The sequence below is a fragment of the Mesocricetus auratus genome, unplaced genomic scaffold, assembly GCF_017639785.1.
Source record: "Mesocricetus auratus isolate SY011 unplaced genomic scaffold, BCM_Maur_2.0 Super-Scaffold_100004, whole genome shotgun sequence".
Taxonomy (NCBI): Eukaryota; Metazoa; Chordata; class Mammalia; order Rodentia; family Cricetidae; genus Mesocricetus; species Mesocricetus auratus.
In genome coordinates, this window is record NW_024429189.1 from 43,845,455 (window position 1) to 43,989,633 (window position 144,179).

Below are 144,179 nucleotides of genomic sequence, written 5' to 3' on the forward strand. Positions count from 1 at the left end.
ACTGTGCCTTCCCTCATCCATACATCTCTCTGTCCAGTATTCTCTAACGAGTGCCCGCGACGACCCTTGAGAATGTTTACAGATATGTGGAGTGAACAAGGCTGATGCCTGAGATCAGCTAGCCTGCCACGCCTTCTGCAGACCAGTGTGCCTAGGTGAGTTGACCTGGCCTGTGTTGTACAACCATAGCAGCAACAGAGGAGAGACATGGAACTGACGTCAGAGAACGATACAGTTCAAACAGAGGTAGTCAGTGCTGTTGGGAGGTGAATGGGGATTGACTGTAGGACGGTGCAGACTCCCAACTGCTCTCCCCTCCCTTCCTGAGACCTGCCACCTCCTTTTAGCTACTCTGTCCCCTTCTCCCAAAGCAACATATTGACTCAAGCTGCCCACAAAGGCCCAAGTGTGTGCTTGCCTGATTACCCCTCGGCCCCCCTTCACCTTCTCCATCCATTCCCACAGGTTCCTATGCACGGGAGGCACATGGTAGCATGGATGTCTAGGTAGCAGTATTTCAAGTGGCATGCAGTGAACAAGCAAAGGTGTAAAATACAAAAGCAGGGGAAGAATCTACAGGTAACAGCCACCTGGATGAGCGCTGTGGATGTAGAGTTGCCAATGATAGTGTTAGTACCAGCAGGTTAAAAAAATCTTTAGCTCCATGGGCTCTTTATAAATATGAATTCCTGAGAATATCAACAGACTACTTGATTTAAACACTTAGGATAATAATAACCTGATAAAAATCAGACCCTTGGACTTTTGAAAAACCTGGTATGTGGAAACACTTTAGGTAACAACCTGGAACTTCCTAAGGACAACCATCCTAAATTTTGGAGCTTAGCAGCTAAGATCTGCCTTCTTATTTCCCACCCAGAACCTACACCAAGGCTTGCTCAGCCAAAATATTGCTGTGTTAATTGATTTCAAAGACTTCATTTAAGTAAATAAAGTACTACATTCTGCATAAACATCTCATTGGGTCTGCTGTACCTGTATCCGAACTACTCACAAGGGAAGAGAATCATAAATTCAAGGTTAGCCTGGGAAACTTAGTGAGTTTCTGTCTCAAAATAAAAACGACAGAAAGGACTGGGGATACAGTTCTGTGATGAGGTGTAGAATATTTATAAGGCTATTGATTCAGCTGCAAAACAAAGACTTAAGAGAAGGGCAAGAGGAATCAGCAGGGTAGCATTATCCTCTTTGGGGTCTAGATGCAATTTTTATCATCTTTCATCAGTTCTTGTAAGTAAAGGTAGGAGTTTCTGGCAAAGCAGAAGGATAACAATGGGCGCTCTGCCCAGGACAGTCCTCTGAAATGTGCAAGGTTCATCTCCCCAAGGGCAGGTTGGGCCACAGGTGGTTGCTTGCTGGCCTAGCCTACCTCAGTTAGTTTGTTGCCTGCCCTAAGGGTGGAATTTTCTGGAAAGAGCTATAAGACCAGAATTAGCCAAGGTTCCAGGGTGTCTGTCTTTACAGGGAAGTAGCCTAAGCAGGTGCGGAGAAAGGTCGTTTCCATGGCAGCCGTCACTAGGCACTCTGCCAGGGAAGCTGTCTGGTACTTAATTGGGCTGGATACAAGATGTCAGCATCTCTGAACAGTCCTGCTGTAACAGGGATAATCTGTGAGCAGTCTCCCACCACCCGCCCACAGAGACCAAAACATGGCAGCATGGCCAGCAGATTGAGGGTGAATGGGTCTAACCCCCACTGCTGTGAAAACTGTGGAAGTTATTCCATCTTTCATCTCTTTGAATCTCACATCTCTGTGCTCTCCTGCAAAACATGACTAATTTTCCTCCTGTAGCCAGAGTGAGCAGCAAATGAGAGCAGCCACATAAAAACACATTGCCAGGCTCACCATTAAAACACAAGGATGTTTAGCTGCCGGTACAAATAAAAACCGTCCAGACTAGGGTAAATGAACTACAAGTGTGCAGGGAACAGGAGGGAAATTCGGCCCTCTCTGGGGCGTTGTAGAAAAGCATGAGATGGCAGGGAGGAGGAAAAAGCCTCCTGAAAGGCATCATGGGAGTGGAGGGCTCGCAGGAGGAGGAACCGGAAGTAGATTACGTTCATTCTCCACCTCGTGCCATTGTGCTAACCTTTGTGCTAACGGGCAAAGTCCATAAGGTAAAACCTCTTTGAGATGAGCACAAACAAGTGATGAGTGTGAGGGCGCAAAGAGACAAGAAGCCATTCTAGAAGCTGCTTTGGTGACCGGAAGTGATGAGAGTTGAGCGGCAACTTACCAGGTTGTAGCTGGTTGTGCTGAGTAGACTGAGCCTATCAGATTGACCATAAAGACATGGTAAGGCAGGAAATAGGCTTCTCAGGAAAGTGTGACCTACTAGGATGGAACTTGAGGTCAAGACATCGCAAGCTGTGATCACAGGGCTCTTGAAAGATCATCAGAACATTCAGAGGCCCTTCAAGACCGGAGGATCGAGTCTCAACATGGGGATGAGTGCTGGCGCAACTGGAGAGCTTTTGTTCTCAAAGGAAACTGTTGGTGTTGAAGAACAAAAGGAGCTTCTGTAGACAGGCTGGAAGGATGTAAGTGACAGAGGATGTTGACTTGTTTTCCTTTTTTGAGGTGGAGGAGTAAAACACATTTTAGTTTTCAGGGAAAATATGAATTATGGTAAAATATGAGCCACTAGTTGACCTGGAGATAATTCCAAATTGTTCTAAAGAGAAAACAAATTGAAAATACATTCTATATGTCAAAACTCACCAGCAGCCATGTTGTGTGAAATAAAAACAAAACTAGAATGTAGAAATAGTTCCATGCCAATCCCATTAGCTAAATAAATCTGGATTTGAAAGGCAGATTGATCAGGAAAGATCTAGCTGTAGCTAACTTCTCAGGGTAAGAAAATTATTTTTAAAAATGCCAGGCTACAGATAAAAAAGAGAAATGAAAACAAAAGAAGTTGATCATATATAAGAACAACCCCCATTAAAGGAAAATTTCAGGTACATAGTATCGTTTTGTGAAACACCTCCATTTCTTTCTTGCCCTACTGCCTTCTAGAACTTTCACTTCATTATCTCCTTTAAAATACTAGTGGTAAGTCCTCTTTCCTGTGTACATTTTTAAATGTATATTCAATGTGCCTCAGCAACACAGAGGGCTCAATGTTGGTGAGAGAAAATGTCATTCTTGCTCTCAGACCTTACAGTCTGGAAAGAAAGGCATTTGTACACAGATAAATAAATATAACTCAAGGCAGAAGATCAATATTATGAGTCCTATAAAGTCAGAGCTTTGAGGACATGACATATGAGGCAGAAACTGTGAATTCTCACTGGGTGGACTGAGGGGGCTTTAGGATTCCAACAGCGAGGGCAGGGATCTGGGTTGATGCTCTGGGCACTGGGGGATGACAGCTAGCACATGTTTAGTGGACATCAGGCAGCCCAGTGGCAGGAGGACAGAGTGGTGCAAGAACACATTCCTGTCACAGAATTCTACTCGATGAAGACATTGATCTCAGAAGTGTGTACAGAAAGACAAGCAGTTCTGAGGCAAGATGGTGATGGCCATGGCTAAACCTCTTGTTGAGACTATAGCAGAATGAATGAAAAGAGAGCAGTTAGCTTTGAGAGATACTGGGGGAAGGAGGCCAAAGGACCTGTTGGCTTGGGGAATGTGGAGGGGCTAGACCCAAAGTTTCTTTTCAGGGGCCTCGTGGTCTTTGATCTTTCTCTCCCAGATGACTGTGCTCAGCACTCCTGGCTTCTGAAACTGCCCTCTGTTTTGTTTTAATGAGGGTGAACTCTCCTGTTTCTCCTTCCAGTTATGAGTAAAAAACTTAATGCATGACCTTTGCTAAGAATTTGGGCTCTTCATTCTGACACTCATCTCTCCAAAGGATTAAGTGATTTATGTGACTTGGGTCAAGTCTGAGTTAAACAGTAGTTTGGAGACAATGAGAGACTTACCTGTCCAGCTGAGTTCCTTTCCCCTGGGTGGAGGCAAGGGAAAGAGATTTCATTGCAGGTGTGTACAGATGTACGCTTAGGGAACTGAAATGTTCCTAAGGCTTTCTTGGCAGGGGAACTTAATGCTTCATACCAGCAGGCAAAAATAGTTTGAAGTCCATTCCCAAGACAGTGAGTTTTAAATAGAGATTTGGCATGGAATGGTTAACATATAAATCTTCCCGGGCTTCCACATGAAGTCCACATTTGATCCAACAGACATCAATGAGTCTTTAAGAGCCATAATGGGCCTTCATGTCAGAGGGTATTTATGGATTTACAGAATCTTTAGATATGTGGATCATGTGCAAGCATGATAAAAAAAAAACTCTGAAAATTTTGCTCAAGTAAATGAGAGCTCAGTGAGCTATGTATCTTAAATTAATGACTCAGCCATTGTTCACTTGTAAAATACCCAAGGGTCCTGGTCCACATTTGGGAGAAATGTACTGCAACATTTCTGTTGGAGAACAAAGCAGTTTGGGGGCTGTAGGAAATCACTAACTTCTATTTTTGCTTTTCACACTGCAAACTTAATAAGAAATGTGCTGCTGAGTACAAGGTTTTTGGCAACCATTGCTCAGGTCACATCTCTAGTGACAAACATGGGTGATGGAAGCAAAATAGTTTTATATTTGAAAAACTCATTTGGGACACAGGTCAGTAATGTTAGAAGCCAAATATTTTGTCATACTCATAACTAGGAATCGAAGCTAATTTCTCCAGAATTGAAAATCTTTCAAAGTTCTCATTCCCAGAAAGTATTAGAAGATTTTGTCATCTTGCTGGCCCTCTTCTATATTAAAGAGAAAGATGAATAGTTGTAGTTCTTTGTGTTTTCATGAAATGTTCATCATGATATTGGATTCAAGTTCTCCTTTGCATTCAATATTTGAAATAAAGTCTCTTATAAGCAAGTTGTGGTAAATAAAGTGTGTATGTGTTCATGTGCATGGGTGCATTCATGCCTCTGTGTGTGTGTGTGTGTGTGTGTGTGTGTGTGTGTGTGTGTGTGCCCCCATGGATGAGGGGAGGTGATGGCAGGGGTAGATTGAATTAACCTTAGGCATGGCAGGCAAACATTATATCATTGAGTTATCTCCCCAGCCAAGATGAAGAGTTTACTAAAGTTTCCCTTGTGACATTAGCTAAGAGTATATCTCAAGACCAAAGCTTTTATGATGTGTCCTTCAGATAGGCTGAGACCTCAGAGATCAGTGTTTTGGAATAATATGAGCTTTATTACTTTGCATTTTTTGTGCTGGCAAAGGGCTGAGTGCAGTGTTTCTTTCTTTGAGTACTTAGGTGGGAACAGGAATATACTAACAGCTATGTCTGGAGCAAAGTTTGACATTAAGGAAGGCCACATCACCATAGCCTTCTCACACAGTCATGTAAATCCCCAGGAGAGATGCAGAGTTCTCTAGTTTGCTGATGCCAGACTCAAGAGATTTCAAGACACAGACAAATAAGAAATCTAGTTTTTATCTGCCAAAATAAGTTGGCTTGCCTTGTAGTCAAATCCCAGGCTAAAGAGAGTTTTCTCTTGAACTGTCAAAGGAAAAAGTTCTAATTTAATCTCTTCAACTTCTCAACCTTGATATAAGATTAAATAAGTATTTAAGCAACACACACACACACACACACACACACACACACACACACACACACACACATACCGTATGCCATTCTGACTCCTTTGGGTAATGCAGGCATTCGTTTAAGGAAAAGTAAGAAGCTGTTAAATCAGAGGCACTGGGGGCAACAGCGATGAAAAATTAGATGAAAAAAAAAAAGAAAATGTTGGGAATAGAAGTCTCTAAGGGCCAGTTTATATTTAGACAACTTGGTGCTGATATGGATATCTAGTGTGGACCAAGACGGCTAACACTGGACATATAGAGACCTATGAGCCAGCACAAAATGGCTGGCATTAGATATCCGGGAACCCAAAAGTAAATAGTGATGTAGTCGGTTATACAACTGATTCTGGCAGACTACCACTGTGGTGTTTGAATGAGAATAGTGCCCTAGGCTCATATTTGAATGCTTAGTTCCCAGAGAGCAGAACTATTTGGGAAAGACTGGGTGGCATGGCCTTTCTGAAGGAGATATGCCACTAGAGGTGGACTTGACATTTCAAAAGCCCACACCACCACCCTCTCTTTCCCGGCAACTTGCAGATCAAACAGCAGCAAAGGGAATCACATTTGTGTGGTTTTCTATAAACGTGGCCTGGAGTTCAGAAGTCCTGGATTTAGCTGAAGCCTTTACCTTTGCCTTCCCCAGCTTGTCTATGCATGTCTGTGTGCCTGTCTGCAATGGTGTGTGTGTGTGTGTGTGTGTGTGTGTGTGCGTGCGTGTGCGCGCGCGCATGCATGTGTGCATATGTGTGTGCATGCGGGCACGTGCTCATGCCTACCTGTGTGCCATCCATGTGTACCAGCATGTGCCTGGGTATCTGTCAATGTCTGCTTACCTGGTGGTTTATGTGGTGGCCTTTGCTCAGAATGGATAAAGTGTGTTTATCTCCCTACAATTCATTACAATCTCTTCAAACTCCCAGCCTTCTTTCCTGGCATAGGAGCTTGGACGCTACAGAAAGGAGTCTATTAAAAATGCTGAGACCAAGTCCTCTACTGCAGCTCTTCAGGAAGACTCCAGTATTCACATCAGGGGTTAACTGACTTCTGTTTTTAGAAATAAAAACCACCAAGTTGGTTTGCAGAGGAACCAGAAAGACCACTGAGCAGAAATACGAAGCCATGGGTGATTCCTTGCTTGTGAGCATATTTAATTTTCAAACAAGAAGAGGAAGCCATGTGTGTCTTTAATTCATATTTGGTCAGGTCATTGGAAGAATGGTTAGCATGAACAATGGGCTTTCGCTGAGGGTTCCAGCCTATCTTACCATTGTTCTCTAGAGTGGGCCCTCATTAACCTGGCTCCGGGACTCTGTTCACAGGTCTAAAGATCCATCCCTTTAGTTACAGACACTGGACTTCATCAGGTAAACCATGCAGACCAGCAAAGACCATTGAGCAGAGCAGCAGCTTGATTAGAACTGTGATCCAGAAAGAATTCTCTGGGAGTAGTGAGGAGCCATGAATTGGAGCCAGAAAAATTATGAAAACATAACTATAGATTGTCAGATGGTGAGACTTTGAAGAATAGTCAATGAAATTGGTCAGTCTGACACTAAAGTTATACTATTAAGATCAACCATGGTCCTAACACACCTCCCCATAGCTCCAGACCTTGTTATGCCCACCATGGTGGTCCCAGTACCCATGACTCCATTGTCCTAGGATATTGTTCACATTTTCCTAAGACAAATCTGTATGTCACAAGCATTGAAACAGATTTTAATGTGTAATACTCATCATGAGAGATTTCTGGTACATTGACAGTTTTGGCGCATGGATATTTCGTCATCCTGTTCACAAAATAACCCGGAAATACCTCTGATCGTCTACATCTTGGATTCATCCACATGCACAGGTTGTAACCACACAGTGACAGCACATCAAACACCTCCGCTTTCTTATGATGAGTAAAGTCAAGAGAGGACTCTCTACAACTGAGACCAGTGCAGACTCATATAGTAACAATAACAACAATGATAGTAAAATATTAAAGCATACTAAGCCCTAACTTTGTGTGTGTGTGTGTGTATGTGTGCTTATGTATGTATAGTCATTTAAACAACCTCAGTGAAGTAGACTTATAGTATCCCTATTAAACAAAGAGAAAACAAAGGCTCAAACAGAGTTTGGAAACATTCCTGAAGTTTTACAGGTAGTAGGTGGCAGAGCAGGGAATTCAAATCCAGATCTGTCTTACTTTGGACCTCCAGAGCCATGCCCTTTGGTTATGGAGAATGTCAGCATCTCAACTTTTCCTGTATAGAAGCTAATTTATTTCTGCTCTAGTCCCATGATGTAAGGTAGACTAGATCAAACCGCAAGCATTTCTTCCAGCCTAATTCTCTAGATGAAGATGAGCCTATATACCAAATCATGAAGGATTCTCAGATTTAGTCTGGCGCTTGGGATCTGGGGGTTTATCCAAGGATCCAGGTCAGATGAGCTCTCAGATCCACTGCAGCATATGGCTAATCCAACATGAAAGGAATACCTACGACGTCTTTCTTTCAAAGGTTGGTGGCTCGACCCTGGTTCTAGTCATATGTTTATGATACTCATGAGACAGTAGTCTTTATAGACTTGAGTCAGGTGATGCTCTGTGCTGTGGCATCAACAGTCTATCAGTCCCCAGAGCATTAGCTGCCATATCTACCAAAGGAAGGGCTCTGTCAGCCAAGACTCTAAAATCAAACCTACGCATACCTTCCACAGTGAATTGTCGGCTAAAAAGTCACTTGATCCCAAATGGAGAAGCTACTTCTGATCATCAGTTGCTGAAAATTACAAAGAACTTCTAAGAAGTCTAATGGCATAGAGAAAATAAACAAAAGATTAATATCCAACATTTGTATGCAAGCCATACATCATTAATGATCATTATGAAGAACTTGCTTAGTTCAAATGAGGTTCCAGAAGACTGGAAGCATTTCATTGTAGCACCAGTATTTATAATAGCCACCCTGGGGAACAGCAGGCCCATCAATGTGACATAGCTAATATGCAAGGTAATGGAAATAAGTAGAGGTGAAACAGAGCCACATGGACACTGAATTATCTTGGGAGCCAACTTCCATGCAAATAATTAGAAAGTGACCTGCTTATTAGCAGAGTGGAGAGGACATTGCCTGAGACACCTTAGGTCACATCTTAACTTCCCATTTAAAACTGGCATAGCATGTGGCCCTGCTTCTTAAAATCACAGCAAGAAACATTCAGTGCAATTGACAGAGGGCAAAGAACTCCTAATGAAGTCCAAGGAAGATGTTCATCCACAGTTGCCAAGCAACATGATTCCAGCCAAGGAGAGGTCCATGCTTTGGTCTCTGTCACTGTGCAACATTTTCCAAATCCCACCCATCCTTTTGTAGTTTCCTTGGCTATGAAATGTGGACTTTAGTGGCACAAGAGAGTAGAGACTTCATGAAAGTGCCTTGTAAGTAAATGATGGCAGAAGTGAATGCACACGATGCAATAGGCTGAGCAGCAGGTGTGAAGGGTGTTTCACACCATGGGGATTTCCAACACTGGTAAGGTATGCCCTTGATAAGAGCCTTTTGGCTCTAGCCTATTGCTGCTTTGCAGCAGTTCAGAACTGATGTCCCAGGCGGCTATTTAATTTTAAAGAAAAAGAAAAGAAATAGCCTTTAAAAAACAAAGAACTGAGAAACCCTGTCTCATAAAACCAAAAAAAAAAAAAAAAAACAAAGAACTACCTCAATTTTAAAAAGCTACAGCTAAAGCAAAAATTTCTAAAACTGTTAGTGCTGCCTGCATCCTGTCTTACAGCCCGCCACCACATGGGTATTATGGTAGAAACACAATTGGGAATTTGATTAGCCAATCATTGTATTAGTTACTTTTATTGATGCTATGACAAAATATCTGACAAAAGCAATTTCAGGAGGGGTTGTCTTGGCTCACAGTTTGAAGGTACAGCCCATCGTTTTGGCGAAGTCATGGGTGCAGAAGTAGGAGGCAACTGAAAACTGTGCATAGTTAGGAGCAGAGAAAGAAGAAGGCTCATGCTCAGTTACTGCTCTCATTTGCATAGAGTCTGGGACCCCAGCATGTGGGATGGTACCACCCACATTGAGTGTGAGTTAATCCATTCTAAAAACTCCTTCACAGACATGCCCAGAGGGTTGTGTCCTGAGTAATTCTAGAACCTATCAATTTGGCCATCAATATTAACCATCACGGTGATAATTATTAGTAACATGTATAATATTAATAGTCAAGTGTATACTATGGTTGTCATGTTGAAATGAAGGATTTTTAGCTTTATTGATGTATAGTTGACAATGATATATGTATATTATGTACTACATGCATGCGCACACACTGTGTGTGTGTGTGTGTGTGTGTGTGTGTGTGTGTGTGTGTGTGAAACATGATGATTATATTGAGATTTTGTAGGGGAGCAGGGATTATGGGTACAGGGGGATAGTGATGAGACCCAGGACCTGGTGAGTACTCAACCACTCACCATCAGCCTAGACAGATGTCCCTCTAAGTGTTGTAGGAAGTAGACCCAGGAAATCTATAGAAAGGTAAATTAAGATTCCTGTTTTCACACATGTAACTGATGAAGATTATCCCTGGCTAAAGTTAGCTGAATTTTATGATGTTTTAATTTTTAAAAACTCATGGAAACTGCAATGCTTCTTTAAAAATTATCAGTAGTGTTGTGATACAGCAGCCCCTTACCCTCCTACTTAACAAAGGCTTTCTCTAGGGCCCTTCCAAGGAAGCATTTTCCCCTCAAACGCTAGTTAACTGGATCTTTCCTGTAAACATCCTCACGTTTCCTTTCACACACTTCCTTCCTTCATCTGACTCAGACTCAGGGACGTTGCACAAAACTAACAGCTCAGCTATTTCACTACACCAAGTAGCCAGTGGTCCAAAAAGTGATGTCTTTCCCCAACTGACATGTAAGTACTAACATCAAGTAGGGAAGTCAAGCTGCCCAGGATAAACCTGTGTCAATCTCAAGGACAGGATAAAGGCCAAATCCTAGTTTGTGTTTTGTGGGAGATACAAAATATCTGATGCCATTTTCTCCTTTACATTTTAACTGTGATATTTCATCTTCCTGCTATTGCACACTCAAGACTCCAGGAGAGCTCTGCCATCCATGGAATACTACCTAAAGCCTGTAGGTGACAGACACTCTAGAAAGACAGACAGCAGCCAGGATGTGAGCTGGAGAGACAAAGGCCTCTTCTCCCTATGTGGGAGAGATGAACAATGGATTAGTTGAATGGAGAGGTAAACATGACTTCACTTTGCCCTTCTCCTTTCTCTCTAGGTCTTTGTCAGTTTCTCTGATGATTTTCACGATTTCCAGATACTAAAGAACAGTTAGGAAGCAAGGCTCTTTATAGAATGAGAGGCAGAATATGATCCTTGGTTCCCAAAGGACAGACATTTCTGCTTAGTTAAAAGCCTTGTTCCTATTCCTAGGGCTCATTCCCTTATTTCTGTTTTCTATGCCTAGTTATCCCCAACTTTCTCCAGCAGCATAGAGATGAGGGACTTTCGGGCTATAGAGCTGTGGTTCTCAACCTGTGAGCTGCAATCTCCTTGGGGTTGCATATCAGTTATCCTGCTTATCAGATATTTACATTGCAATCTGTAACAGTAGCAGAATTACAGTTATGAAGTAACAGTGAAGTTTTATGGTTGGGTGTCACCACAACACAAGGAAGTGTACTAAAGGGTCACAGCGTTAGGAAGATTGAAAATCATTGCTGTTGAGTATCAGGTCATGGTGATGAATATGAGAAGCAGATTCCTCCCTGGGTTAACTTGCAGCACTGTGATATTCTAGTGCCCACTGGCAAACTGGGGAAGCAAAAACAGTGGGCATATGGATAGATACAGGGGAGATCCCCATGATCTCTGGGCGGTATTCCTTCCATTCACAGACAAAGTGTTTCCCCAAGGAACCTGGGAATTAGAAGAGGAAGTGTGTAACACCCAGGGGAGCTGAAACAAAAGCAGAGCAAGAAAAGAAACTTCCCTGCAGGTGCTGTCACAAAAGGAACATTCCTTCTGGGAAGCAGAGCTCTCTGGAAATGGGGTTTCCTTGGCCAGAGGGAACAAGTCAGAATTCTCAGAAATAGTCACAAAACAAGCGGCTTGGGATCATGACAATTTGTGATAACGACATTAATTATGAAAAAGGAAATGGAAGCCGTTAGAAAATTCCCAAGAATAGGTTATGCAGGGACAGAAGGAAGACAGTTACAGACTTTTAACACATGGGCAACACTCTTCCATGGTTCCCCAAACAGCCCATGAAGCTTGTGGGTCCAAAGTCCTTTGTGTCACATTTGGTGATACAGGTATTTGTAGAGTTTGGGTACATGTTTGATACCACCCAAGGATTTTCTTTCAATGGCCATCCAGAGAAGGCTTCCTTCATTAAACAAAGACACCACATGTAGGGATGGAGTTAGTGTGGTCAGAAGAGGGTTTTGTGGTCCTCAAAGGAAGAATACATTCTAACCCTTGAATTAAAAATGGGAAAACTCTCTGACCCATTCCTGAAGTGAGAATCTCAGAAGTGGGGCATGAAAGGTACCTCAGCTATCAGGGAAGTTGCAATACTTAGGAACAACTTGTAGCCCATTGCAAGCCCAGATTTAACACTTTAGAGAACCCGAGCCAATGACATTGGAGACTGCGTTGCAGTTGCCAAACATTGTGCAACTTCTTATGGGTTTGGAATGAAGAATAGAAGTAGGCCTAGAGCAAAATGAGCTGAGTTGGGAGAGGGGAAATAGATTCAGAATGTAAAAAGTAGGGCTCTTTGATGGGCTGAAGGACTGACACATGGAAAATGTAATGCATTATTGACAAACACGTATGCTGGCTGCAAAAATAATTAACACAAGCAGAAAAGAAACAGGAATGAAATGGACCAGAAAGACTTTGAAAGATTGTGAAGTGGCCGCTAAAATTGCCAAGCTAATGTCAGAGAGATGATTGAAATTTTCCAATAGAATAGGTGAATAGGTACTTAGGAGGGTGTGATGTAAACCAAAGGAGAGGGGATCATTATATGAATCTGCACAGAGGTACCAATCAGCGTTTTATGTGCAACTTTGCAGTGCACATTTTAGCAGATGGAGGAAGCTCTTAAAAGCTGATAGCTAAACCAAGTCTGCCTGCTTTTCTGCTCCATAATAGCCATCTCTGGAATGGGCACTTGTTCCATGCATAAGCAGTCTCCAGAAATATCAATATGCTCACAAAGGAAAAAGATACCTCCAAAAACATAGGACCAAGGGAGGGAAGGGAGGAATGCTTTGGTCTAAGCGTAAACCTAGATGTCTGGTACTTGTTAGACTTGCTGGAGACTTAGCAACCAAAACTCAAAGTGAAGGTTGAGTGACAGCAAGGAGCAATTCTTCTGCAGGCTGAACTGTACCCATGCAGGCAGGCTAGCTGATACACATTCTTGCAGAAACTGTATTGCTGCAATAACAAAAACAATTAGATGCCGGATTGTGGGTATGCTAAGGGAAAATAATTCTTCATGATCAGAATGACTTTTTCGCTCATTCAACAGAAAAAGACTCTTATTTTTTATTTGTTGGCAAAGCCAAATTAGAAAAAATATATATCTTTACGACCATAGGAGACAAATGAGTGATACCAAATATCACTAAAAATGCTATTAATCTACAAGTGATATAAAATTACCATCTCAGCACAAAGAAAGCCTATATAATCTGAATTTCCCTAGGATCGTAAAAACGAATGGGAAGCGAAATTGAGAGTAAGTATGCTTTTGAGATGCAGTTAAGGGTTCCATGCATTGTTAACAAATGTGGCTAGACAGCATGGTGATTTACCTCGAATAGAGACAGAAAACTTCCAAATGGGCCCAAACCATCCTCCCAGGAGTGTCTAATGACACCTTGGAGGACATTATTCTCCTTCCTTCGATATTTAAATGTAGCTGATTAGCTATTGACTTTATGGGTTGTTTCCCTCTGTTTTTAGCTGATCATTTTCTGTGTATTCCAGAAGCCAAAAGTAGCTCTGGGTGGGGTGAGGATTCATCAAGGACTCAAATGAGGATGCTCTTCTTTGTGTACCAGGTGTCTGAATGACCCATGAGGAACACAGAGGATGGTTGGCTCTGTCACGGAGGAACCATCTCCACATCGGAATAAAGTCCACTTTCAGTTAATACCATCATTTTGCACTCTGGCCAGAGGATCGGGATAGCAGTCCCTTGCCAGGCTGTTTCCACAGGCCTCCAGAAGAGGGTGATGATTCAGCCAGTGTCTGATAGGAAGTGGTGACTCTGGGATATTGAGAATATGAGAACCAATGATGATATGGAGGGGGAAGGAGAGAGTGGGGTAATAGTAAGAGAGAGAAAGAGAAATAGTAGGAGGATGTAAGCAAGTGTTTGTACTTTTCCCTATTTTTTATAAAAAAAACAAGGCAAGATAAGGGAAAACAGAGAACCCATCACCACTACCAGTAATAATACTAAAGAAAATATAGAAAGGGGCGTGCATGTGACTGTTTTTCCAGGGGTATTATGGGAATGGAACAATGAAGTTACTGGGAAAGCTTGTCAAGGTATTCACTGCGGCCTCTGACTGTTTACTGCTAACCAGGGAAAGATGCAAGGGCTGGCTGACTTCAGCAGCTTTCTCTGTGTAGCTTTGTAGACCAGGTTGGCCTTGAACTCACAGCCTGCCTCTGCCTCCCCAGGGCTGGGATTAAAGGCGTGTGCCACCATCCACCATCTCCAGTGGTAGTACACTCTTAAGAAACAACAGTTGAAAAACACAGATGCCAGATAAGATAAGAAAGGGGAAATTTGTCTTGAATGAGTGAAGAGACCAGAGCATCATAAAGTTCCTAACACTGGCACATTGCAACACCAAGGCACTGGTGTGGTGCCTCATTCCTATGATTCTGCCACTCCCAGTGCAGAGCCGGGAAGATCACCTTCAATTTGAGACAAGCTTGGTCTCAGACAGTAAATTCCAGACCAGACTCTGTATCAAAAGAGAAAACACACACACACAAAAAAAAATGAGACAAACAGGAAAAGCTTCAGTTTAGTTTAGAATAATTTTTAGGTTATAAATTAATTGGAGCATTTCTCCTTTCCTCCTCCCGTCAAACATGTTTCAAATACTCTTCCTGTTCCCCTTCAAATTTATGGCCTCTTTTTTAAGTAATTGCTCTTGCATGCATATAAATCTGTTCATGTATATGAACTCCTTAATATAACTTTGCAGTCTGTATAATGCTACTTGATACAATTTTTCAGGGCTGGACAACCAATTGGGGTTCTCTTCCCTGGAGAAGGCCCTCTCTCCTGTTCCCAGCTTTCCTCGGTTGTCTGTAGATCTTTGTGTAGGGTTGAGGTCTTGTGGGCTTTTCTCCTTCCAGTTTGACATGCCATTGGTGTCATCCTTGTTCAGCTCACATTTGGGCAGTCATATTTTTCGGATATAACTGTAGCTCTCACCACTTTGTAGCAGAAGAAAGCCACTACAGAAAAGCACAGCCAATCAAAATGCAGAGTTATGGGGCCCAGTAACAGGTCCTTACTGCCTGTCCCTCACCATACCTGTCCTGGAGGTAGGGAGCTCTGCAGTTAGAGGCAGAGTGAGAATGAGTGGACCCTTGTCACTGAAGGCAAGTGTAGGTTAGGATGTTTAAGGTGGGCCACCAGAAGTTGTTATCGGGATCCAGGTGGATGTGGTGAGACTTTTCCACAGTCCTCACTACCATAGTGAGTTAATGTTCTTCTGTCCCTTTCCAGGGGTAGCTTCAGTCTTCTGCTGAAGACACACAGGGTTTACAAAACATCCATCTGTCAGCCTCCCCACCTCACCTAAGTCACTTTACTTCTAGTTGGCTCTGGACAAATTATAAAAGAGAAGTTGCCATTTCAGGGTACCCCCTTTCCTTACAGCACATTTTGTTCTTGGCAAAGAACTGAAGGGACATTCACAAATAAGACCATCATATAACAAATCTAAACTCAAAAAGTTTTCTAATCTACTGATAATAAATTTCCACGTTTTGGTTGATCTTGTTGGAGAAACGACTGAATTGTGTTTCTGTCTTTTCTCTAGAAAATATTACCAAATTGCCATATGAAGATTCAATGAGAAAGAAAAATAAAGAGGCAAAAGTATAGAAGCAAAGGATTGTAGTGACATGGTCCCTACCACTTCCCAGAAGCCAGAAGAGATCTCTTCATCCCTCAGGCAACCCAGTGCTGTGGAATTTGTTCTTGGTAAAGATGGGTAAGCAATCTCCCTTGTAAAACAAAATACTTACAGACTATGTAACCTGTCCTGTACCATAGTGACTGAACCTAGATCAAAAAATTGTAAAACAAAGTACCAAGATTTTAAGGAGCTAAAACTATGGGATTCAAAGACTTAGCAGTGAAGGTGCTGTGCTGGAGAATTCCCTCAAATAAACCAGGAGGCAGCCATGTCCATGACATCCATGGCGTGAGCACAATGGCTTTTGATCGTTTGCCAGCTATAGGATTTGTGACCTTAACTTTCTTAGCAGTCCTGGTCTCCTCATTGATGGCAATGAGTGCGTGTGATACTACTTAGCTTTGCAGGATATGGAAGCTCCTAGCACTGTGCCCTATGTATGGTACTTAATAAATGTGATTTCCTTCCTGTACTTTTACAATATGGGCTCCTGCATTTTTTCAGACAGTTTTCTATGGTGCCTTTCATCTTTACAAAATGGTCCATTTGTGTAACTTGAGTTCCTGCTGGAACCCAAGAGACCCCATTGTTTTTAAACCCTTTCTAATTCCTGACTTTAGTTTTATCTTCTTCACTCATAGGCCCAACCTACTTCTGCCTGCTTTGTGGGGTGTTGACACCCACCCTTGGAACAAATGAACTGGCAATGTTAGGTCATCTCTTTGCATAGCTTTTGATGCTCAAGCTTCCTAGAAAGACTGGTTGCATAACTCTTAGAGGAAATCTGAAGCATCGTGATACATAATTCAACTTTATACCTCACTGAGGCTTCCCTACGCAATGAGCATTTCTAATTTTGGCAACAACTGTAGGCAGAAGTCACGTCCTTAGCATATCCAGTGGCCTGTGCCAAAGCTCCCGTGTGGATCAGGTGGCCAACACTTGGGTGTTCTAGGTCCTTCCCTCTTGAATGGGATTATTCAGGCTTTAAAATTTTCTGATACCCAGAAACCTGTTCTCCCTGACCTACTAAAACATACTCATCTCTTGGCTGGTAAATGTACCAGATTCTATTTATTCATTTTTAAATTAATTTTCTGCTTCTGGAAAGCAAAAGTTGGGGAAGTGAAGCCCAAGGAGCTAGGATCCTGGATTTAAATGAATTGATTAAAAGGCAGCAATTGCATTTCAGATTCTTGACCTCACTCATAGTGAAATAGTTGCTTCCAAAGATGAAAAGAGATGATTAAAAGTCAATGATGAGGCTTGTTGGAGTGTGACAGTAATAATGTGGGTCCAATAATTACCAGCAATGTCCTCTGCATGCAAAGAGACAGGGTAGCAATCGATGAAACCTTCACCTCTATAGACTGAAGGGACAGAAAGAGGTGTTCCTAGTAGTTAGCCTTGAGCAACCACGGCATGTGGAATTAGTTTAGTAACTGGAGTTCTTTGAGGAGAGATGCTAGCTAAATTTTCTAGCAGTTTCTTATTGATAAATGGGACACAAAGTATACCTTTTTATTTTCTATGGGATGTGTACTGAATTTTCTTGACTTCTAGCAAGACCAGTTTTCATTAAGACTACACAAAAATCATCATCCACTCTCAGGGCATGGTGGTGCATGCCTGTAATCCAAACTCTTGGGAATGCGGAAGGGTCAAGAGTTCAAGAACAGCTTTAGCTATGTAGCAGATCAGATTGGTGCTTGTGAAATCCTGTCTCAAAAAAACAAAAAAAAACAAAATCAAAACAAAAAAACAGCAACAACACGTGCATAGAAAATCACTGATTGATGACTAGGACATATTCTCATAAGAAAAACCATCCTTGCTGTGACTATAGAAATTAATATATTAAAAACAACTTGGAAACTGAAGCAATATAAATAATATAACATAATGCAGTAATTGATAGAAGAACCCAGGCTTAAGTTGTTGATGAGACTGGACTGTGAAAAGCCAGCACTCAGACCAGCTTCTATGACATGAATGTATCCACTTCAGATTCCTGTGCTGGAAACTCAGTTCCCAATACAACAGTGCTGAGAGATGGGCCTTGTGTTGCATGTGATGCAGGCTCTACTGGGTTTGCAGACATGAATTTCCTCTCTTCTACCTTATAAGACTGCTACATCCTTCATTTCCAAAGGTCTCAGTACTCCTAGCACCATCTTGGCAACAGAAAGCCCAAGCCATAACCTGCTGCTGATCTTGGACTGCCTAGCCTCCAAAACTAGAAGGAATTAATCCTGTCCTCTGTAAATGCTATGCTACTGTGTATTCTGCTTGACCAACATGAAATAGACTAAGCCATCCGCATTAGCTTCCAGGAGTTCTGATGTCCACTGAAAGCCAAGACACAGAGTAATATTTGTGCATTACATTGGAATAAACTGGAGGGGATTTGAGGTAGAAACATTTATAACATTTTCTTTCAGTTTTATTAGAATAACAGAAAATAAAATATAGAGTATTAGCAATGGATATTAAATATTGAATTTATATAAAAGCTCAAATAATTTTTGCCCCAAAAATTTAATGGAGAAGTTGATCTTGCTTCTATGCACATAACTAATACTAAGTTTTATGTCTGAAATGGCTGCAAGCAAGTCTTGATCAAGTCTTTTTAATGATCTCTTCAAATTCTTGATAGTCACTATTGATGAGAAACTTTGTTCATACAGGTAGGTGATAAAAAGTTTAAAACCATTTTTTACAGCCTTTCAAAAATTTACAACAGTTGAAATTATCTTAAAGGAATCAAGGAGCTCTTTTATATTTCTTTGACTGAGGCAAATGTTAGAATTTCTTGTGGTGATGAGAATGGGTTTTAATCCAGTCCAACTTTCACATTCCAAGTATCTTAGCAGCAAAGCACCTGGACATGCAGTATGTATCTGTGATGTTAGAAGCTTTGTTCTGCTACTGACATGGAGTCCATTAAAAGTGCACACCTACTGCAAAGGGTTGTCAGTGTGAGGTATTTATATGTGAAGGGAAAGGCACAGGCTGCTTTGTGAGATTGCCTTGCAGGAGTCCTACCTGGCCTCCTTGCTTCTCCATTTCCCACCTTGTAGTTCCAGGCTAGACCAGACCTGTACTAGTTCAGCATCTCTGAAGACTCTACCCACATGGGCAGCAGTGGACTAGGCAGTTTACTCTTGAAATGGATGACAACGAGTACCTCCTTTTTTAATGCACAAGTTCATGGGGGGAGCGGTATGTGCATGTCTGATAGATGTGCACATTTGTGTGGGAGTGTGAAGACAAGAGGTCATCACAGAGTGTCTTTCTGCAAAGCTTCTTGGTCTTATTTTTTGAGACAGGGCTCTGGTTGAACCTGTAGCTTGCTGATTCAGTTAGGTTGGCTAGCCGATGAGCTTCAGGGATCCGCCTAGCTTTCACTCTTGTCCTAACCCTAGCATTGACATTACAGTTATGCCGCTGCAGTGCCTGACTTTGACCTTGGTCTAGGGACCCCACTAAGGCATCAAAACAAAAGATATGCACCATCTAGCCCCATGGAGCACACTACACTAGTGAGAGACACAAAAAAAGAGTTCAATAAATGAACAGAAAATGTGAGAAGGATTATGAAGAAAATGATAAGGAGCTGAGATGGAGAAAAAGGTATTTGCATTAGGTGAAGTAATTAGTGAGACTGCTCTCATAGAGGTGCTGTAATGTTAGAAATGATAATATACTTAGGCATAAAACCAGGATAACAATGTGGTCTTCATTGGATTGCAATGAGGTTTAATTAGACAACGCATATAAAACATTTGATTTAGTGCTTGACATAAAAGATAACTTCAATAAATATTTATTATTATCTCTTCCATTCTGAACTGGATTTGACATATAGATTTATTTCATAGTGTTTAGTAAACAGTACTTACCATATGGCTTTGTATGTGCCTTGTCATATGGATGGAATAGGAGGTGTCCCTGAAGGCTTATGCATTTAGACTTGGTCTCCAGTTGATGGATCTGTTCTTGAGGGGTGATTAGATCACAAGGGCTCTGTACTAAACTGGATTAGCTCACTGGTTTGGTGGCATTATTGGAAGTAGGGTCTAGACAGAAGAAGTAAGCCACTGGAGCAGGTCTTGGGGGCTATATTTTGCTCTGGGCTCCTTTCTGTGTATCTTTGTCTGCATCCTGTTTGCCAGGAGGTGAGCTGCTTCACTCTGCTTCCAACATGATGCTCTGCATAACCTCAGGTCCCCAGCAATGGAACGGGCTGACCATGTGCTGAAACCTCTAGAAACATAAGTCCAAACAGATCTTGTCTCCTTTAAGTTGCTTCTCACAGGTGGTCACCACAGTGATGAATGCTAACACAACATAGTAGGGCTTCAGCAAAAGCATGATGCTGATGAGTTATGAGAAGACTGTGGTCGCCTGGTACCCCTCCCATCTAAGCTCTCTGGCAGCGCTGGAAGAGCTTAAAATTGTCCTCTTGGGCTCCAACATGTAATAGCAAGTTATACATCACCCTCTGGACCCCAGAGTGAGTCCCCATAGGATAATATTGTTCCAGGCAGAAATCAAGGGAAACTTGGTGCTGATTTGTGCTGTGGTTGCTTGTAGTATAAACAGAAACCGCAGGGCTGTCCACTCAGCACTTCTTTCCAGGCTAGGAGAAAAATGCATTTTCTTTTTAAGAAGAAAGATGGAAGAAGGGCACTTTCAGTGCAGGCTGCAGCTCTTTATAACATAAACTGCTCAGCCCAGGGGAACTGAAATGGATGAAGTGTATGCAAAGTCAGATAATGAATGGAATTTGGGCAAAAAAAAGAGAGATGATAAAAGCAATTGGTTGTCTTTATTTTTGTATCCATAGTGATATTTGCTGGACTTCAACTGATCAGTTGCCTCACTTACACTGGCACTGAGCATTTAGGGGAGAAGGTCTCAGTAACTCTGCAGCCTCAGTAACTCTGATGGGGTAAGATAAAATGTCCATTGAATGGAATTGTTGGAAACTCTAGGATCACTTTTTATTATACACAACAGTAAACGTAGCACATTTTTGGTCATATCTGTAAAGCTGGCATATGCTTTCTATTATCTCTGACAGTATGTTAGTCCCATTATTAATAAGGGGAAGGAACACAGGCTAAGTGGGGAATGGTCCAAGTCTGAACCTGGGCTGTCACTTGCAGATGCAGGCCAGCCATTTGTGTTGTACGGTCTCCCTAATAAGTGTGCCATGATAGAGTTACTAGCATGTTGTGAACTAGTGAACAATTAGCTCTTGAGGTCTGGGGAAATCTAAAGTTCTGAGGTGTCTGTCAGTCTGAGACTGTTGTTCAGACAACCTGCCCCACAGTCCCTGCAATCTGCAATGCCCCAGGCACAATCAAGAAGGAACACGCAGATGGGAAGATGCCTTATTAGATAAAGTGTAAGCAGAGGCTGGGAGTGAATTAATAAAACTGACCTGAAGAAGTTAAACGATTTTACAAGGTCATAGAGCTAATGAATGACAGAGTTGACAGGCAGTGTCCGCCATTGACACTAAGCTCACACTAAGCTTGAAGAACCCTTTTAAATATGCATAAATATGGCTCAGGACTCTATGTATAGGCATAGGTGCCAATGCAGGGCATTCAGGAGCTGTTCCCTGAGAGAAAACGCCTGTCATCAGCTGCTGTCTGGAACTACATTCTGCTTTATGACTGTAAATCCTAGCTGGAGATGCTGAGATTCCTCTCAGACATAGCAGATGGTACCTTCTTACTCATCTTTGGGCCTCTCTCCTCCATGTGCCTCTGCCTCCCAGTGTCACTCACACCAGCCTGTGCGTCACTTTCTCCAGCATAAGACATGGAGGGGACTGGAAAGATGATGCCATAGACTGCTTGAGCTAGCGTATGAGCTGAAGCCAGGAAGGCCCATTCATGATCCAAACTCCACCCATTATCCTATTTTGTTCCAAGAGCTCTATAGCCACATTGCAATATTTCCCATTGATATTGGACTGCTTTGTAAAAAAAAAAAAAAGAACGAATTGGTGAGGGAATTGGCTGTTGGGCTTTTCCCTGAGCTGAGGGGACCAAACATAGGGCCTAGCCCTTCAGTAAGAGGAGACACTCAACACATATTTATTGCAAAAGTGTCTGATTGACTGGGTGAAAATAAAAAGTGTTCCTCCATTAGCAGCGCGACTTTCACTAAGTTCCTTCTGTGAGAAAATTTCAGTGGGAAGCCGTGACTCACTGTGCTGTAAATATCACTGGTCTCTTGGGCAGCGTTCAGTGAGCACACTGAAATTGTAGCACCTTTTTACTCCTTTGGAGGCAGGGTAGAGATTTCCCAGAGACAGCAAGACTCCCTGAAGACAACCACTGTTTCAGTATTCATAAGCCAGCAAAAGTATAAAATTTCTAAATGATACCCACAAAAATTATTTTAAATAGAAAAATAATAGAATGTAGAATTGACTGTCACATACTAAGGAAGGGTGCCATACAATGTGGCCCTCTGTGTCCTGGAGAGGGACTCTCCGAATTGAGTGGATTTGATTCATTTCCTACTTACAGGTCATGGGGTATTAGAGAACGTTTGTCAGAATTGCTATCTCCTGGCCATTCCTATGCAGCTCTTGGGTTTTCTGTAAGATACCACTATGTGAAGAGGAAGGGAGATGGCTTTCTCGGTGGCTGGGAAAGCATCCTGGTGTATTCACAGCTGAGGTTTCCACACCTTTCTTAGTCTCCCCTCCGCACTGCACCCCCTTCCTCCCTCTCTTCCCTCTCCCTTCTTCTTTCTTCCCGTCTCTTCCCCTTCCTTTCTGCACATACTCAGTTCTCTTTTCCAAGCGCGCGTGTGTGTGTGTGCTCGCGCGCTAGGTAGTGCATGCACTGGTGTGCTCACATCGAGTCAAGGGGAGGACATTAGGTATCCTCTTCTGTTTCTCTCCTTATTCCTCCGAAAATGAGTTTATCACCCAACCTGGAACTAGGCTGGTGACGAGCAAATTCTTTCAATGCTTCTGTCTCCACCCCACCGCCACAGCATGTGAATTGCAGATACGTGAATAGTCACACTCAGCTTTACGTGTTTGCTGAGGGTTCAAGCTCAAGTATCATGCTTGCAGGCAAGCACTCTTCCCAATGAGCAATTTCTTCAGCCCCATCCACTTCTGAAAACAATATATATAATTGGCACTGTTGTTGTGAGCATGTGGATTTTCCTTCAGAAGTGACACACTGGAATTTCATGGATATGTTTTCTTCCAGTAGAGCCGGGATATATGTTGGGATAAATATGCAGTTGAAGAGATTTCCCCCAGAATCATCAAGTCAATTTCATGGGTGTTGACAGTAGAAATTGGACCAGTTAGACTTTTGAGACATGTGCATACAGTAACTGCAACATCTCTGTGGCTTCAACATCAAGCACATCAGCATCTCACATTTATTTGTTTGTTTGTTTTCATTCCACCCTGTTTCATCCTCTTGCCAAGTCCTTCCATGTGCTTCAGGGAGTTCCTAAGAACTGTCCCATTTCCTCACACACCAGCCCCATTTCTCCTGCTCCAAAATTCTTCCTGGAGACAGACTGGTGGAAAAGCTCACAGTAGCAACTTTTGGTGATGCCATACAGGGATGCAGTGTTTTTAACAAAGATAATGTCTCCCTATATCACCAGTCTTCAAGAGCCAGAATGGGAGCTCCAGTTCTCCACATCTACATCTCCCCCTTTCCCTCCTGCCTCTCAAAATCACACAAAACAAACAAGTGAAGAAATCACCACCACCGCCACCACCACACCACACCACACCACACCACACCACTACACCACACCATACCACACCACACCACACCACACCATACCACACGACCATACCACACCACACCACACCACACCACACCACCACACCACACCACCACTAATACCAATTTCCCCTTGAAAAGAGTGTCTATGGTGGAAAGTGATTCAGACAAGACAGCTACACAAGAGTCACAGCTGCTCTGTCTTGTTCCATAAGCAGCCAAATTCTACCCCATGCTCAGCAGGAGCATCATAGAGTTATGGAAATAAAGAAGATGTCTCCTCATTGCCCTAGCTGGGCCCCTGGCCACCTCAACATCGCCCTCACTCACTGTTCTTTATACACGTGGTGTATGGACCACCCCCTGCCTCCTTCCCTTGCTCATCACCAGTTCTACCCATCCACTAACCACAGCTGCAGGAATGTTGAACATCACTAGCCAACCCCAAACTCAGTAGCTTAAAAGAGTAATCATTTCTTCGTCTTCACAAATCTGTTTTTATCTGATATAGCCTCAAGGCAACTGGACTCAGCTCCAGGCTAGAGAACAGGCACAAATGCGGTCCCGGCACATCTTCTTCACCTTGGAATACCAGGATGACCATGACACTGTCTTCCCATGGCAGACAGAAGCACACGTGCAGGTTCTGTAAGTACCCTGCCTACTAACAATTTACCAGGCAAAACCTGTTATATAGCCATGTCCATCATCACTGAAGGAGGGAGACACATGCCCCAGAAATAGGTACAGGGGCTAGAACAGCTGAGAAACAATTAGGTGCTACGAAGCTCAAATCTAAACTTCCATGATTGGTAACATGCTGTCAGACGTGGTCAGGATTTCATCCTTGCCTCGAATCGTGGGACCATGTGTACAAATATCTCACATCAAAGCACTACCAGTTGGCTTCTTGGGCAGCTCCCAGATGACTGCCTTTGAAACAGACCCGACTTGCTCAGTGAGGGACCCCAGTTTCCAGATAACTCACCCTCACTCTTAAAAGAATCGTGTTCTCTTGTCCTGCCTTGTGTTCTCCAGTCTGGATTGCCAGGAGGTCCTCTCTTCTTATCCCCTCCCATGCAACCCCGTTCAAACTTCTCCGTGTCCCATAATGCTTCTGGAGAAGTCTCTGATGGCTTTGTGAGATGGCTTCCTTTCTCTAAAGGAAGAAAAACCCAGAGCTATTCTTTCTTGGTGACTTTGTACTTCTGTGGACAGACGTTTTGCATGCGTGTGTTAAGTGGGCTTGTGCATGTTTGCAATTTCTAATGGTGGGACAGGGCTAACTGACAGTGAAGACGCACACTACGTGTGTGTGCCCTTCCTTGCAGGTGAGGAAGATCACAGCAGAATGTGGGAGGCCCTTTGTCTCTGTTATTCTGTACTGCTTTAGATCTGAAACAGTCACGTAGAAACGTTCTTTCACGAGGACAATGACACTGCTTTTAGCCGCATGTTTAATTCTTTAAAGTCAATATTTGCAGAAAACATAGGCACAGCATGATGTTGCCTTGGAGTTGTTGATTAATCCCTTTCAGAAGCTTCCCCCCATTTTAAGTTTCCTTTCTATTTTCAGCTTGTCATTAGCTCTGTAATGGGGTGTGTGCCTGTTTCTGTGAGTACATTACCGTATTTCCCCAAAGTCTGCTAAGAACTACAGTGAGTCTTTACTCTGGATTAGTGATGCAATCCTCCTGGTTCCCATCCTGTTCCACAGTTAGTAAGCATGGCCAGGAATGACTTCACTTAGCATCCTTGGGAAGCAAACAAACAGATACCTAAGAGAAGCAGATACGAAGCTGATGTGCTCTCTGAGACACGGCTTACGGAGTTAAGGCATCACCGTGAACCAAGTAAATGGGTTCTTTAACACCATTTCATATCAAAAGCAAGTAGGATTGTGGACACAAGGAATTAAATTAGTGTTACTCTGTGGACTGGTGGGGCGGGGGAATTTTTTTGGGACTCCCTGCCTGAGAAAAGGCTGGCCAGCAGGAATCTTCTTTTCCTGATTCCTTTCTCTCTACCCCACCATAGTTTTGAAATGGCAGCCACCGGAATCAGAAACGCTGACTTTATAAGAGAAAAAGGAAAGATTTCCCAGATTCCAAACCACTTCCCACTCTTCCTTTTTAGAGCTTTAGACAAATTTTAATCACAAATCCACTGAGCCATTGAGTTTTGCAACCTGTCCATTACAGTATGATATCATTTTCATTTTTCTGTTTATATGATTGCCTGTGTAGCCTGCAGACCTTCTGAGACATTTAGCATTGGCTTCCTTCAAACTTTATGGCTTTACTCAATTTTATTTTCATTTTCAAAAATGTAGTGTCTGGGTGTCTTAGCTTGGGGTCATTAAGTGCCAAGAAATTGGCTGAGTCAAGAAGCTCATAGAATGTAGGGCAATTATAGCCTCTTTGGAAGCTGAAAAGGATCTGAGTTAAGGTCATTCCACAAGTCTTGTGTTAAATCCAAATTCCATTAAGTTTTGGGAAGCCTGTTTGCTAGGCAAGATACAAAACATAAGTTGCAAGAAACATTAAAGAAGCCTAGAAGTCACACAGACTTCTCTGGGCAGCGGTCTTTATCAGATTTCTGTATGTTACCAGAAGTCAAAGCAACAAATGTCCATTGAGTCTTGAGCCCTCTTTCCTCCCAGCGCAGGACATGAAGCCCAGGGACCTCACAGCAGACTTGTTTCTTCTGTGCCAGCAAATATGCCAATGTCCCCAGTGGCTTCCTTTACAGCCGTGTGATCGTCTGTGTATTATTAACTAACCGCAAATTAAAGTCATTACTTGGTGCTTAATTTTATGTAACATTTCTTTGTAATGTGTACAAAAGAAATTTATTTTTAAAAGGAGTTTGGTAAATAGCATGTGCCATGATTAATTAGACAATATAATAGGTCTGCTGATTTGAAATTAAATTCAACACAACAGTTTTCTTAAATACAATTTCTTAAGTGACATTTCTAGGTGTGTGAGTCTTTGAAAGGGAAGAAAGGAGAGGAAGAGGAGGAGAGAGGAAGCAGAGGATGAGGAGGAGAGGAAGGGATGAGAGGAAGAGGAGGAGAGGAAGAGGAGGAGAAAGAACAAGAAGAAGAAGAAGAGAAGGGGAAGAGGATGGAGGAGGGCCCCGTCCTTGATGGCCTTGTCTCCTATTTATCTTGTTGGGCTCTAACCCATTTGAAGACTAATTTTTCTTAAATGTGTAAGCATTCTACAAAACAGAACCAACATGGGGCTGGAGAGATGACTCAGAGGTTAAGAGGAGCCAGGTTCAATTCCCAACAGCCACATGGTGGCTCACAGCCGTCTATAATGAGATTTGGTGCCCTCGTTTGGTTCTTCAAGCAGAACACTACATACGAAATAAATAAGTAAACTGTAAAAAAACTAAACAACATAAAGTTGCATGGGTAGGAAGGTTCTTGGAAGAGTTGAGGGAGTAGGAAAAGATGATCAAAATATATTGTATGAAAATTTTTAAAATAAAAATATATTTTAAAAGGCTGTTTGAAACCCATTTTATATCAAGGAAGAGTATACATAAATAAATTAACAGAGAGGCAGACCCAGCACTTAGGTCATTTGACTAGCTCTTCCCCACAAGCCACACATGCAAGCTCCTTCCTTTCTCCTTACATTCCAAGTGAATTCCCAAGCACACCCACAGCCTTTTCCTTCTGCTTGAGTGTCTTCACATGGCTCAAATCTGACTCTTCAGGTCATACAGTTTAAGAAAGTTCCTTCCACTTTGGGAACCCATTCCCCATAGAGGGATACTCTCTCAGCCTAGACACATGGGGGAGGGCCTAGGCCCTGTCCCAAATGATACGACAGACTTTGATGATCCTCCATGGAAAGCCTCACCCTCCCTGGGGAACAGCCTGGGTCTGTATATGTTCCTCTGTCTTCTTCTATGAAATTCAATGTTCCTCTGCAGTAGACATTTGTCCCCTTGTCATTCTTATCTCCAGCACCAGTGACAGAGTTTGGATGTCAGGCCTGAGTCTGCAGGCATGAAGTTTCAGCTACTCAGGGGACCTCGGCAGGAGGATGACAAGTCTGAGGCCTTCAAGGCCTCCACAAGAGCTCAAGGATGACTGAATAAGACCCTAACTCAAGAGTTAAAAAGTAAACATAGAGAACATAGCTTAATGATAAAGAACTTTGTCATGCATGAGGCCTTAGGTTCAATTGCCAGGATAGAAAGAAAATCAAATAAATAGAAAAGAACAATGGCTGGTACAAGCAGCCTTAATGACCTCTGTGAAATGAATCAGTGGGTTGCATCTCTCATAAGCCAATCCCTGACTATGCTTTTAATGGAAAACAAAACACATTTGGCTTTTATATTTTTCTTAAAGGCATATGAAAAGTTATTTTTTATTTAATGGATAGATGCATGATGCCTTACAAAAAACAAAAAATTAAAATGTGAACAACTTAGAGGGAGAGAAGGGCAAGAAGTTAAGTGATAATTAATTGTATTTGGTGAGAATGTCAAACACATGCAGACAAGAGAAATCTTCATATCAGCCTGCGCCTTCTGCTTTGTGAGCCAGCACCCAGCTGATCTGGCCCAGTCTTTGTCATTGGAATAAGTCACTGTCTTTTCCAATGATAAGCAAAGAAGTCTGATGATTCATTCAGCCTTCATCTAAACCCGTATTTGTGCCATCAGTAAAGTATCTGATGGTATAGAGAACGGAGAAAGAGTTAGATGAGATGGTTTCAGTGATCCACAAAGTACTCTGGTCAAGGGTTACGGTTTAGGAAGTCTATATCTCCATGCTCCACATCATGTAGTGTGTCTGTCCTTTCTCACATTGCGATGCAGTTCTGTGCCTGTGAACTCAGCGTTAGGTCTTCCTCAAACCAACAGGAATGGGGTGAGCAGAAGTAACAGGATGCATTCCTCAGTTTTGAGTCAGGTCTGGAAATTGCTTTTAATTTCTTTTTAAATGACGTGTGTAAATGTGTGTCTGGGTGGGAGTGTGTGGATGTGAGTGAAGTTACTCATGGATGCCAGCAGAGCCCATGGAACTGGAGTTGTAGGGGTTGGGAGCCACCCTTGTGGGCGCTGGGGACTGGGCTTGGGTGCTCTGCAGGAACGCCAAGTGCTCTTCAGCACTGTGCCCCTTCTCCACCCCCTGTTTTCTGATTTTGTTAATGCTTTTAAACTGACAGAAGTCTGGGTGGCCCAGTGTGCAGAGCGGCAGTTTCCATGTGTTCTTAACTGTCTCTGCATTGTCTAACTGTAAACGTGGGCATCGACAAATGTGGTCTAAATGAAACTGTATGGATGAGACGAAAATCTCTCTTTTCATGCAGGTTGTACTTTCACATTTTACTATTGTATTTCAAGGTATAATCGAGAGGGTCATAAACACATATTCTAGGCTATGAGGCAAATGAATCAGGATTTATTTTCCTCTGGTGTTTTGTATTTGTTACATTTAGAATTTGCTCTGCTATACTACAGGGATGGCTTTGTTCCCCCTTTGCATTTGCCTACCCACACAACCTAATACAGCTTATTTTTAAAAGGCCATGTGTTTCTCATTAGCTAGGGATGCCAATTGCATCTCACATGAACTCTTCATGTACAATCAGAATTTTTCTAACTAACAAACAGTTGAGGCTTACTTCCGAATATTGCAGTTTTTACACTTGTCTGATTATTCATCTATTAAAGCCACACTTTTAGTTTTGAGGATTGCTTTTCTCTTTGAGAGATTTCCTAGCTATTCTTTCATACTTTTTAAATTTTATTTATTTTATATGTCAATCCCAGTTCCCTCTCCCTCCCAGCCTCCCATGCCCCGCACCAACCCCCATCCCATCCCTCTTCTCCATAAAAGGGTAAGACCCTCTATGGGGGATCATCAGAGTCTGTCATATCATTTGGAGCAGAGCCTAGTCCCTCCCCCATGTGTCTAGGCTGAGAGAGTATCCCTTTATGGGAATGGGATCCCAATGTCCATTCATACACTAGGGATAAATACTGATCCACTACCAGAGGCCCCATAGACAGTCCAGGCCTCCTAACTGACACTCATATTCAGAGGGGACCTGGTTCTGTCCTATTCATGCTTATTTTTTTAATGCATGATATAATCAATTTTTCTAATTCTAGGGGGGAAATCTTATGACATTTTACCAGAGTTGTATTAAAGGTTTGCATGAACATGGGAATAACTGAGCTTTTAACAATGTCATGCTTCATGAACATGGCTTACCTTTCTAATTATTTAAGGTCACTTTTGTATTTCAGGAGTGTTTATTATTTCCCCCATAATGACTTTGAAAATATCTTAAATTTAGACTTACACTGAGATATTTTATTTGGTTGCTAGCTTTTACACCCAATATTTCACTCTATTGTATCTTCTAACTGGCTTTGTTCATACCTAATGATTCAGTTATCATGTTGCTATGGTAGTATTGGTTCTATTTTCTTTGAAATGTTGTGTATATATTATGGAGTAAAGCAAAACTCTGTGTGTATGTGTGTGTGTGTGTGTGTGAGAGAGAGAGAGAGAGAGAGAGAGAGAGAGAGAGAGAGAGAATGCATTGATGATTACAATTTCCAGCTAGCATGAAAACAGACAAGATCTTTACAGAAAAATATTTAAAACATTTTGTTTTTATAAAAATCTAATGCAGCAATGCATTAAGTACATTGATACATTAAACACACTAAATGTGCTTTGCGTTCACACAATATTCATTTTCTAGTTCTGTATCTTAAGAAGGCCTAGAAACAGACTAACCTAGTATCAGTAAACACTGCGAGGACCTTGATTATATTTCTAAGTATTATATCCCACTGAAATGAGTTGGTCTTCTTTGGGTGGTGCTTAATTCCAGGTTTGAGAAAAGACAGTTGTTAGCTGAGGTTGGGCTGTGTCATCACAAGGAAGCTGCCAGAATGTCTATGGTTCTTCCTAAAGTATTTGGTACCAGCTAAAAGAAGATCCTGTGGTCAAAGATGGAATTATTTGAGTATCAGCAGGATTCTAAACAAAATTAATTAAAATATATTTTTACCCACAAATCTAGAGATAAAAGCCACTCATCCCCCTCTAAAGAATGCTATAGAACCAATTCATTATATTAAAAAAAAAGAAAATTGGTCTCAGTAACCAAAAAGTCAAGGGAAAATGTCTCATTATAGAATTTTTCTAGCTAATAAATGATTTAGGGATGACAGAATTAGAATATCACCATTTTGCAAGCTCCTAATTAATTGATGGCTCTGAGCAATGATCACCAATGGCTGTTAAGTACCAAAGAGACAATCAGACATTTTGTATCTCCTAGCAGATGCCTTGAACTCTACAGATGAGATATTCTTGGCAAAGAAATTGAACCCAAATATGAACAAGCTTCTAAACCAAACCACAAATAAATAGATAGCTTTCAGCAACAGAGGACTGTGTTAAATATCATTGCAGGAACTCAACAGGCAAAACTCCAAACAAATAAACAGCCAATTTCTTCAATAACTACTCAAAAATTGAGAGACATGGGGTAGAAGCCTCACCTATTTATGTGAAAGTTTGTTTTGTCATATTTAGAAACACAGGAGAGACTTATACTTGGTTCTTTGTAATTTTCCTGTAAGCAAACACTTTGGAAACCTCTGACGAGGTGGCCATTAACTTCCTAACCAGCTTTTCTTCCTTTCTAGGCTCTCCTGTACTTCTTCAGGGCAGGGAAGCTAGATCTCTAGGCCAGTGGATGCTAGATAGAAAGCCTGCTAAACCTTTCCCTCCTCTGCCTGTAAGTAACATGGTAATCTGGCTTGTCCATTATCTGGAGTCACTGAGTGAGAAAGCAAATTATTAATGACAGAGAACAGAGGGAAGTTTCCATCTTAGGTAATTTACAAAGGTAGGTGAACTTAATAGGAGCTAAATTGACTTAATTCTCTCATATGCTAGTAACAGGGCTCAGGCCCTTCACCCAGTAGGGCATCAGTGCAGTGTCTTGGTTTCTCTGATTTAGAATTATTGGAAAGCCATTCCTGAGTGAGGACAAGAAGTCAGAAAACTCTGAGAGGCAAAGCAAAGCCAGTGGCCAGCAGATCTTGCATTCCTATGATCATTGTATTCCTGTGGTATTGATGGTCCACACAAACCTTTATCTAGGAGAATAGAGAGTGACAGGAGGGCAGAGAAGCAAAGAAGCTGATGCCCAGAACTGGGCACCATGACAGACCTTGGATTCTTAGAATTTCTGCCTTTAAAGTTGAGGAATTAATGGCAGCTTCAGCTTTAACAGTACATGTTCTGGCCAGGCGGTGGTGGTGTGCGCCTTTAATGTCAGCACTGGGAAGGCAGAGGCAGGTGGATCTCTGTGAGTTTGAGGCCAGACTGGTCTCAGGATAACCAGGACTGTTTTACAGAGAAATTATGTCTTGAAAAAACAAAAAGAGTCCATGTTCTGGCCAGTGCAGTAAGATATTAAGAGCAGTTGATCTTTGTGAAGTCTATCCACAGCTACAGCATTCTTTTCTGATTGCATTCTACAAGGTTTGGAGACATTGATGCCCAGCTTCTCTTAATGGCAAGAAACCTTTCTTGGAATATGAGAAAAACCTGTCCATCTTCACTCAGCCCAGTATTGAGAAGATAGTTGCTTCCCAATCTTACTGTCCAAACAAGCTGAAAAATGATTTCAGACTCACATCTAACACTACAGTGTTGCAATTGAAGCACAAGCTTTCCTATTCATGGTGGTGTACATCTCCCGTGTGTTGTCTAGTAAGCTCTCAGGTTTGAATCTATCTTGACAGATAGAGTATCTCCCATGATGAGAGGAATATTTCTGACCCCATCAGTCATTCTCTACTACCTCAATAGAGCGGTCACTGTAGAGTCAATATAGAAAATTGTAGAAGCCCAGTAAGCATCAGATCACTCCCACTCTATCCAATCAAATATGACCAGGTTTGTACTCATCAGCAAGATTGTATCGCTCTGGCACTATTTTCACACTAACAAAATGTTGTATTCAAAGCCATTCTCCTCTAATTGGACCATCCTATGAAACAGTGAGGAGTCCACAGCATGCTCCTCTCCAAGACAGCAATTTCCAACTCTCCAACCAAACCCCAGTGTGGCCCCAGGGCTTCAGGGCTCCATTTATGAGACATGGAGCTCAGCCAGTTTCTGAAGCCTTTGAGACATTTTGTGGTCAGCACTATGTACTTAGCCTTGCAGCTCGGAAGGGATGAGCCAGTTTCCCAGGTCAGTAGAAAAGTATCGTGAATGAAGTCCACGCAGCTAAGACCCAGGTCCTTCAATATACCAACACTAAGAGTGTGCCCCCGCAACCCCAATCCGACCTTGTCAAACCTATGCAGCACCAGACAGGAGTTCAGGCTCAGTCAGCTTGGCATGTGCTGGCCCACAGGCCTGAGCTCCCGTAAGGCCACTCTGAGCACCAGCATTGTCAATGACCTGTGACTTCTTATTAACCCTCAAATTGCAAGTAAACAGAGACTTGAATCCACCAGTCCTAATGAATGGGCCTTCTAAAGGTCCTAATTCAATCCCAGCTTTGCTACATCTTCCTTGACCAACCTGGCATCCGTGCAACAAGGTGAACGCTCCTTCAGGATTCAGGGAAGACTGAGCAGGGGTTGAGAACTTGGGGGAGAATGGAGTGTAGACTGAGAGGTTGGAGGCAGGTCCTTCCCATCTAAGCCATACTTGTTATAGTCTCATTAATTACCATTGTCTTCAGTCTGCCACTCCGGCAAATAATTTTGTCTAAATAAAAATCTCAGAGTACGGCTCCAGAAAAAAAAGTCTAGCTACATTAAACCACATATCTCAATTCAACTGGAGATTAAACAAGAGAGATAGACAGATTCCAGCTCCAACTCTCCTATCTTCAGTTATATTTTATGGAGAACTTATGTCATTCACAAAAGAGATGGAGTTTCCCCAGGGGAGACAGCAGGTGTACATTTCCTCTCAAGGTTATTTAATTGCTGTCAGGAAGACATATGATTAACAAAACCAAATGCTGGAAATATGAAGTATAGACAATTTTAAAGTTGTTTATATAGTTGATTACCGTATATCATACAATGTGTTTATTCGCAATAAACCTGCCTATCACAAACTGTCTCCACACCTGTGCATTGGTGCTAAACAATCCATTGCTTAGCTCTGCATAAATCCCCAGCTCTGAGGCTGGCCAGGAACACAGAGTAGCTTTCACCAATGGCTGGAGTCACCTTCCAGCATCACCTTCACAGTGTGCTTTGATGCCTTCCACCTGAGGCCAGGCCTGCTGACCCATAGTGCCCTCTGCCTGACACTGTCCCTCTACGGAAGGAAGCCAGCATAGAGATGGGAGGCCTTCACAGATCCTCCTTGTCCTCTCCTGTTGCTGCCCAGACGGAGACCCACAGTTTGTCACACACTGCTACTGCAGAGGTCAGAGTGAGAGAAGACATTTGAATGGTGAAGAGTCATTTGACATCTTACATGTACATCAGTGGAATCTTATAATAATAAAAAAATGAGACCTAGCAGGGCAGTGATGGTGCGCACCTTTAACCCCAGTACTGGGGGTGGTGAATCTGTGTAAGTCAGAGGCCAACCTGGTCTACAAAGCAAGTTCCAGAACTGCCGGGCTGTTACACAGAGAAATCCTGGCCCTGAAAAACTGAGAGAGAGAGAGACAGAGAGACAGAGACAGAGACAGAGACAGAGAGAGACAGAGACTTGAATTATATGTTACTGATATTTTATTTCACAGCTAGCTCCTACTTGTACAATGTACCAAATTCCAATGGGTAGTTCTTTGGACCTTTAAAAACAAAATGGATGTTTTGACACAGATCAGTTGAGAAGCACTGCCTTTGGGGGGTATAGGGGTGATTCCTGGTCAGATAATATGCCAGGGCAGTGCGTGCCCAGTTTGAAAGAGTCAGCCATTGGCAAGAATGTGGACTCATAAAGATGGTCTTTCCAAAGCGTCACTCAAAGATGAAAGCAAATCACTGGTGTACTATACCTCTAAGGCTCGAGCCAGGACAGGGCAGCTCTGACAAAACCAGTCAGAGAACCCAGCATAGCAAAACTCTTAAGCCATCCAATCCACAGCAAGGCTCTTAGGCCATTCAGTCCTAGCAGAGTGATTAATGAAGTGAGGAATAGAGGAGAGAGACAGAAGGTGAAGAAAGAGATGGAGGAGAAAAAAGACTTCACAGACTTGCCATGATCTAGATACTACAATGATGTTTTCTATACCCATATGGTGGCAGCGGTGTGAGGCGGCCAGGCACTCCGAGTCTCCAGTCAGAAAGCCAAGAGAGGTGTATTCAGCCCATTTTTCCTTCGTATACAATCTGGGGACCACAGCCCATGGGTGGTGGTGTTCCCATTTAGGGTTGATCTTCCCTCTCTGGTGGAATAATTCTAGAATTATTGTCACAAACGTGCCCTCGGATTTGTCTTCTAAGTCCCATCAAGTTAACTTGAAGGTTAGCCATCACAAAACATCCAGTGTGTTTACTTGAATAGCTGTGAAATTTTAGCCATGATTAATGATTTTTAATTGAGCACTTCAGAAACTGTGCTGAAGATTTAAAAGGAGAGAGAGAGAGAGAGAGAAAATAAGGAGTCAAGGTTTAATACCCAGGTTTCTACTCAGAGACTGTTTATACAACATAGACGGGAAAATATTAGTGTGGAGCGACACGGAAGTTTGGAAAACATACATGAAGCTTCTGCTTTCTTTTTTGCTGTCATTGGGCACTTGGGAATTCTTAGGGAAGAAACCGAAGGGGCAAGGGGGAGAGCCCAGCACAATCTGTGCCACGCCAGAGGAGCATTTGTGAGTTGGCTTCATGTCATTGTAACAAAAATCTGAGGTAAATCACTTACAATGAAAGGGGGCTGTTTTAGCTTATTGTTGTCATGGTTTTTACCCAAGAACCATGGACTAGGTGGATTGCTGCTTTGGTCTTCTGACAGTCTGCCAGACGGTGATGGCAGGCAGGGGGGGTGTGGTAAAGGAAACTGCTCACCTCATGGCCAGAAGACACACAAGAAACAAGGGCAAGGATCCCACAATCCTTTTAGAAAGACCCCCCCATGACATCAGAGCTTCTCAGGATCACGCTGACTCCCACCTCCCAATAGTCCTCTCTCTAGCAGCACCATTGAAGGACACTTACCAAACCATAGCAAGGCACTATCTGAGAGCCAGTTCTCAGTCTACGAGTTAAGTCATTCTCCAAAAGTGGGCTGCGAGAGGAAGGAGGACTTCAGGTTGTTGTGTATTCCTGGTCCCAGCATTGGTGTTTGATACATGTTTGAATTTCACAAAGCCTACTTGTGAGTCTATCTGTCCTGCTCTTCCCCCAAGTCCAGCAGCCTTCCCTCCTGTAGTGTCTACCCAGGAGCTGCCCCTTGCCACAATTGGTAGCCAGAATTCCTGCTACACCTTAAGGTGCTCACAGAAAGTTAACTGAGCACAGATTTTCAGTGCTTGGTTCTAGGGGGCAGATCCAGGAATTTGTCTTAGGGGGATCATAAATGGTGGCAATAGAAAACTAACTCTCACACATCTTTCCATGGCCCTTGTCCCTCCTCAGCCTCTGTGGACAAGCCCTTGCTTGATTTGGCAGAGGTCATGTTTGCTTCCACCCAAGTGAGCAAGACAGAGTTGTTTTCTCTCAACTGGCTAGAAGCTCTTCCCTCTACACAAGTTTAACACCTAGCAATAAAATGGCAATGTTGAATCCCACTCAATTAACATTCACTGCCGGCCTGAAACATTCCACTACCCTCCTGAAACATTCCACTACCTTGACTCCTGCCCTCAGGAGCTTTCCCCGAATTAGTCATGAGTCTCCAGAACTTTGCCCAAATTTTAAATGAGTACCCTTAGGGATGAGGTCATAGCTATAGGTCTCCTCCTGAAGTTGAAGAATAAAGAAGAGAAAGACCAAGACAGTGCAGCCAAGATGCAGAGTAAGTTCACGAAAGTCAACAAGAGAAGAGATATTTAGTGTGGATGTTTACAAATGCTATAGGAAAGCCCTATCACTATGCAGATGGAAGGGATGATGTCAGTCATTCCATTTTCATCTCGGCACACAGAAACCTCCACTCTGGAGCCTTCCAGTGGCCACTGGACCCTTCCTACCTTGAGCTGAGGCTGCAACCTGGAGCTACGATCATGCTTTGCCTTTCTTTTTAATCCAGTAGACATTTATAGAGGTCAAACTTCAGTTGGAAATGTTTTACACATTGGTTTATTTCATCTAAAGAGCAAATCTTAAACATGCAAACTATGTCACACACATATGTGCTCATACATACAAAACGGGATTATATCGGTTCAGACACACTATGAGAAGTGGCTAATGCAACCTTACTATCAAGACTTGTCCAAACACTTAAACCAGCAATAAATAATCGCTTAAGTTCTGAGAATTCACATTGGTGGGATTGCTGACGGGCAAGTGCATTCTGGTAAAATTTGGAGATGCCATGTGCATAGGTGGGTTTGAAGCTGATTAGAATTATGATAATCAGAATTTTTATTATTTTTTATTATTTTAATTTTAAATAGCTTGCTTCACATGTCAATCCCAGTTCCCTCTCCCTCCCCTCCTCCCGCACCCCCACACCATCCCCCCTAGCCTCCAACCCTATTGCCACTTCCTTCCACACAGGGGATATCTAGAGTCTGTCATTTCACTCAGGGCAGGGCCCACGTACTCCCCTAAGAGTCCAGGCTGAGAGAACATCCCTCTTTGTGTTATGGAATCACGAAGTCCGTTTGTATGCCAGGGATAAACACTGATCTACTGCCCAGGGCTCCATAGGTTACCCAGGCCTCCTCATTGACTCTCACACTCAGGGAGTCTGGATCAGTCCCATGCTGGCCTCCCAGCTGTCAGTCTGGGATCCAAAAGTTCCCCATTGTTCAGATCAGCTGTCTCTGCTGGTTTTGCCAGCCCATTCTTTGCCAATTTGCTCATCGCTCCTCTCTGTCACTGGGTTCCATGGGTTCAGTTCAGTGTTTAACTGTGGGTGTTTGCCTCTGCTTCCATCAGTCACTGAATGAAGGTTCTAGGATGGTTTTAGACATCAAGCTCATTGTCAGGAATGGGCATTTAAGGTGGTCTCTCCACTATTACTTAGCTTGCCAGGGATGACAGATCTAAAGCTGTCATCCCTTTAGATCACTAGAGGTCTCACTGGTGCCAGATCTGTCTTCTAACCTATGATTCCCTCTTCCCCCTATTCTTTTTGTCTTTGTGAGCAGAGCGTAAAACCGTTGGTGAGACTGGCATGACCACTCTTCTTGAGCTGAGAGTGGACGGCACGGGCAGGCTGACTGAGTTGAAAGCTGGTGTCCTTTAAGACTTTGAACTTGGCTTCTCTAAAGCCTTAATGCATGTTTGTCCTCCTTGATCTGCACTAGAAGTCTGCACTTCCTTCTGCCCCTTCCCGCTATGCTTCTTTGCAGGTGCTTATTTCTTGGGAACTTTGGCTTTGCTCCCTGGAGAAATTAATACCGCGGGGATGAGTGTTTCTCAGTGTCATTTGCATTGCCTTTTCAAGGCTAGCTGGATTTGGTGCTGTTCTTGGATGTGGCCAAGTCCACATCACAACTCACTACAGCCTAAAGCTCCCAAAGTCCCAAGGTCAGAGAGGGCCCAAGTCGCCTCTCGGTGTTAATTCTTACATCCTTAAATATACCCCAAAATAGAGCAGATACTTGAATAGTGTCCTCAAAGGATCAAAGACAATGAGAGAGAGGTTGCTATTTCCAGGATGCAGGAGGAAGGTGAGGGCCAGGAAGAACAAGCCTCTGCCTGAGCCCCACCTCATGGAAAAAGTCAGGGCCTTTGTTGAAGCCCTCAGCCTGAAGATCAGAATTCTTTTGCAATGAGAACTGTCTTTGTGGACTTTTCCTGGAGTTTTTTTTCCCTTCAGGATGTTTGATGTTTTGAACGTTTTATGAATGTTTTGAATTTATCCAAAGTGGAATCGATTTTTTTCTCCCAATCTTTCCCCTCCCATTTTCTAATCAATTACTCTTAACACCTGATCTCCTTCACTTTCCAACACCAAACCCAACACCAGGTCTCAGTTTCCTAAATATAGTTCATGAAATTTTTATCTGTGCTGCTTAAGTCAATTTATTTGTTAAACAAATATTAGCATGGAATGTGTCCAATTAAAAAGACACCAAGGGTACAGAATAATTGGGAGATAAGCTAAGTTTTCTTTTAAAAAGTAAAGATTTTTGAAAGGTTTCCTCAAAATAAAGAAAAAAATTAAATTAGCTTGAGAGTCATCCTATTTGCTTTAACATGTTGGGTGGTATTAATGATAATCATAGAGATAATGTAAATTTGTGTATCAACATTTCTAAGTGAAACTGAGATACATTTTGAAACAAGCAGTTCAAAACAGATGTATTATGAAGAACAAAAGGCAAGGCTAACTTAGGTAGACTACCTAGTCTGGTTCTCGTGACCACACTCACAGAGCTTGGCAAGCAGACGCTGTTGTAATTTATAGATGAAAAACTGAGGCTCATTGAGACAATGGAACTTTAACCAAGGCTGGAGTCCATGGTACCAACACCCACAGGGGTGTTTTTCCCAGCAAGCTTTGCCAATCTTTCAGTGCCTCCTTTCCTCACATTTTAATGCTAAGACAACAGAAAACTTCAGAAGAGCAGAGAGAACCCAATGGCTTAGCAGAAGACTAAAGCATGTACACTGTGGCTCAGAAATCATGCTTCTTCTAATTTACTTATTTATTTATCCCATGGTGTGTGTGTGTGTGTGTGTGTGCGTGTACACACCTGTATGCACATAGAAGCCAAAAGATTGATATTGGATATCTTTTTCTATGGTTCTTAATCTTATTTTTTGAGATAGGTCAACTGAGTCTACAACTCATTAATTGACTGTAATTGGATGACCAGCACGTCCCTAGGATCATGCTGCCGAGCCTGAATTTTTTATGTGGGTGCTGGGGATTCAAACTCAGATCTTCACATCTGAGCAGCAAGCCCCGTTACCCATAGAGTCTTCTTCCCAGGTCCACTTAGCTTTATTCTTATTTATCTGCCTTTTCTTCTTCCCACTCTTAACATAAAGATGGTATGTATGTTTCAGCAATAAGAACAGAGACCTTACTTAATAAGTTTTCTTTATTAGTAGATTAACAATCCTGAGGATAATGAGAGACTCCATAATAATCCATTTTGTTGAATTTCTGAGACTCTTGTACAGAGATTTTTTTGTCTTATATACAAATCCTTCACAACTGTTAACATTGCTCATTCTCTCTCCTCAAAATACAATATTCTCTTATGGTTGTTCTAGAAACCAGAAACTATGCAATTTAAAGAAATTCAGAGTCAAGCTAACAGGAATTAAAATTTTTACTGTTTTAGATTAGGTCACAGCAATATGCAGTCCTTTTTGTCAGGTCTCTGAAGTCTAGGCAAAGGTTTCTTTTTCTTTTCTCTCCAAGGCCATGTGGTTGGGATGTTTGGGGCTTTTAGAAATCTGGGACTTAAGATCAAAAGCACCCCTCAAGGTGCAGACCAAGATAATGAGTTAGAAATCCTCCCGGTGACGTAGATGAAAATGAATGCTAGGGCAGCAATTCCCCAGGCAGCAGAAAGGACTGCAGTGTTTACATGATCCCATGCACGCACGTAGTCTCATCGGTATTTTCCAACTGAAACTCACCTGGCTTTGCTCAAGCCCCCAAGTGCAGTGAATTCCAGACAGCACCTAATATTTATTCACGGCATTGTCAAGAGCATCTTTGCAGTTCTTTCCAAGGTCCGTCACTGAACGTGTTTATCCAGCTGCATGGCAAAAACATAATACACAGTCATCATTTTACTCAGTCACCTACTCAATATTTTCTTCTCATGATTAAATTAGCTCATAAATATTATACTTTGAATGCAGAAAGCCCTGGTTCATCCAGCTGAATGCCTGTTTGTCCCCTTTCTAATGTTGCCATGCGCTCGGGCTTTTCATTATGGAGTCTGGAATGATGAGAATTACTGCATTTACTTAACAAGGACGATAGACAGCAGGATCTTTCCAGGACCTCCTCTACTATGTTTTACATGACTGTAGAAGAACTGTAAGACGTCCAGAGGAACTAGGAGAGCTGTCCTGGACATTATTTGGATCTATAAAAACCAAATCTGCCCAGATGGTCTAAAGCCAAGGACAGGAACACTGCCTTTATCCACCGCAGCAGGCTGGCACAATTTTTACCTAACCAAGTAGAGCTACATACACACACACACACACACACACACACACACACACACACACACACACCTTGAAGTAGCTTTCAGATACCATTCTTGTATTTGTTTGCATTTTCCAAGTTTTGCAAACCGAGGACATTAATTGGTTATTGCCTCCTCTGCCAACTCTGTTTACACAAATACAACCCACAGTCACATAGCTTCTGGGACCCCAGAGGCATGAGTTAGGTTCCACAGAATCCTCATCAAGTCACCTTCCAGATGAAATATTTAGAGTTGGCACTGCAAGGCGGTTAATGTCTCAAGAATTATATCTAGATTTGTTCGCTCATTCTGGGAACAGCATTGGTTAGTGATTGCTCATAATGTCAACGCTTTTGGAAACTTTTTATGGTCATTTTATTGTTTTTATTTCAAAAATAAAACTTAAAGGAGCTTGAAAAGTGGGTTTTTAGAGGATCACATGACGGCCTGGTTTCAGTTCTGTGCTTTTTACTTTATGGGCACTCACAGAAATTAAGCAAAATCAATCCATATTTGAACAAAGACTGTGGATACAAATGAGCCTTGGCTTCCGAGACTTCTCAGAGCAGCGACTAGCGGTAGTGTTTGGAATGCATTGGCCCTGGGAGGCGAAGAAGTTATAGTAAACAACATATGGCCTTTAAAATCTGGAACTACCGAAGACAGAGCAAGAGAGCTAGTTTCACTTTACTTGTTCCTTATATTCCCTTCCCTCCAGAAGATGAGTGACTTCTAATCACAGTTTATTCTCATCTTCGGTACAGGATCTTAAAAGAGGCAGGTCGGTCCAGACCTGCTGGTGAGTCTGCAGTCCCATCTAAGGATGACCTAATACTCCCGTGTCATCTGCTTTCCTTGTTGTGAGCAAACACAGGGAGGAAATGTGTGCGTCCACTGAATTGTTCCTGACTCTTCTATTCACCTTTCAGCGTACTAGTTCCTTCCCTCGGCGTTGATATCATTATGTATTTGTCAAAGACAGACTGTCACTTTAGGGCCTCTATTATGCACAGGAATTGGCGGCAAATGTTGCCACTGGGATTTGCTTATGTCCTCTGTATGTTATTGTACTTCTCTGGCATTCAGTAAATTCCGCACACCCACTCCTTTGATGTTCATTCCAGCCCCTAAATGTGGAAACAATGACTGAAATTTTGGATCAAAGCATCCCATAGATGGCAGGCAGCGTGGCTCTCTGATAATTCACTGGAGCAGAGAGTTGTGCCCCCCCACACAAAATCTAGGCCAGTAGTCCTCAAGCTCACGGGCTTCTCTAGTAGTCCAAAGGCACTAGAGGAAGTTAAGGAAAACAACCTCAAAACTGAAGTCAAAAGACAGACACTGAGCCAGACAGCACCGTTGAAGCTCACGGTCACCTCATCCTAGGGAGGGCTGACCATTGTTCCAATTGTTAACCCATTTCTTTTTCATGGCTCTAGCTACTGCTTCCATTGGGCCAGGCCTTTTCTGCATTTGAACACTCAACCAGGTCCATTTTCTGTATAACATCAGCTGTACAAAATGACTGACATTTTTCAAATGAATTTTAAGACCCAACGTGTCGGTGGATTATGGAATGTTAAGAGTAAGGTTTTTTTTTTTTTAACTTGAGAACTATTAAAATTCCAACTAATGATTTTTGCAGGCTGGAAGCTGTCTGGAATATGCATTTGGATTGCTCTGCTTGGGGGAAGCCAGAACAAACAATGACTTCAGTGCATTTATTTCGCAGGTCAAGTGTGACCCAGAAAAGAACTAAAGGCAGGTAGCCCCTTAAGAGTGCTAGGAAGACAGATGAGCAAACATTTAGGAAATTGTTGGGAGCGATTTAAGGGTGGGGGAGGGTACCTTATGAACCCAGGTGTTCATGGCTTTATTTTTGCCTCACTCCACTTGGTATCTAGAGTTTACTCATTACAATTATTATCTAATGTTGTAAACTACCATAAAAAGATAACTATCCTTTTAAATATAGTGAAGAAATAAAGGGATACTCTATCAGCCTAGACACACGGGGGAGGGTCTAGGCCCTGCTCCAAATGATATGACAGACTTTGAAGATCCCCCATGGAAGGCTTCACCCTTCCTAGGGAGCAGAAAGGGAATGGGATAGGGGAGGCAGAGGAGGAGGGGAGAGAGAGGGAACTGGGATTGACATGTAAAACAAGCTTGTTTCTAATTTAAATTTTTTAAAAAGGAAATAAATAAATAAAATGAAGAATTGTTTAGGGACCCTCATCCAGGAAAATGAGAATTCTCAGTGGAGTGGGACAATTGAGACTTGAACCACCTGCCCCTAATGGAAAAGACATTCTATAAGCCTGATAGTGTGTGTCCAGTCAAAAGGTTACCCCCAGAAGGTAAGAATCGGCTTCAAAAACCTAACACCAGGCTAGGTAGGAAGGTTTTAACACCAGATGTATGCAACAGTGCCATCCAGCGGCTACTGCAATAATTACAAGTATATCTCATTTTTAAATGTACCATGTTTTGTAGTCACATGTTCTTATTGTTGTGCTTTCACCAAAATTGCAGGAGTATCTCTGATTCTCCTAATACAGCTGTTTCTACAGTACAGATATGGTGATGTGTGAACTACACACCCAGAAACACTGGAAGCTTCATTTTCTTCCATTGGTGAACACTTGAGAGAAGGCATTGGCAACCCTGGACATTTTTATTAAATAATCTCAGCAACAAATTCATCAATATTTTCACCAGGCCATTAAAGATTAATTGAAAGAAGGATAAAGGAAGGAAAATGAGAGAGTGCAGAGGTGAGATGGAGGAAACAGATAAGGAAGTGAGAAGAATGAGAAGAGAAAGAAAGGGGAAGAAGAAAAAACAGAAGGGAGAAAGAAGAAAGACCAGGATTGATAATCTGACTTCACTACATTTGGGCAACAGAACCATCAATGCGACCTATTCCCAAGAGTGAATTCAAAACGATAAGGACCTGAAAACATTCTTGTTTCAATTGTGCACTTTCAACTGCCAGGAGATTAATCAGCTAAGACAAAAGGAAATTTTCTACCTTTATAAAGAAAGAAAACAAAACCCAAGAATAGCTACCATGACTTGAGGACAGCATCACATATACAAAGCTGCCTAAAAGGTACTGCCTGCTCAGTCCAGGCAAGACACTCTGGCAGGAGCCTGTGACATCATACCAGCCTGTCAGTCAGGCATGGCCATGCCAGTGCTGCATACACCAGGGAACACTGGAACCTGCCAGGCACCCCTCCCTCCAGAGAGACTGTCACACACCGCTTCTCCCTCAGGCTTCACAGACACTGTGACCTTCCTCCAACCACCTACCTCTTTACAAAGCTTGGAGAAAGCATTCTCCTCATTGATATAAACAATAGTAACAAAACAAAACATGTATGTAATCCAATACAGAAAGCAAGTACTAAAACCAAGATTTAATTTCATTGAAATAAAGCAATAACAACAAAAACCTCTAGATGCCCTTTGGATAACATATTCCATTGTGCCCAAGTGGAAAATGTATTGGCTTGAAGGCAACTGTACATAGTCAAACGTGTGATTTACATCAAGCAAACGACCCTGGGAGAAAGAGGAGGAAAGGCCTCCTTTGACTGGGGCAAGAGTCCTCCTTGTGTCAAGGAGAGTTAGGAAAGAGATGGGTTGAGGCAGAGCAGGCGACCCTGCAGCTTTCTGCAGCTTGCCTGGCTCTGGGGAAGCCTTTGAACTGCAAGGGGAGTTGTCCAGATGCTGACAAATGCCCCTTTCTCGTGTTGTGCCCACAGGGGGCTCTCCCAGCTTCCTATGGCTTCTGGCTCCTCTTAGTCACTTGAACAACAAGGTTTTATCAGGAATGGGGCACATGGGCAAGCTCAGGTCTCTTCTCTCCTTTGAATTCTGCAGGAGTATGGCTAACCCAGCTCTTATCTCATGTTCCCCAGATCCTGACAGGATGATTTCTGGAATTTAACTGGAGCCCATGAATAGTGAAGGTGGAATGTCTCCTTAGCACATAGGAACCTCCTATACCAGTATGGCCTCAGCCACAGACAGGAAGCAGGAGGCTGGCATAAACAATCGGTTTCTTTTCTACTTGAAGAAAAAAGGAAAATACACACACATACACACAAACCTGTTTTGCAAAGCTTTCTTTAAGGAGGAGGAGGAGGAGGAGGAGGAGGAGGAGGAGGAAGAGAAGAAGGAGAAGAAGAAGAAGAAGAAGAAGAAGAAGAAGAAGAAGAAGAAGAAGAAGAAGAAGAAGGAGGAGGAGGAGGAGGAGGAGGAGGAGGAGGAAGAGAAGAAGAAGAAGAAGAAGAAGAAGAAGAAGAAGAAGAAGAAGAAGAAGAAGAAGAAGAAGAAGAAGAAGAAGAAGAAGAAGAAGAAGAAGAAGAAGAAGAAGAAGAAGAAGAAGAAGAAGAAGAAGAAGAAGAAGAAGAAGAAGAAGAAGAAGAAGAAGAAGAAGAAGAAGAAGAAGAAGAAGAACCAGGCACACAACATGCATATCCTCTCTTTGAGCACAAGTTTTACTGAAGTATATAATCCAACAATCCACTTAATTTCTTCCGAGAGATGTTTTATATATACAGGTGGCATTTGGATGGAATCGCAGACCATAAACCTGTCCACTCCTATCCCAGCTTAGGATACAGAGGAAGATCCTGTTTTACAGGCTTCCTAGCATTTTAACATGGTCAATTGCCTGGCTTTTGTATTCTGGAACATATCAGAGCATCCACACAAATATATACATACACATATATTCTATAAAATGGTGGCAGGATTTCTGATTTACATATAGGGCTGGTTTGAATTTCCCCGAAAATATTTAGCTATAGGACAATGTATTAAGCGTATTCTTAAAGGTAAATAACTGCAGCCAATAAAAGTTGGGCCCATAAAGGGTCCCATCTTCTACTAGTTTTCTGCACTGAGAATTACTACCGGTGTAATCATGGCTCCCTGCACACTAATATTTCCTCTGATACAGTATGATCAATGTTGTGGAAAAACATTTATTATATTTCTTCTAGCTACTTAAAGGCATTACTGAATTATGGGCATCGCAAAACGAATCCACTGTGCATTTTTTCTTTATGTGACGTTTTTACAATCTTCATTTTCTGCTTTGCAGCCACTGAGCTATAGAGATCCACACTTTGTCCCTCTTACAACCGCCACTGTGGCCACCTTCTCCTTTCTGCTTTATTACATCTGAGAAGTACTTCATATGATAACCTTCCCTTTCACTTTGGGCTGGACCCTTATTGGCAGGGAAGATGTAATGAAAGGAATTAAACAATCAGTGTTGCTCATGACACTTCTTAATCCCCTTAACAAAGGTTACGAAGTTTCGGCTGAGGAAAGGACGAGGGGCGGAGACGGTATTTTACAGAATGATTCCGGAAGACATGAGAGACTTCGAGTGGTCGTGGGCTGTGAGGTTTTGACATTTAACAATTTTATTAACATCTTTGCTTATTATTCACCTTAATCTGCAGGGTCTGCAGCCAGAAATGAGCGTGTCCAGCTAACAGCCTGTGTCTCAGGCCCTGCCAGGGGATGAATCAATTAGTCGGAGAAACCATGATGCAAACGTCTGGGGTCACATGGGAGGTTGTTTGCCTTCTTGATAGAGAAAGCACACCATAAATAACATCACACCTCAGGAAATCATTCCGGGAGGCCCAGATGCTGGCGGGACTGCTGCCGGGACAGAGGGAATCATTGGCTCCTGTGTGTATTTCCCCCATCCTAGTCAATGGAAGATTTGTAGTAAAATCAAAATATTTTAAAGGAGGACAGTGTGTGGTAACAGAGGCATGTTTAGCCATTTTTTTTTAGTACCAGAACCCATGATTTATGACCTACAGTTACAGCCAACTTTATTACAAAAATGACTTCACCCATAATAACCTTATTCAGGGCTCCTTGGAGAATGATGTAGTACCCCAAAGCATTATAATCTAACAAATATTCACAAACAATTCCCTCTGCTGTCCCTTCCCCCACTCATTTGGAGCCAGGTGTCTGCCTTCACCTGCTGGGTGAACAAGGTCCCGGGCAAGGCTCTATGGTCTTTCTGTGGATTTGCCAGGCGGGATGATTAAAATCACCCAGGACAGAGGCTGTCACTGAGCTTCCAGCCTCATCTTCCCTGTCTTGTGCCCTGGGGCACAGCAAAGAGGACCCACTGACCTTCTCTCCTCCCTGCACATTCCTGTCTCCCTCCCTCCCTCCCCCACTGAGAGCTCACATACCCAGCATCTGGGGGCAGCCTCATGAAGTCCCCTCCTTTTTTAATTGCCATGGTAACAGACAGCTGAATTAAAATGGCCAGGGCTGGGTGTCCAAGCAAGGTCCCCTGGGTGTGCCAGGATCTAGGAACTGGTCCTCCATCTTATTAAACTCAGGTGTCAGTTCCTAGCAGTTGTGTTAAATTTACACCCTCCAAGTGGGTTAGCAGGATTACATGTCCATTTGCATTAAAACAGGTTTCTGTCATTAAACTGCCATACAATAAGCTTCCTTGGGACAAATTAATGAGCTCTAAATATCATCAAGTAGAAGTTCACTTCACCAAGACAGCCACCGTGGGGTTGAGGGGGTGACTGCTCACTGTCCTCACCCAAGAGAACCGTAAGTGCCAGCAAAAGAAGGGTCCCATCCTGCTTCTCCATGCAAGATGAGTGTCAGGATTTAGAGCACTCTGGGGAGCTGGGAGTTTCCCTCTCCCCAAGCCCTAGAGCTCATTGCTTCCTATTCCTTATTCTGGGTGTGCTGTTAGCATTGACCTTGTCTGATGAAATTCCCTGAACAACCATGAGCTTCCATGCCAAAGTGTCTCTGCTTCATTCTTCTTATCTTGTTTTCTGTCTGTCTTTGGGGACCATCAATCTGCATGTAGTGTGGCCTGGGAACAGCATGCATGTAACACAGTACCAGATGTAGCCACGGTGTGAGTCTCTGCTCTAAAATGTCCTTCTGAGTATTTGTCAGTTGACCATTTGGCCCATCAGTTGCAGGGCCTATGCTCTGGGATGCCGGTCCTTCTGGAAGCTCCTTTCCCAGCTATCTAGAAGATTTTTAATGACATTTATTTGTATGTGTGTGTATGTGCACACAGGCACACACAGCCATGTACCATGGCACATTTGTGGAGGTCAAAAGACAGCTTAGAGAAGTTGGTCCTCTATGTGGATCCTGGGACTCAAACTCAGCTTGCTGCACTTGGCAGAAGGCACCTTTGATCACTGAGCCATCTTGAAATCCCCTAGGAAGGCCTTCTTTTAAGGCTGCATCCACCCCATTCACAAGCATAGCCAGTGCTTGCCATCACAAATGCATACTGTGTATAAGTAGAAATTATCCACAAATAACCAATAAATAAAGCCCCAAGTCTTCTCTTAGGTAGAAGAGGTAAGACAGGCTGCTAGATGGACTTCCTGCATCACACTATGATCTCATTTCTGTGTAGCCTTAACAGGGGACAGTAATGTATGATTGAGACACTGCTATATTTAGGAATGACAAGATGGGCATTATTAATAGCTTAATTGACATTAAGGCAATTACCCCTACCCTTATTACAGTTTGTAGAATTACTCAGAAAATATTGGCTGAGGCCTTTCTTTCCCTAGAGCTACCCAAGGATATAGCATTTTATTTCATGCCAGATCTCGGCTTTGACATTAGATACTTAGCCATAGAATGATTCCAGTAAATCATTATAAATGCATTATAATAAAGATGTTATGAGCTATCAGATATTAACCCCCAACCCCTAAAGAGAGATAAATAGTTCAGTTGCATGATTCCCACTTTTGTTTCATAAGAAATAAGCTTTTGCAAAGAGCAACTGACTAATGAATTATAAAATGGTGTGTTGAGCTCAGATAATTAAACAATGCATTTTAGTGTCTAGTGCAAGATGAACACTAAATCATACACAGATAAAAAAGGGAGGGAGATCTAAACCCAGGCCCAATTCCTAGTCTCAAATACAGTTAAGGTTGGTCTATAATGCAGAAGTGCTTAAGACCTTTTCTCACCAAATAGAAGATCAAGATACAAATGGATAAACTCAGCCAAGAGACAGAACAAGAACTCTGGAGCTGTTAATTTCAGATAAGCCTACAAGGCTATTTTAAAGGAGATTTTACAGGGTGATTACCTTTTTATCCCCCAAAGTGCTAATGGGCCAAAAATGTAAGAACCTAGAAGTTTCTAAGTTTCCTCATACTTTACAACTTTTCCTTTTGATCTCTGAAGCATATTGGTGGAGATTTCAGCAGATGAGGGTAAAAACCATGGTGTTGGTGGTTGTCCTGGCCTTGAAGCATGCACTAAACACTGTTGTGGAGGTGGAATGATGAGGCCAGTATGAGTTACAACTGCTATGCTCCCAACAAGGACATTTTTCTCTGGCTTGGCCACCCAGATTGGTCTGTTAAATATGTGTTTTAGTCACCCCTCTTAGAAGTGAAGCTTCATACTTCTAAGAACCTGAAGTTAGAATGAAAAGTGCCTCAGATTACACAGGGACAACGATTGACCACCCATGGTAGTGGACAGGCTTCTGTAGAATCCTGGTCCATCGTGAATACTCCGCATTTCCTGTGCTCTAGCTATTCTGGACACTGCAACCTGATTCTCCTTTCACATCCCAACCACTGGTCTACCCATCGCATCACGTAGACATAGTTGGGCCATATGAAGGCCTATTCATGCAAAATAATTATTATAAAGTAAGTCCACTACTATATGCTATCTCCTTTTATTTTATTAACTCATTTTTTCTTATTCTATGTCTTTCCTTACACTTTCTCTTCATGTCTAAGCCATACCCCACACACACTGCTCCCGACACACTATCATGCTACCACCACACACAGTATCCCTGCACACACACACACACACACACACACACACACACACACACACACAATCCCACCATGCACATTTGTAAATCTGCAACATGAGAAATTCTGCCAAATTTACTCAAGCATTCCTCATTGGGTCTTGTACAGGGTTGTTTGTGGTACACATCCTATGAATGGTACCCAACCTAAGCAACATTAATCATTACAGCTACTGGTAACAGTTAATGTCTTTTGACTGCTAGTATAAGCCAGGCAGTGTGCTAAGTATCATCAACTTGTTAAATTTTCACAAGCATGTGAGGCAAGTACTGTTATAATCTCCATCTTATGGAAAATTAAAGCTTAAAGATGTTATGTAATTTGCTGAAGGTCATACAAGCTCAAACCAGAAAAGCCAAGCAACGTACCCAGAGTCATCCTGGATTTGGAGTCTTGAATTTTTCAGACTGATTTTTTTCAGCCTTTTCTTCTTTTAGACTGACCTTATTGAATCATGAGCATGTGCTCACTCTTAGCTGGAATGCCCTTAGGACATGATCTTTGGGGTTCCTGAAAGTCTAAATGTACAACCTAGTTTACAAGTGCACTAAAGTTGCTTATTTTAAAAATTCGCAGGACTTTATGTAAAACCAAAGACTTTCATGGTTATATACAACATGCAGTTAATTTCATATTGAGAGAATACATCTGAGGGGGGTGATTATGTATTCAGTTTGGAGCAGTCCTGTCAATTCTTGACACTCTGAAGGATTGATAGCCTCCATCCACCACAAGTCACAGGAGAGAGCTAATCTCCCTGCCTTGCTCAGAATGCCAGTGCTTCCTAAAGACCCAAGACCCACAAACCTCATACCTTCCTTAACTGAAGGAGTAGTTGCAGGGGAAGGAGTATTCCAGCCTTGGGGATGAATTATTTTGACAATTTAAGGTTGGCATATTATCAGACAAAAGGGCAGGTATGGGTTTGGTGAAATTGTTGCCACTGGAAATAAGGGTCCATACAAGGGTTTGCAGTGAGCTTGTGAGAGACCTCTGTAGTCAAAAGACACAGAAAGGCAAGGAGGGGGCAAGGAGGGGGCTGACTTGAGCAGCTGTTTGCTTTAAGCTTGTCTCCTCTTGTTCCACAGCATGGACTTTTCCCCCCACAATCTTTACTTCACACATGGTTCAGATTCTAAGTGCTGCGGATAGTCACTGCTAGCGTTCCAGAGTCAGGCACACTGTCCTTCGGGGCTTACAGCAGCTGTACTACTTGGCTCCATTGCAGTTGGCCAGGCCAGTGGTCTGTCTACTGATTTGAATGGGGCTACTGTGTGTAAAGCATGTCCACAGCAGACCCTCTAGCCCTCCCTACAGAAGTGAACTTGGCAGCAGGTGTTGAGAGGACTGAGTACTCGATAGCTTGGATTCCTGAATGACTTGATGAAACTGAGTTATCTGCTGCCCCACGTTGGACACACAGCATCGGCAAAAGGTGAACTTTTGTGAGACTAAGCACTGACATTTGGGGTTGTTTATTACAACCGCAAAGCCCAACCAATCCTGACTAATCCAGGAGCTGACTTTTTGTTCAGAAAATATGGGCCTTCTTTCCAAGTCATAAACTGTTATTTCTTTTCCAATAGTTTTATTCACTTACTAAATGTTTAAACTTTTCACCCTGTTGGCATACTCTCAAATACCTAAAATCACCAGAAAGATCTTGAATTGTACCAAATGGTGTCTTGTCTTTTTACCATGGATAAGTATTGGTACCATACACTAGGTGGAAGAACAGAAAAGGACAAGGTTGGTCCTTTCAGTATGAAAGGGAGAGGAAATGTGAAGAGGAAAGAAAATAAGATAGAAAAGAATTTAAAAAAAAACAAAAAGGTAGGTGGGAAAAGCAGAGGCAGAGCGACACAAAACATAGGCATTTTCTTTGCTCTGAGCTGTAGCCAGCTGCTTGCAGGTAGATTACACTACTAGTGGCAGTTGTTAGCATCTTTGAGCTTCCACATATACATCTAACTTGCCATAGCACTCAAGAAATGTTGGCTGAAATGGTCAACAAAGGAATAAATATCCCATGTTTACAGTGTTGGAAGCCTATAGAGCTAAGTGGTCTGCTGCTGTGAATGTGTATTCCATCACACATTGAGAGGCAGCACAGAAGGGGGAAGGGAGCTAGAAAGAAGCGAGTTTGAATAGCTCCTCATAATCTTTAAACCCAAGTCCTTGAAAGGAGCAACTATGAGGTCAGAGCAATAATTCTTTGTCCTAGAAACAGGACATCACTGATAACTCAGGGCAAACCATTTGGGAAAAGCTCTTCAAATAAGCTAGTTAGAAATGCCCTTGTTGTATTTGCTTCTGACTGGGCAGAATGGAGGGTAGAGTCAGTATGGATGTGTCTATGACCTTGAGGTGGGGAGAGGTGGAAGTAGGGGAGCTGAATACAATTTGCTGGATAACTGTTTTTCAACACTTTCCATGGACAGAGGAATGCAAATGTACCATAGGGTTGAAAAGGAAGAGCTGTGATTCACTCACTGGATAATGCACCTGGGAACCCTTAGTAGATCATTCAGCTGGTCACAGGATAATTCCCCCTATCTGGATCTGCAAAATGCCTGTGGTCCAGCTGTTCCCACCCCCTGCTCAAGGATTCTCACAGGCAAAGCAAATAGGACCCAGAAGGAAGCTGAACCTTTCTCTGGTGACACATCTCCAGGTTTCCAGTCTGAGAGACTTATCGGGACATGATGACATGTCTGCATGAGTATGCACGCAGCCTGCAGAGCTCACATGCCCAGCACTTGATATGAAAATGCAAAACAAAGGATGAGCTGTCGGCTGCTGCATACTAGCTGCACAGGATGGCTGCAGCATAAAACAGACAGGAGACAGGGGCTACATAGGGAACCAATCTTGCGTCACATAGAAACGCAGCAGAAGCAGCGTCCATTCAAGCAAGCTCCAGTTTGAAAGAAAATAAAAAATCTCTTGGCATGAGCCTTTCTTGGGGATGAAGGCTAAACTTCCTAGCTTAAATCCGTCATTTTCTATCCGCCGCAGCAAACTACACTCCTCTCTCGTTGTTTACCAGAAGAATAAATATTCTCTTACTACCCTAGCTTGAATACTCAAACCATGAGCTTTGTTTACATTTCCAACCTGGTGTTTTGTCCATGCTGACATGGGATGCCCCAAGTTACACAGTGTAATTTTTCTGTCTCTTAGATGCTTAAAAGAAATGGAAAAACGTCCCCCTGACCTCCCCAGTGCGGGAGCATAGAGACAAACAGAGGAGGGAAGCTGTGGGGAGAGAATGAGATGCTGCCTTGAGTTTGCGTTCTCAGCCTAGATAAAGACAGAATCACAGCACAGACCGTGAAGAGCAGGGCACAGTTCCCAGGGCGGGGGGGGCCCTTGATTCCCACGTTTACAGCGAAGCGCCTCCGGCACTTTCCATCTTCTCACTAACAAGCAAAGGGTCCAACTAGAAAGAATTATCACCTTCAAACTTTCCTGCAACACATGGAAGTTGTAACTCCAGAATCTACAGTATATTTCACTGGTAGAATCTACACAAGTAAAAGGGGGAAAAAAAGGTTTCTCATTGACTTTTCCTAAATCTTTTGTTGATATCCAAACATTTTCTGGTTGTCCAAATTTAAAGATCACATAAGATACTGTTTTCTGACATAATGTTTAGTTTCTAACATTGCTATCCATTCATAGGAACAATGTCTGCGCTTTCAGGATAGTTCGTACAGAAGCATTTCTACACCAACTAGAGAGCCAGCCAGGTATAGTTTTTCAAACGTCGGGAACCAATGTCAAATAGGATGGCCTTGACTCCATCTCTGCCAGGCTGAGGTGGGAGTAGCATTTCCCCAGCATGAATGCTGACCTGTAGGCATGGTCTGGTGAGCAGGGAGGGAGTGGGAGTTAGAAATTCCAAGCTAAGTCCTAATTGTGTGGCTGACCTGGGCGGTGACATCTGAGGGACTTACTCTATCTTGGAGCAATTTCCACAAAGGAGGAGAAAGGCTGCAGAGGAAATAGCTCTCTGCAAATTCTCTGCAAAGCGCATCATGTTCTAGCAGCCAGATGCTACAATCACTAAAGAAGCAAAAGGAGCCATCTTCCTCAACCGGTGCTGGGTCACCGAAGCACCCACCCACACTGGCCGGATGTCACAGCCCAGCCATCAGAGACACACACCTTCCAGCTCAAGTTCACTTTATACCTTTAAAGTAGCATACGTTTTGTAGTTATGAATAGTTTATTCATCTGATCACCCATGAGTGAAGGGCATTTCCATCTCCCACATCTTTAATGGCAAATAATTAATGATGTATTGGAAATTAACAACAATTAACAGTGCGTGTGAACAACGGCAGAAGGTCAGAGACTCTGAGGAGATGTCGTGCTTAGCTTCTTGGGTAGAATCTCATCATTTCAACAAGAACAGCGCTTGGGAAATACCTTGCTGTTGCCACAACTTTCAAAATGGAAAAAAAAAAACAACTCTGGCTCCAGAAGATGTTACATCATTTCTCTGGTGGACCATGTTGATTCCAAAGCCTTCCTCCAGCACAGAGAAAATCATTACTTCAGGTCATGTGTTCAAAGACTTCTTTTCCAAGACTAACCCTGTTAATGAAAGGGGAAGCAGATACAGGTTCCTTTTTTTTTTAAGTTCATTACTTTTGCTAAATAAGCAAAACACTTTTGGTTTAGTATTAAGAACGATTGCCTAGAATGAAGAACAAATTTGTCACTTAGCCATAAGATAAACATTTTGGTCTATAGAGTCTGGTGAATTTCTGAAGTTGACTCTTATTTTGAATGAGATGTAAATATATAACAATTATAGAAACTGTTTGTGTATGTGTTTATCATAGTTTTGTGCTTAACTATGTGATTTTTGCAATGACTATTGTAGACCAGTGAGTTAATAATAAATTGCCTTAACTTATTAGTATGATAGATGAGTACCATAGAACACTGCTTCTATCAGTCTTGCTGTATGAAATTTTTCTCACATCAATATCTCAAGTACATCACGGTGTTGAAAATAAAGCCAGAAAAAGTAAATCAGATCCGAATATACAAACTGATGATCTAATCAAGGATATCCACCAAGGGTAACCTGCTATAAAATGTGAATAGGATAGATATATTCTGCTTCCACCCACAAAGTAATTACAATTATAATTACATTACCTGTAATTATAAACATAATTAATTATATTCCTGCAGTGCTTTAGAGCTTACAAAGTACATTCACATCCATTAATTATTTAACCTCATCAGTATCTTATGATGCAGGCTTAGCAAAACCCCCACAGAACAAAACCCAGGGCTTCGCGTGGAGTCCATACTTATTGCTTTCAGGTGGACATTTCCTCCTTTCTCTCCTGTGATTACTTACTTACACTAAGCTGAAGCTGAAAAATGAAAAAAGAGCCAGGTTTCCAAAACAGTGAATCTTCTGGCTCTTTTGTCAAGCAACACCCAGAACAATAAAAACATGAGTTGAAGGATGCACTGGGAATCTATGAGGAGGGGACACCAGTCACAATGACCTCAAGATTCTGATTTAGTTCAGATATGAGAAGTAGTGAGCCGGTCCCTGGCTTCAGCCTACGTATTCACAACTAAAAATAGTTCACATAATAACAGTTCTTGCAAATCTAGTAGACAGAGTTCTGGGAATGCAGAATGTACCAAATATTCACAGCTGATGGGCAATAGGAAGGAGCCATCATGAGAAGACCCAGAAGATAATGTTGGCTTTTGCATCACAAGGAGATCTATGCACACGCCCACCTCCTCCACATTACCTCTGAAAACCATGTACCATATTGCATATCTATCACGGTCTCTCTTGGGTTATCCCATTATGCCTTAATAGTCTAAATAACACCATCTACCCTCACTGAGATATCTCATTTGTATGGCTCTAGACAGCTGCTGATATGTTCAAACTCCACCTTGCCTTCATATCCCAGCCCAGTGCCCATCCTCTCCAACTATAAAGAATAACAGACTGGCTCTTCTGTAGAAACTGCAGTCTTCTGGGCAGAGGATTTTTGTACTCCAATAACTGCAATAGAAGCTGTGCAATTCAGTGCCTTGAATGGTGCTGTCAAAAGTCTGGGTCCGCATATCAGGGTCACCCCAAAACTAGATATACAGATTCTTGAAAGTCATTTGCTTCCAGGGAAAACTTCTAAAGAGATTAACATGTCAGGGGTGTCTCTTTAAGCACCAGAGGAGCAAAACACCTAGAAAGGAAGACTGATATCTGTATAGAGGTTCATATCCCAGAATGTCCAAGCGCTGGTCTAGAACAGCCAGTTCCTGGGATGGGTGGGGAAGAGTAGCCAGGAATCAGTTTTAAATATCAGTCAAAGCGCACACTGACCAATCCCCTGCAGTGGCTGTGTAGACCTAGATGCTTTGTTTGCAGAAATGTGCTCCAACCCCTAGTATTTTCATTTTTGTGGTGCTGGGAATGGAACTTAGGACCTCACACATCCTAGACAAGCACTTCACCACTGAGCTATATCCCTACACTCAGAAAGTCTCCCATTTTCTATTCTTGCACCTCGGCTGAGGAGAGCATGTTCATAGCTGGTGGTCATTTATAGACAGTGAAAGGAGAACTTAGAGAAAGAGAAGGAACTGCACAAATAATTCTGGGCTCAAGTCTCCACTTGTGTGGGAGACTGCCACTTGAATTTTGAACTAAGCCACATCATGATCCCAGCTTGAGTTTAGGGGGATGTGGGACCTGAATGGGGATGGAGACAAGCTTGTCAGCCACAATCCAGGAGAAAGATCCTAAGAGAAGAGATGAGAACCAGAGCAATAGGATCAAAGAGGAAAGATGGGATCCAGATACTGTAGGGGTCAGAGGAGCAGCACTGGACCAGCTACGAGATGGGAGGAGGGCAAAGGAACTGCTAGGGTCAAAAGGTGTGCTTGGAGTTTGTTCCAGGAGGAAGACTGCTGTTAACTAAAGCAGAGAACAAACACGCCAGCCTCTTTCTTCATGCTGTGCAATAAGTGCCAGTCTACAAACACTGCATGGATGCTTAATTTTTGCAACAGTCTTCAGTAGTTACAACCATTATGTATCCATTTTACAGTTGAGATAACTGAAGTCAAAAAAGGCATATCAATGGTCACTGGGAGATATTTCATTCTTGATAACATGCTTGCCTGAGTGCAGTCCTCAGAATTCATGGGAAAGAGCTGGGAATGGTGATGTTTGTTTGTAACCCAAAGCTAAGGAAGTAGAGACAAGAGGACATTAGGGGTTCTCTGGCTAACCAGCCTATCCTGATTGGTGACGTTCAACCACTGAGAGTCTCACTTTCCAAAAAGCAAGATAGATGGCACCTATGGAATGACACCTAAGGTTGTTCTTTGACCCCCATATACATGCACACACATGAGTTGTAGTGACTTCCCTAGAACTACATAATACAGTTAGCACTTGTCTACTGTATGAAATAGTACTTACAACTCAGTGATCTGGATATCTGTTCCTACTGTTCCTGGTTCCAATAGGTTCTTCCAAACCCAGAAGCAAACAGAATACAGCCAAGGAGAGCAGACAGTTCACTAATACAGTAGTTTTGAACTTCTCCATATATAAGAATTCTCAGTAGAGCTCTACATACTACCAATGATGGGACCAAAGTCAGGAATTAGGATTCATTTGGTATGAGGTAAAGCCTGCACCAGCAACACTAATTGGCTTCTTTTTTGTTTGTTAATGTTAGGGTGCTCCATGTGATTAGTGAGAACCTCCCTAAGTCTATTAAATAAATCAAGTGAATGTCATTTATTGCTCTTCTACTAAGTGGCATGATGCTACTACATCATGACAAGATGCAACCACAGCCCTCAGAGTTAACACCTTCCAGGGTTTGTGAGGAACTAAGGAAAAAGATAGAAGCCATATTGAGAGCTGAGCAGAGGTGGTGAATTCAGTCACGGGCCCTGAATAAATTCTGAAAGTCTGCTAGGAAAGACAGGGGGACTCAGACTCAAGTACAGTGCTGGTATTAAATAAGGCAGATGAGGAACCCTCTGGAGACTGCTGTGCAGAGCGCATCTCTACTTCAGAGGTCAACTGATGTAGACCAATTTGTCATTCTGTACCATCCATCTCTGCAATAGGCGCTTGAATGGCTTATGGATCCAGGCCCACATCAGGCCTGGCGCCCACTCTTCGGTCAGTGGGGCACATCTTCTTCTTGGCCAATGGGAAGAGGAGGAAAAATGTTCAGCAGCTGCTGAATCGCAGTGTCTTTATTTGAACTTTGCCAGAACAAGCAAGTTAGTGGTATTTATGGCTTAAAAGAATTTCCATTTGTTAAGTTTATCTTCTTGTTAAAAACCAGTCATTCCTTACCCCAAACAACCAAAGACAATAAATCAAAGCTTAAGGGGCAAAGACTTATCTCTACAAATAGGACCCACAGAGTTGCCAACATACTAATTTTTAGTATCCAGTATCATAAAAGGTTAAGTGACTGGGGCAGGGGTGGGTTTCCTTCACCCGGGGATGCAGAAGGCATGAGAATGAGCCCAGATGTGCTGGATATGGCAGGAACTGGGAGGCTAGCATTTCCCTCTGTGTTCCAGCACCATGTCATGACTCTACCTACCTGAAAGACCCCCACTCCTACTGTTTCTATTCCCAGCTGACTTTGCCAGTTCCTGATCCTGCTATACAATCTGGTTCCTTTCCTCTTTCACAGAAACAATGGTGTCAAAACAAGTATGTCTCCTTTATGCACCCTGAACGGATATAGAGTTCTACCATGTCATCAAATGAGGACAGGAGAGTTTGATGGAAGCCAACTGGTGTCATAAGTGCTATGATTATATGGAATCAGAAAAAGGACTGCTTACTGCCCAAATGTCTCCTTTTCCAACGAGACTATGTGATCTTTTCACCATGCCTGTGCTCAAGCACAGGAGCAGGGACAGGGTTAGACCCTGACACCCACCTGGCTTCCACACTTAGCCCATTGCATTTTGGGAGTGCCATCTTCCCACTGCTCAAAGTCAGTCTTATTCATAGGTGCAACAGAAGGAGCTTGGGGAAGTGCAATGCCTTTTGTCACTGTTTGTGCCTCCTGATCAAGTTACCGCATGGTTGGAAAAAAAAAGATTTTTTTCTGGACAATCTCTCAATATTTTTCTCTAAAAAAAATCTACAGTTTTTCTTTTAATTCATGAGCATTGCCTATTCTCAGAACAACTCTTTTTTTCCTCTTTCAGAAAATAAAATGTTATTGACAATAGACAAATTTGAAGAAAAACACATTACTTTGTGTTTTCTCAACTATTGATGTTAACTACATACTAAGTTGTTAGTGGTATTTTTTTTTAATTTCTCAGAAGTTTATCAACTTCTTTTCCTTCTTAACTATACTTTTATTCTTATTTTTCTAATCTTAATGCAGTCTAATCCAAGTATATGATCTGTTTAAATTTCAATTCCTTAAACATGCTGTGATCTCCTTTTTTTCTTTTTTCTTTTTTTCCTTTTTTAAATGCTAGTTACCTCTCCCTCCCCTCCTCCCCTCCTCCCCTGCTCCTCACCAATTCCCTATCCCAGCCCCTTTCTGCTCCCCAGGGAGGGTGAGGCCTTCCATGGGGGATCGTCAAACATGTTGGGATTTCTTATATGGGATATATCTCTATATATTTAGCACACAGCTCTCACTATATGCATAATATGAGGCTTGCAGTTTTGTCACCTATACATTTTGTATCCATATTTTCTTTTTACTTTATCTTTTTTCAGATATAATTTTCTATTTTAATGTAGTATATTTTTACTAATTTCTTTAAATTTTTACACATTCATCCAAGTATTTTGAACATACTCACTCCCCCTTTCTCCATCTCATTCCCCAGCCCCCACCTCGCTTAACTGAAACTTCTCTTAAGTACACTTTATCTTTGAAATTTAAGGACCACAGTTCAACCTACTTTATGTCATGTATTCTGTACCACATAGAAAAGTTTCCAGTAAAATATAATAGACATACACAAGCATGAAATTGAAAGCACACAAATCATGCTCATGAAACTTCTGTGTTCTCCAGCACTGTTCCTGTGGGCGTATGGGGCTGTGAACCACCAGTATAAAAAATGGCCGCCTTGTTGTCTGTGGTGGTGAGGAGTGATAGGAGGAAACGGGCTGTCATCAGCAAGTCTCCGCTAGAGGAAGCCAAGTGTTAGTTCACAACTTCTTTCATAAGAAAGCTTACAGGCCCCAAAGCTCTAGGGGAAAGCTCCACTGTTCTGTTCCCTGAGAAAATTTCTCCTCCTTTCTCCCCCTTTCTTGAGAAATTTGAAGTATATAAAAGTTAAAACAATTCTCATAGTCATACTTCCCAGGATTAACAGCTACTAACACTCAGTCAGATGACCCTCCATATTTTAAAAATGATTTATTTATTTTTATTTTATGTGCATTTGTGCTGTACCTGTATGTATATCTGTATGAAGGTATTGGGACCTCTAGAACCAGAGTTGCAAACAATTGTAAGCTGCCATGGGGTGCTGTGAATTGAACTTGGGTCCTCTGGAAGAGGGCTTAACCACTGAGCCATCTCTACAGCCCCGATCCTCCATTTTTTTAATGGTGCATCATGGGTTCAAACTTTAATTGATCTACTCCCCACTGGCAAGGCAAATTGTTTTCAAGAGTTGAATGCTTTCAATTCATTAAATATATGGCTTTTGCATATTTGTGTGTGTTCCACAAATAATACACAGTACTGGTTTTATATGTGTTTTATGATTTAACTAAATGGCATCATCTGTTATAGTTTATTCAGTTTTCCCCTCTTTATTAACATTGGGGTTTTGGCCATCTATCCTGGTTGATTGTTTTGTGCTCTCTCTCTCTCTCTCTCTCTCTCTCTCTCTCTCTCTCTCTCTCTCTCTCTCTCTCTCTCTCTCTTTGCTCTGCTCCCTTCCTCCCTCCCTCCCCTCTCTTCACAATACTGGGAACTGAAACTATTTCAAACCCTAGGCAAGCACTCTGCCACTGGCCTGTGTCCCCAGCCCTCTTTTATTGATTGTCTTGAGACAGGGCCTGACTAAGTTGCCTTAGCTGACCTTGAACTCACTCTGTAGTTCAGGGGGGGCCTGAACTTCCAATCCTTCTTCTGCAGTTTCCCAAGTAGCTGGGACCATACCTAACTCCTGGCTGAATTATATACATGTAGCTCGTCACTTTTCTTTGTGTGTGAGTCACATTTATAATATCTACTGCTGGATATTTAGATTCTCCTTGGGTTGTTTTTCTTTCTCTCTATAACACAAAATCCTGCAATGATCTCTTTGTACACACACACACACACACACACACACACACACACCTGCACACACACACAGGTGGTTCTGTATAAAATAACCCAAGCAGTAGAGTCTGTGGACCTGAGGCATACAGAGTTTTATTTTGCTGAGGTATTGGCAATTTTTTTTTCAATTTTCCAATTATATTTCAGCATAGAATGATGGGACCATTCTCCTTACATGCTGTCCACAGCAGGGCATTTTTTTCCTTTTTTAAAAAATTTAAATTAGAAACAAGCTTGTTTTACATGTCAATCCTAGTTCCCTCCCCTCCCCTCCTCCTCTGCCCCCCACCGATCCCCTATCCCATCCCCTTTCTGCTTCCCAGGGAGGATGATGTCTTCCATGGGGGAATCTTCAAAGTCTGTCATATCATTTGGAGCAGGGCCTAGACCCTCCCATGTGTGTCTAGGCTGAGAGAGTATCCCTCTATGTGGAGTGGGCTCCCAAAGTCCATTTATGTACTAGAGATAAATACTGATCCACTACCAGAGGCCGCATAGATTAAGCAGACCTCCAAACTGACATTCTCGTTCATGGGGTCGGGAATAGTCTTATGCTGGTTTCCCAGCTATAAGTCTGGGGTCCATGAGCTCCCCCTTGTTCAAGTCAGCTGTTTCTGTGGGTTTCTCTAGCCTGGTCTTGACCTCCTTTGCTCATCACTCCTCCCTCTCTACCACTGAATTCTAGAGTTCAGCTCAGTGTTTGGGTGTGGGTGTCACAGCAGGGCAATTTTAGTTGATAATTTTCCCCCAATTAAATGGCTAAAAATATTGGAGATTGAAGGAATCTATCAGTGGGTAAAGTGCTTACTGTATAGTATGAGGATCTGAGTTTCCATCTTCAGCAGCCACATAGAAGCCAGGTTCCGGGTTATGCATCTGTCACCCCAGCATTGAGGGCATCCAGGTTCACTACATAACCAATCTAGCCCAAACAGTGAATTCTAGGCTCGCTGTCTCAAAAACAAGGTAGTGAGCAGTATGGAAAGATACCAGATGTTAGCCTCTGGCCTCCACATGTACATACATAGCATACCTTATGCAAATTCATATACACACACATACACAACTAGTAATAGCAATAATAATAATAATAATAGGGTTGGAATTTGGCTCAGTGGTAGAAGTCTTTCCTCACATGGGTAAGGTCCTGGATTCAATCCTCACTACAAAAACAAATAAACAAACAAAATCCCTATAAACACTGATTTTTCATTTCCCCAGCACAGCTCTTTTGACATAGTGATTCTCTTTTATCACAACTTTTCATTCTTTTTCTATTGGACTATTTGTGTTTTAGTATCTATTTGCAAAAATTCTATGCATACCTTAGATATTAACCTTTTTAATAATATATACATTGCAGGTAAACCTTCTTGTTTTTGCAATGATTACACATAGTACAAAGAGCACAGTGACTAGCATGTCCCTCACTCATATCTATTTTCCCCCTGCTCAGTTCAGTTTCTCTTCTTGGAGAAAAAAACAAACAAGCAAAGCAAAACGAACAACAAAAACAATGGTCTAGTGTATGCTCCAAAAGTTCTCCATGTGTGTAACAGTAGTCTCCATGTTCCCTTCTAACTCCTGTTAATAAATTTAAAAGATAGCATACTGGGCATTTGTTCTTCACTGTGCTTCCTTGACTTAAATGCACCTGAAATGTAATTCTGTATCAGTTACAGACAGTCATGTTCCTGTGTGCATATGTGTGTGAGCATTCAAGTGTGTGGATGCATGTACACGTGTTGTGCGCCAGAACCCATTCACCTTGTTTTTGAGATGAGGACTCTCACTGGGTCCTGGGGTTCACAGATTCCACTAGGCTGGCTAGCCAATGAGCCCCAGCCATTTACCTGTCCCCATTTCTCCCATGCTGGGATTATAAGCATGTGCCATTTGAGTGACTCTTGGTTTAGACTCAGCCCTCACGTTTATGCTGTAAGTACATCATTGAACAACCTACTACCATGGAACTATTTCTTTTTAATATTTTTAATTGAGTGTAGGACCACTTTTTAAAGTTATAATCTAGAACATGTTTGAACAGTTTCTTAGTAACTAGAAATTAGATTTGGTTGCTTCCAATTTTCTGTTATTAAAATTGTGTTTTAGCAACTATTCATACTATTTCATACATGTCCCAATGTCTCTAGAAGAAATTCTTAAAAGTGGAAGAACTAGATTAAAGACTGTTAGTTTTTTAAAAAGTAGGTGTTGTCAAACCATGTTCTCTAGAGGTTGTCCCAAATGCATTCCCACCAACAATGTATGTACCACCTCTCTTTCTAAAAATTAATGCAATAATATCAGGTAACATTGAGTCCATTTTTGCTATGTGCCAAGCATTGTTTTTGATCTACTGCTTACATTTTATTTTGTAGAAGTCCCATCAGTAAAAGAGAATATCATAAACTTAGATGCAGCCTTCACCCAGCTTCAGTAACCAAGAGCATGAATTGAGAATCCTGCACCCTCTGCCTTTTCCATGCAGCTGATGGTTCCTGTAAAGCAAGTACTAGACACGGGGACATTTCCTCCACAAATATGTGAGCAGTGCCTCTGCAGTACCATGAATTAAGAACATAAAACAACAGAATCTCATTATGATTCCTTGAACATTGACAAAGATTTTTTTCATATGCTAGCCACTCTACAGTCAAGCTTCTCTAACACCAGGATGGACAACACTCTTTCCACACTCGGTTTCTCTGGGTCAGAGTCTAAACAAGGGCTATGTGTTTCTTTCGGCTGCCACAGCTCTCATTTCTTTTAGTCCTAATAGTTCCCATTTTTTTTCCTCACCATTTATTTATTAAAGAAAAAAGAACCAATTGCCCTTTTCAGCTGCATTTTATCTTTCTTGGTAGTAGGTTTAGGAGTTTGTTTCAGTTTCAACATTTTCCACAAAAACTAAATTTTACTGTATCAAATTCCGGCTCTTTTACTCTTATAGTGTGTGGGGTTTGTGTCTTTTTAAAAATAAGTCTTTCATACCAAAAATATTTATGTATTTCTTTCCATATGTTTAGAATTACCTTATTTACATTTTGGTCTTTCATGGTCTGGAATTTACGTTTGCATATGGTATAAGACAAGAATCTCATTTTTTTTCACAATGGAGTAGGTCCATTTTCTACCTTTTTGTTTATTCATGATTTGCATCTCTGATACAAATTACATTTTAGTGTCTGTGTGGATCTGTTTCCAGGTCTGACTGGTTAATCTATGTATCTGGTCTCACTCTCACACCATATTGTTTCAATAACTCCAGCTTTTTGATATGTCAGGCCATGGTTAAGACAAATTTGTTTTAGGTTTTCTTTTAAGTGCAATAAAATCAGACTACCCAGAGCCCTCCCATGTCCAAACAAGAGTGGACATTTGGCAGACTAGGAACTGGGGTGGGAGTCTGTGTTGTCCTGCTAGATAAAGTTTAAAGGCTGGATTTCCTTTGTTTAGAAAAGTTTTATGAAGTTCTTTCTTCTATAAGCACAGTGTCCTTGGTGTCATTTCAGGTCACGGGAGTTGGTTTTGTTTTTTTTTTTTTTCCTTTCTCCTCTTCTCTTCCTCCATCCCGCTCCACATGGGTTGGGGTAGAAAGACTCAGGAATCCAGAGTACAGAAGATTTGGGTTTCCAGATCAATAATTGGAGGGCCCAGAAGTGGGGAGGGGTTCAAATCATAAGTCATGGAACGCTTACTATGTGTTGCCCTGCTGACTTATACATTTAGCAATTTAAATTCCTCAAAAAGCCAATAACTGAGTAATTCGTCAGAATCACGATGGTTCGCTAATGTTTACAGCATGGGAAGGATGGCAGCAGACTGTCCTGATTTGCACTGGGATGAGAGAGAAATGTTCTTGCTCCAAGGGAGGAAGTATGTGGAGCCTAAACAGAGACCACTTTCAGTCCCTGGAGACCTCCCTGTGAGAACCACTACCCAAAGCAAACAGCACATCTCTCACAACAAGCCTCCAAAGGTCTTTGTACAGCTTCATTGGACTAACTAAACAGTGCTTTCATGTGGAACTCCAGAACCAAGGAAAATGCACTTCTTATACACAAATACAGAATACAGCATAACATTTGAACTGTGGTTTGGTTCATTGGAGTTACCCTACCCAGGGGATTATGCTCACTCTGGAGTCATGTGTTGTCAAATAAAAAGCTCAGAGACAAGTATAGGATACCTCCCTCTGAATTGTTCGTCAGAAGTATTTCATAGCCCCTCAAAAATACAAGATATTGGCATTGGTCTTGGTTGCTCACCAAAACTTTATGGTAAGAACTTATTGCTGAAGATACCATGCATACTGGTCACAGAATACGAAACAATCAAGTCAATTTCCTTCCTACTGGCTAGCTTTCATGGTACTGGAAGGTGTTATGTAAGATGCTGGAGTGGGTGGGGAGAGTCATCAACAGTCCTTCCCAGATGTGAACTCTCTGCAAACTACAATAATGACCAACATGGCAAGATATGCCCATGGGTACAATAATAGCATGAATGTTATGAGGTAACTAACCAGTTTCTAATTGTTATTAAGGTCTGTTCTACAAGAGAAAACACATGTACTGCCGATCTGGCCAAGAAGAAATATATACATCCTACTAATAGTGAGGAATCCCTGTGAGCAATATGTGTGGGATGCCGTGTTTCATGAATTTTCCACTGTGGAAAGGCAAAGAAGTGGAGGAAGAAATGGAGAGTTAGATAGAGGATAGGCTGCTATGTAGAGCTATATGGGCAGGTTTCCTGAGAAGGGACACCGAGTCACAGTGTAAGGCAGTCACAAAGGCTGGCTACATGAAGATAATGGAGAAGGAAGTTCCAGGCAGAGAAGAGAGTGGGTCATAGCCCTAGAACGGGCAAAGACTTGACAGGGCCACGGAGATGAAAGGGAGTGCAAAACCAAGCCTGTTGAAACCAAGCAAGGGTGCAGAAGACAAGAGGTTGATGAAGGCCTCATATAGGTCAAGGTGCTTTGCCCCATTTTCATTTCCAAAGTCCCAAACAGGGAGTCTTCAATAGCTTTAACAGGGAGAGTAAAATGGTCTGCTTTACATTTCATAAAACAACAACAAAAAAAAAAAACTCTCCATTTGTTGCGCGGAGAATAGATGAGAGAGGATGTGAAGTGAGAATATGGTGACTGGTGAGAGATCGCTTGGACTAGGGGAGGGAGGGGAAGAGAAAGATGGACCGACTCAAGTGTTGTAGGAAGTCTGTCAGCAGGCTGTACTGAGACGGCAAGGGAAACTGGGAAATTCCAGGGGACCCTGAGGGTCTTCCTGTCACCAGTCAGAGATACAGAAGTGCCTTTCACCAATACAGGAGAAACAGGGGGTGGAGGGAGGGCACAAATTGAAAGTGGAAATCGACCCCCATCTAGGCCAACCAACTTGCAGTGGTGAGCCTGGAACTCTAGAGATGCTTGAGCTGGCAATTCTGAGTCTGGAATTGCCAGATAAAAGTCACTTTCCATGGGGGAAAATAAAATCACTGAGGAAAGAGTCTGGAAATGGGCCCGAGGGACCAGGACCAATGCTGAGAAGTACTTGTATCTGGGGGATGACAAAAAGCAACACACTCCTGGTTTGGTCTAGGGAGAAAAAGGGAAGCAAGGTGTAATGCTCTGGAATTCAGAAGAGCACCTGTGTTTGGCAGGTTGGAAGCGCTGGCTTTAATGAGTTTTCAGGTTGGAGAAAGAACCCAGGGCTTTGACCATGCCAAGCAAGAGCTCTACCATTGAGCTATTATCCCAATGCACGCACTGCTGGGATTCTTGAGGGATAGGAAGAGGTTAGCCAAGGAAAACCCACCTGGGCTTCTGGGCTCTGGCTGCCAGCATCTCAGAAGTCTGCATATGGTGATTGCAATAGGAACTCAGGTGGTGACTGTTCAGGTGAATTTGCAAGTCAAAAGACAAGTGCTGGCCCTCAGAAGTTTATGGGGAATTCTGACTTTGAGGCAAACTCCCATCAGGGAGATCAGGAACCCAGCAGCTTACCGCATCACTGTTCTAGCTCCTTGATGGCTGTCATGAGGCTAGGCAGTTGATTCTGGTATTGCACACCAGCTCAACATGTTTCCTTCAAACACTACTCAAAATTGGCATCATATATTTTCAGTACAATTTTTCATAATCTAATAAAATGTAAAAAAAATTCTTATGTACTCAAACCTGGCATTTTTACTTCTCTGTCTCTCAAGAGGTAAGGTAAGTATTCAGCGATATCCCAGGAAAGTATTTGTGACAGTAAAAGTTGAGAGCTGTTTAGATGGGTGCCTTTAAAGTGAAGAGAAGTACTAAAGTATGGCATAGCAATTCCGCTGATTGAAGCTACTAGGAAAAAAAGTGTTCTTTCTGAAATGCGCAGGTCTGAAAAGGTGACTGTGACAGACCCCATAGCTAGTGTCCACCATGAACTTTGTTCTCTCCATGGCCTGCCAAGGCAATTCAAGATTCAGGCTTTAGCCCACCCATGCTTTCTACTAGGGTCCCTAAATGTGAAGGCCAAGACTATTCCTGAGAGCTTGTTTGAAGGTTCTAGCAGAGGAGCGCAGCTATACCCTTGACCAAAGACTGGTCCTCCTCTGTTCGGGGAAGGGCATCCTCTTCGACCGAGCAAGCAGCTTCAGGAGGGACGCACATGGAGCACATCTAGCCAGCCAGATCAGCCAAATCAACCCTGGCCATCAATGGGGTGACAGATGTCGCAGTCAGATTGCCCTCACATCCAACTATTCTTGTTTCTATAGTCAGAGACATTGTTAAACATCTAATTACACCATTTTTTTTCTATTGCCCTTGGACTAAAGACCAAGGTCCCTATTAAGAACAGTGAAGGCCTGTGCCATCTGGTCAACCACTGACTAAGCCCACCCCTCTTATATCATTAGATCCACTTCTCCCCCTGGCTCCAACAACACTGCCATTCTTGTGTTCCTTGGGTCTCAGTGTCTTTTTCCTACCACAAAACTTGTAAATATTTCTGCCATCATTCTTCAAATATCTCAGACACCACATTCTGAAGGCAGGCTTCCTGATTGCCCAAGCTATATCTGCCTGCTGTTTTGCTTCTCACCATTGTACAGATGCCTTTGTTGGCCTGTCTCATCAAATATATTCATGTATGAACTGTGTAATAAATATGTAAGTAATAACCTATGCCAGTCAAACCCAAAGCCAATGAGGAAGAGACTGTCTTGTCTATGACTTTAGAATCTAGCACATAGTGTGCATCCACAAAATGCTTACCAAATGAATAAGACTGGAACTCTCTCTTCCACACAGTAGGACAATAGTTACAGAGAATGGAGTTGGAAATGGGGATTCCCATTTGTCTTGTTGATTTTTGATTAATAGTGTACGTGACTTTCAGGTTTAATCTGGGAGGAAAAAGAGGAATCTGAGCTGGGTATGTGGTACAGAGGCAGAAAGCTAGCCTCTGTTAAAGGCCAGTATGGTCTACATGGTAAGTTCTAGGCTGGCCCAGGTGACAGAGTGAGACCCTGTCTAAAAGTAAATAAGCATAGTATATTCATTTTTCTCATCTAAGCCATGGATAAATTCTATAAACTTTACCTCAGAACCACATCCCAAATCTATTCTCCTTCATCTCCACTACCACCTCTTCTAAACCACACCAGCTTTCTCTGGGCTATTTGAGCAGCCTCCACCTACCTTCAATGTACTCATTTCCCAAGAGGTAGACAAGACAACCCTTGAAACAAATTACATCCTGTCAACACCGCCCCCACACACTTTAAGCCCACCCTTTTCCCACATACCGAGGGACACACCTGGGATACAGTTCAAATGTCTTTGCCTGGTCTTTTCTGAAAAGCCCTCCGACTTGAGAAGTATAGTCTTCTCAGAAAATGGCTCTGCCCTCTGAGGTGTTCTTCATACATCTCAATCTTCTCACACCCCAGGGTTTGTCCTGGTTGGCGGTTTTTTGCTGACTGGTGTTTTCACACACCAGCCATCTAATCCAAAGGAACCACCCAGTCCTCACATAACTCTATGGCAATTCTCAACCTAGTTTTCTTGCATATTTTCAAGTGGCTTGTTAGTATTGAGTCCCTAAGACACGGTGAATAATTTTCTGTTGAATGAATGGCTGCCTTCCTTAATTCATTACAAAGTGGTTTCCAGCCCTGTTACCTCACTGCAGGGACTTTCAGTCATTTCCAGAGGACTCTTTAGTTCCATTCTCTTGGGGCTCCCTCCGCTTTCCCTACAGCATCCTCCTGAACCTGCTTCCTTCCTTCTGTGATGCCCTCTTGTTCCCTGACTGACAGCTCTTTCTCTTCCCTTCTCAGCAGGCCCCTCCCATTCTCACACATCCTCCCTGGTTTAATTCTTCCCACCTTAGAAGTACCACTTCTCTTGAGACTCCCAACAAAACCTGTTTCTTAGCTACCTGCACCTCCTATCCCAGCTTTCCACTCGTGGTTAAATGTTTTCAAATTACACACATTAAGCCTCCTTCCTATCCAAGTAGCTTTGGTGAAGAAAAGTTTTCTTTAAATCCGAAGTCTATGCTTCATTCATGCCCCAGGCCCAGGCCTGGCTTAAGTTAACCTTGTTTTCTCTTGGTCTCAAGAAAGAAGACATCATCTTGGCCTTTGAGTCCACTCAGTGTTTTTGGACTCAATAACTTTTTCCACACAATAATTCAATCTTTTCTTACTCTGTAAATGCCTCTCATAGTTCCAAAGCCATAGAATCACAGAACAGTTAAGTGGAAAGATTCTTCTGAGGTCATCTCCATCACGTATTTTTTGAGACTCTACTCGTCTCTGCCTCAAATAACCTCAAGAGGTTCCAGGCTCCCCTTAAAGCAGGACACCTGCTCACTCTTCCTGGCTGCACTGCTCTCAGATTGGAGCTCAAGACCTCAGCCTGGCAGCTGAATTCTAGTTTGCATAAGCTGACATCTCGCTGTTAGCCGCAGACAGCAGAAGGGAGATGAATTAAAAATAATAGTATTAGAAGAAAAAAAAGTGAAATCAATACAAAGTAAAGGCTTCTAATCACTAAAGCTGCCATTTAATGACAGATTCTTCTCAGGAAACGGTGAGCCTCCTGTGAGTCTAGTGTTCAGGAATAACAGTCTAGACAGTACTTAAAAGAAATTCTGGGAAGAGTGCTTCCCCGGTCATGTAGGTAAGCAGAAACAGTTAACCTCAGATTCCTTAGAGGTCTTAGCTCTAGCGCTCAGCATCAGAGGGTCAGCTCCTCCACTCCCAGTCCCTGCTGCCCCATAGGATCAAGCATTTTCTCATTTGAAACACATTTCCCTTTATTCTCTACTAAATAGAATATTATCTTAGTTTCCAAGAGAATTCCTTAGTTAAGGGAGGTATTCTTTTTTTAAACTTAAATTAGAAACAAGCTTGTTTTACATGCCAATCCCAGTTCCCTCTCCCTCCCCTCCTCCCCTACCCTCCACTGATTCCCTTTCTGCTCCTCAGGGAGAGTGAGGCCTTCCATGGGGGAATCTTCAAAGTCTGTCATATCATTTGGAGCAGGGCCTAGACCCTCCCATGTGTGTCTAGGCTGAGAGAGTATCCCTCTATGTGGAGTGGGCTCCCAAAGTCCATTTATGTACTAGAGATAAATACTGATCCACTACCAGAGGCCGCATAGATTAAGCAGACCTCCAAACTGACATTCTCGTTCATGGGGTCTGGAATAGTCTTATGCTGGTTTCCCAGCTATAAGTCTGGGGTCCATGAGCTCCCCCTTGTTCAGGTCAGCTGTTTCTGTGGTTTCTCCAGCCTGGTCTTGACCTCCTTTGCTCATCACTCCTCCCTCTCTGCAACTGGATTCTAGAGTTCAGCTCAGTGTTTAGCTGTGGGTGTCTGCTTCTGATTCCATCAGCTACTGGATGAAGGCTCTAGGATGGCATATAAAGTAGTCATCAATCTCATCATCAAAGAAGGGCTTTTAAGGTAACCTCTGACTAATACTTACATTATTAGTTGGGGTCAACCCTGTAGTTCTCTGGACATTTCCCTAGTGCCAGATTTCTCTTTAAACCTATAATGGTTCCCTCTGTTATGGTATCTCTTTTCTTGCTGTCCTCTATTCTTCCCCTGACTTGATCTTCCTGCTCTCTTATGTCCTCCTCTCCCCTCCCCTTCTCCCCTTCTCTTTCTCCTAACTCCCTCTCCCCTTCCCTCATGCTCCCAATTAGCTCAGGAGATCTTGTCCCTTTCCCCTTCTTCAGAGGACCATGTATGTTTCTCCTAGAGTAGAGGAGGTATTCTTTGCTTTATTTTATTTTGCAAATAGGGCCAGAAGTTCATGTTTTTATCCATCTCTACTGTTCTTTTTAGAAAATATCTTAGATCATTATTAGTTTACCTGAATGAGTGTTTTGTCCGCATATATGTCTATGTTTCATGTGCTTGCCCGGTGCCCATGGAGGCCAGAACTAGAGGTACAGACAGTCATGAGCTATCATGTGGGTGCTAGGAATCATACCTTGGTCCTTAGGAAGAGCAGCCAGTGTTCTTAATCTCTAAGCCATAGCTCCGGTCCCAGAATCTTATCATTTTAAACATCTTGATTTCTCAGCTACACTGTATGAATACTGACAATGAGTTGTTTTCCATCTGTAGTACAGGGACATCTTGCTTCCCCTTTAAGAACATGAACCACCTCATATCTCTTTTGCTCATTCCCAGCCACACAATGCCAAGAATAAAGAAGACAAGGGACACTTGCTGATGTCATGAAACAAGTTCTGTGTTTATTGTGGCTATTTCATAAAGCAGTGGCAGAAGCTATATGGTATATGGGAAGCAAAAATAGATAGAAAGGGGGATGGGTGGGCATTGAGGAAGGGAGACCAAGAAGAAATGTGAATCTCGCAATGAAACAGGGAGGTGAGGAACCCTGAGTACCTCCTTGAGACATGAGATGAATTAGAAAAGTAGCTCCCAATATTTCCCCCAAGTGATGTATTTTGCGATGAAAACCTTGTAATACATTATTGTTGTACCTTTGACCTATGATCTAACCCTTTGGTTCAATGTCAGGATTCTCTGATTTGCCTGTCTCTGCCCTTGTCTACAGGAAGGAGCACCTTAAGCAAGAACAGAAGCATATGCATGTAAGAGTATGACAGAGAAGGTGACATCTTTCTGAGGTTTACACTGGGAATTTGCAGTAGAGATACTATGAGAGCTATCCCTGTGAGAGATTACACTGGTCTGGTTCCACAAGTTCTTCCTGCGTAAGCTTCCCAGGCCAAATGACAACACATCAAAGATCTATTGCTAGAAGTTGTTAGTGTGGCATTTCTGGAAACCAAATGTTTCCAGAAAGGTGGTTTCACTACTGGAAAAATCTTTAAAACAAAGCAGAAGGAAATCAAGTTAGATAGAGATCCACACCCTGGCCTGATGTGACCAGTGTCCCAGGTTAGTCATTGAGCTCTGTAACAGGGATTTCTTAGACTTCTAACATACTCAGAGAGTTCAGGTCAAGGAGAGAGAAATGCTTCCCTCCCGTGGAACCTGCAAGCATGATCATCCAAGGTGATTAGTCAAGTTGCTGACTAATGCCTCGATGCTTCTCATTCTAGAGATACTCAATTATTTTTATCAGAACACATCATCCCTTCACTTCAGTGTAAGGCTGTTAGCTCATTTTAAAAAAAGAAAATGCGCCGGGCGGTGGTGGCGCACGCCTTTAATCCCAGCACTCGGGAGGCAGAGGCAGGCGGATCTCTGTGAGTTCGAGGCCGGGCTGGACCGATAGCCTCCGAAACAATACAGAGAAACCCTGTCTCGTAAAAAACAAAAAAAAATAAAAATAAAAAAAGAAAATGCATCATGGTCTCTCAATGCCTTCCTGTCATGCATCCAAGCCAGTACAGCCACAGCTCTTAGGCAAGTTGAATGAGTTTCCTTTCCTATCTCTTTTCCATCTTCCAGATCATCTCTAAAGCATGTAAAAGGAGTGGACTCAACCCAGTGCTCACTACCTTACCCTCTTCTGCCTCCTGGTCATGTTGACCTGGCTTTGAAGAACCCTCCTATGACTATAGCCTGTGTGCTAATCAGATGCTCGCCTAATCTAATGTAGTGTGGTCTAGTTTCCCTGGAATCTTCCAAGATCACCGATGAGTATGGCTTACAAGGTGGGGTGGGGTGTGCATCCTAAGCCAGATTCCAGTCCAGACAGTATAGCTGCATTCCTTCACTCTATCAGGGCTGTTCTACTGGCCTAGATCCAGACTGGCTATGATATGGGTTTTTACAGTTACCTTTCTCTCTTTTAAAAATTTCTCAAAAGTACTTCATCCAACTTTGGCAGGTTTGGAATAAACACCTTGTTTTTGCTAGACCAGGTGGAGCATTTAGCCTTAGTGTTCTCTACCATGTCATCTCCTGTCACCAATCTCAGCACACAGTTCATATCTCTATTTCATTTCCAAAAGGACTTCCCCTCCTCCTGTTCTCTCCTTGATCCTGGTTGTTGTCCAGAAAGAATTCAGAGCAGACCTCAGTACTGGGCCAGTACTTTCCTTCTGTATCATTTCCTCGGCATCTGACAATGTCCTAAACTCTTGCTCCTTTATAGAAACATTCAGATTAAATAATAGCATTCCTCAGCCTCAAGCTTGCAAGGTGTGGTGCAACCAAACTGTACAACTCAGACTTTCCCACACATCTGACAAATGAATCAAGAGAAGATGACTGCTATTCAGCAGCCTTCTCTGAAGGGAAAAAGACAGAACAGAGGCTCTAGGCCTATTGCATGAAGCTGACCTCCTTAAGACGGGTTCTCCACAGAACAGGCTATCCTGACCTAACAAGGCCTTAGTAACTGGCAAACTGTGTGATTCCTCTAAAAAGAAAAGTTTGCTTTGAAGTGGGTGTTCCAACTGTGTGGGACAGCAAAGCTCAGACCAGGAGTGAGTCACTGTTGGCTGTATGTGGGAATTTCATTGATGAGGAATGTGGAGTAGCACATCTGAGGTTATGATACTCACTGAAATCCCAAAGAATAGCTTCTCTCTCCATTTGGGACTGAAAGGATAAGCTGTGAACTCTAAGAGATTTAGCTAAAGGAGAAGCAACTTAGCTTATTAAAAACCCTCTCTTATTAGCAGTAACAGCGATTAATTACAAACATCTATGCTGATTTATGGACACCTGCTTAGCATCAACACACAGACCCACCCCTCCAATTACTTAGTGATACAATGTCCCATTCATTTTGCTCGGTGGAGTCAAGACTTTTCTAATTTCCTGTGGCCACCTTAGGCTCTGTGTATATCTTCCTCTTCTAAATTACCAACAGGCCTCAAACATATTTGCCTGGTTTTGAAAACAGCAGGAGGTACCGTTTGAACTTTCTAAAATACATATACATGCGTGTGCGCGCGTGCGCGCGCGCGCGCACACACACACACACACACAGAGGTCACTTGATATCCAAGCACAATATAAGATCCTTTATATGCAAAAGTTCCCAAGACTTAACACTCAGACGTGCACAACTTCTATTTTCCTTTCTACTTTAAAGCTGAATCACAATTAGATGCACTTATTATTTATAACACTATTTTTTGCGGCAACAAAGAAATACGAGATAAGTGATGATCAAAGTGACTTCAGAAGTCAGCCTGGGACATTATTTTCCACTATTAGTCCTTACCAATGTCAAGTGCAAAATTTAAATTAACAGGCACTTCCCTTATTGGAATGACTTCAGCACTTTTGCTGTCTTCCATTGATTTCTATTTACTTTGGCATCCACAGGCAAGAAGAATATATTTCCATGCCTGACAAAGCCACCTACGACTTTGCTGGGGTCTGTAGAGTGTTGGGATGAAATGTTGCCATGAGTTCTTGTAAGGATTAACATAATCTAAGAACACTATTTATGTGGTTCCTCTCCAAGACTTACCTTCCCGTTAGTGTTGTGTTAGAGTCATCTCTCTGTTATATTTTCATATTAACAACTGGTCTATAGGACTCAAACCTAGCAGTAAATATGCTGTCACAATCATTTTAATGCTAAATGGCTTATCTGAAAATATGTCATCTGTTGGATTTTCTTCGTCAGGGGTAATCTTGATCCCCCTTCTAGCGTATGGGAAAGTCCCTAAGTCACTGCTTGAGTTAGGTGTGTGTGTGTGCGTGTGTTTGTGTGTGTGTGTGTGTATTATTATTATTATTCATCAGAAACAACGATAGTAAATTTTTCTGTGGTCCAAGATGACTACAGAAGAGTCAAAGTAAATTTGGTTTCATTTCTAGGTTTGGGGATTTTTTGTCTTCTGTTTTGTTCATCATCAGGAATCCTTCTCGGGGTTAGTTCTGAGAGTCCAAAAAGAAGAATAAAAGCAATAAGAAGGTACCTGCATTTAAGATCTGAATGTGGTGTGTTCCATCCATCTAACAAAGTAATGAGCAGAAATGTGAACCACCACACTTTGTTGTCCCCTACATTCTGCCACTCCAAATATTTACCAGTGCTCCCTAGTGTCACCTCATCAATGAAACCGAGAATAAAGAAGTAAAGTTAAGCTAATGTCTGAAAAACTAAGCTCAACTTTAGAGAGCTGTGTAAGACATTTTCTCTCTCTACTTTCAAACCAAAAGTGAATTTGGTGATCCAATGCCAACCTGAACTTCTCCTTTGGGGACAAAGAGGTAGAGACAGGAAGTGTCCTTGTGATAGAGAAAAGACACCCAGGCTTAGAATAAGAGGGACCTGGACTCTGTCACCATCACCAGATAGATAGATAAGTCCCAGTTTTTTCAGGAATGTTACAAAACAAGGCATGTAAAAACCAAGCTGAAAGCTTCCTGGCCCCATTGAAGCCACTGTGGTTTTTCTTAACTTCCTGTCTAACTTCCATGGTCCACAGACCTTGACAGGGTACCAGAAACCTGTGTGGCTCGAAGCTGGGTGGGCAGACGGATGTGGTAACAGAAAGGAGGCATTTAGTTCAGTTGCAGCCCAACCAGAACACCTGAGCTCACCCTCTGGTTTCAGAGAGGGGGCCTGAGCTGTTTTAATGACCCCCAGATAGCTAGGACTTCTGTTTTATGTCTTATTGCAATTACTGGGAAGCCAGTCTGGTAAGTCAAAGCACCCGTGGGGCTGTGTTGCTACTTCAGATCTGGCCAGGACAGGCGCCAGCCCAGGCCAAATTCATTTTTTTGAAGCATTATGTACAAAAGCTGATTCTTGGAAATTCTGAGTTACTCTAGAAGAATCCCGGGTACTTAATCGACCCCCTGTTGAAGCATTGGCTAATGAGACTGATGGAAAACACTGGCCAGTCCCTAGTGCAATTGGGCATTTCCCAAGGAGAAACTCTATACAGGAAAACTCACACACAGGGTCTTCTGTCATTGGGATAAGTGGTTCCCTATACACCTGTGGTTGTCGGACATTGTTCCCCCATGCCTTAAACTGTCTCACCTCTACTGTCTTAGCCACTCAGCAGGCACCTAATTCCTAACTCCTCTTTTCCGGGGCTGGGAATACAGTCATGGGTGGTGCTATGGGGACTTTCTCTCATTCTGATTCTCAGTCAAAGGACACCTCAGGAGTGTTAAGTGGGTGAGTGTACAGAAAATAAGACCTGGAACTATACTAACAGGAAAAACGCTCTTCTCAGAACAATCACACAAACACCTTCAGTTCACAAAGTCAACCTCAGAAGGACAAAGGCTTTGGGAAAGCACTTTTTCTAAAAGGGGACATGGAATCTTCTAGGCCCAGGTATGATCTACTTACATCCTTTGAAATTTTCCATGTTAAAAAATGAATCTAAATGTGTTTGTCAACCACCTCCACATATAAGCAGTGAGTGAATTGTGAGGGTCTTACATTCAGTTACCATTTCTTTATAAGTGCTATTTCTAAAACCTATTGAGAAATCATGATTGGGGGTTCCAAATGTATTTATCCATTATGTAGACGTCAAGGTAGCATTTAGTTTATTTATTTAGCAACCCATTTTTTTTACTCACTTGCCACAGATTATTGTCAGTGGCCCTAAGTTATTACAGCTTCACTGGTTCACTATGAGGGGTTTCTGTATTGTCCCCCTTTATAAATGAGAAAACTAAACATTGAGATACTAAGTAACTTCCACAGGGTCACACAGCAGGTAGAAGCTTTCCGAATCTATCTGGACATCACTTGCCAGGAAAGCACTCTGAGAGTGGTCACTTGAAGGGCCCGTTCCCATTATCAAAGCTCCCTCTTCTCTGATGCCTGTTGAAAGGCTCTGACTAGGAACTTGTATCCTAGGGAAATCTCAGTCCCTGGACTAAGTGTGTAACACAGACACCTGCAGGTTTCCTAAAGCCAGGGAAGGAAGAGGCAGAGACATTCCAATCTCCATGCTTCCTAGATTCTATACTTTCAGGAAGAGAAGCGTTCACCAAAACAGTTCTCAGGAAAAACAAGAGACAGTATAAAATCTTCCAGAGACACCAAGCAGAAGCATTCCCACAAGAACCCCAAGAGCCATTGCTCCAAGCCTGAATGACTGGGCACACAGAGCATGCAAGAAGAGCCTAAAGGACACAGCTGGGCTCCCAGCTCTGTCAACAGTCAACCCCTGGGGTCCTTGGATTGCAGATTTCCCCTCGCACCAGGCAGCACCCAGTGGTGGAGTTTTTAAAGGGCTATCCTGCAGGTTCTTTCCCGGTTGTGTAGATGTAATGTGTAACTCTCAGGTCTGCATGAGAGATGCTATCAGTTCAAGCCCAAGCATGCAAGGGAAAATTGCTTTTACAACAATGAGTAGTGGGCATCTGCAGTCTTGAGCTGCTAAATTAACCACCTGCAGTTATCAAACCAGAAGGGATAAACATGGGCAGGAAATGCAGGTGAGAGCTATTTTCACGGATAAGATGAGTTCTCTGACCCAAGAGGTGTTCAAGCATCGCTTGGTCCAGATGTGACAGAGGGAATTCAAACATCCAAGTGCTTCAGCTAGATCAATGAGTTTCAGACCTAGTCATTCACCATGGTCTCCTGGGAAACTTGCAAAGAACTCATCTTGTTGCACCTGGGCTGTGTGGAGAAGTTCACCAGGCTGGAAACAAGACTTAAAGAATCAGCAATTCAGAGATCCTAGGGCTACGTAGAATCGGTAATCTTTACACAGGATGGCATTTTTGATCCCTCTATAGTCAGGAAGTCTATAATTTCCTACCAAGGTTCTGAGCTTCACCCACCACGTATGTGCAGGTAGGAAATGGCATGTGTAGACAACCAGCCACTGGGGGATGGTTTCCACCCCCACACAATGTAGTGTTTTGCACATTTGCTGATGTTCCCCACCCCCCAAAAAAGCATGCAGAAATGAATCATTATCGAAACAATTTACTTTCAGTTAGTGCATGAATGCCTTCCCATGATGCTCTGATGCTTTGTTTGTCCTCCTATAAAAATTATTTATGACCCAAGTGTGATCTTTTAAATCAGAATGCTTATTCCTGAAATCAAAGCTTGAGCATGCTAATGCAAGTAGAAACCTGGATAATTTTTCAAAGCCATGTTGAATATTCAAAAGCTGGGACTGAAGGAAAGGCGTTAACATTAATTAATATTTGAAGCAGTAAAATAAAAGCAACAGTGAAGCTAATTTTGCAGGACAATTAATCATGAGTCTTGCTAATTACACATGGGATTTTGCAAATGATTTTTTTCTCAGGTAGCAAAGTAAAAATGATAATCCACTACCCATCAAAATCATTGGCTTCTCACCAATGTCCCCAGCAAGAGCAATTAGTGGAAACAGCAGAGCCCTAGTAATTGCATGTCAAGAGAGGAGAGCAGTAGGATTTTAATTGCTCTAAATAAAGACCACTTGCTCATATGTACACCTGATTGTCCAAAACAGCTCTGCAAGCCAGAGCAAGCATGCTACCACTTCCAGGTGCCCACATAAAAATAACTCTGTGGGAGCACTGCTCTCCCAGCAACCCATGCAGTTTCTGGAAGAAAATATCAATATGCATTCACACTCTGAACTGCAGTGTCATCACTTGACTGTAAGAACCAAAAAAAAAAATCACCCACTTGGGAAAATGTGCATATTCTTTATATTTGCCAAATATTTATTGCTGACATTTTTTTGAAGAACTTTAACTATCTACAAGGTGCCAAGGGCTTCAAATTTACTGAATTTTAGGATCCCCAATAAAATGTTTTTAACAAGACATCTCAAGAGGGCATAAAATAAAAAATTACCATATTCATGAGTGTGAGCCTCTAAGATTGCAATGCTATAAACTGGATGTTTATAATTTGCTTGTGGCTTTCTTAATTAAAAACTGGTAATTAGGAACTCAAGTACTATTTTTGCACTTCATCTCCTATACTTTTCATGCCACTGCTACTTTTCAGTTTAATACATGTACACACGGATGCACACAATTGCAAATGATCAATAATATTTAACTGTGTGTCTAAAACCTAAATGATGATGGATACATTTAAGTATTGCTTCCCAGGACATTATTATTCCAATGGCCATGCCGTGGCTTAAACATTTAGTTTAAACACGACAGCTACCATTTCTTCCTCTTTCTAACATGCATCATTTACTCTCGTTTTTTTTTAACAGAATTGCTGAATAGCCTTCCAAGCACTGCTCATATCTATTGTCTCCCCCAGACCCTCTGCCTACCCTTGCATGGTTAACTATACCATCCTGAAAGTTCAATCCCCAGCTCTCCCTGCCATGAGCTTTATGGAAGGAAACAGTAACCTTAACTCTCTACCGTACTGTGTTTGCACTTTCAGAATGGTGTGCCTGGTTTACTGCTCCAGAACCAAGAGCAGCAAGCAGGACCTGGGGAGAGCGGCTTCCCACTCAGTTGCCGGTGGATCACAGGTGTTTGTCTGACTCCCAGGGGCGATTCGGATGCTCACACGAGGATGGTGATTCAAATGGTGGAAAGCTTTTCAGCAAAAGCCAGTCCTCAAAGTCCGGTCATTTTTTGAATGTTGTTCACAAAAGGCAGCTTCTTTACCTGGCCTCCTTAGTGAATTGCTTGTGGTTGTTCTTACGTTTTAAAGGGGACGTCCTGAAAGGTGGGTGTTCACAGAGTGGCCATCAAGCCACACCGGAGTTAAAATTCCCTTGAGGTTGTTATGTGCATACATCTCATGAGACCTGGATTTTTTTCCCTTTCCTTTTTATCTTTCACCAAATATCAATCAGGGACCAAAAAAACAAAACAAAACGAAATGCATGAGCCCAAATGGCTATTAGTTGTTTAGAAGCTTTTTACCAAGAGATGAAAAATGTATTGTTTATTTTTTAGAAAGATTTTTTAGGAGGGCCTAGAATGAAATGATGCTTTCCCTCCAAAATAAACAAACAAACAAACAAATAAATAAATACATCTCCACTAGAGAAACAAAACTATAGCTACATCTCAGATGGGACCAGAGGATGAATATAAGAATAAAATGATTGACTAGAAACAACATTTTTATGGTTCATTATTTTTAGGATATACTATTATTCTGAGTTTTAGAAAAATAACATGTAAGTTTCTTGAAGTTTCTTCTTTGGGCAAGAATTCCCGGAGAAGTCTGGATGTTCATTTCTAAATTTGATTTCCCAGCTTGTCTGGCATTGCCATTAGGAGATCGCTAACATGCTATTTATATTGTCACTCATTACTGAACAAGGGAAGGGTGGGGAAGTGCTTGATCAAAGTGTATAATCTTCTAACAGAAATGTGAATAAAAGGGTGTTATAGTCATAAGGGGTTGGGTGTGACAACAGTTTCCAAATCAAGGGTCAAACCACTTTAGAGTTTTCCTAGATTATAGCTGCTCATTAAGGGAACAGAGTAGAGCTGAGTGTGACCTTTGCCCCACAAAGCCCCCAGGACTTTTTGTGGTTTTCCTTAACTATAGCATCTGCAGATTTGTTGGCAATGTTTAACACCATGCAGGCTTCCATTGTAATAAGCAGATCTATTATACTGGCCCTTTGATGGGGTCTGTAGTGCCACATCAATCAAAGGAGGCAGAGAGGATGGCGAACAGGCTTCCTACCCCCTTCATTTGGGAAGGTATCCCCAGTAAAGGAATGCATTTGTGCACGCCTCAAGTAACTAGCAAAGAAAAAACAAGAACAAGAAACAAAATGCGAGGGTGCCAAACGGCAACCCATATATACCAGGCTCAGTGTGACTCCCTTTGGTTCTTGGTCTGTGTTCCCTGGGTCCCCAGAAGGACCCACTGATAGGTTTGATGATGTCCATGAACCCTCTGTAGCCAAAACAGCGCAAACATTGTGTGTCCATACATGCTCATGTTTTAATGGGTTCAACTGTACAGCCTTTGTAATACTCAAAGATCTGAGTCCAGATAAGGCTTAAACTATTAAAAGATGATTGCTTCAAGCTGCTCCTTTCTGCCTTCTCTTGTAAGGGACTACTTGGTAACACTGTCACTAGTGTCTAGACAAAAGAGCTCCAAATAAGCCGTACCAGCAGCCATGAGGGAAGAAAAAGAAAATGTCGCTTTCCTCCATGACTCACAGAGCGACCAGAATACTGCAACCACCTGCACATAAACAAGTTTTATACGAGTCTGAGTTTGGTTAATTATTACTATATCAACAGTGTACATTTTTTCTGATTTCAGTTGTTGAAAATGAGCTGTTACTGTGTTCTTCACATTGGGCATTTTTGATAGCTTTATTTATATTCTCAATGTTTCTCAGCTAAAACATCAAATCTACCTTCCTTCCTTTTTAAAAAACAGATTTTTTTTCATTTTTTAATTTAAATTAGAAACAAGTTTGCTTCACATGTCAATCCCAGCTCCCTCTCCCTACTCCCCTCCCCTGCACCCCCACCAGGCCTCCCAGCCCCCCCTCCCAATCCCCACTCTGATCTCCAGGGAGAGTGAGACCCTCCATGGAGGATCTTCAGAATCTGTCATTTCATCCAGAGCAGGGCATAGGCCTTCCCCCAAGAGTCCACGCTGAGAGAGCACCCCTCATTGCGGGATGGGCACCCAAAGTCCATTTGCATGCCAGGGATAAATACTACCCAAGGCCCCATAGACTGCTTAGGCCTCTTCACTGACACCCACATTCAGGGGGTCTGGATCAATCCCATGCTGACCTCCCAGCCATCAGTCTGGGGTCCAAGAGCTCCCCCTTGTTCAAGTCAACTGTTTCTGTGGGTTAGACCAGCCCAGTCTTGACCCCTTTGCTCATCAGTTCTCCCTCTCTGTCACTGGATTCCAGGAGTTCAGTTCAGTGTTTAGCTCTGTGTGTCTGCTAAAAAAAAAAAAAAGTATTTTTTAAGTGCGTGTGTGTGTGTGTGTGTGTGTGTGTGTGTGTGTGTGTGTGTGTGTGTTCATGTACACTATATACATCCAGGTGTCCTCTGAGGCCAGATTATATTGGATGCCTGGAACTGGAGTTACAGGCTGTTGTGAGACCCTTCAAAAGTAGAAAGCACTTTTAACCACGGGGCCATCTCTCCAGCCCCCTTCCCTTTTAGTGTCTCATCCTTTGAGATAGGGTCTCATTATGTAGCCTTGAATTCACCCTCAAAATCCTGTGTCCTCTCTCTGAGTGATCAGACTCACTGGGAGTGCATTGCCATAGACTTTTAAGAGGCTGGAGAAATCAAACCTAACCCATGTCCACTAAAATAATGAAGTGGAAATGTAAAACCCCAAAACCATAGAACTTCTAAAACAAAGAGGAAAAGCTGTGTGACATTGAGCAGGGCTGGGAGGGGTTTTTTTCTGGACAAGAATTTAAAAAGAAAAACACAGGCAAACTAAGTTGCATCAAACTAAAGAATGTCTGCCTACAGAAGAAACAAGAGTGAAGAGACAACCAGCAGCCTGGGAGAAAATATTTGAACTGTACATCTGACAAGGGGTTTTGTGCAGAAAATAAAGGGAGTTGTACAATTCAACAGCCCAAAAGTACCAGAACAAAAAACCAATAACCCAATTTAAAAATGGGCAAATGAGCTAAACAAACACCTCTTAAGGGAAGACCCCGAGGACCCAGGATGGCTCAGTTAGTAAAATGGCTGGTATACAATAATGGGGATTCAAGTTTGGTTACTAGAATATATATATATATATATATATATATATAAACCCAGAATGCATGTACTTGTAATCACAGTGCTGGGGAGTTGGAGGCAGATAGATCCTGTGAGCCTAGGTGATGAGTCTCAGACCGGAGAGGGACCCTGGCTCGAAATAAAATCAAGTAGAAAGAGACTGCTTTCATGCAGCTTCCAGTGAAGACTGTAAGTGAAAATCAGTGATAAAGAAGGGTAGGTGTGTGAAGCAGAACACACAGAGATGTGTGGAAGAGTTTCTCACCCTCACTGTCTACATTCAGGACATGGCAAGTACTGGATTTGACTCTGTATTCGACAAGAAAACTCAGGATGTGGAAGAAGAAAAGAGAGAGACTACCCGGGGGAGGAGGGGGACCAACAGGAAAGTAAAGGAAGGAGATGATTATGGAACAAATATAATGAAATAAATATGTGAAAATGCCACAATAAAACCCACCACTGCATGGTAACTCAAAGTTAATAACAAAAAAGAAACAAAGGAAGACTTAGGTACTGCTAGGAAACATTGCCATTTAGCCGTACATCTAGTTGACCTCAAATCCTTATGCTCTACTAAATTACCATGGAAGTGGATACCAAATGGTGTTTCCTTTTTCAAAACCTTGTGTCTTGACCCAAACCGTATAAAGCCATTGTGTGATTATTAAGCAGATGAGTCCCAAGAGGCATTACTAGCCAGTGAGGGAAAAAATGTGTTCACCACGGCAAAAGCGACCTTTGTGGAGTTTTGCCTGGGGCTGCATGTAGGTGTCGGTGGTTCCAAGGGGAAGAGGTTTCAAGCCCTCTGAAGGGATACTGAGAAATGCTTTGGGCTTCCACAGTTAGGGCCCATGGAGATAAGGCCTGTGTACTCTACCACACCCTTCCTGGGCCAACTGTGTAATATTCCGAGAGCAGGAACAGAAACCCAGTTGCCTCTGCAATAGCCAGGGCCTGGCTGTGAATGAAACAGCACTGTGTTGACAACCCTGAAAAGACACAAAGGGAAGAAGGAGAAACATCAAAGTGAGAGTTGTTTGGAATAGGAGGCCAAATCCCGGTGTTTCAACATCCTGTGTCTCTTGACTTCTGGAAGGCCCTAGCTTCAGAGCCAAGACCTCCTTCCTTACCCAATAAAGGGGTTCATCCTGAGCCATGACCCCCATCTTTTCCTGCTATAATTCACTCCTCCTCCTGCACCTTGAACTAAACAGACCTGCCCTCTCCTGTCCAATGTCAACTTGTCCGTCCCCAAAGCTCTGATGCCAGGAGCAGCCGTTCCTCATCTCTGCTTCATTTCTGGTCCTCTTCTTTTTGACCTTTTAAACAAGTCGTTGACCCATTTTCAAACAGGGAGCTCTCAGAAGGCACAGAGAAAGGGAGAGGACCGACAGCGGGCCCATCCCCAAGAAGAAATGGCCAAGTAGCGGTGACCACAGAGGCCTCTGCCAAAAGTGGGAGAGGCCCCAAAACCCCAGAGAATGGCCCATCTTTAAAAACAGTCTTTTCTTTTCTGTTTTCTGGATATGAATCCATTTTCATGTTTTCCTACTTCAGCCAGCCAGAAGTTATCTGGCGAATGATGTCGGGACTTTCCCGTGTTTTTATGGTACCGAGGAATCAAATCCAGAATGCCATGCTTGCCGCCAGGTACTGTACTCTCCAGCCCAGAGTCATCTTCATATTTGTGTAGAACTTTGCTAAGTTTGTAGCCTATAATTCTTATGATTAGTCAAAATCATAAAATTGTTCATCAAACAAGCTTACAAGGGCCTCAAAGCATTTCATAACGATTGTAGTTTGGGAGAAATGAAAAGTATCTTGGCAGCCATCACAGCATTCTTTTGAGAGAGTCAACCATTTTACAGTAGGCTAAGCTTTGAGGAGAAGAGATAAAAGCCAGAGAATCGGGGTTCACAGGTGTGGAGGTAGTGGGAGAGCTAAGCTGCTCTTCCAAGGCAAGGAGAAAGGAAAACCAAAGGGGTCTGGAAACCTCAGGCGTGACATGACACAGATGTTCAGGGATAGATAAGGTGGCTGAGCGAAGCACATGAGGCAATATGGTATGGGGGGATGGAATGACTCCAAAGGAAACACACAGCTCAGCTTAGAGAAATGGATCTCAACCTGGGGGTCATGGCCCCTTTGGGGGTTGAGCGGCCCTTTCACATGGGGTTGTATATTGGATGTCCTGCATATTATTTTATATTGTAATTCATAACAGTAGAAAATTACAGTTATGAAGTAGCAATGAAATAGGTTTAATGACTGGGGATCACCACAGCATGAGGAACTGCATTAAAAGTTTGCAGCATTAGGAAGGTTGAGAAGCACTGGCTTAGAGCGGCTCACTTTTGATGATGTAAAATCCACCTGTGTCTACAGAAGCCTCTGGTGAAGTGTATTGAACACGGGACTTGGAAAGCCTTTATTTGGGCCAAAAGTTAAAGGAAGGATCATATCCCTTAGTGTACATCAGCATCACTGGATACAGAGTAGAGCTTCAACACTGGATGGTTGAGTGGACTCAGAAAGGGAAGCCAAAAGTGGCCACGTAAAAGCAAATCCTCTCCCCTGCCTACATTCCCCCCTCAAGAATACATAGAACTCCTGGAATGACTACAAATAGTGTCTCAAACCCATCCCTAGAAATAGGAGGAGCCTAGATAACATCTGAGGTAGCTCGCCCAAGTTGCTGTCCATACATATAAGGATGTATCATTTATTTCTCAAGTTATCCATAACTGTTGTATCTTACTCATGCATTGTCTCTATTTGTGAGACATCCTTAGGAGGTTTGAAATGCATGTTCAGACACAGGATACACAAGTCAGCTTCAGTAGGCATCCATGTAGCCAGATAGTCATCAGAGATACATTCATGATAAACATGTCTCAATACACTATCACCAAGCTCTTACTAGATTTATTATTATCAGAAGCACACATAGCCTTGTTATCTCAACCTTCTCAAGCTATCTCAAGCCATGAAATGATGCCATAGGAGTACCACATTTTGTAGGAGAGGAACAAAAAGAGCACATGAGAAGCTCACACAACTAGTAACCAGGCAGAGCTGGGTTTTGGCCCAGAGTCCATGTGCTATTATAGTAACACCTTTCTTTCGTACTAATCTGTTATTTCCATTACTGCTGCTGAGACAGCCACTCTAAGTGCCTTGACCAGTGTCTAGGCATCAGCTTTGCCTGGGATCTCCCAGAGGCAGCAGGTCTGCATGGTTAAGGAACTTCAAAGGCTGCCTCTGCCATTTTCTGGTCTAATTATTTAACTTCTCTATCCCCAATTTCTCATTCATAAGTAGGAAATAATAAAAACTCAGGATTAATAACCCATTGTATTTTAGAACATGTTTCACTTTAAAATTAAGCAGTCTCACATACAAAAAACACCCACTAATAATCAGGAACACAAAAACTATCAACAAAATATTAGAAATTCTAGTTAGAAGTACATAAAAAGAATAATGTATCACAACAAAATTTGACTATCTAGGCTCATTCAGCATTAAAAACAATTAAAATAATTCAGTGTATATCTCAGTTACTTTTCTAGAGCTGTGAAAAGATGCCATGACCAAGATAACTCATTAAAATAGAGCATTTAAGTGGACTTAACTGTTTCAGAGGGTTGGAGTCCATGCTAATGGAGCAAAAGCTTGGATGTGGGAAAAGCTGAGAGTTCACATCTTGACTCTCAATCAGAAGGTAGAGACAGACAGAGAGAGACAGAAAGACAGACAGACAAACACACACAGAGAGAGGGGGAAGGGAAGGGAGGGGAGAGAGAGAGAGAGAACATTGGGAATGGGAAAAGTCTTTTGAAATGTCAAGCTCAGCACCACTGGCTCATGTCCTCCAGCCACGTGACACCTCCTAATCCTTCCCAAATAGTTCCAGAAACTGGAGACCAAGTATTCAAATATGTGAGCCCATAGGGACTATTCTTATTCAAACCACCACAGAGTATTAATAGACATGAAGGAAAACCATATGGCTATTAAGAAAACTATATGTAAATAGAATTGTGAAGAACTTTCAGAACTTAAAAACAAAATGAGCAAGAAAATAGGCAAAAGTTTTGAAAAGACAAATTGTTCAGCTGGCATTAAGCATTTGAAAAGATGTTTAAGATAATTAGCTGTTAGAAAATACAAATTAAAATGACTGAGCACCAATGCACACCCATTCAAAGGGATAAAATTTCAAAACCTGATATTGACTAAGTTACCACAGATACCTTTCCCTTGTGGCCTACATTTCCCAGGTTCCATTTCTTATGAAGTCAGCAGTTTTGCCAAACTCTCCTAATTGGAGTCATTCTTGCCATAGAGGTATTTATGGTTATTATGGAAAATATAAAGCATTGATATGGCAGCCTTTTGCTTATATTTATGTCTTCACGCATGCTCTGCCTAGTTCAAAGTAACTAAGGTGGCTTTATTTTAATTTCATTAAGTAAATGTTGAGTTCCTATTACGTGTGAGGGGCTGAGAATGTGAAATGAATTGATAGCCTGTTCCCAGGCAACACAAAGACGAATAAGGCAGGCAGAAAAGAGCTCAGACGGAAGCAGTGTGCTGCAAGGAGGGCCATGGTACAGCATGTGCAGGCTGCACTGGAAGCCAGGGCAATGGCTCCTCATCTTTCCTAGAAGCCTTAGGCATTAACAGGGGCCATATGTTGGGTTTTTTCTTATATAGTCAACGCTAAAAAAAACCACTTCACCACATTTCACCGAATTGGAAGTTTTCCCCCAACAATATTCAGCCTATAATTCAACTCAATGCTGATGCTATCGACCTGGAGATCCACAGATTGAGAGCTTGGTCTCATAAAACATTCCTTGCTTCCACAGATTTTTAAACTATAGATGGAGACCCCATATGGGCCTCTCACTGACAGAGTTGAAGTTGTTCGATAAGGCCAGGATATATTGTACAAACAGGAGGGGAATTGCTTGAGAAGTCTGTAGAAATCTGATGTGTGATGTAAAGAAGCTCATCCCAGCAGCAGGGACATGCCTAAGAAAACCATGTCTGGCAGACTATGAAGGATGGGACTAGATGGGCTAGGTCCTTGGCAATAGATGACACAGTTCTACAGCACTCCAGGAAAGAGAAAGTGGGTAAGTAGACCTAGACAAAAGTTAGGGTGTATATTAGAGAAACAGAACCAATAGAGTATTTACTAAAAGAAGATTTGTTAGATTGGTTTACAGGATATAGTAAAAGTAGTCCAATAATGGTAATGGCTGCCTCATACCCGAGGGGCAAAGAACCAGGGAATTCTAAGTTCATGAGATTGGAGGATGGACACAATCTCCACCAAAGGCCTAGCAGATTCTGGAGGGTTGTTTGGTCTTCAGTTGATGCTGAAGATGTTGATTCTAATATCAGCAGTGGTTGGAATAGAATAGAGAGTGAAAGTAGAGTAACACAAGACAGCAAAGTTCCCCTTCTTCCTTGATGCTGGCCATCGTGGTTTCTGATGAGAAACGCCCAGCCATTCTCACCGTTTCTCACAAGTAATGCATGGCTTTCCTCCAGCTGCTTCAAGGATTTTTCTTTGTCCTTTGTTACTTGACTATGACATATCTAAGCATGATTTTTTAATCCCGATTGTAGATTTTTGTCTCTTGTCAAATTTAGGAAGCTTCAAGTCATTATTTCTTCTTCAAAGAACATTTTTAGTAACTTTTTTCCTCTTCTCATCTGAGATGCAGATAACACAAATTTTAAATACTCCCTTTACGTGCAGTGGATCTATTTTTATAATCTCTTGTTCTCTCCCATTTTGTGACTTGGCTGTTATTCATTTTACCCCTCTATGTGCTACAATTTCCAAAGAATTGTTATTATTTATGTAAACAGTTACGTTCTGGATAAAAATTAAAGATGTATTTATCTTTATTGCTTCTTTTCCTGACATTTTTCTTTTCTTGTTCTCAAGTATCTGGCATGTACCTTCTTTCTTCTGTCTGGGGGACTTGTTAAACTTTTTCAAAGCCACAGCCTATGTTTTGTTTCAGAGAGTGTCTACCCCTCTTCCACTTTGAAGGTTACCATTTACATTTTCCCATCTGATAGAAGCCCCACAGACTTCTCCAAGCAAACAAACCTTGGGTACATCTTTCTGCATATAGGTCTGGATTGCAGGGTAGTGTTTAGTCCCGTGACCTTGGTTTGGGGATGGGAGTCCATAGAAAGTCATCAATTTTTATCATTCCTAGGTTTTTTCTTATTACTAGGGCAGAATTGGTTACTTCTGAGCTCTTTAGATGCTGCAAATGAAACTAGAGCCCCTCTGCACATCGTTTTCACGTATCCACAACCTCAGCACATAGAGGAGTTTGGATGATTTCCATTGACCTATCTTCATAAAAGCTCACTGACTTTCTAATCTGTTGTCCTCATTTGGATAGCCACCTCATCCAGAGTTTTTATTCTAGTCACTATATTTTTTTAATTCTAAAATACGTTTTAGTCAGATTATTAACCCATTATTATTATTATTATTACCTTTCACTTTATTCTATTTTCCAAGTCAGTTGAGGTTTTCTCCCTGCCATCCCCAACCTAGTAATTCCCCTGAACATTTTTATTATTAAACTATTAAGTTCTGAGACTTGTTACATTTTATGATAGATGTTGGTGTCTTTATTTGCTAAGCAAATCAACCTGGTTTAGCTCAGACTGCAGGTTCTAAATTGTTCTTCCAGTCTATGTGGCTTTTTTATTAGCTAAATTTTGTTCTTTCACAAGTTTTGATGTTGCTTTAGCTTTTGAAGCCTTTTCAAGTGCTATTCTGATCCATTCCATATACACACCACCTGGAACTTGGGCCGTATGCTTTCTAAGTATCTAACATGCTGATTGAGATGTGATCCCTGCACGCACAACTCAGAGCAAACCCTGAAGTTTATAAATACTCTCTATAGGTGGTGCCTTTCTATGAGATCATTGCCCTGGGTGCTCCTAAGAACATAATTCTGTTCTCCAGCCAAACAGTTCAGGCTTTGGTTATCCCAGTCTACAGTATAATGCAGGGTAGTTCCTGGAACAAATTCTTCTAGGACCAGAGCTCTGTACACTAGAGGAAAGTTAACCTCTCTCAACATGGGCTTTCATAACTACCCCCCAACCACAAAAGTACTGGAGGGTTAGGGTTCTAGGTGATAGACATTGTTTTAAAAAGAGAAATGGGTGATTACTCCACACAGTCCCTGTGTGTCCCGAGTTCTCTCTGGTTCTACAGCCACAAGTGGAAGGCTTCTGTGGGTACTCTCTCTGCAGCACAGCCTATTTCTGAATTTGTGATGGTGGTGCATTCATGCCAAAGGAAAAACAGTGACACTTCAGATCCTGATTTGATTCTCAGTTAATTTCCCTATGCACTTTAATCTTCAAATAATTGGTGCCCACATTTTAGTCAGGTTTTGTCACTTCTCACATTAGGTAGAACAGGGTAGCATGTGCCTAATTTGTCTTACTGGGAATCAGAATTTATTGCTTAATAAACAGATAATGTTCAAGCCTCCGTTTCTTCTTGTGTAAAATGGCAGTGACAGTGATCACTAGTGTTTTGTGGGGAGCAAAGGTGACAATAAACATTATAATGTGTCCATCATGAGGTAGCTGTGTTATTAATTGGTGGTGGTGCTAAAGAAATGAAAAGACACACAGGAAGCAGTAGAAAAAGATGAGTGAGACATAGACTCTCCCACACTGTGAAAAGACACAAGTCTATTATCTGTTTAATACTTAAATAGTCCATCTCTACCGAATGCAATTAGCTTTTGTTTTCTGTCTTGGTGACTGGTAAGCTGAGACACAAATGCTTATAAGTAACAATATGTTAGTGTATGATCCTCTGTGTTTAAGTGCATGGAGTCTCTTCAGTGGATACATTAATGTTGAGAGAGAAGAACAAGAGGAGCAAGGCTTGGCTGAATGTCACTGACCAGGTGCAGATGTGGAGGGGATGCAGGTGAGCATGTCACTGCCTGGATGCAGATGTGGAGATGATGGGGGTGGGTATGTCACTGCTGGGATGCAGATATGGAGGTGGGCTTGTCACTGCCAGGATGCAGATGTGAAGATGATGGAGGTGAGTGTGTCACTGCTGGGATGCAGATATGGAGGTGATGGAGGTGAGCGTGTCACTGCTGGGATGCAGATATGGAGGTGATGGAGGTGGGCGTGTCACTGCTGGGATGCAGATATGGAGGTGATGGCGGTGGGCGTGTCACTGCTGGGAGCAGATATGGATGTGATGGAGGTGGGCGTGTCACTGCCTGGATGCAGATGTGGAGGTGATGGAGGTGGGTGTGTCACTGCCTGGATGCAGATGTGGAGATGATGAAGGTGAGCATGTCACTGCTTGGATGCAGATATGGAGGTGACGGAGGTGGGCGTGTCACTGCTGGGATGCAGATATGGAGGTGATGGAGGTGGGCATGTCACTGCCTGGATACAGATGTGGAGGTGATGCAGGTGAGCATGTAGGTAGACACATTAATACCAGACTCTGCCCAACTCACTTCACCTGTCAGACATCCACATGCTTAGTCTTTTTTCTTACACATTACACTTTAAAAGAACAATTTTACTATTCCTCTATAATTTGTATGACTTCTCATGTTATTTAAAATGTTTTATAACAGTACTAATAGTTTATAAACCATGAGTTCTGGTGTTGTGGGATGAATCTAAACTTTCCACTCCATACATTCTTAAAGAAGGAAGTGTCTTTTCTATGTTCTTTGATATTTGTTGAAATTTCCCAGAATGTAATTAGGACATCCAATTGGTTCTCTGAGCTGTATCAACACCTTCATCTTCCATCCAAGAACACCAAGCAAAAGACGGTGACATCTTTCCACTTCATTTGACTGAAGAGAGTTCCCATAACTTATTTCCACTATTGAACCAGTGGGTACATGTTGCAGTGGGTGTTACATGGTAGAATAAATAGGCATTTTTACATGATTCAGACACAATTGGGTTCTATTCTGGGTACATGTTTCTTGGTTGGTTGTAATTATAACATTCAGGGCCCAGATCTGGGTCAGACCATTGATGTCTTTTCTTCCCCAGACACTATGTCTTCCAGTCCTGTGAAAATCACCCAACAGGAAGAGTCTTCTGGTCAGTTGAAATTGTTTTCTCAGTGTCCTGAATCCAAAATGGATGGTATCTTCAGGGGGAAAGTCTTACCATCTAGTTATTATGAGCAACCTCCATTTAAACATACTTAACAATATATAAAACCTGGTGGGCCATGATCTCCTCAAAAAGAACAAACACAACCTTAAATCATTAGCTGGGTAGCTAGGGTCATGAAACTTAGGTAGCAAGTGAAACATGAACCTGAGTCCTCTGCTTCTCTATCCTAGTTTTCTGTAAGGAGAACAAGTGGATGTGGCATTTCCTCAGAATATTAAGAAGAAAACAGTGCTAAAAGCAATGGTTGTAAAACACACCTTCTAGTTAGAATTTGCTGTTAACCATTTGCTTGTTAAGATGGAAAACAGTAGCTATAGAAATGGTTTAGCAGTTAAAAGTGCTTCTTGGGAGACACATATCAGGTGGCCCAGCCCATCCTCCAGCTCTGGGGAATCTGATGCCCTCTTCTGGCCTGCATATATTCACACACACACACACACACACACACACACACACACACACACTTCAATTTTTAATTTAAATATTTTAATGGTGTCCTTTATTATCAATGTGACATTACATTACTTTTTGATGTTTAAAAATCAGTTTATCTGTAAAAAATACAAAAAAAGCAGTTTATCTAAAGAACACTAAAATGATAGGTTTCAGACAAATGCACAAAGGTGTGTGCATATGCGTGCCGTGCCGTGCATGCATGAATGTGTGTGTGTGTGTTGTGTGTGTGTGTGTGTGTGTGTGTGTGTGTGTGTGTGTGTGTGTAGATGCTCATCCATGTGAAGGACAGAGACTGATGTTGGGTTTTTCTCTGAATCACTCTCCACCTTAATTTTTGACTTGGGTTCTCTCAGTTTCCCTGGTGTTCATCAATTCAGCTGGAATAAGTAGCCAGCAAGGCCCGATCTGCTCCTGTCCCCCAAGCCCCAGTGCTGGAATTATAAATACATGAAGTCCCACCTGTCTTTTTACTTGGGTTCTGGGGATCAAAACCAAATCCTCATGCTGGCACAGCAAGCCCTTTACCAGTTGGGCAGTCTCCCTGTCCTGCAAAGAGATGTCTCAATATGCAGTCATTGATATTATAGATAACTTCTTGTTTTTGGTATTGAATTTATTTCATAGTATTACCTATATATTGTTATAGCTAATATTATAAAAGCTTTGACTTCAGTCTGTTACAGAATATTGGGGGGATGTATAGCTAATGTTGCATTATGTCTTCATTTACTATTTTAGAAAAGACAAGGTTTAATATAAATGTGAGCTTTGTATGTATATAGAAGAGGTTAAGAGTGTTGTATTGACTAATGGAATGCTGCACTAAAGGATTTACACTTCAAATCGAAATGCATTAGACGTGTTAATATGCCTAAATGCACAAAGGGAATTTAAATACGATGATTAATTCATCACCTGTTGACAAATAACATTTTATACTTAATGTTAGAGGCAAAACGTTTTCACAAAATGGCCAGTTCTAATAAATATGCCAAACATGTCTGTAAATAACAAGCTAGACTGTTACTCAGCACCTTATAACTCTCTGAATTCAATCTTCTCTAAGTACTGTGACTGCTACAGAGCAGGTTAAGAGGGATACAGAGAAACCACTGTCTGCAGGAGCGAGATCTCAGGCCTGGAGATGAGTGGGCTAGCATGGTGGGGTCACCCCCTGCTTCCTGAAACCTGCAGTTAAATCCAAAAGGAGGTCACCAAGTGTGTATGGGAGCATTCCCAAGTAAAACCCTAGGTCCTAAGCTTTTGTAATGATTTACGGGGTGCCAGTCATATTTCCCTGTTTAAAATATATGACTCCACTACGAGGTGCTATTTCAAAATTATCTATTTATTTGAGAACATGGATTAACGTCATCTTTTAGTTAGTAGGTAGTTAACAAATCTGACGAATGAGTAGCTACAATTGGTTTCTGGACTTTTTCTTTTGAGCAAATCCTGATGATTCACATTTTGTGTTATGACTATTACATGACTGAGTATCCAAAGAATAAACACCACCGTCAGATGGGGTTCCAAACATGACAAATGAGAGGAAATAAATGCTCATGCAACATGGGCAGGCTCTCTATTCCTCAATGTGCAGTTCATTACATCCACTTCCAAAGTAAGGATGCAGGGCTGACCCAGCCCTTTCCCTTTCCAAGTAAGGATGCAGGGCTGACCCAGCCCTTTCCCTTTCCAAAGTAAGGATGCAGGACTGACCCAGCCCTTTCCCTGTCTGGCTTCATAGCATTAGGAGACTCAGTATCTCATTATCACATGCCATGTTCTCTGAGGCATATCTAAACTTTTCAAAAACCAAAATTTCTATTGTTGATACCCTTCAATACGAACGAGACAAGGATACACGATCTTTTTTTAAAACTACTTTAATTTTAAATAGCTTGCTTCATATTTCAATCCCAGTTCCCTCTCCCTCCCCTCCTCCCACCCTATCGCCACTTCCTTCCACATAGGGGATATCCAGAGTCTGTCGTTTCTCTCAGGGCAGGGTCCAGGCACTCCCCTAAGAGTCCAGGCTGAGAGAGCATCTCTCTTTGTATTATGGACACACAAATTCCATTTGTATGCCAGGGTTAAATACATCCCAGGGCCCCATAGGTTGCCCAGGCCTCCCCACTGACTCTCACACTCAGGGGTTCTGGATCAGTTGCATGCTGGCCTCCCAGCTGTCAGTCTGGGGTCCAAGAGCTCCCCCTTGTTCAGATCAGCTGTCTCTGCTGGTTTCGCCAGCCCATTCTTTGCTGATTTGCTCAACACTCCTCTCTCTCTGTCACTGGATTCCAGGGATTCAGTTCAGTGTTTAGCTGGCAGTGTTTGCCTCTGCTTCCATCAGTCACTGGGTGAAGGTTCTAGGATGGCATATAAGGTAGTCGTCAAGTTCATTATCAAGAATGGGCATTTAAGGTGGTCTCTCCACTATTGCTTAGCTTGCCAGTTGGTAGATCACTAGAGGTCTCACTGGTGCCAGATCTCTCTTCAAACCTATTACTCCCTCTATTATGGTATTTCTCATCCTGTTTTTCCCCTATTCTACCCCCCACTCAACCTTCCTGTTCCCCCATGACCTACTCTCTTCTCCTCTTCTCCCCCTCTCTTCTTCCCAGCTCACACACTCCCTCCATCCCCCGCAGTGTTCTCAATCTGTTCAGGAGATCTTGCTTCATTCCTCTTCTCTAGGGTACCGTGCATATCTCTCTTAGATACTTTCCTGTTTCCCAGACTCTCTGTCAGTGGAATTGCAGACTGGCGCTCACCTGATCCATGTCTAAAATCCATATATGAGTGATTACGTACCATGTTTGTCTTTTTGTGACTGGGTTACCTCACTCAAGATGGTTTCTTCTAGTGTCATCCACTTGCCTGCAAATTTCAAGATTCCATTGTTTTTTTCCCACTGAGTAGTACTTCATTGTATAAATGTACCACATTTTCTCTATCCACTCTTCAGTTGAGGGGCATCTAGGTTGCTTCTAGGTTCTGGCTATTACAAATAATGCTGCTATGAACATAGTGGAACATATGTCCTTGTTGTATGAATTTGTATCTTTTGGCAAAATTGCCATTTTTATTATGTTGATCCTACCAATCCAAGAGCATGGGAGATCTTTCCATTTTCTAGTATCCTCTTTGACTTCTTTCTTTAGAGACTAAAAGTTCTTGATATACAGGTCTTTCACTTCTTTGATTAACGTCATCCCCAGATATTTGATGCTATTTATGGCTATTGTAAAGGGTGATTTTTTTCTCAGCCACTTTATCATTTGCAATATAATAAGGCAACTGATTTTTTTTTAGTTAACCATGTATCCTGCCACTTTGCTGAAGGTATTTATCAGCTCTAGGAGTTCTCTTGCAGAGTTTTTCGGGTCACTTATGTAAACTATCATATCATCTGCAAATAGTGAAAGTCTGACTTCTTCTTTTCCTATTTGTATCCCCTTGATCTCCTTTTGTTGTCTTATTGTTCTAGCTAGAACTTCAAGTACAATATTGAAGAGATATGGAGAGAGTGGACAGCCTTGTCTTGTTCCTGATTTTAGAGGAATTGCGTTGAGTTTCTCTCCCTTTAGTTTGATGTTAGCTGTTGGTTTACTGTATATTGCTTTTATTATGTTCAGGTATGTTCCTGTTATCCCTGATCTCTCTAGGACCTGTATCATGAAGGGGTATTGGATTTTGTCAAATGCTTTTTTAGCATCTAGTGAGATGATCGTGTGGTTTTTCCTTTGCAGTTTGTTTATATGGGGGATTACATTGATAGATTTTCATATGTTGAACCATCCCTGCATTCCTGGGATGAAGCCTACTTGATCATGGTGGATGATTTTTCTGATGTGTTCTTGAATCCGATTTGCTAGTATTTTATTGAGTATTTTTGCATCGATGTTCATGAGGGAAATAGGTCTATAGTTGTCTGTCTTAGTTGTGCCTTTGTGTGGGTTGGGTACCAAGGTAATTGTAGCTCTGTAAAAGGACTTTGGCAGTGAACCTCCTGATTCTATTGTGTGGAACACTTTGAGGAATATTGGAATTAGCTATTCTTTGAATTTCTGGTAGAATTCTGCACTTAAGCCATCTGGGCCTGGGCTTTCTTTGGTTGGGAGACTTTTGATGACTGCTTCTATTTCATTAAGGGTTATAGGTCTGTTTAGATTGTTTATCTGTTCTTGATTTAGTTCTGGCAAGTGATATCTATCCAGGTAATTGTCCATTTCCTTTAAATTTTCAAATTTTGTGGAGTACAGGTTTTCAAAGTATGCCCTGATGATTCTCTGGATTTCCTCAGCGTCCGTTGTTATGTCCCCCTTTTCATTTCTGATTTTGTTCATTAGCGTGCTCTCTCTCTGCCTTTTGATTAGTTTGGACAAAGTTTGTCTATCTTGTTGATTTTCTCAAAGAACCAACTCTTTGTTTCATTGATTCTTTGAAATGTTTTCCTGGTTTCTACTTGATTGATTTCAGCCCTCAATTTGATTATTTCCTGGCGTCTACTCTTCCTGGGTGAATTTGCTTCTTTTTGTTCTAGAGCATTCAGTTGTGTGATATTTTATGTGTTATTTGAGCTTTAGTAATGTTTCTTTCATGAATGTGGGTGCCTTTGTATTTGGGGCATAGATGTTCAGAATTGAGACTTCATCTTGATGGCCTTTTTCTTTGATGAATATGATATGTCCTTCTTCATCTCTTTTGATTGATTTTAATTTGAAGTCTAATTTGTTAGATATTAGGATTGCTACACAATCTTGCTTCTTGGGTCTGTTTGATTGGAAAATCTTTTCCCAACCCCATTACTCTGAGGTAACATCTGTCTTTGACGTTGAGATGTGTTTCCTGTATGCAGCAGAAGAATGGGTTCTGTCTTCATATCCATTCTGCTAGTCTGTGTCTTTTTATAGGCAAGTTGAGACCGTTGTCATTGAGGGATATGAATGACCATTGATTGATGATTCTTGTTTGTTTTTTATTTATTGGTAGTGGTGTTATTGTGTGTAGGTTCTCCTCCCTTTTTCTTTTGGTGTTTGGTAAAGTGAGATTATCTATTGCCTATGTCTTTGTGAGTATAGTTATCTTCGTTGGGTGTAGGTTTCCTTTCCAGCACTTTCTGTAGTGTTGGATTCGTGGATACATATTATTTAAATCTGGCTTTGTTGTGGAATATTTTGTTTTCTCCATCTATGGTAATTGAAAGCTTTGCTGGATATAGCAGTCTGTGCTGGCATCCTTGTTCTCTTAGCATTTGTAGGACATCTGTCCAGGATCTTCTGGCTTTCATAGTTTTCATTGAGAAGTCAGGTGTAATTTGGATAGTTCTGCCTTTATATGGTACTTGGCCTTTTTCCTTAGCTGCTCTTAATATTTTCTCTTTATTCTAGAGGTTTGATATTTGATTATTATGTGGCAAGGGGACTTCTTTTTCTGGTCCAGCTTATTTGGTGTTCTGTAAGATTTTTTTTTTTTTTGGTTTTTCGAGACAGGGTTTCTCTGTAGCTTTGGAGGCTGTCCTGGAACTCACTTTGTAGACCAGGCTGGCTTCGAACTCACAGAGATCCGCCTGCCTCTGCCTCCCGAGTGCTGGGATTAAAGGCGTGCGCCACCAACGCCCGGCTCTGTAAGATTCTTGTATTTTCATAGGCATATCATTCTTTAGGTTAGGGAAGTTTTCTTCTATGATATTGTTGAATATATTTTCTGTACCTTTGAGCTGTATTTCTTCGCCTTCTTCTGTACTTTTTATTCTCAGGTTTGGCTTCTTCACAGTGTCCCATATTTCCTAGATATTTTGTGTTAGGGATTTATTGGTTTTGAGATTTTCTTTGGTTGATGACTGTATATCCTCTAATGAGTGTTCAACACCTGAGATTCTTCCATCTCTTGTATTCTATTGATGATACTTGCATCTGTAGTTCCTGATCATTTATCCAGCTTTCCTATTTCCAGGATCCCCTCATTCTGTGTTTTCTTTATTGTTTCTAGTTCAGCTTTCAATCCTTTAACTGTTTGAGTTGTTTCCTTCATTTGTTTGATTTTTTTCTTGGTACTCTTTAGATTCTTAAAGATATTTATTTATTTATTGAAATTTTTGGTTCATCTTTTCCTCCTCCATTTCATGTGTTTTTGTTTGTTTTTTTCTTCTATTTCTTTAAGGGATTTCTTCGTTTCCTTTTTGAGGGTCTCTATCATCTTCATAAAATAATTTTTAAGGTCTGCCTCTTCTACTTCACCTATATTGTGCTTTTCAGGTCTTGCTGGTGTGGGGTCTCTAGATTCTGGTGGAGTCATGTTGGTCTTTCTATTGCTGAGTGAGTTCTTATTCTGTCTTCTTCCCATCTCTTCTTCCAGTGGCTGCAGGTGGGGTCTTTCTATCTCCACTGGTCTCCTTCTTTCCTGAAGCTGAAGCTGGACACACTGGAAGGTGTCGTCTGGAAGGGCTTATGTCTTTCCTGTGTGGGCGGGTCCTCTTGATGCCAGAAGCAGGCCCCCAGAAGATTGAGGGAGTGGGTGGTGGGCAGGGGAGGGGTCCTAGGAGAACCCAAGGTCACCTGGGGCTGGGCAGACAGGTGTGGGAAGAGCTGCAGGTAGGATCTGTGAGTACTGATGTCTTTCCTGTGTGGGCGGGTCCTCTCAATGCCCAGAGCAGCCTCCTGAAGATTGTGGGGGTTGGTAATGGGCAGGGAAGGAGTCCCTAGGAGGGCCTAAGCTCACCTGAAGCTGTGCACACAGGAGGGTGGGAGTCTGGAAGGACTCAGGATACACAATCTTTTATAATATTGGTACCATGATGGAATACACTTCTCCAATAGCCCATATAAAGCTAAGTCAAGAACAAATTGTGACTCGAGTTACACATGTTTTGTTGCCATTTGAAAATGACCTGAGTTTTATATCCATTTTGGTAGTGTTTTTTGAACAAATGATACATGTAGCATGGAAATCACAATACTCAAGCTGCTCAGAAAGGGCTTATTTGGCAGGTTTGATCCATGCATCTTGGGATCCAGTCCTGCTTTTAATGAGTTGTGTTACTTTAAGCCATGGCTACTTCCATTTCCCGATTTGCACCATGGGTACTGTGCTAACTTACAGGATTGTCATAAAGGCAGAACATTTTACACACAGACCTAATGTATGCATCCCAAGAGAGTAGCTTGCATATTGTTTTAGGTGATAAAATGAGAAAACACCTTATCTTGTGTGTAGATTGATGCTAAGCAAAAGCATCTTCAATTGGGTTTGATACAAAAAGGTTCACTCTGAATTAAATGGCTTATCAGAACAACATACCCTGCCACAATCATTTGATGGGAAAATGATTGCTACCCTGAACAAGTGGACAAATTTCTCTCTGTGATTTGTGCCAAAAAAGCCACATTCCATACAGACAATTTTTTTAAAAGGGAAAGGAAAAAAGTAGCTATGCTGGACGCCAGTGTTGCCTAGGTCTCTGAGGCATTTGTGGGGAGCACATGCGGGTGATAAGAGAAGTGGATCCTGGCTACGGAGCCCTGCACCAGGTAACACTCACAGGAGACGCAGTCGCAGAGGCCTCTGTCCACTTGCTTCAGGCTCCTAACCCAACAGAAACGCACAGCCCCCTGCACTATAGCTTCTCACTGGCTTGTTTATTTACCCATCAAGAACCATAAGGACCTTTACTGCATAAAATGCCAAGTGTGGTGGTAATTGACATCAAACGATCCATGTCTCCCAACAAATAAAGACTAAAGTAATAAACATAGAGAGATGAGTGTTTAATGACCTTCAACAAATTTTTATTGTAAGATCCATAACAGTTAACTATATACACTGACATATCTGGCCTGGAGCTGTCCCTGTTTTTAAAGTCAGAGGGAGAGGCCAAAATCCTGCCTTGCTACAGTGGTTCCTACAAAGCTGGACCTCAGTCAGGCACAGGCTTAACCAAAATTGCCAGATCCTCAGGCTTTCACCGTGTCCAAAAAAACCAGAATTCCTCCATCTTAAATACCCTCACACACACACACACACACACACACACACACACACACACACACACACACACGGGGTGGCGGGGAGAGAGAGAGAGATTGGAGAGTCAAGGGAGCAAGCACTTACTACTTCCATAGCTAGATAAAATACACATCCCTTTGCAGATACTATTAAACCATTTATATATGTGCAGTTGAAGCACAATAAATACCTTCCCTCAAGCTGCTTTTAGACTTCCAGAATTCCTGATTACTGACCTTAACTTGGTCCTAACTCCTGGCTATCGCCTGAATTGGAAAGTCACTTTGTTGGTTTTGAGACAGCTTTAGAATGCTCCCACACATAGATTTCATTTGTTTAACAGACCATGATGACAGGAGAAAGCACTAAACACCCTGGTTGACCATCATAATCACTACAGCACAGGGGAACAAGACAGCATGTGCGTGTTCATTTCCTTCCAGTCTCATTCACGGGCTTCAGTTAGGCCCCCAGTCTCTGCAGCCGTGATTAATTTCAGGACTGGATTTGTAGCTTCACTGGGGACTCATTGACTCTCAGATTTGTAAGGATCCCAGAGTAAGAAGGCTGTGGCCCTCTCTCCTCCCTAAAGCCAGAAGCAAACCCTATTCAAACTGGCGAATTTCACATTATGTCATCTAGCAAGTGCAACTACTGAGAACATAAGTTGTGCATTATGATTTGGGAGAGGGAGTGTGGTCACACTCAGGCAGATAGTGAGTGATCACTGTTCACTAAGTTCATAATTAGAATGGTCATAAAAAATGAACGTATCTTTTCTTTGTTACATATATGTTACCTTAAAAAAAGGAATTTTAGAGTGTCCTCAGTCAACTGAAAATGCTTTGAGATTAAGGTAGAGGGGCACCCATTCATGTGAGAAGACAAGGCATATCTGTACCCCAAAGTGTCCAGGGTCATTTAAAAAATAACATAGACCTAGTTTAGGCTCTAATATGACCCAGTTGCTTATTGTTTCCAAGAGAGGATCTTTCTAAAAGTTAAATTAAACTTAGGGCAGAGCCGGGCGTTGGTGGCGCACGCCTTTAATCCCAGCACTCGGGGGCAGAGGCAGGCGGATCTCTGTGAGTTCGAGTCGAGGCCAGCCTGGTCTACAAAGCGAGTTCCAGAACAGCCTCCAAAGCTACAGAGAAACCCTGTCTTGAAAAACCAAAAAAAAAAACCTTAGGGCAGAGGCTCAAAGCCATGGAATCTAATCTTTGCCTGCCGAGTACAATGCACTTCTCTGGCAATTGCTCCTTCTAATGCAAGAAGCCATGGCCATGTTGAAACACACCACTTGCTCCTAGCATAGGTATAGTGAGGATCAGGCACAGAATGCAATCTGTCAACCACCCAACAAATCCCTGTGGCCTGGCTGGTGTAGGAAGGACATGTGACCCAGCAGCTTAGTCGAGTGCTTTACGGACCATTTCTGTCTTGAGCTGAGAGTGCTTGATGCTGCAGTTCTCTGGCAGTGAGACTAAAGATGGCCACCAAAGAATTGCCGGCCCTCAGTAGGGCCCCTCTGTAGGAGAGAGTGGTATTGCCATGCAGCAAGAAGAGCAGACCAGGAATAGAGAGCAAGATGGTGAGGGCATCAGTCCCTGGTTCCAGAAATCTGGATGCATTGTACTTCCATCACACAGACTTAATGAACATCGTGGTGAGTGTGTTCGTGTTTTCTTCCAGTGTTCTCACACAGAAATCTTTATCTGATATAAAATGAGAATCAAAGATATCAACTTTCTCCCTGGATGTTAAGCTTCCTGCCATCCATCTGCCCTGTCTCCACGACATCCTAAATTCTGATAACTACTTGCAGATTTCCATTCTAGTCCATTAATTTTCCTCTAATTTTTATGGCCAATATCGTGTTGTCCTAATTAGTAGGTCTTCAAAGTGTGTGCTTATCTCTTACAGCATCATTTTCATGGCTATCTACCTTTTTCTCTCAGTGATGCTGTTATCATTTCAAATGCATTGCACAATTTTTTCAGGTTTCAAAGACTTACCCATGAGAATTTTGACTGCATTCAATTTTTATCTCACAATTTGACGAACATGTGTATTTATATTTGTGTACCTTTAATTTTGTCTCCATTTGCCAAACTCCTCTTTTATTTCTTGTAGTTAGTTAGGCTTTATGCATTTCTTATAATTTAGGTCTTGCACTTTTTCTTTTGGGGCGGATGCTTCCTTTTATTTTACATGTATGGGTATTTGAGCCGCTTGTAAGTGTAAGCACCATGTGTACACTGTGCACAGAGTCCAGAAAAAGGCTTTGGATCCCCTGGAACTGGAATCACAGACAGCTGCAAGCCACCCTGGGAGTGCTGGAAATTGAGCCTGGGTCCTCCAGAAGCAGCCACGTTCTTGACCACTGAGCCATCTCTCTAGCCCAACTTTTTCTTATTGTTTAGTTCTACAAACATTTATCTTACTAATGAGATTTCTCATCCCATAAGATTCTTTTAGTTCTAAATTTTTAAAAAGAGCCATCCAAGAAGTTGTTCTATTTTGATTGACTGTTATTATCATCCATTTTTCTGGCTCTGCTATCCACAGTAGTCTGGTTTTACATTCTCTACCGGGCTTGTGCCTCGTTTTCCTTTCCTCTGGACAAAAACACTGAATAATGGTAAATGTAGATATTGCTTCATTTCTTACATGTTTGCAAATTCTTTTGGTCATTGTCTTCAGATAGAATGATTTTTATTGTTTTAAATCGGTGCCATATATTCTCACTATCAGAGATTTGTGTTAAGATTGAGCATTGATTTCTTTTGTCAAATGATTTTCTGCCTCACAAGACTCACTTTTTTCTTTATTCTATTAGTATTGCTGAGATTAGCCCTGCCTGTATTCTTTAAGCACATTCTCTTTTAAGTTATTTTTTAAAGACTGAGTTTAATCATAGTGTGATGACTTTAGTAGGGCAGGTACGAAGTAAGTGGATTTACTAATTGAGTAATTAGAAAATGAATTTGCAAACTACTCATCTCTGCAGTCATTCAAACATGAAACAGCTGTGGTCAGTTTGTCCTACTGAGGAAAAACAAGGGAACTAAAGACTCAAATTAATTCATTTCAGAAATGATGAGTTTCAAGGATGCAATATTCTTGAGTAGTAAGCTTGGAGGAGTGAGTTCTCCATGGGAGAATGTCATGCTTCCTTCTACATACATTCCTGTACTCCTCTGTCCCATAAGGATATAAACAAATTGGAAACAACAGCAGTCAGAAAGTTAGCCCAATTCAACTCACGTTGATATACTGGGTACTTAGACACCAGAAAAACAGGCCTTCTGTGCAGCCTTGGAGACAGTATTCTGCCTGTAAACAACGTTAGCAGGGACAATTTCCTGTGATACAGGCCATGTCTACCAGACCCACCATATAAAGTATGTCAGTAGGCTTCCTGACGTCTGTAGGTGGTGAGTGAATCCTAGCTACTCTGTCCTTTCACTAGAAAATCTAACAAGCCCCCCAAAGGAGGACTCCTACCTCATCTTCTCCAGCCTCTCCTGACACACTAGTAAAATTTTGTCTAACTTAAAACCTATAAAGAAATATGGTGACCATGCCTCTGACCAACAGTCTCTAGGTTTTTACAATCCTTCCAGTCAAGAAACACTTCCTAGCTTTCGACTGCTTACATTCTTTCTCTTTTACATTTTTTAAAATGTTCTTGTCAAAAATCTGTTATTCCATGCTCAAAAACACTTTTTACCTTTCAGATAGCCTTCCTCATTAGGAATGTAAGCAACCAAGAAATGCTTACACAAAATCCAATTTTCTCAGCTACCACTCCCTGAGCCAAGCTCTGCTGAGCACCTACTGTGTGCTAAGCACCAAAGCACAGGCAAAATAATGAATATGAATGGGAGGACCATTAAAATAAAGATGACTAAGGCCTGGGATTTTGCATGGAGAGCTTCTTCTGGGTTACCTGAGGAGCAAGCATTAGAGATACAAAATAACATGTGACTTCCAAATGAGAAGTTCACATTTGGGAGAATGTTATCTTCAAATACAAAATTCCAAACAGTTTGTGCTACTTGATGCTTGTATAGATCATTTTCCAAGAAAATAAAAGTGATTTATATGCATTTCCTCAGTATCTACACATCTCCTTGCTGGCCAAGAACCCTGCTTCCCTTCTCACACACATCAGCCTTTTATTGACTTCAAAGAGAGCTTGTTGCATAAAGGGGGAGACCCACAGAGCTGAAATGGACACAAACTGCCATTAATCTCTGAGCACTTCTCAGAGCTAGGGAGGCAGGAAGTGCTGTTATGGCCCTTTAAAAACAAAGGAATTGGACATAAAGGTTAATCAACTTTCCCAGGATCAAAGTGGGTCCTACGAGTTGCTTCAGCTCTGGTCAGACCTGGAATTTGACTACTAGTGTCAAACTTTTATCCCTGGAACAGCCTCGAGCAGTTGACTTAAACTCTCTGTGCTTTTCCTCTTTGTAAATAGAAAATGCACCTACTGTGCAGCATTGCTTCGAGGACTGAGTAAACAAACACAAAATATTGAAATACTGCTTATCACATAGAACTTGTGTGTGTGCACAATAGTGCATATTTGCTCCTATTCTCTTTCAAAAAATGTTAGATTCAGGTTCTAGTCAATCCAGCACATGAGACCTCAAAGACATGTCTCATACCTAAGCTCACACTGAATTAGAAATCATAGAACTAGCTCTACACTAGTGTAGCAAAGTTTGGGGGTGGGAGGGATTCCCTCTGTCCCCCTTCTTGTAATGTCCTTTTTATGACCCTGAATATCCTGACCTGAAATTTGGTTCAACTAATACAACACATTTCCTTCGATGTGTTTCTTCTTGTTTTATTGCAGGGTTGCAAAGATGACATAGGGTCTGAGAAGGTTCCTTTTACCCTAGGAAGATTACCCAGCTTCTTCCAGAGATGCTGCATGCGGGTCTGCAGGGAAGAAAGGACATCTCGTTCTTATGACTAGGCTATAAAATAATGTTTATGCTTAAATCAAATTGTCAGGTCATTCTTCACTTCCAGTTAGTTTCATGTGGGATGTATTACTATACAATCATGATTACAGCTTTGCTTCAAAAGAATCCACACACAAAACAAAACTGGATATGATAAATCTCAATTCGCAAAAGGCTTGCTTCCTGTCCCAAGCAGTTTCATCATTTGGGAATCTGTGTTATAAACATAGTGACAGTAATAGAAACAAGAGTAATTAAAAACTCCTGAAGTGTACTACTACCCCATCCCCTCTACCACCTAGCAAGCCTTAGATTACCTTCCACTAACTAGAGATTTCAGCAAAATTCTAAATCATTTACCTTGTCCTTTAACAAGGCTACCTTGGCATTATGTCACCTGAGTTGATGACAAAAGACCACAGATCAAGCTCAAATGCTATTAAATTCAGGTTCTTGTCCTCAAGAATCATTAGCATCACACTAATGGTGAATTTAGGTGCACTGCCCAAAGTCACACAAAGTTTAATATTAGATTCCTGTGTCTGCTAACTTAAATGCATTTTAAACAATATTGTCCATTATCACTATTGTATAAAATTACTTAAGACATGTACTCAGTTTATAGACACTTTGTGCATCAATGATATTAAGCATATGAATGATATTATATACATATTTAAGTTGTTCAGACACCAACGAGGTCTTTGAAATATGTGTTTTGACCTGGAAATACACCCTTGTATAGGAACTATCTGCCTCACCCTCCAGGGTGAGCCTTTGGCAGTTGTGATTCGTGGCATCAACTATCAAAAGACAAGGATGCTAATACTGTCATATTCTGTCTCCTGGGATTCTGGCATCTGCCCGGATGGAATTGCAAATGGTACAAAGGGAACTGGAAACCTGGTCAGTGGAATTGGATGTTTTGTTCAGAAAATCAATTTTCTTCCTGCAGAAAACAATGACCTTGTTGATGGAGACCCAGTGATGCCACAGGAAGAAGGCGTGATGTCAGCAGTCTATGTAAGGTGCTGGACTCTGGGGAGAGGGACAGGATGCTCAGGCAGGGGGATGGTGTTGTTAGGGATGTATGAAAAGGTGTTCTTTATTAACCCTGTAGCTCCCTCCTGATGTTACCTTCTGAGCTATCCAGTGCCAACAACTCTCACTCTCCAGACGTTTGTTTAGCAATTTTTAAGTACACATGCTGTTACTAGCTGTCACCACCCCCTGTCAGACAGACTCTTGAGCCAATTTCAACTGTGGAAACATTGTTTCTTTAGGCCAACCTCTGCCCAGTCTATTCATTCCCACTTTGTCCCACCCTCTCTGAGACGGAATTTCTAGAGTGTAAGATCCCCCTGTGTGGTTCTCTCTGTGGATGGGCTTACTTCATTTAACAATCTATGTTGTTGAAAGTGTCAGGATTCCCTTAATTTTTAATTCCATTGGGCATCAACGCTACATTTTCTTTACCTATTTATCTGATGGTGGACACTGCTGCTGTTTCCATATCTTGACAGTTTCGAATAGTGCTGCTGCCATAACCCCAGGCATGGAGGTAAAGATGGGAATAGGGCACTGAAGATGTGGCTCAGTGCTATAGTACTTGCCTGTACAAGGCCTTGGGTGTGACCCTTGAGATGCCAAAAGAGAAAACCAAAGATGATTAAGGCAGCAAATGTGAGGCCAGGATTGATGGTGCACGCCTGTAATCCTGGTACTTGCTAAGTGGAGGCAGGTGGATCAATGCTGTGTGCAAGTCTGGGCTACAGAATGAGACCTTGTCTCAAAAACAAAAAACCCAAACAAAAATGAAAAGGAAGGGAAAGGAGATGCACTATCGAAACAGAATAAAGCAATCAAGCAACCAAGGTCACTGAAGCCACCCTTCTTCATTTCCAGGCAAGCATATGTGACAGGCAAGCACCAGGTGTCATGGAGACACTTGCCTGGGGGTGGGGGTTGCAGAACTAACGGAAGCAGGGGGCTGGGGACTCACTTGCTAAAGCTAGTCCCAAGGAACCACGGATATCGAAATTGCCAAAGTAAAAAACTTAAGTTACCGCTGTATAGTCTTTTAACTACATTCATCACTCTCCTTCTGCCTCATTGCCACCAGAAAGCCACTGGCTAGACACTTGACACTCTCAGGAGCATACAGCCGTACGTACCTAACAGTAACTGGTGCCAACATACATCCCGGCTCACCTCCAAATGTGTGTTCTCTTGCACCAGGTTTTATTCAAATGCTCTCTGTTTTTAACATAGAGGGAAACTGCCAAAAAAGAATAAAAATGTTTAGCGATTTAGTCAACAAAGAAATATGAGCTCTCTAGAGATTCAACTCCACTCCCGTATCTCTTCCAGCCACACAAAACACAAACTGATGCTTAGGATAATAGTCCTGACAGAGAAGATCCACAACCAGCAAAGAAATACTTACTTATGCTCAGACACTTCAGTTAACAGAATCTTAGGCTCGGTGCAGTTCTATTTCACCCAGTCATGATAACAGTGCCAACGTAGGTATTGCCTTCTTAGTGTTAGCTAATCAGATTCAAATGAAGCGATCTCAGAGATGGTCTAACAACAAATTTATTTGGCTTTTTTTAGATAAATTTGCTTTTCTTTTGAGTTTCACAAATCAAAAAACTAAGATACTTATAAAGAAACTACCTAATATGGTTTGACGATGCATTCTTGAGATAACCCATTTCTTTTTTATAACTCTTTAAATTATTGAGTTACAAAGTAGAAAAAAAAGAAGGGATGGCTGTGGGGTGGGTGCTTTCTTGTATTCCCCTAGGCTCAGATATAAATTGAATGGGATATTAAATCTATAATTTATGTGCCAGGATACTCTTGAAATATTTGTAGCCCTTAACTATTGGCTAATCAGTACAGCTAAATCAGAGGACTCTGTGAAGAGACACCCTTATTTTACATGAATCAACTGAAGCATGGATAGTCACCTAAGAAGCAGAGGTGTCAAAGATACAACTAATTTCTTCTGATTCCCTCCGCCTTTCCTGTTTATTCTATTTTGTTATTTTTCTATCTACTCAGCTCTGAACTTGCTAATAAGGTGAGTTACTCTAATATTGTATACAACAAAAGAATCTTTTTGTAAATCAAGATTAACACAAAATGATTTTCAACATTATTGGAAATGGCTAGCTACCTTTTATGTACTCCTTACACACACACACACACACACACACACACACTACACACACACACGTGTGAGCCATTCTTCCTAGCATCTTTGTGAGAGGTTACTCGTTGATTAACTCTTGACTGACAGATCCATCTTGGTACTCAGTCATGGCTCCTCCATGGTCCAGCTATGGTGTCAGAGGGAAAATGGCTAGCTCTGAGAAAAGAATTGCTTCAGGAAAGGGCATATGTACAAAGGGCAGCTGTTTCCCTTCTCTCTCAGGACATCCAGGTACCATGACTAAATTTCCTGTGTGTCAGGCCCTAAAAAAGTTCTCTGACCTCAGCCAGAGGCTGGGGATGGGAAACATTCTTTCATTTCAAACCATCTTTCTTTACCTATGTTAGCCAGAAAATCACTGCTTGCTATGTTGCCTTATAAATTATTCCTGTAGGATTTACAGCCATTTCTATGCTTCAAGTCAAACATTCTTTTAAGGCCAAACAGAGTAATTTACAGGATTTGTGTCTCTAAACTATCTTATAAATGGTTGTTCTCTGGTTCAAGGTGAATAACAGTCGGAGGCAGACTAGTATCAAAGAATACTGATTGCAATTCAATTTTATTACCTTGGAGAATTCACCTGGGGGGATCAGGCAGACTGGTTAAAAAAATCTATAGGCTGATCATCATGGGTCTGCACTGGAAGACCCTTTGAAAGAAAACACTCCAATTAGGGGTTTGAGCCTATCTCCATTGATGACCATATTTTTTTTCTCCCAGAGATGCCAAGATGCCACTGTTACTAATCATACCTGCAGTCACATCAAAGCAAGGGATTTGTCCCCAACCTGTAAAGTCTGATCTCTTGGATTGTGGCTGCAAATACTTGCTTAGATCCAGACACACCCAGCTGCCGCCCTCCATCTTTATCATAATTACAAACACAACGTTAATGCCATTCCAGCTTCTCACATTTATTTCACTGCTATTTTAAGTCCAAGGCTGGCAAGAATCGAGATTTTTCTGTCTGGGCACATTTACTCTGTACAGGTCTGGACATACCCCCCCGCTGGCCTGTAGTATTGACGTGATGTGGAGTTTGATAACACATCGACATCATTTTCTGCCTGTTCATCTGCCAAAGGACACAAACACCTCTCCATTCCCCAGGCGTATATGCAATACTCCAAACCATTCCACCAGCTGTAGACATCTCAGGCTGGTGGTAAAACCACATGAGGAACCCTAGGCGGTGAAACTCAGCTCAGGTGCTGATTTTAGTCTGGGGAGCTAAACAAAGGCAAGCCAAGTTTGCATTTTCTTTCTTTCCTGTCTTTAAAGCCTAGGGATTATTTAGATAAAAGTAAAATATGTAAGGCTTTGTCAAAGGTTCCTCTCTCTTGTAATCTCAATTTGCAGACATGAGTGATTCCCCAGGGCCAAGCCAGTGAGAAGTTGAGATTTTACCAAATGTGCACACGCACCTTAGCAGCCAGACGCCTGTGGAAAATTGAATGTGAGGGGCAGGAAATGAAGTGCAAATGGAATTGGGACATCTGCAGTCCTGGTGTGTTCACAGGAGAGGAGTCAAGTCACTACTGTGAGTAGCAAGAGCCAGTGCTAATGTGAAAGAACTGGGAAACTTTAGACTACCTTTCAGCTCCCAAAAGAAGGCTATTGCATCCAGGTAGCTTTGGACCCCCATGTTCATCAGTTATTCTGCTGGTTTCTATGGCGACATCCTCCTAGGTATTTGTAAGGTCACAAAGGGAAGAGCTAACCCTCTTACTCCTGGAATAACTAATGTGGTTCTGTTACTTGCTTGATGTAAATGGTCTCAAGTGACAGCAAACTGTACATATAGTCAATTACAACTGCTCAAAGGAAATGATTTGTTGTAACAGCCGCTGTTCAACCTCTGTGACATCAATGTTTCTATGGAAACAGTTGCCCATTGCACTGGTTTGAATTGAGTATTGATCAAACTAGGGCCAACACTATTTCAGAGACTTGCTACTTTACTGTGTGGCAATTTACGATAGGAACTCATAACATCACTGTATATTTCAAGCCCCAAGGAACCAATTTAGCAGACAGTTACAGTAGAATATTAACAGAGGTCAATAATGGAAGTCTGATTATAGTCCTAGAACAATTATTCAATGCTTTTGTTGTCTGCCCTTTCAACATTCCAGCAGCTATTACGGTTTTTCAAATAATAATATTCATGCCTAGAGAAAGTGCTGTATTCATTCATCTTCTATCTTAAACTTTATTTTTCATTGTTATGTTATCTATCAATAAAATTATTCAGCTATATTAACCAAGCTGTGACCCCTCAGAAGTAAATAACTATTGATCAAGGAGTAAAGATCCGCTGGTGCACAACACTGTTTTCCATTAATGATCTTATTGGCCCAGCTGATAAGAAGGCTCACTCTGAACCACAGAAGACACAAAAGTAAAGAATAATTCTATGAAAAATAGGGGCTCAATTTCCCGTGTCTACTGAAGATTGAATCTTCTAGCCTCGATTGAAGGAGAAGTGAAAAATCCAAGCAACCCCCAGCAGAACTGTTCTGTGAGCCCTTCATTCTCTGCAATACGTCCATTATCTATGTATGTTTTTCAATCTTCTTTGGAAAGAGTCTTCATGATGATTTTGTCTAACCTCTCCTCAAAGAAACAGGGTCAGAAAACCTTAGACAGACAAACAGAGATAGATGATAGAAAGACAGACAGACAGATAGATGCATAGGTAACTTAGACATGTACACATATATGTGAGGTTAGGTTATATTGGAAAAAATCATAATTTATTAACATCGCTTATCTGAATGAAAATACACAACAATGATTTCTGTCCTTAGATTGATTTTTCAATAACTTCAGTCAACCAATGTTAGAACATCATTTACTTCTTTCCTTTTGAGTCATAAGTCCAACAGTCTGCTGAAGTGACATTGACCATGGTGTAGTTATGTCTGTGAGAATGAAGCTGAAGTTGTGAATCTTCAGAAAGCACTTCCATAGCATGGCTACATGCCTAGTAAGGGGTTGTCTGTAGATGTAACCTGTTTCAATATATGGATATGAGGACTAAGTTTTTATTATACTAATTGAAAATTAAGGCTCGGAGAATGTTTTTTGTCAGGTTATAACAGATTTCCCCACCTGCTTGAAGAAATCCCTTACTCATAAAAGAAAAAGAATATTCTTGCAAATGAGATTGATTTCTGAAATCCTTGTCTAGAAAGCTCAAAAGTAAATACAATTTGAAAAATCAGTTCAGGAAAGAAGAAAAATCTAAAATAATTCTAAAATGTCTAAATCCCATTCTCTCTTTCTTTTGTCAACTAAGACTAAGCCATTTTGAAGAAACGCCATCTTTATACTCAGGGAAATGCATAAAGAAAATATTTATTAAGTGTCCATTAAATGCTAGGTATTGTTCTGAATACTGGAACACAGGTGAACAAGATTAGGTCTTGAGACTGACAGGCCTATTCTAGTAGGCAGTAAGAATATTTGCCGTGCTGAACAGAAAGTTTTGGAGATAAATCATACCTTTACCCATATTTGATGTTTCCTTCTATGTCTCTTTTTACTATATTTTACTACCAGATTGCTAATTTGTTTATTTATACCCTGATTTTCTATTAAAAAAAGAATGTAAAACATGTTACAAAATGGAAATGGAAAGAAATTATGGCAGATGGAAACTAGAAATAGGAAAAATAGATAAGTCTGGAAACATAACCAAGTTAGCAAGCCCCAGGCATGCCAGAAGGCCCAGTATACATTCTACGGGTAGACAGACAGACATTTGGCTCTGAGTTCCTAAACAGCCAAAGCGAAGAAACAGAATTACCAGCCATGGTTCTCCATCACTGGGATTAAAATAAAGCAGAGCAACAGCACCACATTTAAAGCAAGTCCACAGAGGAAGCACTGATGTTGACCCTGGAACTGACCAGAGAACTCCCCACACATCGTAAGAAGCAAGGCTTGGTGGTGTGAGAAACAATGCCCTCCATTACGGACTGTGTGGAAATGCACCATTGTGTTCCACAGTACTGGAACACAAAGACTTTTCAGTGGAATTTAATAATCACAATTCTGTAGGGGAATCAAAAAACCTTCCCAAAAGTATTGCTGGATATTAGTATCTCACTATTGAGAATCCATAAAAAACGCATGGTGCTTTAGTAATATACTGGCTGGTTTGGGGTGTCAACTTGACACAAACTAGAATCATTAGAGGAAGGATCCTCCATTGAGAAAAGGCCTCCATGAGATCCCAGCTGTAAGACATTTTCTTATTTACTCATCAATGTGGGAGGGCCCAGCCCAGGGTGAGTGGTGCCACCCCTAGTCTGCTGGTCTTCAGTTCTATGAAAAAGCGGTCTGAGCTAGCCATGGAGTACAAGCCAGGAAGCAATTCCCCTCCATGGCCTCTGCATCAGCTCCTGCCTTGTATGAGTTCCTGTCCTGACTTCTTCATTGATGAACAGCAATGCTAAAGTGTAAGCCTAATAAACCCTTTCCTCCCCAACTTGCTTTTTGGTCATGGTGTTTCATCTCAGCAATAGAAATCCTACCTAAGACAAGTGCCCACAGGCACATATCTAACTTGGAAGGATAGACTCTCCTGGTATATCTTAAAGATCTTTCATGATGATAGCTTTTTGCTTGGATGAAGTTCCCTTACTTTCAACTCTGTGTCATCTGATTGCATCTATAAATATCCATATACATATTTGTATGTGCACATACGTGTAGAATTTTTAGCTCTATAAGTGGGTATGGAAGGGTTTTGCACAAAATTTCAATCTCTGACTCTCTAACTCTTTTTGACTCAGACTGCTCCTGACTTCTCCAAGCCAGGTCTTTTGTAGTTAAAAAAAAAAAGTGGTGCATCACTCTTGGATTCAGCTATCTGAAAGCGATAATTTATTTAAAGGGTAAGTGGTATAGAACTGAGACACACCCTGCTTTACTCCCACCTCCATCCAACACCCTAAGTTGATGTCAGTCGTTAATTCATTTAGGTCAATGCAGAAAGGTGACAAAATCTCACTAGGTGACTGTTGGGTGGCAAAGGCCATAGCAGAAGTCATACTGAGGTTCCTTGCTTGCAAGATGGTAAAGTTGAAAGCCAAGAATGCAGGGCTGGGTTGTAGCGCAGAGGAAGGGCACTTGCCTAGAAATGGGAATGTAGACAATAGGAAGTGAAACCTACAAAGCCAAGAAGGGTGGTGTCGGAGTCACATTTACAAGGGATCATCCCAAATTAGCCTCAACAGGGAAAACCTGAATAGAGAGCAGAAAGCTTGTCCTGGTCAGAGGAACCAAGAATTGCCAGGCACTCTAATGGGGGATGTCTTTCTGTATGCTGTGAATATATGTTTCTCTTATTGGTTGATGAACAAAGCTGTTTCAGTCAATGTACAGGCACAATTTAACAAGGTGGGAAATCCAAACAAGGACAGAGAAAGGTAGTAGGTGGAGTCAAGGAGACATCATGTAGCTGTTGAGGGAGCAAGAGGTCCAGACATCACCAGTAAGCCAAAATCACGTACACAGACTAATTGAAATGGGTTAATAATGAAGAGAGAGCTAGCCAATAAGAAGCCTGAGCCATTGGCCAAACCATTTATAATTAATATAAGCCTCTGTGTGTTTATTTGGGACTAAATAGCAGTGGGACTGGCAGGACAGAAACTTCTGTCTACAGCACTCCCAATCTGATACATAACCCAGAAAAGCTGTGCAAGAAGAGTAATCAGCTGTTAAATCCAAAGTTGAAAGTAAAAACGAGAAGGTCTCAATGCTGTTACAAAACCAGCAGGCGGTGTTGAGATGGTAGCACCTGTGGGGTTGAGCTTCACAGTGCCTAGATATTATCCCACTCAAGACATGTCACAGAAGCTGGTGAGCTCTGTCATTGAAGTCACTGAAGCAGCAACCTGTGAGCTACTCTAGCTGCTTTTAGCATCACACACAGGACCCTGCTAATGACTCATTCTGGATATCACAGGAGCAGGAGGATGGTTTTCCTAAAGCACTTTGGGAGTTCTTCTGTGTAGAAAACACTAGAAATATCAATCAAAATTGCTATCATTAATCAGAAAAATCCACAAGTATTTCACGGCTGCTTATCTCACAAGGAACTATGGAAGCCCAGGTACCAAAAAAGGTGAGTTCTTAAGCTCAGACAGGTAGGATGGAGATGGCAGAGCAGCACAGACATGACCAAAAAGCTGGGGACTATCCTTGCTGAAGACCAAAGCCACTTCCCATCTCCAGGGCTATATCCTATCCGTTTTGTTCTAACAACTAGAATTTATCACCACAGACTAAAGTTATGAGTTGCTTACAAAAACCTCAAAGAAACAACTGATACACACACACACACACACACACACACACACACACACACACACACTGAGTCCTCCCTGTTCCATGTGATATTTCAAGAAACTAACTTGAATTATATTTATGGATTTGCAAGTCTACGATGTGGAGGCATCCTGTATCTAAGCAATCTGAGAGTAAGAGAACTCAATGTAGTAAATAGGAAACAAGGAATGTCTTGGGTGCCATTGAACTGGTTTTCACTCCCCTCACTCTCCAAACCTTGTGTAATTATGTTCCAGAATCTACACTCACCATAAAACCAAACTGCCAAACAGATTCACCCTCACTCGGTTTCCCACCAAGGAATTTGTATTTATGATTCTTAAACAATGACATGTTTATGGTAATATTTAAATTTAGTAAAGCCTGAGATGGGCTTCCCTTCCAGCTTTGATTTTACAAAGACCAAATGGACTTTAATAGCCGTTCTTCTGTGACCATTGATCTGACCCTCACCTCTCTTCATTCACCTTCTGAAACAATAGATAACTCCCAGTAGGGTTTTGTGAGATCTACTTTGTTGTGCAATAGTTCTGTCCAACAACAGGATTTGACGAACATAGCTGTCTATTTGCAAAAGCACAGCATAGATGTAAAGGGGATGACAGGGGAAATGGGATTAGTTCTAGGAGACCCCCCCAAAAAAAACCAAAGTAATAGTCATAGACCCTTTGAGGTGAGCTTACCATTTTCAGACTCCATTTCAGCATGAAGGCAGAGTTGTCAAGGGTTTATCACATATACACTCGGTGTCTACTCTGTTCTTCCTTGCAGTGCTGATCATGTTCATTCATGCAAAGTCCTGTTTCTTGGCAGCCATTCTCTATTTTTCAGAAATGTGTGTTGCTTGTCGATCTGGAATCAACTATTATATAGAGAAGTAGACAGGTTAGGTGTCTTGGAATTACTGATGTGAAAGTAGTCATTATAGAAGGCCCTGGTATTCTTGCTTCTGATATTTTCTTTCAAAAAAAGTTTAAAAAAAAGAGGACTTTGCTTTTCATTTCTCAAAGCAAAAATTTTAAATAAATTACTTTTTAAAAAGTAAAAAAGCAATTATCTTTTCACTTTTGTTTCCAATATTTGCTTATTTTTCCATTTTTATTTATTCACTGAGGATTTCATATATGCATACAATGTATTTCAATCATAATTATTCTTCCCATTTCCCCACTCTAGCTCCTACTAGACCACATTGGCACTTACATGGGCACACACATACACACACACACACACACACACACACACACACACACACACTGCTCTCCCAACTTCACATTCTCTATCAAAAATAATCTACTGAGTCTAGCTAGTAAAGACAGGGTCTAAATGAGTCCACCAGACCCAAGATAAAGAACAAATAGGTATTTATTAGAGAAGCACTTACACAGATAAGAGTAAATAACAGCCTCAGTCTTCTTGCTCCAGAAGACGCAGTCTCTGCCCTTCCGATGCTCTCCACAACCCAAGAGAGCGCAAGCCAGCCCCTCCTCTACCTTATAATGGGTCACATCTGCACTTGAAACCATGCCACCACTACAAGTTCACTGGCAAGGCAAGATGCCACTGCAAGTTAGTGGTGCCCATATAGATGCATGTGTAAGGGGCAATCCACTGGTACATGGCCAGCTTACTATGGTCAACACCCCTAAAGATAATGTCTACATGCTTTTTTGCCTTTACTTCTTCTTTCTCCCAAAGAAACAAACATTGCATTTTAGAAATTATTCATTGGAACACTTTGGTCCTCTACATATCCCAATGTATAAAGAATTAGGAACTGGGTAGATAGAATATTACAGGCTCAAAACTAAGTAAAGGAATGTGGTTTATGGTGAGTGTGTCTTTGTGGCAGAAATGATGAGCTATGTAGATAGCAAAGCAACCACCCCCAGAATGATCTGACAGTGGAGCTCAGCCTTAACAATAGTCTAGAATGCTCTGGGCAACTTTTGAAATTCCTGATCCCATCTAAGAACAAATTCTGTAGTTGTAGGACCCAGGGCAGCCAAAACTAAGAACCACAAAGAAATGTGCCCATATGGGAGTGCTTAATTTCTGCTCTTAGACAGCTCACATTTTAAACCTTTCTTCCTAAAGATGCTTTTGTTGCCATAGCAGTTGGTAAAGACCAATAGAGGACTCCCCCTATTGGGGGAAGCAGAGACCATTGAAGGGATGCTGTAAGTAACATCATGCTGAAGATTATACTATGTACAGAGGTGGCCCAGCTATCCTACAAAGAGTCCATGATCAAATGGGAGAGTACAGTTTCAGGACTTGCAGGCTGTTGAATTCCCAAGGGATGAGCCCTGGAAACCTGTCTGTGGTACCTCAGACTAGCCCTCCAGTCTCAGTGCTGCCATCTAGAGGAGCAAAAGCATCTCGTGCGACAGGAGTGGCTGAGACGTTCATAAATTTAGGTTGTTTAATCTCTGTTCCTTCCAAACTGCTTCTTAAGAACATCTTTACAGATACTCATTAAATACTTGTAAATACATTTGTCTATTAATTATATGAGCTGTAATTTGATATTAAAACAAGATGTAAAGGAATTAAACACCCAAGACAAGTGAGTATTGCTCTCTTGCTGGCATTATTGTTATTTAACCTCTTCACTTCCTCTAATCCTGACATCACTTCCTGAATCCCAGATAGATTTGTTTAAATTCTGTCTTTAGCACCAGTATTCTTGAATTCAGAATGGCAGAACCTCAAGAGGACTCAGATAGTGATTCCGCGTCCTCACCTGTGGCTCCGCACTCCAGACACTACCATTCCAGAGTCCTAGTAGCGTTTGGGCTAAGGCTCACTGTCCAACTGCAGAGAAAGTCTGCAACAGCATAAATGTTTCCTCCCCGCTAGACTTTCTGGGGTTGTTCAGTCCAAAAATTCAGAATTTATTGAAGAGGCTTTTTTTCTTCATTTATTCTTTTATTCTTAAGGTGTTCGCCCATGTCCGGGGTTGGAATATGTTCAAGTAACAGATGTCACACTACTCCTGGGAGTCCTGGCTGTTTCCATCTTATGGACCTATTACAAAGGCCGCCTGCTTCCTCTCCTTATGGTGAGCCGCTGCAACCCTGGACTTCTGCTCTCCTTTTTGTGGTTTGGAATCAGTGTTTTGTCTTCACCAATGAGATGTGCATACACCCTCATCGCTGATACACATTGAATTAGTCTTCCAGGAGAAACATAGCTCAAACCATTAGACAAAGCAACAAAGAAAGGAGCAGATGGTCACACAGCATGAGTCAGTGTTACCCAGAGCTTGTTGTGGGATGTCCAGGCGGCCTGCCTAAGACTAGAATATGATCCGAAGATTCCAGGTACATCAGTTCCTGTTACAGCACAGCAGCTGCTGGTCACACCCAGTCTGGTGATGTTCCAAGGAGGCCAGTTTCTGAGTCCAAAAGGTTGGGATTTTGTGAGGAATGTCTTAGGAGCTAAATCTCTAGTACTTTCACCTGCAAGGCCTGAGCTGCTGGCCTCAAAGAATGCCTGAGCCTCTCAGCAGAGGAACTGGGTGGGGGGCATCCCGGAAATTCGAAACGAAGTAGGGAGCATTTTTTAAAACCATTTTGAACAAACTCACATTGAACATGATACTGTGTTGCATAACTACATTTTCATACAGGTAATCACTGTACATTGCACATAGCTATCTCTACCCCCCCATTCCTCCTCTTTCCAGTTTTGAACCTATACTTCACATCATATATGCACGCATGTTTTTATTCATCTTGATAAAATGTAGGAACCACAGATAAGAGAAAACATCCAATATTTGTCGTCCTGGGGCTGACCAAATTAAATTATTGCAAATGTCTCCTGTTATGTGTATCTTCCTGCAAACACTGTAACTTCCTCTTCTTTGTGCCTGGAAACACTCCACGGTGTACATAAACCACATTTCCTATCCAGTCCTCTGCTGCTGGACTCCCAGGAACTTAGTTAGCTCTGGTGACTGATGGTACAGTAAACAGTGACATGCAAGCACCTATGACATGCTGACTCAGAGTCCTTTGGGTGAACAGGAGTGGTATATCTGGGCCACATGGTAGGTCCACTGTCAGGTTTCTTTTGAGAAATCTCGAAATGAAACACATTTTTGTTGTCTCCATCACTGGGAACAAGAGAAGTGCCAGCATGCAGTCAATAAGGGGTCAAGGGTGCCAGGCATCCTGCCAACTATGAGGCAGCTCTGTTCAACAAAGACATGCCCCACATCGTTCAGGATGTCCCTGGTAGGGGATGTCCTTCTGTATGCTATGAATATATGTTTCTCTTATTGGTTGATGAATAAAGCTGTTTCAGCCAAAGGACAGGCAGGATTTAACTAGGCGAGAAATCCAAATAGGGATAGAGAAAGGTATAGGTGGAGTCACTAAGACACCATGTAGCCACCAGAGAGGTAGAGTGCCCAGGCATTCTCTGGTAAGATAAGACCACGTGGAGATACACAGATTAATAGAAATGGGCTAATAATTAAGAGAGAGCTGGCCAATAAGAGGCCTGAGCCATCAGCCGAACAGTTTATAATTAATTTAAGCCTCTGTGTGTTTATTTGGGACTAAACAGCAGCAGGACCAGGTGGGACAGAAACTTCTGTCCACATGTCCCCTGGAATTCAAATGAGTATAAGGACAAAAAGAATACTGAAGCCATCTTAGCCTCTTACCCATCTCCATTTTATACATCACCACAAATTATGTGTTGCATAATCCAATAGCTACTTAACTTTTATGGAAATACAACTACTGTGATAATAGAGGGAAGCTGAGTTTTAGTTTGTTTAGAACTTGCTTAAAAATTACTGTTCACTTGTAGATATTCATTATATTAAACATGGCAGGGCCGTTTCCAGCCCATGAGTTACCAATGCACCACACCTCTCTGGTCTAAATTCAAAGATCCTGAACTTCTAAACATTCATATTTGTCTACAAGTACCTGATTATTAAATTGTAGATGTTGTGATCATTTTCAAGCCTTTACATGTTGAACATTATTATAATTTAGCTATTTTTACCTTGTACTCATTCATAACGCAATTAAAGTATCTGAAGTTTGTATGTGTCTGTATTAAATTTTCATTTTTTATAAAGGGAACATTATAAAATTCTTGTTTTTAAAATGGTGTGGGTGACTGACATTATGAAGATATCTTCCAGTGTCTGTTGAACCGTGTGGTAAGACAGGCCAGCCTGAGATGGCTGGGTTTGTCTCTATAAAACACTTCTAGTTTCTGGGTCTTAAAAGATCCTTGAGCTGTTTTTGTTTGTTTGTTTTCAATGCATAACCCATAAAAATCAGGGATATGCTTTTGCTACTACTAACTCGTACTTTCCAATCAGAACATGGCAGCTGGACAGTTGAACTTGCATGTGTAAACACATAGCCAATTTCCATAGTTCCCCGTGGTACTATGTGATAAGACGTAGTAAGGCCTATATTCAAGCCCTACTTCTGTTTCCCACAAGTCTGACCCCTGACCCATGGTAGCAAGTGGCTTTTCAAAGCCTCTTCCTCTAGTAAACACATTGTGAATGTACATCCTCCCTTCCCATGGGCTGCGAAGATTCTATGAGGTCTCATATGTGACCGAGATTTGTGGGCTGCAGAATGTAGCTGGATTTGATGTTTCACTGATTTTTCTTCCCCACCCCCGACCCCTGTACAGGATACCTAGGTCTCCGGATAAGGGCAGCACGAGGGTTTTTCAGTCTCTTGGAGTGTGTCTGAAGCTGAACCGTTCCTAACAGAGCTACAGAAACACAGGAATGGCTTTGCTGACTTCACCCAATGTGCTGTGGCAAGAAAACCATCACTGGGCCTTAGAGCTTCACAACCCTGTATCTGCCCCCATTCCATGTGAGAGCTGGCTGAAAGCAGGCTGCATACTTGGAACCCTGAGCTTGTAAACTTGGGTTAGCAGTCCCTAACCTGATAATTAGCAATAAATGACAAGTGAGAGAACTTGGCGCAAGAGTACTATTACTGATTTACTGAGAAACTGAAACAGCGTTATCTGCCTAATCCTTTCTGAACTATTGCTGGCTGTTTAGGGAGACTTGGAATAGCAAGATTTAATCTCCTGACTCTACAATCCAAGAAGCCACCTCCAAGCACCCTCCTCAGTGCAATTAGAGAGGAGATTGTGCCTTCATCCCCATTAAGGGACAAGAAAATCAAACAACTACATTAGCTGGTGATGTGTTAGAACCGGATGGGAACAGGGGGCTTCTGGTGATCACATTGTATCTGTGTCTGCATTGTAACCCAAGCCCAGTAAGGCAACCGCTGAAGATCAGTCCTGAGCACACCATGGTAATAAACCCTAGTGCTGGAGAGAAACACAGAGATGTGCTCCTGTCAGCTTTGGGGACATGTTTGCTAGCAAAGGTCATCCAATCTTTTTTAAACATGTGTGCATACAGGCTGTGCATACAGGCAAGTGTGTGTGTGTGTGTGTGTGTGTGTGTGTGTGTGTGTGTGTGTACCATCAATCTCCTGGAGCTGGAGTCATAGGCGGTTGTGAGCCACCCCATAGTGATGCTGAACCCTCTAGAAAAACAGGAAGCATTCTTTTCTTTATTGTTTTTTGTTTGTTTACTCCTTTTGTATTTGTTTGTTTTTACATTCCAACCCCAATTACCCTTCCCCCTCTCCTCCCAGTCCCCTCCCTCTCACCTCCCCTTTTCCCCACCCCCAACTACTTCTCCTCCACCTCCATCTCCATCAGAAAAGGGCAGGCCTCCCATGGCATAGGCATATCAAATTGCAGTGTGAGTAGGCACCTCCTCTCCACTAAGGCTGGATGAGGCAACCTGGTAGGAGAAAAGGGTCCCAAAAGCAGGTAACAGAGTTAGAGACAGCCCCCCCACATTAGAAGTCCCACAAGAAGACCAAGTTACAACTGTAACACAAGCAGAGGGCCTAGGTCAGTCCCATGCAGGCTCCCTGGTTAATGGTATAGTCTCTATGAGCCCAGGTTAGTTGATTCTGTGGGTTTTCTATGGCTCCTACAATCTTTCCTCCCATTCTTCGGCAGGATTCCCCCAGGTTTGTCTAATGTTTGGCTGTGGGTCTCCACATCTGTTTCTATCAGTTGTTGGGTGATGACACTTGGGCTAGGCCCCAATCTATGAGTATAACAGAATATCATTAGAAATCATTTCATTGATTTTTTCCAGTTATATTTGGTTCTACCCAGCCTCTGGGTCCTGGCCCTCAAGGCAGTGTCAGGGGTTGGCTTCCTCTCATGATAAGGCACTCAAGCTGAACCAGTCATTGGTTGACCACTCCCACAATTTCTGCACAGCCTTTATCCCAGCAGATCTTGTAGGCGGGGCAAGTTGTAAGTGGAAGGTTTTGTGGCTGGCTGGTGTCCCAATCCATCCCCTGGAAATCTTGCCTGGTTACAGGAAATGGCTGGTTCAGGCTCTGTATCCCCATTGCTGGAGTCTTAACTAGGGTCATCCTCATAGATTCCATAGGTTTCTAGTTCATCCCTGAGATCTTCCCCCGACTGCCTGCTTATTCCAGTTATCTCTCCCAGTACTCTCTCCCTCCATTCTTCCCCCAGTCCCTCCCATTTCCATCCCCATCCAGAACCCCCCTTTCCACATGATGTCTATTCTATTTCCCATCACAGGGAGATTGATGTGTCTTCCTTGAGCCTTTCTTGTTACTTAGCTTCTCTGGGTCTGCAGATTGTAGCATGGTTATCCTATACTTTATGAATAATATCCACTTATAAGTGAGTACATACCATGTTTGTCTTTCTGGGTATGGGTAATCTCACTCAGGATGATCTTTTCTAGTTCCATCTATTTGTCAGCAAATTTTCTGATGTCATTATCTTTAACAGGTAAGTAATACTCCATAGTGTAAATATACCACATTTTCTTTATCCATCCTTCAGTTGAGGGACATCTACATTGTTTCCAATTTGTGGGTATTATGAATAAAGCTGCTATGAACATAGTTGAGCAAGTGTCTTGTGGTATAATTGAGCATCCTTTGGGTATATGCCTAAGATTGATATAGCTGGGTCTTAAAGTAGATGGATTCCCAATTTTCTGAGAAATCACCATATTGATTTTCCAAAGTGGCTATAAAAGTTTGCACTCCCACCAGAACAGAAAGCATTTTTAACCACTGAACTATATTTCCAATACTTTCTAGGGAAATTTTAAGTGGGGCATATAATCTCCAGGCCTTGGAAGAAATTACTTTGTGGTGTTAAATTTTGGTTCAAAGGAGAAAGCAGGAAGTACCCATGATGAGAGAGGTAGTGACTGCATCTTCTCCCAGGCCTTATGGTACCATCAGCCATAATATCACACTCTGGACCTTATTACAAGTCCCCCAAGTCTAAGGATACAGCTCAGTTGGTAGTATACGTGCTTAGCACACACAGAAGGCCTGCATAAATCAGAGGAAGTGGTCACACTTGTGATCCCAGCACTTACCACAGAGAAGCAGAAAGACCAAAAGCTCATGGCCATATATAGTTATATAAAAAGTCTAAGGCCTGAGGCCAGCCTGGGCTACATGAGATCTGGATTAAAAACAAAACAAAGCAAAAGTTCCCCAAAATTGAATTCATTCTAGAAAAAGTTTAAAAGATTTCTGGTTAGCAAGAGCAAGAATCTTGCTGGCTTTGATTAACCAAAGTTTGGCACAGCGAGAGGAGGAGGAAGGATGGGAAAGAATCAACAGCCTTGTGTTGTTCAATGTTCCCAGTCTCCTCCGTGGAGAACTAGAAAGACAGAACCTGTGGATAAGGGTTGAGCGCCCTGTGTACATAGGTGGTAAGGACAGACATAGGGAGTAAGGGACAAGGCTAAGCCTTCAGAGGCAGATCTGGGGCTTTTCTCAAACGCTGAGGTGCAGGGAATGAAGCATTTGGGCGTTGTTTCAATTCATGATGATTTTCGCACAGAAATTCACTACTTCCTATGTTTCAACCTCAAAGTCAAGGCATTATGAACATTGAATTAGATATGTACCATGAGAGGTTTCTTTCTCGGGGTTACACATCAGAATCACACAGGTAAGACAGGAAGTCCCCAAAGACACATGTCATAAGTCACCTGACAGTGGGGTTCTTATGCCATGCGAAGCACGTACACTATGATTAAACTTAACTGTCAACTTCAGAAGACATGATGCTAGGCATCTTCAGACATAGAAGACTGTCAGGGGAAAGCACTTCACCCATGTGCCTTCATGTCTTGCTGAGTAGGTCTGTTCCTCATGCCCTTGCTTTCCTGATGACCTCAGACTCCAAATTCTTTGGCTTTCCTATGTAGATGAATATCAGAGACTATCCAGGAATCTTCCAAACTGTCAACACCAAATTGAGAAAGTTGAGGCGTCTAGTTATGAGACTGGAGCAGCTACAGAGTTCTCAGACTCTCCAATAAGCAGATAGCCACTGTTGAACTATACAGCCCTGTTGGTTCTGCCTTTCTAGAGAACCCTGCCTAGTAAGATACAGCATATACAGAATAGTTTGAAATAGTATGCACAGTACAGTACGCATATGCGGTATGTATGCATAAATTAAAAACCTTAGTCTCTTATTGGTCATACCTGTGAGGAAGAGACAGGAGCATTCTGTGTACAAATCCTCATCCTGCTCCCTGTTTCTCCTTCACTGAGATCCAGGCCTTCTTGTTAGAAAACGTACTGGCTGCTCGTAGTGCAATGCTGGGGTTCCTATTATTTATTTGCTTCTCAAACACAAAAGCATAGACCCAGGTCCAGGGATGGCACTATAAACTCCCCTTAATACAAAGATAAAACTTGATATTTCCATAAGGCCACAAAGAAAGGCCCCCGCGTCTGACTTAGCTATTCCCATGAGCTCTCTGCAGAAGTCAGAGGTAAGAAAAGCTGTATTTCCCAGTGTGGACACAGCGAACACCTTTATTACTGAAAGAGGATGTTTTTATTTGCACTGCATCATGCCCATAAATTCCATCCACTCAGCAAGTCAAATTATTGCTGGCCTCCAAAATACATTAAGTTTGGGTTTAAATCAGTCACTTTTGAAGATATACTGCAACCTACTTCCTGGCCATATTTGTAATATATTCACGGCACAAATGTTCTTTAAAATGCATGGTTTGTGGAGTTGTCTTACTTCAGTCAGACATGGGAAGATATAAGGAAGATAAGCTCTCATTTGCAGTTTCTTTGTGTGTGATTGTTCTTAATCCCTACCGGCAAGGCTAATGGCTGACAGATGCTTTCGGGCTATGAAGAAAAAGAGGCCTCTGATTCCAAGTCAAATTAGGATTAGTGAGATCACAGTAAACAGCAATGAGAAAAAAAAATAGGACTCTGAGCAGTTTATGTTAGAATTTGGTAGCAGCAGACAGGCTTTCCCAGATAATGGCAGAAAGCAAGAAGCCAGAGAATTTTTTTGAATGCTTAATGGTATATGGCAGGATTGAGATGTGTTTAATAAAGATACTCAGAATTTCTTACCCTTGTTTTCTCTTCCTACTTTACAAAGTTACACATTTGCATTTTTATCAATTGTCATTCAAGAGATTTCAACACAATGCAGAGATTTGGGGAATGTGTGACAGCTAGGTCGATTATCATTTAGGTGGCTGAGAAAGAGAGATGTTGGGAAATGAAACCAGATTTCCATCACTCCCTTGGGTGAGAAGTCTGAACTCCCCTTCATCAGGCTGCTCTGTCAGATGAGAAGGAACGTGTGGTGTGTTGAGAATGTACATAGCAGTCACCAAGAAAGAAGCCACACAGCATTATACACAGCCAAAGCAGTACCTTCAAAATAATATACAGACTATTTACATCTTCCCAGAAGTCAAGTCCATGATTCTCCTCTGCAAGGCCACATAGGAGGCACTTTCCCATCTATGCATATAAGCATGCCATAATAAATCTCTGGCCAATATTAAGGTATGAATTTCATATCACTCAGGGCTAGTTGATATCTAGAATATTTTATATTCCACGATAATCATAGTTTTTCTACATACATTTAAAGACTGATATGTTTAATCTCAAGACATAAAAATATAAATAGCAATTACCATTTTGAGCACTCACGTGCCAAGGGCCTAGCTGAGCGCCCAATGATTAGAATTCCTTTATCCTCCTATCAGCCTTACGATAACCACTACTCCATTTTGGCTACCGAGAAAACCCAGAATCTTACATTTTACCCTCCCCAGAGTTTCTTTGATCATTGCCAACTTTTGGGGGGAGGCTTATTTTTAATTATGTGTATGTGTCTGTGTCTGTGTGTAAGTAATGTGTAAGTGAGTGTTGGTACAGGCAGAGGCCAGAAACATTGGATCCTTGAAGCTGGAGTTACAGACTGTTGCGGGCTGCCTAATGTGGGTGTTGGGAACAGAACCCAGGACCTGTGCAAGGGCAGTAGCTGCTTTTAGCTGCTGAGACATCTCTCCAGTCCAGTTGTTGGCCCATCACTACTCACTTCTGTCACCACAGTTACTGGCTACTGAAAAACATTTCTGTTAAGGCATCATCTATCAACTTGTAAGAGCTAACTGATAAAGTCTGAGGAAGATTTCAAGTTATTTGTTGCCATGTTTAAAATTGGCCATGATTGTTGTATTTACACCATGGAAATTCCCAAGTGCTATAAACTGGAACTCTGTCTGTCTGTTTGTCTATCTATCCATCCATCATCCATCCATCCATCCATCATCTATCTATCTACCCATCCATCCATCATCTATCTATCTATCCATCCATCATCCATCCATCCATCATCCATCCATCCATCATCTATCTATCCATCATCTATCTATCCATCCATCATCCATCCATCCATCCATCCATCATCTATCTATCCATCCATCATCCATCCATCATCTATCTATCCATCCATCATCCATCCATCATCTATCTATCTATCATCTATCTATCTGTCTATCTATCTATTGAGAGAGAGGTTTTTAAACATTTACCAGTGTGCTACTATGCGGGTAGAAAGATGGCTTATGGTTATGAGCACTTGTAGTTCTTTCAGAGGACTGGGTTTCAACTCCCAGCACCTACATAGTAGCTTACAACCATCTATAACTCCAGTTCTAGCAGACCTGACCACCCCCTGCCTTTCTGGCCTCCATGGGCAGTGCACATGGTCCATAGACATACATGCAAGCAAAACAGCCATCCATATAAAATTAAAATATCAATTATCATATGCTGTGCTGAAGAACAAACATATCTAAGTATCATTGAATTATCCAATCCTTTCTTCCCTTCTATGCTATTTCCAAAATATATGCTGTGACAGGTTTGCAATAAAACAGACAAAGTCTCCTGGAACATGATACCACACTGGGTGTGGGCTTTCCTAGCATTTTCCAGGCTTCTGAGCCCTGTTTGACTTGATACTAACCTTTCTCACTTTCCTGCGTGCTCAAGGTGAGAAGCAGGGAAAATTGAATCATTTAATAGTCATTCTATTGAAAAAGTCTACAAGCCAAATTCTGTTCATGTATCTCAAAATTAATAACCTTAGCCTAAGGTAGCAATTAGCCCATTCTTAGCTCTTTTACTTTGTACCATGTGAAGATAAAGCAAATTCAAAGGGAAGTTATATTCTGCAAGCAGACGCTTTCCCTTTATAACCACACCCACATTGCCTCTAGGGAGTGCCATGCTCAGTATCTCTAGCCCTTTTTACATGTACTGTGTGGGAGGGAAGCATGCACATGTGTATTGGATGTCTCGAAACAACTTGCAGGAGTCTGTTCTTCTCCTTCCACTATGGAGGTTCTAGGGACTGAACTCAAGTTGTCAGGCTTGGCAGCAGGTGCCTTTACCCACTGAGGCATCTCACTAGTCCAATATATTTTACTATTATACAATTAACATTTATTGAGTGTTAATAGTGAGCTTACATATAACACAGAGGCCATTACTATACCTGGATTCCTGGCAGATTGTAGGCACAGCATGTTTTTGATATCTTGGATGGCACCAAGCTCCCTATAATTTCCCAATGAAGTCAGTTGCTACTAATTTCCTGAACATCTGTTCATCAATTTCATTAAATGGCTAATGAATCCAGACATATAAGGTTCATAAAGATATTTATATCTGACATTAACAAAATGGCACTCCTGCTTTGTTTCTCTACGTGACACCCTTAAGACAAGCAGGTTTGTGTCACTGCCTGGAACCTGGGAAAGATCACTACCTTCATCTTCCTTCCTTGGGACCGGAGATTCCAAGTGGCCCATGAATAAAGGATAGAGAATGGTAGGTTGAAGCCAGGGTTCTGTCTAAAGTAGATTTCCGTAGCCCATAAAAAATTTACATTAAAGTCTGAGGAAACATTCAAGTGCAGGTTTTTTGTGGAGATATAGTTGCCAGTTCTTTTGTGTAGACATCAAACATGACAGCTGAATTTTAAGAGAGTATGTTTCATTTTGCAATAAACAGCCTACCTAGCCTCCAAAGTAGTTGAATCACTTTGTTTCCTGCAGCAATGAATGATTTTTTCATGAACCAATGTTTAAGACAGTGAAAACACTCCAGATGATACAATGGTAGAGTCGGGCCATTATAAATCTGTCTAACTGGAACTGGAACTGGAGGATCAAACAGGAAGATGGCAGGAAGAGGCAGGTAAGGGAGCGATGGGAAGGAGAGCTAAAACTAATGGCCATATGAGGTGACATATGGAAACCTAATATATATACTAAAATATATACTTACATGAAGGTGATCTAAATGGAATTGCCAAATAACAGGGGAGACAGAGCCTCAACTGGACATCTCTTGTTACCAAATGAACACTCCAGTATACAAATCTTTCTCTGTCCCACCAGCCAACTCCCAAATAACAGCACAGAGACTTCTTATTAATTATGAAAGCTCAGCGTCAGCTTAGGTTTGTTTCTAACTAGCTCTTAAGACTTAAATCAACCCATTTCTACTTAGCTGTGCGCTGTGATGTGACTCATGGCTTTTACCTCTTCTCCTGGGTGTCTTGCTTCTTTTACATCCCACTGGCAGCCCCCCCTTTCCTCTGTCCCCAGGAGTCCTACCTAAACTCTTCCTGACCAGCTGTTGACCCTTCAGCTCTTTATTAAACCAATCACAGTGACACATTTTTACATAGTGTAAAGGAATATGACTTAACATTTAGGGAAACCCAACACAGTAGAAGCTTCCTAAAATATATACTTATATGAAGGTGATCTAAATGGAATTGCCAAATAACAAGGGAGACAGAGTCCCAACTGGACATCTTTTGCCACCAAATGAACCTTCCAGTTCTGAGAATCTATTATATCTACTCAAGTTTTTTGGCCAAAGGAACCCTGAGGGGAACCCCCTCCCCAAACAACCCAGACAATTGTCAATACTATTGGTTGTTTTCCATAAACTAATGGTGAGGCCCTATTGCAGAAGACAACACCCACACAACTCACTAAACGTGGAGAAGTCCTACTGGTACCTACTTAGAGTCTTTACTCCTACTGACTAGTGCTTATGCTACTGGAAGGTACTCTGCATGCTGCCACAGGAGAAAAGTAAACACCAACCCAGCCACAAACTCTTCTGTCTACAGTGGTGACCTGCCTGCAAGATGTGCCAGTGTGGTAATGGCACAAAGCTGGTGGGAGTGACCACCAGGATCTGGTTGCATTTAAAGCCCACTCAATGAGATGGAGCCCACCTGACACCGCGCATGTGGCCAAGAACCTGAGACCAAATACTGCTGTTCTACTACGGGAATGTACTAACTCCTCCTGACAACATTCTGCTGTATCCATAGAGCAGTCTCACTCAACCATCATCAGACAAGCTTCCTCCTGCAGCAGATAGGAACTAATACAGAGACCCACAGCCACTGTACAGAGAGTGAGTGACCTCAGAACACTCCGTCCTAAATGGGATATCTCCAATAGTTCCCTCCCCTCAAGGCTCTGGGAATTCTTCTGAAGAGGGGCTGGAGGACACCAAAGACTGATGCACATGTAAACTCACGGAGATGGTGACAGCATGCACAGGGCCTACCTAGGCCTGTCGGTCTAAAACTGAAAGGGGAAGTGGACACAACTTTAACCCACAGCCTACCTCCAATTGATAACTGCTCACAAATGGAAATTAGCTTTCTCCAACAGAGTCTCAGGGGGCATACCAACCACTCTTAAGGCCAGGCCCCATGCCCAGAGGTAGACAGTCGATATAAAATGAGCTTAATGGTACTTTGGGATGTTCTTTTTCTCATAATCCTTGGTCAGGATTTGTTTCCCCCTTTGAGGTCCTTTGTGTATATATTATGGTTCCCAGTTTTGTGTTTTTATAGGATTTCTGTGTGTATGATGTATGTGTCCCTGTGTCTACATGTGTTCCTTAAGCCTTTTCTCTGGCTCTTTTTTTTTCTCTGTTTGCTTTTATCTAATTTTATTGTGTTTATTATTATTATTGCTGTTGTTGTTGTTCTAAATGACCATTTGTATCTTAATAAGAAAGAGAAACAAAGGCTGTGGATTTAGGTGGGTGAGGAAGTGGGAAGGATCTGAGAGGAGTTGGAGGAGGGAAAACCATAATCAGATTAAATTGTATTAAATAACTATTTTCAATGTAAAAAACAAAAATAAAACTTCAGTAAATCAAAAAAATTAAATTAAATCTGTGCAAGTTCATAGCATGTTTGACACCAGGAGTCAAGCCTAATGTAAACTGTGAGTGCTGTCTAAGAGTAATGTGTCCATTCAGGCTCAATGATGGTCCACTCTGATGGAGGGTGCCGATGACAGAGAAGGTTTTGTGTGGGAATAGGGCACATGTGGGCCAATGCTATATTTTCTTATCAGTTTTGATGTGGACCTAAAACTTCTGCTAAAACAATTAAGGCAGTGGTGGCACATGCCTTTAATCCCAGCATTTTTGAGGCAGAGATAGGTGGATCTCTGTAAGTTGGGGGCCAAGTGGATCTTTGTAACTTGGGGGACAGCCTGGTCTACAGAGCTAGTTCCAGGACAACCAGGGCTACACAGAGAACCCCTGTCTCAAAAAACCAAAAACACAAATTGGGTTTTTAAAAAACACCTATTCTATTAACAAGAGCAATAATCCTCAACAAATACAAACTGAAGATTCACCAAGAATCAAGTATTAGGTCTAGGCCAAGTACACACATACAACAAATTAATAATAACAGTGTTCTATTCTTAGATGTTAGAACATTATAGAGACACCTGGAAAGACACAACTGGAAATGGACTATGAGTTCAAAGTCACACACTTAAGTCTGATACTCACTGTCAAGAAATCTTGAACAGGTTTACAGATGCCATGGTCTTCTCAGGACTAGAAAGCACATATATGGTGTGGAGTGACTTCCTGCCTCTCCCAACTCTAAAACTTTCAAGGCTTTTTCTAACGAGGAGCAATGCATGAGTCTGGTAACTGGTGCTCATCTACACAACTTTAATCTGAAGTTTAGAATCAATCCTTCGTGTTATTTTTGCACCATTTTTAAGGAAAGGATTTCTGAATCAGAGACATAGCAAAAGAATCATCCAACTTCATGCCCTCCCCTCTTCCTACTGGAAATCAAAACAGAGTAAGTTTGGTCAGAAAAACTGGGATCTCAGAGAACCCAGAGCTCTGAAACACCATTCCTAGGATTAGCTAAGGAGTGGTGTTTAGCCACAAGCATTTGGAATTGCAGAAAGAGATGAAACACCATGTGGCCTGATACAGGATCCTTAGTAGAGAGACAGGGCCTGTTAAAGGGCTGAATTTATTTCCTGCCCCATCCAAAAGAACTGGGAGTGGAGATCATGTATGACTTTTCCTGGAGAGACATAAACAAACAACTTGTTACCTTAGATAAGGCACAAAGCGCAGGCCAGAGAGACATCTCCACCTCAGTGGGTTGAGTGAACCAATAAGTGTATGGAGGTTGCTTATAGAAGCATGGGTGAAAGTCTGTTGCAGGAGCGCACATGACTCAAGGCCAGCTGTGTCACCACAACAGCCCACCCCAGAAGGCTCCATCAGTGCAATCCCCGGAACAGGAACAGCTTGCATGAAGCTCCACCTGGTCCTCTCCCCAGCAACTGTTTATAGTTTATACATAACGGAGAGGGGCTATGTACCTGCTGATCTCTTAAGCTCCCTTGGTTTCTTAAGTCTTAGGAGCCTTCCTCCTCCTCAAGGGTTCTCATTTTGGAATAAATAGCTACACAAAGCAAAGCAGTGGGAACATTCTCATCTACTGTCTGTCCTGCTAACACACTTCCAAAATGCATTCTCCAGCTATCATTGCAGCCCAAGCTATGAACTCAGAGAATGAAAAGGTTTTCCACAGAGAAAGGGGAAGTAACAGCGGGGACTCAGAAAGACCCCTGGGGAGGGAGCACTCTTTGTGTCTGGCTTAAACTGGTCTACCTGGCATTCCCCACTCCTTCCTGAGGAAGCTCAAATCCCATCTACACCCCCTCCGTCCTCAGAAAGCCTCAATCTCAAACCATTCACTGCTCAGCCTCCCTCTCTGAACTCTGGGAATATTCAGACCCACCCCACCCCCTCGATGTAAGTCATTTTCTAATCTGAACTGCTCTGCAATGCTTTTCTGATCTCAAGCTATTACTCAGACACGTGTCATCGTCACTTGTATCTGTTACATGTTCAGACTTCCTTGTCCTCATTTGATTATAAATATCTCGAGAGCCACTGAGCCACCGCCTTGTCTTGTCTTTGTCTTGGAGTGAGTGTCCTGCAATGCTCTGCCAAGTTGTTCAGGGTGGACTCTGCTTTTCGGCTTCTACATCCATAGAATATAATATCCATATCATTTACTTTATAGACTTATTTTGAGGCAAAAAATGGGGTTGTGAGGAATACATTATGTCTGGTTCAAGAAACATCACAGCACAATTTATTAATACTGATAACATTATTTTAGGAAAAAGGGAAGAATACGTGGCTAGAAATGAGAAAATATGGAGTCCACTGAGTAGTAACCCCATGATCCTAAGAAAGACAGTAAGGGGCTGGGAGCATTGTTTAGTGGTGAAATGCTTACCCAATGTGGTATACATGGAGCTCTGAGTTAGTCTCAAGCAAAAAAGAAAGAGAAGAAGAAGAAGAAGAAGAAGAAGAAGAAGAAGAAGAAGAAGAAGAAGAAGAAGAAGAAGAAGAAGAAGAAGAAGAAGAAGAAGAAGAAGAAGAATTGTGTTTTTCTGAACCTCAAATTCTTCAACCAGAAAAGCAAATTTCACTGCCAACTTCTTGTCCCTGTAAATCATAATGATACCATTAAACACTGCAGGAACATACCATTCTCTGACACTCAGAAAATACAGTTTGATTTGAGAATTATGTTTGTCCTTGTCACGAACAACTTATTTCCTTCCCTGTGTGTCTGAAAGGGCACTAGCTATACATCGAGTGGACTTAGGGGAAACGGGCTCTCTGAGTCCTCGGGCTTTGACTGTTTTGTTTTTAGGAGAGTCACAGTTCTCTAACTATCAAGGATAGTGATCCAGGTATCTCTGCTTAGAAGGCCATTTCCACAGCCCTAAGGCAATCAAATCGACAGGTAAATGTCTCTCAGCCACCCCGCTGTTTTGATTAATACAACCAACCATGCTAGCATTGATGGTATCTGTAAGCAGAAAGAAAACAAGATAATGGAAAGTACTAGGCTCCTCCCAGACCTCCCAGGCTGCCTCCCTGAGGAGTGTGTACTCCCTTCTTCAACCTCTGCACACCGGATGCTCTCCACACGCCCTGTGTAGGGTTCCCTGACGGAGGCTGTCAAGTGCAGGGAAGATCAATGCACCACCACATAAACTGCAGGACTTGGTGTTCTGAGTTCTTATCCCCTTCAGTCTTGTGCGGTTTTAACCTAGGTATGTGGAGGTCTTGTACCAGAGGCAAACAAGGCACATCAGGAACACAGCTAACACTTAGTCATTCGTGAAGTAATTGTTTAGCGTGTCTATGTGGAAAGGGGGAGTATAAAAGTGAATGACATGGTCTAGCTGTTTGGTGTTATTTGTATAACTTACCTCAGGAGCTGTGATGATTGAATGTTGTCTCCTGGATAAGCATACTGCAAAATGTTTCCATTAGTGTTACTTTTGAAAAAACAACAAGAAGAGTTAAGTATCATGTGGGAAATAATGTGGGAATTTAGTGTTCTTGTCTTTGAAGAATGTGAAAGGCAAAAGATTATCTGGAAAAATGACTTGACATTTTGATATGCTCCCACTCATTGGCAAAAAACAGGAAATATACAAGAGCATTTTTACCTGGCATAACAAAACAACCCAATAAAAGGTGAAGTACACAGTCTTTATGATATTCTTGGAGTGACTCTGCTTTTATAGAGAATATTCATGCTAGCAACAGCTGTAAAAATACGGAAATGTAAAAGAAGAGAGATTAAATATGGAATTTATGTACAGGCCCAGAATACTAAACCTTTAACACCCTCAAAATATGACTGTCACTCTAAGCCTCAACATCAGAACCATGGAGGGAATTTTAATGATGATCTGAGCCTCTACTTCTAAAATTTGACGTTTGTTGTCATGGATCTTTTTATGTATTTTCTTGATTTGCTCAGTTACATCAGTTTGTCCGTATCTAACCCATAAAATAAAAACATTTGAAATCTGTGTTGCTAGGTAATCCATCCTGACTTTACACACGAATGGAAACTGTTCCTTGACCCACTTCCTTCCCCCTCCTACAAAGAGCCCAGGTTGAGTGGCAGCAGCAGAGCGTGTCCACGGGAAGGCATGATGCCAAGTTTTAAATGCTCTGCCCATGAACATGTTGGGGCCTGGGTCGATCTTGAATCTGCAAGCTGTTAGGCAGCAATACAGACATTCCTCCATCTGTTGCCTATGACCACCTTCTAAATGAGGCGCCCGCTGACATGCTGTGCCTCTGTAAAAGGTGGGAAGAAGAGGTAAGACCCCTCCAGGAGGTATCATTTCCTTCAGGACTGAGGTCAGGGCCATGGTGGCCCAGAGAGATTCTGATGCGTAAAACCACAGCTGTCGGTAGGCAGTAAAGTGAACACGACGCCTGGACCTAGTCCATGGGAGAGAATGGATGTTTAACCCAGGGTCCCTGCCCAAGAAAGAGAAGCAGTGAGGAATGAGGGTAAGAACTCCTGGGGTGTGGGGCGCAAAAGGAGGCGACAACAGCTAGAGGAAGGCACCGCTCACTGCCCTGCTTTCTCGTCTATTCCACGGGGCACCGCTCACTGCCCTGCTTTCTCGTCTATTCCACGGGGCACCGCTCACTGCCCTGCTTTCTCGTCTATTCCACGGGCACCGCTCACTGCCCTGCTTTCTCGTCTATTCCACGGGCACCGTTCACTGCCCTGCTTTCTCGTCTATTCCACGGGCGTCTCGGAAGTTACATCTGTATCTCACATACGTGCCATGTGAGATAGCCAATAAAGGCAACATGGTAATTAGATTTTAAAACGATAGCTCCCTAAGGAGCGCCACTTCAAACAGTCCTGGTAGTCAATTCTACCAAAATGTTTCTTCTCTGTCTCTCTCTCTCTGTGTCTCTGTCTCTGTCTCTGTCTCTGTCTCTCTCTCTCTCTCTCTCTCTCTCTCTCTCACACACACACACACACACACACATTTTCATTGCTACTAAAAAGTTAAAATTGAGAGTTGACCCTACCACTAACAGTAAGGTTTCTTTTAAAAGGCAATTAGTGGCCCATCTGCGCATGCCAACAAACCTGGAGAAAGCCCACCTGTCTGAAGGAAGAAAGGTTCGTTAGTCCATCCCCACTGCCTGCTCCCTAAATTAGACAGCATTCCTCCTCCATGAAGGCCCTGCCTTCTAAGTCTGAGTAGTGCCTTCTTTCCATAGCCAATCCTTCAGCAGGGTAGTGGTAGGGGAGGGTGGTGGTGTGCTGGTGGGGTAGTGGGCATAGTGGTGCTGATGCTGGTGGTGGGGCGTTGAGATAGTGCTGGTAGGGTAGTGATGGTGCTGAGGGATGAGGAGTGATGGTGCTGGTGTTGGTGGTTCTGGTGCTGGTGGTGTTTGTGTAGTGGTGGTATAGTAGTAGTGGCGGTGTGTTATTGTTTGTGTTGTTATTGTTTGTAAAGTCAGACTGTACAGCTACTGAGAAAATACCTTGTCAGTAAACAGAAATGGCGGGCAGGCTTTGGGTGCCTTGTGATCTGTAGAAAACATGTTGGAGAGAAGAGAGACAGAAATCCCCTTACAAGCACATTCACTAGAATAGATTCTCCATCCTGCAGGCTAGTGAAGCGAAGGCAGGAAAAAGCCGGTATCACAGCAGCACTTAAGAACAGAAAGAGGGTCAAACTTCAGAAATTTGATAAGAGCTCTGGGCATCAATCTGTCTTTCAGATATAGCTCTACAAAGGCAATTCAACCACCATTCCACGGACAAAAGGTAGGACCTGCTGGAGAGGTCAGGTCAGGAGAGATGAGCAAAAGAAGAAAGGCAAGACTAAGGAGTAACAAATCTACTTTTGTAAATCAGACGTAAGTAGACACACTTCTGACTGAAAGGGGAATGAAACTAAACAACACATACATTGAGCTGTTCTGCTTCCCAAGAAATAGCAGTAAGCAGTGAAAAGAGTTGCTCGTTTTAATATCACAGTAAATAATTGTTTCAAAATTTCTTGAGAACAGAAAACACATGCCAGAACTGTCCATAAAAGAAAGGAATTGTATAAAAAGTGATAGCTATAATACATTCAAGTTAACAAAATTGGGAAAGTGACAGAGTGAAGGGGAATAAAAGAATATTAACTTTTTAAGTCTCTGGCCTAAGTCTTGACTTTTAAAACCCAAGGAGCACTAGAGAATATCGTTAGCAATTTGGAGGAAACCCAAAAGTAAGTTCAAAGCGGTGAGATCATCTTTCAGGACCACCTCAGAGAAATAGAAGCAAATAAAACACATTTCACAGAGCAAATGAGAAAAGGACAAGGAGACAGCAAAGACTATGAAAGGAGGGAACCTGAGCTATAAGAAATGCTGAAAATGCGTTACAGCAGCCTTGAGGACTGATATCTTCAAACTTACTTCAAAAATAGTGTTCATCTCACTGTTGCTGATAATAAAGCTAAAATCTAAGTAACTCACAATGGTAAGAAGTGCACAGTGGGGTGAATATATGTCTGACAACCATGCAGAAGGTATGCCTGCAGACCTTCAAACTAGCCAAAAAGCAACCAGCAGGCCACAGATGTCATTCCACGCTGATGAAAGGTTTACCACACATAAAAGAACACCCATAAGCATTTTGTGCACCAAAGAATTTCAATGTTCAGGAGCAATGGCCATGAATTAGGTCATAAAAACATTTTAAGAGGTAATCCCCTAAAGCAGAAATTATAAAGGGCACATATTTCCAACCACAATTCAATCAAACCAACTGTTATTATCACATGTTTCAACAAACTAGTAAGTAAGCAAAACAATGACTAGCTTGGCTCCAAATCTTCAGATGTCAGTGTAGTACTCACTCCTCATAAAGGAAGCTTCTCTTTCAACAGATGGAGCCCATTACAGAAGACCACAACCAATCAAAATGAAGAGTTGTGGAATCCAATCCCAGTGGGTACATCAACAAAACACCCCCACACCTAAGGCTCAGGGATCACTGCAGAAGAGGCAGTGGGAAGACTGTAAGAGCCAGAGCATCAGGGAGTTTTCTGTGAGGTTGTGTCTCCTGGGAATGGCAGAAGCTACACTCAGAAAGTCTCATCTACATGACTGCTCAAATGTGAGCTGATCAAGGACAACAATAGTCATGCTAAAGTGGACAGGGAAAGCCCAACAGGCTGCAACCATGCACAAAGAACAACAGGCAACTAAGGAATGATGAGAGAGGGAGACATGGTCTTCTCCAAAAAAGAGCACGCCAACTGGTTATCCAGTGCCAAATGGTCAGCCCTGCACGCATTCATACGAGCAACATTATACAGATTGAGCAGTTGTATTTAGGAATATATATTATGTATTAATAGCAAATAATGAAAAAGAGGTTATGAATTTGAAAGAAGGCAAGTAGGGGTATATAGGAAGGTTTGGGAAAAAGGAAAAGGAAGTGGGAAGTGAATGTAATTTAATCTCAAAAAATAAAGGGAACTTGAAAAACACTGCTCTAAATTAAGTTATGAAGGAAATTAAATCTTCAATTATACAGTAAGTTTTAAATAAACAAAGAAATAACATAATAACAGCACAAATAAAAATTGTGGAAAGATGCCAAGGCTCCTTCTATTCAAAAGTAAATTCACACCCTTCATTAATTTTAAGAATAATACTAAAATAAGTAAGTCTATACTCTGACAGACTGATAAATTTCATCAGTGGTTATGTAAATAAATTGAAAATAAAGTGATCGTGTTCATCTCCAACACTATGGGAAAAAAAGAAGAAAAGGTGGGCATGAAAGTAAATTTACTGGTAAAGACAGAAAGGAGAGTCCTGGCACAGTACCCCTGGGGTACAAAGTAGTGTAGCCACTGTGGAAAACAATACAGAGGAACCTCAGAAATATCAAAACAAGACTGTGTGAACTGAAAGTGCCCCTTATGTGTTTATACCCAAAGGAATCAAAGTGTAAAGAGAAATTGCCAAGATATGGGCAACCAAGATATGGACATCATCAGTGTCCATCAACAGATGGATGGATAATGACATGGTTTACACACACATCTGAGTGTGGCTCAGCCCTTAAACTGCATGAGAGTCTGCCATTCACAGCAATCTGAGCCTGAAGGACACTGTGAAACAGAAACAGAAACACAAAAGACAGACACCACAGGATCTCGTTTGCAATACATGAGATCTAAAAAAAACAACACTCATGGGAACAGAGAATAGAATCCTGACTGCTAGGCCCCGGAAAGAGGGGATTGGGAAGATTTTGGTCAAAAGACAAAAAGAATATTCAAGAAACCTATAACACAACATGGTGGTTTATAACGAAGAGCAATGTGCTGTGTTGAAAACGACTAAATTTGAGGCATCTTTTCACCATAAAAATTTCAGTATTTGAAGTAATGTAAATGCTAATTAGCTAAACTTAAGTCATTCTACAACATATTCATTGTTTGGTTTTCTATGTCCTAATATCCTTTTATTCTTAACCAGTATATGTTGTTTGTGCTAAAAAGGGGCTGGAGAGATGGCTCTGTGGTTAATAATGTATGATGCTCTTGCAGAGGACCCAAGTTTGAGGACCAGTACCTGTATCAGAGGGCCTACAGTCACCTATAACCCTGACTCCAGGGAATCTGATGTCCTTTTCTGAACTCCGTGCACACTGCATCCATGGTTTGGTTCCAAGCACCATAAGCCAGTAACTCCAGTTCCAGAGGATCTGAGCTTTCTTCTGGCTTCCACAGGCACCAGGCATAAACATGGTACACAGACAAACATGTAGGCAAAACCATATATATCAAAATTAAATTAAAATTTGACAACATTTTAAAATAAGAATATTCAACGTATCATATGCTAATTTAACAGCACGTTTTATGACAAACATATTTTCTAAATTAGAAAACAGGAGTACATTGCCTTACAGTTTTTTTTTTTTAATTCAAGTCTACCATCACTGAATGCAGGTGATACTCCTGTTTCTTCTATAATTAATATAGTGTGGAACCACAAGACATAGAGCCCCTGGGAAACCCCGTTGTCTCCTGTGAACAGATGAGGGCGAAAAGCCCCAATCTTCTTGTGAATACCGCTCAGCTTTACAGACACTGTCAAAGGACCCCATAGCCTGCACCTCAAGCTCTGCTGACTCACCAGCCGCCATCTGTGCTTACGCCATTTGGGACACCCCTAATTCAAAACTAAGCCAAACAACAGCAAACAGCCCAGGAATCACTGATATGGTTTGTTTATGAAGGCTCAAATCACCAATGACAGTTAAAGAGAACACACTGACCTACATTTTAAAAGAAAAGCAAATGAATGAGTATGCACTTTTGAATATTAAAAGGCTGTGAAAATGCACTTGTTTTTTAAATGAATTCCTTACCAGGCATTTGACAATTTCTCATGATTCTGTGCCACACAGACCCACTCGCTATTCTACAGAGAACCTGAAGGCCCAGGTTCTCTGGTTGGCTATTTGTGGGACCGGAACTGGTCAGACCTCTGGGGTGAGATGGCCCTGACTGGTCCGTGTCTAATAGGGGCTGCCTGAGGCTCCAGGGTGCCAAGGACAGGAAGTTGAGCTGGTTGAACAGCCCCAGTACTTTGCTTTGTGTCTCTCCTTACTAGGAGGGAAGTCTGCCTTAAACTACCTTAGCCGGCTGTGTTTTAGTCTCACTGGCAGAAATGAGTCATATACTAGCCCCAAGACTACTTACTGGCAAAGAGGAGTGGGATCTTCGTGGTGGCCAGGAACAATCCCAGGCTTCGCAGACTCTTAGGTCAGTCCAGTTCTATCCTTGGGGGCTTGAGAGGAGGCTGTCCTTCACTGGCAAGTCAAACCAGGAAGGCTCTGACTTAGACACAGAGGAATCTGGGCAGCAGAGGACAGCAGTATGTGCCTCACCCGATTAAAAACGACTTTCGGGTTAACCATCCGACTACAAGCCTAAACACACAGCCTAGGATGTACCTTAGAAGGTACAGCCATTCCCAGTTACTAAGATAGTTTAAGAAGCCGAATCCTGTGTGTCATTATTGTAGTCCAGTATGGTGGCGCATGCCTGTAATTCTAGAACTCAGGAGGTTGGAGGCAGGAGAATTGAGTTTAGGTTCAGTCTCAGCTACATACTAAGTTCAAGTCTGGAAGTGATTCGAGAAAACATCTGTAATAACACGTGCTGAAAAAGTCCTTACACAAGACCCAAAATGCACTACTCAAAAAAGAAAATATGTGTTAAATGGACATTTCCAGGGTTAAAATCTTTTACCCTTTAAAAATTATGAAAATAAGCAAACAAAACCCCACAAGCCATTCACTACACACTCGACATTACCAAATATTGTAAGGAAGTGAGCCACTCACACTGCCTATATGAAAGTGTAAGACTAGGGTAAACTCTTTAAGGAAGTTAAAACCACCCAGCCATAGGACCTGAGTCATCTCTCTCAGTAATATTGACCCAAGGGAAATTAAAATGTGTAACACACAAACCTAAATATGAATGCTTCTAACCATGTCATTCTTAAGAGGCAAAAACTAAAAGCAACCCAAGTGTCTGTTAGTCAGCGTGTGGATACCCTAACTGATGTAGCCATGCCATGGGACCCAGCACATCATTAAAGAGAACTAAATATTATTGGCAACACAATTGAATCTCAGAAGCATGCTGAGTGAAGAAAGCTGAACACAAAAGCTGTGCACCATCAGTCTGTTACTGGGACATTCTAGAAAAAGCAAAACCACGATGACAACAAGCAGATAGCAGTAGCCCGGAACAGTGAGTTCGGGAGCAGGGAGGGGCAGCTTCAAGAATACTCTGACTTGGTCTCGGTAACATTCACACAAACGTGTGAAATTATCACAATTCAACGTGTTCACTTGGAATTGTATCTCATGTAGAGTATATATAAAACAGTGGAAAGCTGATTGAAAACAAAGGTCTTGAGGTTTCCCTGACCCCACAAAGAAGTCCTGGGATAAGGACAGAAGTGGACTCTCAACTGCAAAATAGCCCTATGGGGAAGGCAGTGCTGGGGTGTCACTTAGTGGGAGAGGATTTATGCTTATATTCCTAAGGCCCTGGATTTGATCCCCAGAAAAACAATAAACAAGCGAAGAAATAAGACCAGAATGTGTAAGAGTGCCATGTTGCCTTCTTGATGCTAATCACTTGTCTTTTGTAATTTTTCCCTAATTTCATATGTCATTATACTTACAGTAAGACTGGCTGCTTTTACTATACAGAACTGCAGAACACTAAACAGGTTCCCAGAAAATTCTGTTTGACCAGAGCCCAGAAGACATTTACAGGTAAGCGTCTTGAGAACCCCACACCCATGTATTGAGTGCCTGAAACCCTTTCCCCAAGTCGTCTCCTCCCTCTGCCTCTCCCTCTCCCTCCCTCCCTCTCTCTCTTTCTCTTTCTCTTCCTCTCCCTCTCCCTCCCTCCCTCTCCCTCTTCCTCTCCCTCCTCTCAGAAATGTTCATGCTTAAATCTCTGTTAAAATAAATATCAATTGTGCTTTGAAAAATAATGAAGTAGGAAAATGGAGTTTAGTTCGGGCTTTTGTTGTTGTTTGTTTTCTCTTCTTTCTGTGTGCTCAGCTATTTCTCATGCTGTCCTCTCTGCAGAAACGTGTGCACAACCCATCAGTCAACCCCCAGTGTCAGATAATTAGCCATTAGCATCTTCACCTGCGCCAGGGTGCAAACACTATCGCTACTTACAAGAGATCCCCTTGAAAACAGAACTGCAAGAGATTGCGGCCACATGTTGTTTCAAACCTGTATTCATTACATCTCCTGACTGCGTGTCATAGAAGAGAAGCCAAACAGATGTATAAAAATAGCTGTTTAACAGGGGGAAAATACTGTAAAATTGTTTATGGCAGGACAGTGGGTTCTTATAGGCAAAGTAAATTACAAATAGATTTCTCAATTACTTTTTAAAGCCTGGTATTTGATTCTTATATAACAGTCAAAAATCAATTTTGCATGGAATTTATGTGAATGCCTCATTATTAATAAAACAGCGGTTGGCGGCGGCTGCTTCCTCCACATAACAGCAGCACGCAGTGGGGAAGCGCTCACATGCCAGGCTATACAGCCCCTTATCCTCCTGTCCTCCTGCTCAGCAGCATAAAAGAGGAAAGCGAAGGGGTGAATTCTGAGCACACTTTAAGCAGAAACATTCAGTGGTACGTACAGCAAGGGCGACTGGAGAGGCACCCTGTCAGTGTTTAGCGGTGTCTTGACCGCCCACCCCCAGCTCTTATTGAACCCTGAGGGACTTTCTAATCAAACAGATAGCTGCAGTGTTTGATAAGCAGTTGAGCTCCGTCTCTGGCTCTATGCCTAGTATTTCCCCTGAGACGTTCACTGTCCAGCACACTCAGAGGGCCAGAGGTACTGTCCTGCTAATCACCTACCTACAAGCACGTTTATGTCCATGTCATAGGTTCAGTTCCATGAGTGTCCCCAAACTGTAAAGTCCTGCTGCTCCCTGGGCGCTGGACTCATCAAAATCTGAGCGCTCTTCCCTCCCCGGTGCAGAGTCGGGTGGTGTGAAGACACCCACCCTTGTTCTCCACCTAGGTGACTTTTGTTATGTCACTACTGTGTCACCACCGCAGGCTGTGTCTTTTCACCGTAAAAGAAGAGGCCAGCAAGATGCCATAGCAGGCCCTGTTGCCAATCCTGATGATCTGAGTTTGATCCCCAGGCCCCACATGATGGAAGTTGCCTTCTGACCTCCATACACACGCCATAGCATTCACTAACTAATTAAACTTTTTAAAACATGAAAAAACAAGACAAGAGGGTTTTTAGAATTATCTGAGGTTTTTTTT

The 144,179-nt window shown here is 42.0% G+C and overlaps 2 long non-coding RNA genes across 6 annotated transcripts; both read left to right on the plus strand.

The window, feature by feature from the left end:
• The first annotated feature begins 2,084 nt into the window (after positions 1 to 2,084).
• LOC121140395 lies at positions 2,085 to 82,016 on the plus strand. Of its 5 annotated transcripts, XR_005877208.1 has the most exons (5): positions 2,085 to 2,562; positions 15,764 to 15,937; positions 20,712 to 20,816; positions 24,161 to 24,297; positions 46,469 to 49,826. It is a non-coding gene; the product is annotated as an uncharacterized LOC121140395 (long non-coding RNA). The 5 variants fall into 5 exon arrangements; XR_005877209.1 differs by lacking the exons at positions 20,712 to 20,816; positions 46,469 to 49,826 and adding an exon at positions 80,054 to 82,016; XR_005877210.1 differs by lacking the exons at positions 20,712 to 20,816; positions 46,469 to 49,826 and adding an exon at positions 63,624 to 64,064.
• Positions 82,017 to 115,231: 33,215 nt separating this feature from the next.
• LOC121140186 lies at positions 115,232 to 121,728 on the plus strand. The gene is made up of 3 exons (XR_005876994.1): positions 115,232 to 115,420; positions 118,587 to 118,708; positions 121,324 to 121,728. It is a non-coding gene; the product is annotated as an uncharacterized LOC121140186 (long non-coding RNA).
• The last annotated feature ends 22,451 nt before the right edge of the window (positions 121,729 to 144,179 follow it).